The 141,766-nt window shown below is 36.6% G+C and overlaps 16 protein-coding genes, 1 long non-coding RNA gene and 3 pseudogenes across 25 annotated transcripts; 11 read left to right on the forward strand and 9 right to left on the reverse strand.

Annotated features, from left to right (window-relative positions):
* Positions 1–10,828: 10,828 nt before the first annotated feature.
* Positions 10,829–12,309, forward strand: LOC126799591 (glyoxylase I 4-like). The gene is made up of 3 exons (XM_050526830.1): positions 10,829–11,071; positions 11,182–11,287; positions 11,706–12,309. Exons 1-3 carry the CDS (start codon positions 10,917–10,919, stop codon positions 11,955–11,957), a joined length of 513 nt encoding a protein of 170 aa, XP_050382787.1. The 5' UTR covers positions 10,829–10,916; the 3' UTR covers positions 11,958–12,309.
* A 23,515-nt stretch (positions 12,310–35,824) lies between these two features.
* LOC126797594 (uncharacterized) lies at positions 35,825–38,843 on the forward strand. 7 transcript variants are annotated; one of them, XR_007672444.1, is made up of 5 exons: positions 35,826–36,814; positions 36,992–37,072; positions 37,156–37,481; positions 38,317–38,404; positions 38,531–38,817. XR_007672444.1 is itself a non-coding variant. In XM_050524247.1 (4 exons), the coding sequence occupies exons 2-4, from the start codon at positions 36,803–36,805 to the stop codon at positions 38,819–38,821; spliced, it is 384 nt and encodes a 127-aa protein (XP_050380204.1). In that variant the 5' UTR covers positions 35,825–36,360; positions 36,770–36,802; the 3' UTR covers positions 38,822–38,843. The 7 variants fall into 7 exon arrangements, 2 of the variants coding, with proteins under 2 accessions (XP_050380204.1, XP_050380203.1); XR_007672445.1 differs by having other exon boundaries at positions 35,827–36,814; positions 37,341–37,481; XR_007672447.1 differs by lacking the exon at positions 37,156–37,481 and having other exon boundaries at positions 35,825–36,814.
* Positions 38,844–40,292: 1,449 nt separating this feature from the next.
* LOC126797593 (eukaryotic translation initiation factor 1A-like) lies at positions 40,293–40,739 on the reverse strand (annotated as a pseudogene).
* Positions 40,740–41,207: 468 nt separating this feature from the next.
* LOC126797591 (peptide deformylase 1A, chloroplastic) lies at positions 41,208–42,670 on the forward strand. Its single transcript, XM_050524245.1, has 4 exons — positions 41,208–41,627; positions 41,869–41,958; positions 42,053–42,120; positions 42,298–42,670. The coding sequence occupies exons 1-4, from the start codon at positions 41,217–41,219 to the stop codon at positions 42,536–42,538; spliced, it is 810 nt and encodes a 269-aa protein (XP_050380202.1). The 5' UTR covers positions 41,208–41,216; the 3' UTR covers positions 42,539–42,670.
* Positions 42,671–44,873: 2,203 nt separating this feature from the next.
* LOC126797590 (probable polygalacturonase At1g80170) lies at positions 44,874–48,408 on the reverse strand. Its single transcript, XM_050524244.1, has 9 exons — positions 48,135–48,408; positions 47,472–47,603; positions 47,176–47,346; positions 47,064–47,084; positions 46,767–46,974; positions 46,278–46,359; positions 46,094–46,202; positions 45,888–46,004; positions 44,874–45,440 (listed from the first exon to the last, which is right to left on the reverse strand). The coding sequence occupies exons 1-9, from the start codon at positions 48,372–48,374 to the stop codon at positions 45,141–45,143; spliced, it is 1,380 nt and encodes a 459-aa protein (XP_050380201.1). The 5' UTR covers positions 48,375–48,408; the 3' UTR covers positions 44,874–45,140.
* Positions 48,409–48,580: 172 nt separating this feature from the next.
* LOC126799815 (pentatricopeptide repeat-containing protein At2g13600-like) lies at positions 48,581–51,960 on the forward strand (annotated as a pseudogene).
* Positions 51,961–53,511: 1,551 nt separating this feature from the next.
* On the reverse strand, positions 53,512–53,883 carry LOC126800330 (uncharacterized protein At1g15400-like). The gene has a single exon (XM_050527685.1). It carries the CDS (start codon positions 53,881–53,883, stop codon positions 53,512–53,514), a length of 372 nt encoding a protein of 123 aa, XP_050383642.1.
* A 3,129-nt stretch (positions 53,884–57,012) lies between these two features.
* Positions 57,013–61,325, forward strand: LOC126797106 (putative pentatricopeptide repeat-containing protein At3g11460, mitochondrial; annotated as a pseudogene).
* A 3,760-nt stretch (positions 61,326–65,085) lies between these two features.
* Positions 65,086–67,397, reverse strand: LOC126799419 (uncharacterized). Its single transcript, XR_007672619.1, has 4 exons — positions 67,140–67,397; positions 65,953–66,876; positions 65,799–65,861; positions 65,086–65,588 (listed from the first exon to the last, which is right to left on the reverse strand). It is a non-coding gene; the product is annotated as an uncharacterized LOC126799419 (long non-coding RNA).
* A 1,465-nt stretch (positions 67,398–68,862) lies between these two features.
* Positions 68,863–70,260, forward strand: LOC126799759 (F-box protein At5g49610-like). Its single transcript, XM_050527024.1, has one exon. It carries the CDS (start codon positions 69,116–69,118, stop codon positions 70,253–70,255), a length of 1,140 nt encoding a protein of 379 aa, XP_050382981.1. The 5' UTR covers positions 68,863–69,115; the 3' UTR covers positions 70,256–70,260.
* A 1,624-nt stretch (positions 70,261–71,884) lies between these two features.
* Positions 71,885–74,057, forward strand: LOC126797108 (uncharacterized). Its single transcript, XM_050523782.1, has 3 exons — positions 71,885–71,976; positions 72,686–72,914; positions 73,760–74,057. Exons 1-3 carry the CDS (start codon positions 71,885–71,887, stop codon positions 74,024–74,026), a joined length of 588 nt encoding a protein of 195 aa, XP_050379739.1. The 3' UTR covers positions 74,027–74,057.
* Positions 74,058–86,232: 12,175 nt separating this feature from the next.
* Positions 86,233–87,768, reverse strand: LOC126797109 (zinc finger CCCH domain-containing protein 39-like). The gene is made up of 2 exons (XM_050523783.1): positions 87,189–87,768; positions 86,233–86,421 (listed from the first exon to the last, which is right to left on the reverse strand). The coding sequence occupies exons 1-2, from the start codon at positions 87,766–87,768 to the stop codon at positions 86,240–86,242; spliced, it is 762 nt and encodes a 253-aa protein (XP_050379740.1). The 3' UTR covers positions 86,233–86,239.
* Positions 87,769–88,604: 836 nt separating this feature from the next.
* LOC126797110 (uncharacterized) lies at positions 88,605–93,204 on the forward strand. The gene is made up of 6 exons (XM_050523784.1): positions 88,605–88,677; positions 88,940–89,023; positions 89,108–89,170; positions 91,140–91,334; positions 91,735–92,182; positions 92,286–93,204. The coding sequence occupies exons 1-6, from the start codon at positions 88,605–88,607 to the stop codon at positions 93,202–93,204; spliced, it is 1,782 nt and encodes a 593-aa protein (XP_050379741.1).
* A 7,976-nt stretch (positions 93,205–101,180) lies between these two features.
* On the reverse strand, positions 101,181–105,736 carry LOC126798790 (uncharacterized). 2 transcript variants are annotated; one of them, XM_050525847.1, is made up of 9 exons: positions 105,586–105,736; positions 104,901–105,089; positions 103,643–103,719; positions 102,921–102,980; positions 102,515–102,754; positions 102,378–102,440; positions 101,638–101,706; positions 101,472–101,517; positions 101,181–101,378 (listed from the first exon to the last, which is right to left on the reverse strand). In XM_050525847.1, the coding sequence occupies exons 1-9, from the start codon at positions 105,593–105,595 to the stop codon at positions 101,308–101,310; spliced, it is 825 nt and encodes a 274-aa protein (XP_050381804.1). In that variant the 5' UTR covers positions 105,596–105,736; the 3' UTR covers positions 101,181–101,307. The 2 variants fall into 2 exon arrangements, with proteins under 2 accessions (XP_050381804.1, XP_050381803.1); XM_050525846.1 differs by lacking the exon at positions 105,586–105,736 and having other exon boundaries at positions 104,901–105,105.
* Positions 105,737–107,746: 2,010 nt separating this feature from the next.
* On the reverse strand, positions 107,747–109,108 carry LOC126798791 (uncharacterized). The gene is made up of 4 exons (XM_050525848.1): positions 109,042–109,108; positions 108,487–108,925; positions 108,152–108,257; positions 107,747–108,057 (listed from the first exon to the last, which is right to left on the reverse strand). Exons 2-3 carry the CDS (start codon positions 108,915–108,917, stop codon positions 108,182–108,184), a joined length of 507 nt encoding a protein of 168 aa, XP_050381805.1. The 5' UTR covers positions 108,918–108,925; positions 109,042–109,108; the 3' UTR covers positions 107,747–108,057; positions 108,152–108,181.
* Positions 109,109–110,048: 940 nt separating this feature from the next.
* LOC126799092 (COP9 signalosome complex subunit 5) lies at positions 110,049–119,013 on the reverse strand. Of its 2 annotated transcripts, XM_050526212.1 has the most exons (12): positions 118,656–119,013; positions 116,864–116,990; positions 116,344–116,430; positions 115,136–115,221; positions 114,837–115,052; positions 114,096–114,280; positions 113,049–113,207; positions 112,889–112,969; positions 112,748–112,802; positions 111,814–112,362; positions 111,579–111,732; positions 110,049–110,205 (listed from the first exon to the last, which is right to left on the reverse strand). In XM_050526212.1, exons 1-10 carry the CDS (start codon positions 118,764–118,766, stop codon positions 112,153–112,155), a joined length of 1,317 nt encoding a protein of 438 aa, XP_050382169.1. In that variant the 5' UTR covers positions 118,767–119,013; the 3' UTR covers positions 110,049–110,205; positions 111,579–111,732; positions 111,814–112,152. The 2 variants fall into 2 exon arrangements, with proteins under 2 accessions (XP_050382169.1, XP_050382168.1); XM_050526211.1 differs by having other exon boundaries at positions 111,579–112,362.
* Positions 119,014–120,966: 1,953 nt separating this feature from the next.
* LOC126797111 (uncharacterized) lies at positions 120,967–122,172 on the forward strand. Its single transcript, XM_050523786.1, has 2 exons — positions 120,967–121,787; positions 122,112–122,172. The coding sequence occupies exons 1-2, from the start codon at positions 120,967–120,969 to the stop codon at positions 122,170–122,172; spliced, it is 882 nt and encodes a 293-aa protein (XP_050379743.1).
* An 8,380-nt stretch (positions 122,173–130,552) lies between these two features.
* On the forward strand, positions 130,553–132,415 carry LOC126799096 (40S ribosomal protein S2-4-like). Its single transcript, XM_050526215.1, has 2 exons — positions 130,553–131,304; positions 132,046–132,415. Exons 1-2 carry the CDS (start codon positions 130,627–130,629, stop codon positions 132,202–132,204), a joined length of 837 nt encoding a protein of 278 aa, XP_050382172.1. The 5' UTR covers positions 130,553–130,626; the 3' UTR covers positions 132,205–132,415.
* Positions 132,416–134,750: 2,335 nt separating this feature from the next.
* On the forward strand, positions 134,751–135,213 carry LOC126797112 (vesicle-associated protein 1-2-like). The gene is made up of 2 exons (XM_050523787.1): positions 134,751–134,864; positions 134,980–135,213. The coding sequence occupies exons 1-2, from the start codon at positions 134,751–134,753 to the stop codon at positions 135,211–135,213; spliced, it is 348 nt and encodes a 115-aa protein (XP_050379744.1).
* A 4,273-nt stretch (positions 135,214–139,486) lies between these two features.
* LOC126799099 (late embryogenesis abundant protein 1-like) lies at positions 139,487–140,279 on the reverse strand. Its single transcript, XM_050526221.1, has 3 exons — positions 140,214–140,279; positions 139,842–139,997; positions 139,487–139,660 (listed from the first exon to the last, which is right to left on the reverse strand). Exons 1-3 carry the CDS (start codon positions 140,277–140,279, stop codon positions 139,487–139,489), a joined length of 396 nt encoding a protein of 131 aa, XP_050382178.1.
* Positions 140,280–141,766: the final 1,487 nt, after the last annotated feature.

Below are 141,766 nucleotides of genomic sequence, written 5' to 3' on the forward strand. Positions count from 1 at the left end.
TGCCCCTCATGTATCCCGTACTATTGTTTATACCCCTGACCAATGCTCTCCTGGTACAGAAGATCACTCATCTGAGGTTAGTCATTCTATTCAGGCTAATAGTAAACAATATGTTTTGCCAAATAGGTCTACTCGAGGTCAACCAACAAAAAAATACGAACCTACCCTTCAGACTAAAGCCAAGTATCCGGTGGCCAATTTTATATCTACCAAAAGGTTATCTAAGTCATATGAGTCATTTGTGAATCAAATATCTACTGTATCAGTACCTAACAAAGTGCAGGATGCATTGGGATATCCAAAATGGAGGAAAGCAATGGAAGAAGAGATGGAAGCATTACAAAATAACAATACTTGGGAGCTTGTACCTCCACCATATGGCAAGAAGACTGTAGGATGTCGATGGGTGTTTACAGTGAAGCACAATCCAGATAGGTCAGTAAGTCGGTATAAAGCACACCTAGTAGCAAAGGGGTTCACCCAGACATATGGCATAGACTATGATGAGACATTTGCACCTGTTGCAAAGATAAACACTATCCGGGTATTGCTCTCTATCGCTGCTAACTTGAACTGGCCACTTAGGCAGTTTGATGTTAAGAATGCATTCCTTCATGGAAAACTAACAGAGGAAGTATACATGGATCTTCCGCCTGGATATGTGACAGCTTCTCCCGATAACTTTGCATGCAGATTGAGGAAGTCTTTGTATGGTCTTAAACAGTCTCCTCGTGCTTGGTTTGGAAGATTCTCACAATTTATGAGGAAAATTGGCTACATGCAGAGTAATTCAGACCACACATTATTTCTCAAACACCAACAAGGGAAGGTAACATCCCTAATCATATATGTTGACGATATGGTAGTTACTGGTAATGATACTATTGAGGTGGACAGATTACAAAAGCAGCTAGCCACAGAGTTTGAGATGAAGGACCTAGGTACACTCAAGTACTTCTTGGGTATTGAGGTAGCCCGGAAAAGTGATGGTATCTATCTGTGTCAGAAGAAGTACATCTTTGATCTACTAAGAGAGACAGGTATGTTAGATTGCACTCCAATTGATACTCCTATTGAGCAGAACCATCGGTTAGCAGAGTACCCAGATCAAGTGCCCACTGATAAAACTCGTTATCATAGGCTAGTTGGACGTCTGATTTATTTGTCACATACCAGGCCAGATGTTGCGTATGCAGTAAGTGTAGTGAGTCAGTTCATGCATAATCCGAGTGTGGATCACATGGATGCTGTTGTGAGGATTTTGAGGTACTTGAAGTCAGCTCCAGGAAGAGGAGTAATGTTTTCTAATCATAACAATATCCTTGAGATTTGTGGCTTCACAGATGTAGACTGGGCTGGAAATATTACCGATTGGAGGTCCACATCAGGATACTTTACTTTTGTTAGAGGCAATCTTGTTACGTGGAGGAGTAAGAAATAAAATGTGGTAGCTCGATCTAGTGCTGAAGCAGAATACAGAGGTATGGCTCAGGGAGTGTGTGAATTGTTATGGCTTAGAAATTTGCTACAAGATTTGGGTATTAAGCCTAAGAGTGTTATGCAGCTGTACTGTGACAACAAGGCAGCTATTGATATTTCACATAATCATGTGCAACATGATCGTACAAAACATGTGGAGGTTGATCGTCACTTTATAAAGGAGAAGCTAGACGCGAAGATCATTAGTTTTCCTTTTGTTCCTACAGAAGAGCAACTTGCCGATATGCTCACAAAAGGAGTGTCTAAACAGGCTTTTTATGACGCACTTAGCAAGTTGAGCATGGTTGATGTATATGCGCCAACTTGAGGGGGAGTGTTAGTGCGATTCACTTTAGCCACTTTAGCATGATTAACTCCGTAAATCACGGGAGTGATTCACGGAGGAAATCACGGGAGTGATTCACGGAGGAAATCAAGGAAGCAATTGTCACCAAAAGTATTTTAGTTAGCTTATAGATTTTTTTTCACCAACAGTCCCTCAACTCTGGTGTACCTACCAATGTGATACATCAACTCTTAATCGTACTAATGTGATACCCAGACTCTAGTATTGCTATCATTGAAGTACTTCCGTCAGTTTTTTTCAACTTCTCCGCCATCTTGGTGACGTGGCAAGTACGTGAGGCCCACAAATAGGGTTAAAAGACAAAATTAACCCCATCTGAGAGGAGCAATGTTTTTCCCGCCCTTTACCTTGAGAAAGACACCCAACAATTCCAATTTTGGCGCCAATTTTCCCTCCATACTCCTTAATTTGTGTCTCTTATCTGTACTAAAGAACTATCGCCAACCAGTCGACCACAATCTGATAAAACCTAGATCAATCTCATTTTCTATTTTTACCCTAGCACTTGTTAAACTAACAGAATAAATATAGAAATTTATATGGAACATCTCATTTCCACAATCTCATAAGAATATAAAAACGCATAACTTAACGAAATTCAAATACATGTTTAAGTACCATTAGTTCTTACAAGCAAAAATCATGGCAGATCAACATAAAAGGTGGTAACTAATGGTACTTAAACATGTATTTGAATTTCGTTAAGTTATGCGTTTCTATATTCTTATGAGATTGTGGAAATAAGATGTTCTATATAAATTTCTATATTTATTCTGTTAGTTTAACAAGTGCTAGGGTACAAATAGAAAATGAGATTGATCTAGGTTTTATCAGATTGTGGTCGACTGGTTGGCGGTAGTTCTTTAGTTTAGATGAGACACAAATTAAGGAGTAGAGAGGGAAAATTGGCGCTAAAATTGGAATTGTTGTGTGTCTTTCTCAAGGTAAAGGGCGGGAAAAACATTGCTTCTCTCAGATGGGGTTAATTTTGTCTTTTAATCCTCTTTGTGGGCCTCACGTACTTGCCACGTCACCAAGATGACGGAGAAGTTGAAAAAAACTGACGGAAGTACTTCAATGATAGCAATACTAGAGTCTGGGTATCACATTGGTACGATTAAGAGTTGAGGTATCACATTGGTAGGTACACCATACTTGAGGGACTGTTGGTGAAAAAAACTCTAACTTATATAGGCCAGTTTGATGTTGTATACATTAATTAAGTGATCAAATAATATAACCAAGTTATTCAATTCATTTAGGAGCAGAGCTGAACTTTACTTAATTACTACCGTAGGATTTCTCTGACTGAGTCGAACTACGTATTCTTTGTCAAAGGTTAATATGTCTTTTAAATTTGTTGTAAGCTTATATGATGACTCGTATAATAGATATAACCCAACTTCGGTGGTACATAATGCCAAAATATGCATAAGCCTATTTGAAGTTTGGTGAAGAAAATTATACTTATTATTATATTTTTGAGTTCAGACAAAGAACTGGTTGCTGATCCATAAGAGTATGACCTTGCTAGTTGAATGAAAAAAAGAAGCATGACTTGGATTACTAAAACATTATAAATGGTGTCGACCTCTTATATTAATCACTGACATCATATATACATCCATAGTAGTCACATTCACAGTCTACTAATACTTTCTAATGACTTGAATTTGATCAGCCTTTTAATTCGTGAAGCAGATGGAGTAGATAAATTCAACGTGATTCATATAATTATATATAGCCAGCCAAGAATTATGCACAAAACTCCAAAGTGATTATTACATGGATCCAAATCCAAAGTACGTATAAGAAGATGAATCCAAAATATGAAGAAAAACAATGAATAAGAAGCTGATGACCAACTGTGCAGTACATAAAATAATCTTAATCTATCGATGTACGTAGTCATGTAGATCTTCTTCAAGGCTTCAAGGCTTAGTTATTAAATCAGGAGGGCTTAGTTAATTAGACAATTTGGGTTATGCAAACACATGCAATAATGTACGTCGCATTCTGCTGCTCATATTCTATCATTCTATGTACAAATATAGTCCACTAGGCCACATGAATACACAGTGATGCTCTTTATATACTGAGGAACAAAGGCCATAATGATCGAGGGTGGCTTGTCAATGCTGTAAACAAAATTAAAGAATATATATTATCATTAACAAAGATCCTGTACCCAGAGATGATTCTGGAAATGAAATTAAAGAGATTGGGAGAGTCGAAATTAGAGGTTGAACAACGTGCGCGCGCGTCTGTATACATAGGTGGATGTTGTAGTTGTGTTTAATCACACATTACTGTATAATATTTGAGCAAGGTTAAATAATCTTATTTTTATTTTATGAGAATAATATTTGTCATTTCTTTCACTTTTGCTTTGTTTTAAATTTTCCTGGTCATAGGACACACCTACATGGCTATTTCTTTCGTATGTCCAAGCGATTGTCATATTACTTGTATAGATAGGCGTTTATGTACGCCCTTTCTAAACTCTAAACGTAGAATGTAACACATTATCAGGGCCGGCCTGGGGCAAGGCCTAGCAAGCTACCGCCTAGAGCCCCCAACCCAGGTAAGTTCTCAAAAAAAAAAGTCATGTATATTGTTTAGTTAAAAATAATATTATATATATAAGTTAATGTGAACTAGGGAGTTTTAAGTTTTCTAAACTTCTTTTTGCGTGACTATGAAATTTAGTTAATTCTTCTCAGTTTTATACAGTAATATTTTAATCTTGTTATTTTATTAGTTTCTATAATTTATTTTATCTTATTATAATTTTTCATCATTTGCTCCTCTATAAAAAGTTCAATATTTTTTCTTTTTTCATTTCCAACATATTTGGGAATTAAGCAATAGAGAAAGAACAATTTAAATTCAACTATTAAGCTTGATTTATTCCCTAACGATTGTGTTAGGGGCTCTCTTTTGTAATTTTTTTCTTTTTTGTTTAAAAAAACTATTGAATTCAACTTATGGGTAAATCTTGTCTCCAAATTTCAAATCACAAACTATGTTACGTTCGTAAAAAAAATATTTATGACTACATTAAAAAGTAAGGAGCTGTTTCTTTTCGCCCGCCTATAACCCTGAAATTCTAAGGGCCGGCTTTGCACATGATGCATGCGTATGTTTTGTTTAAAACATGATACATGTACTTAGTGAGATGAAAGAAACAATATTTGGAGATTTTACTTTGTCATGGCAAGAGAAAGTGACCCAGTTTGTTACGTAACTGGAACAGTGACACCTCCATGTCCATTCTCCACGCGTTTGTCATCATTTTTTATTGACACCCTTTCAAGTTTCAATTAGTCCTATTGTTTTCCGTGTTACAATTGAAGCAATTAGTGGCTGATATATGAATGCTTCAAAGATTGATGCATGTTAATCAACATGGGGTGTTTATCGATCATTTAAATAGGCTGGTTTAGTATTAAACACATGTCATTTATATTATTTACTGATCCGGCTGACCATCGGTAAACCTATAGGATGACTGAGAATTTTGCTAGAATACTATATATGTACATGTATATATTTCGCTATATGGCTATATATATAGTCATACAATTATATATCTATACTGCTATATAAAGCACTAAAAAGTGTTTTACCTAATATACTCTTTGTAAAAACACAATTACATAAAAGAATTATGTGTTAAAAAAATTAAATGGATAAGTCTTCACAAAACAAAATAAAATAGGTAATTTTGTCAAAGTCTTGCTCTTTTCGTCTTTACACAATAACTTGTGCGATAAATTAACACGTGCATTACATGGACACAAGTCTAATATAATATTATTCCTACGTTATTTTTGAATTATTGCACGTTATGCATGCATGAATCCTTTGTTAATCCATGTCAAGGGGCTTAAGGGATGCGGATGAATTGTTGATTTAAAACATGTAAGCTAGATATTTCCAAACAGAAACATACATGCTCGATCGGGCTACGCAAGTTGGAGGGCTAAGGCTCATGCATGCATGTTCAGAATGAATCTAAATGAGTGGTTCAGTGCACGATTTCAGTCGTATCTAAGAACCAACGTGGCATGTTTTTATACATTGGCAGGAGACCAGGAGTTTTGGTAAGCTAGCTTTCTACTACTTGATCTTTAACCATCAATATGAAGTATCCACGTGTATATGATACCCATATTTACAAAAAATGACAATAGATTTGTTGTCATTGTTGTAAAACGAATCATTATTTAGGTAGTTATAGTTAATTATATGTAATTATTTCACTTACAACATTTTACAAGTTTTTGAATAAATTGTTGTAAACATGGTAATTTTGTTTAATGATATGTAAATATGTAAAATGAATATGATAATTTTGTTGTTAATTCAATTAAATTATTGTTGATGTAGTAGTTTTATTCAATTTGTTGTAAATGACTATATAATATACATCATGTACCGTAAACGACCTATATATATATATATGTGTGTGTGTGTCCAAAATTGAAATTGTCAATCAACATTTGCTTTGACAAAAGACATGCATGCTAACAATCTTGCATAGTTTCATTAGGAACACGTCCAATATAATAGCTTCTCCCTTTCTTATTATAATTTAGTACGTACGTCTATATATGCGATATAGAGAACTATTAGCTATAGGTTACTATAACATTCATCTTTTTGAGTATGAGGTACGGTAGACATAAATATTATCTTTTCGAGTGTGGCAAACACACACACACAATTGAATATGAGGCTAGCTCTCCTTTTTTTTTTTTTGGTTCTCAACTTGATTAATCAGGTAATTAACTATAATGAGTTAAGACCGGCCAATTGCATTCTGTATTTCTGTTAGTTAATTGTGTGGCGGAACATGATTATAATACACGTACATAAACAAATGTATTAGAGGTGATCGAGTGCCAAACTTTACTAATAGTTAAGTGGTTTACTAAAAGTATATACATGTCATTGTCTCCTTGTAGAGATCAGAAACACGTACTAGAGGACGTACGATCCAAGAAATAACAATTTTACCTTCTCGAATTCAAATTTATTTTTCAAATTTCTTAATTTACTATTACGTCAATTAATAAGTTCAATTCAATAATTTAGTTAGTTGATGTATAGACACTGTAAACAATCAAAACCCTACCACCCCAATATGATTAGAGAGGCCAGAAGAAACCTATAGCGCGCCCCAATAGAAGAAAAAGAAGATAAAACTTAATTTTAGGAAAATTAGTGATGCTCTTCACTCGATCGACCACATTATATATGTAACATGCACAGTCGGCACCAACCACGGTGGTCCAGCTCCGTAGCTACGGGACCGAGGTCCAGCCTATCCGTGACCAGCAGGACCTGAGTTCCAACAAGAGATAGATCGCGACTAAACTTCCGGTACCGGACTGTGTCTTAAAATTTAGTGCGAGTATAATGACGTTGACGTTATCTTATCATATATATATGTGTGTGTATATATATCCACCAACCACATGCAGAAAATAACCAGCAAGTGAGAAAGTAACACAGATCGACCAATGATCTACCCAGTAAGGTCTCGATGATATTAACACATCCATTTCCTCTTCCTGGTCGATCTTCTGATTTGTCTGGATCAGCTTTCTTTCATGTTCATTCCCAACTGAGGGATAACGCCCCAGAAACTTTAACGAGTAGGACCTTTTGTTTTTCTTATGTCTTTTTTTTTTTTTGAAAGGTTGTTTTTCTCATGTCTTGTATTGATTAGAAGTACTATATCAAACCCAGTAACTAAAACACCAGGCCCACCACTTTAGGGGTATTATGCTATAACTATATATATGTAAGGTCGTTTATGGTGAGAGTACACTTTTTGGTGGGAGCAGTGTATTTTTTGTCATTTAATTACGTTTATTATCATTTATTTTTTATTATTAATAAGAAAGGAGTACCTAACTAAGCTGAGAGCATGAGAGCTTCATCAACGTTTGATGCCCGATTTCATTTATGCTCTCTCATTGAGAAGTAAATTCGATCATCTAATTATAACGACCGATAATTTTTACCAGTGGCGGATCCAGATCCAATTATCATCTAGCTATTAAGAGCGGCTGGTATGAATTTTTTTTTATCAATGTTGTTTCCACAATTTTGGTTTTGGGTCAAAGATGATCTTCATTGATTATAATCAACAAGTATATAATGTCTAATATGTCAAATTTTCATTCAAATGGGGAATGAAAATAAGAATACGAAAAGAAAATAGGAACTATGAGAGAGAAAGAAAAAAAAAGACTTGCAACTCTGGAGGTCATCTTCCTCCTCAAATTTTGCTCAATTCTGCTATTGAAATAAAACTTATTTGTAGTAAAACTACAAAAGTCAAGGTGATAAACAAAAACTCAGCCTAGGCAGCTGCAAAAATGTATGTGTACATGTTAAAAGATATAATTATATAAAAATGTCACTTTAGAATCAGAAGAATGACATATAAAATAATTATTTATTTCTAATGATAGTTATTTTATGCTTTTTCATAACATTCATGTGCGTTTTATATGATCGGTATTATTAAAATTTTAACTTCCTAAATGGATTTTCTAGCTACACCACCGCATGGAAACAAATTTGTCATCTATCCCTATCATGCTCACCACATGCTTATCACCCTAAATAAATGTCAAGTGTCTTTTATAATACTATAATTATAAATTTGTTGAGAAAAATGACACTTGACATTTACTTAGAGTTGTAGACATGTAATAAACATAATATGGGTGAGCGACAAATTTGCTTCCCACCGCACACGGTGAAATAGAAGAACGGATGATTGACTGTAATCTATAGCTTACTCATTTGGGGACCCGGATAGTTGTATGCTACCGATCCGTATAAAACTACGAATCATCATAACGTGGAATATACGTGTTAAGAGTAATCAGTAGAGCTAGAGCAACAACGTGTTTCAAGTTGTTTATTTAGTCTTATTTCTTTAAACTTTATATATGGTTCAAATGTTAAAGCGAATTGAAAAGTTACTTATATTATGAATAGTAGTCTACATGAACCCTTTCGGACCTAATTTCAAAAACATTGAATTAGGAGGATTTAGAATTGTGGGGTGGGGAAAAAGTCACAAGTGATGATGGAAATTAGAGATTGAGGTGGTAAAATGACTTGTGTGCAAAGCCGATACTGTATGCATGCATGGACGTGGCATTATTCTCGTACCCAAATCAGCGGTATCACTAAACTTTCCAAATATCTTATGTAAAAATTTACTAAGTTCTCCTATTCTTATGCCTTCATTAACTAAGAATGAAAAGTAATTTGTTTGGTACAAACAATAAGAGAACCACATTATCTGAATCAAGTTTTCTCCGGATATGGAGGTGACCATTCTTAATGATCGTAAGCACAATCATTGAGTCTTAAAAGAAGAAGAAGAAGAAGAAGATCTAAATCCAATAAATAAAAGATTTTTCTGAAATAGCTGCTAATAATCCATAAGCTTAGTTAGCTGAAAACAAAAAACGATCGATACGGTGTCACTAGTGCAATAATGAAAATGGATAAGATCATATAACTATCAGAATCCCTTCATTGCTTAAAACTTAGTAACTGGTAGTGACTGGTGATGACTTATGAGTAGTTTCTAGTTTTTGATTTTCTCTTAATTAAACTTGGTGACTGGTAGCGACTAGATGGTGAAGTGGTGATGAGTGATGACTGATGAGAGGTAAATAATGCGAATAGCGTCACTCTTATAATCGTATCCACCGACCACATATATATATATATATATAAGAAAGTGAAAGCCAGTAAAGCAACACACCAGTGTCGAACCAATCGACCCGGCAAGATCAATTTTGGGCATGTACTCATGTACGTTCGATCTTGTTGCATGTCTATCACAATTCATGTCCAAATTTAAGTGTAGGCTCTAGAAACTTGCTACATTATCAGCGGAAAGAACGACGTCTCCTTAATACGTGTAGCATCAGCCTTTTCCATATTGAGAAGCTAATAGACCCAATAAATAGACCCAACCAATATTTCCACTATGATTATGGTCTGATGGATTAATTAACATAAAAAACGACTGATACTCGATCATAGCTAGAGACGAAAATTATTTGAGTGGCTTTGGAATATATATATATATATATATAGTCTCTGTCCATAATGAATCTTCACTCTAAAATTATAGAGTGAAATTCTAATTTTAGCACACTTTTCGGTCAAATGTTTTCATCACAAATGATTCAATATTTAGGTATGCTATTAAAGATCATCTCTACAAAGTTTCATTCAATTCAGTTATCATTAAAATATTGAAATTAATTTAAATCAATGAACGAATTAAAACTATTCAACATGAACCGTTCGTGTAAATATCTATTTTGAAAGCTCAAACCATTGTTAAATTAGATGAAACTTTGTAGAGATGATCTTTAATAGCATAACTAAATATTGAATTATTTGTGATAAAAACATTTGACCGAAAAGTGTGTCAAAATTGGAATTTCACTATGTAATTTCAGAACAAAGGTTCACTCTGAATATAAACTATATATATATCATGATTCAACATGACTTTATTAGTCTACATTATTTGATAAAATAAAAATTTATCATTAACAACCGGATAACTAAATTCACTGATTAGAAGACGTGTAAATATACAAAATAATGTAATAATTAAAATTTATGACTTTAATACGGTGCAGATGGTCTCTATATAAAAATGGCTGAGATTAGACGGTGTACTTCAATACCGTGTATTCAAAAATTTCTTGAACATTTTAAATTTCTAGATCCTCAGTAATCACCAAAGATTTACTAATTAACAGCTAGTGGTATAAGTAATAAGCTACGTGGAATCTACGTGTAAGGGTAATCCATATGTGACACGTTTGCATGCAAATAGACATGTGTCAGCCATGAAGGTCTCAGTCCCTCTATATAGAGAGCCTCCTTGCGACTTGTATCCTTCAACCAGAGTTGGTTTGATCTTTGCTTCTCTACATTTTCTCTCCTCTCTCTCTCTCTCTCTCTCTCTCCCTCACCTTGTTGCTCTCTTACTCTCTTTCTGATCATAATGAAGGAAATTGTGGGAAACCCTCTTCATCTAAAATCTTTGAACCACATCTCACTCATCTGCAGATCAGTTGAAGAGTCCATTGATTTCTACCAAAATGTTCTCGGGTTTGTCCCGATCAGAAGGCCTGGATCCTTTGATTTTGATGGGGCATGGTAATAGAATTTTCTAGAAAAACTGTGAAACCTAAATTCTTTGAATATTCATAGATTGATGGGGGTTTACTTTACTTTGTTACATTGTTTAAATCCTTTTTATCTTATAGGTTATTCGGGTTTGGAATCGGAATCCATCTTTTGCAATCTGAGGAGCCGGAAAAGATACCAAAGAAAACTGAGATCAATCCCAAAGATAATCACATTTCTTTTCAGGTAGGTCATCATATCATTTATTTAGTAGGAAACTAATGCACTGTTCTTGGACTGAAATAATTGGTGTTTGAGATCTATTGTAGCTAATGAATTCATTGCTCCGAGTCATATAAATCTTTTTCTCCTGAATGTGCTGGAGCACTAGTTGAAATTTAGAAGGAAACTAAATGACGTAGATAAGGACAACGTACAAGGCTCTCTACTCTAACACGTAATGTTAGTAAGTTTTAACACGTCGGGCTGGTCCCTTAATTAAGTTTCTTTCATTACCAAAAAAAGAGAGTAAGTTTTAACACGTAATGCTAAAGACCATTGTACCCTGAAACCTACTAAAATGGCATTATGTATCTTAATGGGTTACTTATCTAATTAAGAAGGTTGCTGATGATTATGTCCCTTCATTTTGTGACATGGCCAGTGTGAGAGCATGGGAGCGGTGGAAAAGAAGCTGAAGGAAATGGAGATGAACTATAAACGGGCAATGGTCGAGGAAGGTGGTATCCACGTCAATCAGTTGTTTTTCCATGACCCGGACGGCTTCATGATCGAAATATGTGACTGTGACAACCTCCCGGTGATTCCTCTCGCCGGAGAGATGGCTCGCTCGTGTTCTCTTGTAAACCTGCCGATGTTGCAGCATCAACAGCAGATACGAGTCACCCAACAGTAGTCGGATTTTGATCGAGTGCGGATCGATGCACCAGCAGTTCCTGCTGCTTCTACTCGATCTCCGGGTACGGTGAAGCACTGAAGCCCCATTTGTTATGTGTGATATATATAGTAATTGTGTTTATGAGGTTTTTGTAATAAAATGTAGCACCATTAGTTCGAGTGCACAGTCGTAAGAGGAGGGATCACATTTTTCTGGGGTTAATTACTCGCATGATATGGCAAAATGGCAAATTGTCGCCCATTGATGTTTAATTAACAGAGAGCGAAATGTGGTTTCTTTTCGTTGTTTATATGTGGCCTTATTATAGTGTGTGGAATCTTTTGTGCTGGCTTGCATTTTGGCATTGGAATCATTGTTTATCCCTTTCCTCTATATCTTCTTTGTTTTGCTCTTTTATCCTTTTGTGTATGAGTTGCTAGTTGCTCTACAGATGGAGATGTGGGTTGTTTTGAAGGGCATATTTGGTAATATTTTATGAGCATCACTAGGTCAGGAAAAATGTATTGTTTGATAGTTGATACGATATGTATCATATATGTTAAGACAAATGTTGTTCGATCAGTTAACAGTGAGATATAATTATACATGAAAAGATAAACTTATACCAGCTTATAATGATTGATGAACTTGTTCACGGCTCAAAATCAAACAAGTTGGTTGCTTATATACAAGTTTGATATGTATTCCTCAAATTTCCATATAGATCTGGCAGTTAACGTTTGTATTTATCTACTAATTAGTTATTCCACTGATCTCTATCCTTTTCATTGAATAGATTATATGAATAGGAAAACGCACACTATTCACCGCATTCATCAATTAATATTCTTTAAACATAGCTTTCTTGTCTCTGTTTCTTACTGTAATCACCTGTTATGTTCTTGTAAAGTTGTAAGCTAGAGACACCAGTCACAATGTCGCATCATGAAAACTAGCTTCTCATGAGATCAAGCATCACATTAATAACTTGTGAAACGATTAGTATCATCATAGTGCAGAAAAAGTCCATGTGGATTTGTTTATCACGGCACCCGTGATTTGATCCAACGACATATTTGATTTTTCTTTTGACATTACTGAATAAAGATATTCACATGGGTGAAGTGAAATTATGAAATCATGCATGTTCAAGAAGTTTCGATTAGTTACTTTCTAGACATGTTTGTATACACGGCGTGCGAGACTGCGAGTACATAATTTGACACTTTTATATATTGGGAGTTTGGGACTACCATGTATCCTTTAAAAGAAAAACATGAACTGGAGAGAAAAATACAAAACAAACCACCCCGACCAGCCACGATCAGGCCTAACGGTAAACTGAACAACAAAACCACAGAAAAAAAAGGCAAGAAGCAAGATCCATGCAAGACAAACCCAACAACAAAGCTATAAGCATGATTCAAAATCTCTCTGATATTTTCGATATATCATTTGATATCTCTTTAAAAAAATATATATCTTAGGGGTAAATATCTTATTTTTTTCCCGCATCTGCGATATTTCTCCGATAAAATAAAATATCTCTGATATTTCTCAGATATTTTACGATATATCTGATATATTTTCGATATTTTAAAGAATTATCCGAAAAAAATTATTTACAATTTTTTATCTCAACTTGAGGATGTCTAGGACTCTCAGAAATAAGTTTTTAATTAATTAATCACCTCGAGCCTTGAGAGATATCAAAAAGAAGGCTAGAAGAGTAATCCATAAATCGGCTAATTTTTAATTTTTCGTAAAAGAAATCTAGATAAGGAGTGAAAGTTCAAGTCTTAACTCTTAAGATTCAAGGTATATCAGTGACAAGTGTTCTCCTTAACCTCAATGATGAAAATGTCAACCTCCTCCACATGTCGTAGAAATGACAACTAATTTTGAAATTGATGTAAATAAGGTATTATCTGATGAAGTTTGAGACCCGGAAAATGATTCTGATAATACTAGTGTGTGAGGCGGCGTAGCAACTTCAGATAATTCAGATGATGATGATGGTGGTGATGGTAATGGTGATGGTAGTGGTGGAAGGTGGAAATCGACAAGGTGGTGGAGATAGAAGGTTTGAATATGGACAATCTTATGTAGGTGGAGGATTTGAGCAGTTTACTTGTGAAAATAATTTTGATCATGCTACCCAAGATGAAGATCATGGATCTAAAGCAGGTGGTCATGGTGCGTAACAACAAAATAGGTGCGGGAGGAGGACAAGAGGAGTCATTGATGATCAAAGTATTCCATCTAATATTACTTACATTAAGTTTTGATTCCATATTGATAGAGCATAGAGCATAGTGGGACATCAAATGAATCACATGAAGTCAAACTATCAATCTTATTATCCTATTTACGATTATGATAAGCTTGGAGAAGTATATGATCAATTATCAAGTTGGATTTTATCTTTATTATCTCATTCTTGGAGAAACTATCGACAACCTGAAAAAGATATATGTCTACCATATTAATTATTATAATTCCTACTATATGGCTCATATGTCTTGGGCATGGTATTGTAGTTTTGTTGACCAACGTGCGTCTTTTCAAGTACATAGAGCTTTTTTCTAGTACTAGGTAAAGTTCATAATTGTATATGTTTCTATCTATGTTATTTAATAATAATAAATAAATATTTTCGGAACATGAACGATATATTTTTTTTTCAATATTCCCGATATATCTCTGATATATCAGATATCTCCATTTTTTTAAAACGATATATCTACCGTTACCGATATTTTGAACTTTGGGTATAAGTGACACACCTTCGCCAAGCGAGGAACAAATATTCGATTATGTTCGTTGTAATTTTTAAGGGGCTGTTCGTTGTAATTTTTAACCAACATGGCTTGGAACAATATACCAAATTACTAATACAACATTTGACTCTGAGAGGCTCCAAAGTGACGAGTTGACAAACTGAGAAAATTAATATAAGCAAAATTTTAAGAAGAGCACATGAACTTTTGTCCATTAAAAATTATAGGTATTTAACTTTTAAAACTACCAAATCAGTACATGAGCAATTGAATTTAATACAATTTTGGAACATCCGTTATCTAATTCGTTAGTTTATATATTTTATGTCATATATTCAGCGATAATTCCATCACTTCCGTTAAATGAGGAAAAAAAACTCTCTCTCTCTCTCTCTCAACATCCGTTATCTAATTCGTTAGTTTATATATTTTATGTCATATATTCAGCGATAATTCCATCACTTCCGTTAAATGAGGAAAAAAAACTCTCTCTCTCTCTCTCTCTCTCTCTCTCTCTCTCTCTCCATATTCAAGCGCAAAGCTTAGGCCTCATCATTTAGGCCGCGGATCTGAAAAGCCTGCAGACGCTTGCAAGCCCGATGGGCTTTACCCCAGCCCGGTCCGCGAGAAATCCCGTCAAAGCCTGTTTCCGTGGGTAAATGGCTGGGCTTAGAGACATCCAAATAATAAAATATTATACATATATTTTTTATTAGATTTAGAATAAAACTATCTCATTATGAAGCAACTATATGAAGGAAACTTCTCGAGATCGATCAACATCAGTTGATATGATCGGTATATGAATTTAGTGACCCTGTAAAAATTTCATCCAATTCGGACCTCGTTGACCGTCAGATTTTCCGGTAAACCGAAAACAACACTAATATGCCATAAAGGAAGATCCATTATCAAAATGCAAACACCAAAAGCCGTTTGCATATCTGAAATCACCTAATTTTTGTCACCGATTAAGTGCGTTCACACTAAGAAAATCCATTTGGCAAAACCCCAGTCAATGAGGATTTTGATATGTCAAAACGCCTATTTTTTGGTTAACCGTAGGTACGGACGATCAAACAATGTCCAAAACGGACGAAATTTTTACGGGTTTCTTAAATATATCTATTGATCACATCTGCTGGTGTCGATGGACCATATTTCAAACTGGAGTTATCGATCGCCGAAGTGTCCACTAATGTATCATAAACTTTATATTATGTTTATAATAAAACTATCGCATTATGAAACGACTTAATGAAGAAGGAAAATTTTTGGGATCGATCGACAGTAGCCGATGTGATCGGTATATATATTTAGTGACCCTCGTTGACCGTCGAAATTTCCTGTAAACCGAAAACACTACTAATATGCCCTAAGGGAGGACTCGTTATAAATATGCGAACATCGAAAGTCGTTTACATATCTGAAATCACCTAATTTTTGTTACCTATCGTGCACGGTCGCACTGATGAAACCTATTTAGTAAAGCCCCGGTCAATGAGATTTCAATATGTCAAAACGCCTTTTTTTTGGTTGACCGTAGGTACGAACGGTCAAACCATGTCCAAAATGGACGAAATTTTTATGGGGTCCCTAAATATATATACCGATCACATCTTCTGGTGTCGATCATCCTCTCCACCTCTCTTGCGTCCAATCTGCAACTCCATCCACCGCAACTAAACCCTCAACCGTCGCATCACCATCCAACCTCTTGACCTCCCAAACAACGTCGCCCCACCCGACACCTCCATGTGCCCCACCTCCTTCACCAACAACGAGAAACCACTTCAATGCTTGAATTAGATGGATAGATTATTCAAAAAAACTCAACTAGGTTGGGAGGGATTTTGAGATTGACAAATGGTCTCCACCATGTTCTCTGGTTTGGGAGGGATTTTGATATACTTGCATAGTCCACATAGTGAATTGGCCGGAGAAGGGGAAAAACACAATTACTCTTGCAAATTAGAGAGAAAATCCTACAACAAACGGATGGCTGACAATAGGTACAAATATTGGATATGACTATAGACGTCGTGTACTATTTTAAATTTAACGAAACTAAATTACCTTAATTTAGAGTAGGGCATTTGTCATGTATGGTTCTTAAAATTTTCACATTTGATAATGGTCCAGTCAGTTACTGAGGGGTTAACGACGTATACTTAAGTTGTATTAGATTCAATAATTCATGTACTTATATGTTAATTAGTTTTAAAACTTAAGTGAATATAATTCTCAGTTGACAAAAGTTCATATACTCTTCTTAAAATGTTGCCATAAATATATGTTCGATATCGATATGGGCTACAGAATGCACTAATCCCCTAGAAATTAGTAAGTAGTTATTAACCAATATTGATCAGTACACCTAAGTCCTCAGACCCTTAAGAAATAAGAAGGTTTATGATGCAAGCTTAAAGCCTGCCTAGCTAGGGTTCTGCTCATAACATCCAGATCCGAATATTTGCTGATTTATCCATATATAGGGAGGCCGATTGGCCGAACGACTTATCCTTGTGGATAAACAAGTAGAGTCTGGCTGAACAATAAGCAACAATACTCTCCAAGCTAGGATGCCAAGCTCATGGCATAGCCTTAATCAGAGGCGGAACCACAGCATGCTAGCCTGGGACTCAAGTCCCACCCAAAATTTTGGGGGCAAAAAAAAAAAAACTACATCTGGGGTAATTTGGTTAATATATAAAAGTAATATAACAAGTCCCACCCAAATCAATAACTCTTACAATTAATACATACATATATATGTTATAGCAACAACCCAACACCCAAATCATATTCAAAGTAGTCGTGTTCGATTATTTTTGGGTTTGTTTCACATCTAATTAGTTTTTTCTTCTCATAATCTATTGATATATATCTTACTTTTCAGTTCATTTTTAAGAAAACTAAAACCTAAGTTAAGGTTGTGTATGGATGCGTGATGCGTTCGGCGTGTGTGGCCCTTTGGCACGCGCACAAAGCGTGTTGGAATGCTAGTCAATAATAAAACAGACCAAGCGAACTTGCTAGTTGCAATTAAACAAAATAGGCACCTCTCCTCTTTACCTTTAGGCGAATTCTTCTGTTTTTCCGCACTGATGCAGTGCGCCACTATACTCTCTAAAACTGGTTAGGAGCTAGGTTTGCATCTATATATTTTGAATTATTTTAAGATGATTATGCATATATCTTCTTTTGTGATACATTGGGATGATTATTGAGCTTAGTTTCAATTTTTATATTGTAGTACCATTGAAACTTTTATTAGTGTAAATTTAAGTCACACTCGGACTCAATTCCTAGATCTGCCACCGCTTTAATGCCCCGTCGATCTATGTTCATCGCTACAGACAACTTCAAAAGTCGCCACTTCTAACCAACAATCAAATATGATTACAACCGGAGTAGCCACTAGAGGGACCGGAGCTATAATTGTAGATGATATCTCGCTACTGCGACATATATGCATGGTTGCTTATCCACTCGGCCGTCGAGTGTGATCATTTCATTTGGTTGAAATATGGGCATCGATATAATGCTTATAAGATGTTGCATGTGCGCTTGTTTACTATAACGGATTATATGTATGTGTTCCCACTTCCAAGTTCTTTTTTTTTCTTTTAGATCAGGTATGTGTTCCAAGTTCATCTTCTTCTTTCGTTAAAATATCACGGAGCGTTTTACTTGATCGATGTCCCTGATTTATTCATATTATGATCAAAGAGGTAATACAAGACATCTAGCTATGATAACATGGCTATCATGATCATACAAATTCTAGATAAACAGATATAGCAAATGGAAGAAGATGAAGCTAGAGAGAAGAAAGAGAACATGGAGCAACTTTATTCTTGATTACAATGAAAATACTAGCTTAAGATTCATTGAGAGCAATTCACTATTTATAGCTGAAAGACAAACTATAATAGAGAAACCCAACTCAACAACTACATAGCTGACAACTAGATTCTACTTACTGAAGACTAATATACTGCATTAACAGAATTCTAGCTGATTAACAGCTTAATTAATCTTACTTTATTAACACGCCCCCTTAATCTCTACTGGGGTGAGCAAGTTAAGATTGACACAATGAGCACCAAACATTGGACTGTGCAGCCTTTCGTTAAGATGTCTGCAGTATGGTACTCTGTTGGAACATATTGAAGCAAAATGTCTCATTCTGAACCCTTTCTCTAACAAAGTGGAAGTCATTATCAAGATGTTTTATCCTTGAGTGAAACAGAGGATTAGAGCTCAAAGCTATTGCAGACAAGTTGTCACACTTTAGTAGAGGAGGGGCATAAATTCTGATCTTTAGATCACATAAAACTTGCATGAACCATGAGATTTCTGTAACTGTATTAGCCAATGTTTTATATTCATCTTCAATTGAGCTACTTGACACGGATCCTTGTTTCTTTGATTACTAAGAGATAGGTTAATTTCCAACATATACAACAAAATCAGTTGTAGACCTTCTTTCATCAACATCACCAGACCAATCAACATCACTGTAAGAAGCAACAAAAGCACTATCCTCTCCATACTTATAAAATAAACCTCTAGATAATGTTTTTTGAAGATAACTCAAAATTCTCTTGACAATAGCATAATGAATGATGAGCACATTATATATCATATTATTCTCCCTTATTTATATTTGTTAGTGACTTAATTTTATTAGTTTGATATTGTATCCTTATAAGTATTTGTCTTACATTAATAAAATGTTAAAGATATTGAAGCAATTTATCTATTTTCATGTGGTAAATTGAGTACTTGATTTAACATGAGTGTTTTTTCATTTATATAAGCAAATAAGTTCACCACATTCTTCTTGTTCTCATAACATGTGTAGCCTACAATTGATGGAATACATTCTCATTGCATTAATTGTGTTGTATTGAAAATATTACCTTAGCCATCAATTATTGAATTTACTTTTGCTTGTTTGAATCATAGATACATACATAAAAATGGAAGCTAGCTAGAGCATGAAGGATGCACGAGACAATCTCCCATGAAATAAGGTGGCTAGAAGCAAGCTTTCTTGAAAGAAGGAATTAACTTTTCACTCTTTCAAAGATTGTGTTCTTAGCATTCATCTTTTCCACATGGAAATTGAGAGAGAGAGAGAGAGAGAGAGAGAGAGAGAGAGAGAGAGAGAGGGCAAATGGAATTTGATAAAGATAGGAGTGATGTATGGAAGCATTTATGAGTGAAGACTTATTGCCATCAAACTTGAGAATTTTGAAAGAGGGAAAGTCATATTCACATGGAGATGGAGCTAGAGTGAAGATCTTTTTTTCCCTATAAATAGATGTTGTTTCATGAGAATAAGAAAGAGGAGAGTGAGAAGAATTTGAGAGACACATTGTGGCTCTTTGTTCTTCCATTTCCTTAGCTATTTTCCTATGTTGTGTTTTATAGTTTTGAACATGTTATTAGTTTGTATTATGTATTGCTAAATTTTCTTAACCTTAGTTAAGGAGGAAACCATATTATGAAATAAGTTTTATTCAATTATCTATTGATTCCCATAATCACATATTCCATGCCTATGATTCTTGCTTCAATATGCATTAATAAAATCTTTGTTCATTTCACCTCTAATGTCATGCATTTTTTGTAGTTCCAAAGTCACTTTTATTAATCCATGTTTGGTTTTGTACCATGTTAATATGAAATCATTTGTTCTCTTGTCATTCAAATGAGTTTGTTTCACATCTGATGCTTAGCTAACACTTTGATATTTTGTAGTTTCAATAAGTTTGTGTACACTTGATACTTTGGTGTTCATAATTAAGAAGTGAATAAGAGTCTACATTATAATTTATTCATGTGTGCTTCATTGATAAATCTTGAGAAAGCAATAGATTGATTTCTAGATTGCTACTCCTAATTGAGAATTAGTAGATAATATATCTTGACTTATTGATTAGTATGGTAGAATCGGATACCTTAGTTACTTCATCATCAAGGTAATCCTTATCTCTTTATTTTGTCTTTATTTTAGTTACTTCATAACCAAATTTTATTCAACTAGATTAATGTTAAATTAATTTAGATTTGATTAGATTTTTCCTAATATCATACATTCTCTATGGGTTCGACCTCGCTCTTACATATCTGTGCTACAATAGATTCGTGCGCTTGCGAGTAACATTTTATGACACACCAGTGAACATCAGTAGGAGCAGACATAAATTGACAAAGAATGTTTACAACATAGGCAATATTAGGTCTAGTAAAAGTCAAATATTGTAAAGCTTTAACAATGCTTCTGTAAATGGAGGGGGTAGACAATGAGGTACCTTTTGACTTCAAAAGTTGAGTATGAGGCAAACAAAGTGTGTTGCAGCCAGTACAAGAACTTATCCATGCTTTATGAATCAAATATTTTGCATACTTCTCATGATAGAGAAATAGTCCAGTCTTTAGATATTGTATGTTTACCCCTAGAAAATAAGACAAACACCCCAAATCTTTCATATCAAACACTGAACTCAACTCCTGAATTATTTCATTGATGCCAACTTTATCTGAACCAATCTTAACTATGTCATCAACATAAAGCAGTAAAATTATAACCCCATGATCAAAATACTTAATGAACAAGCTAGGATCATAATGTGTATAATTGAATCCTAATGCAGGCAGAAAAGTAGTAAACTTCGCATGCCAAGCTTTAGGAGCTTGCTTCAAACCATAAAGTAACTTCTTTAGAAGACACACATAATCTGCACGTTCTGAATCAACAAACCCTTGAGGTTGATGCATACAAACTTCTTCCTTCAGATCACCATGAAGAAAAACATTCTTTACATCAAGTTGTCTAGGATCCCACTGATACACTGCAGCAAGTGCAAGAACCAATCTGACTGTGTTATGTCTTACAACAGAACTAAATGTTTCATCATACTCCAAACCTTTTTCTTGGCTATAGCCTTGAGCAACAAGCCTTGCTTTGTATCTAGACACATAACCATTTAGGTTTTTTTTCACTTTGTAAATCCATTTACTTCCCACAATATTTTTACCTTCAGACAAAGACACTAATTCCCAAGTTCCTTGCTTCTGTAAAGCTTCAATTTCTTCTTCCATGGCAGTATCCCACTCAAGAACCCCAACTGCAGCCTTAAAACTCTTTGGCTTAACATGATCAATTACATCTAAGGCTGCAGTGAATCCACTAAAATAGGCAACTCAAATAAAATATTATCATGTGAAATACAAGAGTAGGCACAAAAATCAGAGAACGATTTTTTCTTTACAATCCCATTGTTTGCTCTTGTAAGCATAAAATGATTGTTGTATGCTTGGTTCTCATCCACAACAAACTGTAACTCTTGAGGAAGAGCTTCAACACCAATTTTATGAAGATTTGCACCTGCATCATTTCCCAAATTAATAGCCCAAAAAATTTCTGCATTTTCTAAAATATCTGCATTATTTCCAACTGCATTATTTTCAACATTTTCTGCAACTTCAGCATTTTTTTACAACTTCAACATTTTTTTGCAACATTACTATCTCCTCCAGTTCTAGCTCCATTTGCCTCTCTAGCAATGTTACCAAAATTTCCAACAACATTTCTATTTTCAACAACATTTCCATTTTCAATAACTTCAACATTGTTTTCAATTGTAGCTACATCTCCATTTCCTCCCCATTAGTCATATTGGGAGAAGCCAAGAATGATTGAGGTGTACTATAGTCAAGCCACCCTAGAAAAAAGAAAACTGAGAAGGCTGAAGAGATGCTGGTGGAGAATGAAATGAAGACATTAGATGATAAGGAAAAATAGTCTCATCAAAGATCACATGTCTGCACATCAACAACTTATTACATCAATATTGTAACATAAAGAGGCTTTATAACCAAGGGTATATCCTAAAAACACACATCTTGAAGTTATTGTATCCAATTTGTCTTTAGAATATGGCCTGAGATATGGGTAGCAAGCAAACCCAAAAATCTTGAGATCTTTAATTCTGGTGCTCTACCAAACAGTCTGAACTATGTCCAACTCCATGAAACTAGAAAGGTTTGGGAAGCTTAGCTGCAGTCAATAAAGTGATACATGTTTCCACAACATGTCTATTCTTCTCTCATCAATACCATTTTGCTGAAGAATGTAAGGACATGTAACATAGTGAAGAATACCCTTACTACTCAAGAAATTAGCAAAAGTTTTGCTATTATACCCTCCTCCACCATCTGTTTGAAGTATTTGAATACCAAGATGAAATTTATTATAAACAAACTGATAGAATTTCACAAATGTTGGAAATTATCAGATTTATTTATAAGGGGAAATATCCATACAAACCTAGTACAATCATTTATGAATGTCACTAATACTAGTAACCTTCAATAGACAATGATAGTGCAGGATCCCAAACATTAGAATGAATTTTCGGAAATAGAAGAAGTGATCTAGACCTTGATTTAGAAAATAAATGTCTGCATCTTTTCTAACAAACAAGCTACACACACTTAACTCCTATTATCTACTTGATCTTTGATAATAGCAGCTTAAGCATCTTAGATCAAACCTCTGCTAAAGGATGTCCAAGCATTTGATGCCACACAAAAGACTTTATTACAGCTCTAACAAAAGCTTTCCCACCACTGTCAGTAACTTTAGAACTATTGAACAAGAACAAACCATCTTCATTACTCTTTCCTTTGATTAATGTGGTTCTTGTTGATTTTTCCTGCACACATATGTCAACATCATCCATAACAGTATATCAATGTTTATCTTTGCACAATTTGTTAAAAGATAACAAGTTGATTGCAAGCCTAGGAACATGAACAACATTGTTCAAGTGAAAAGTATGAGAACTAGAAGTAATTTTAGTGGCACCAATATGTTTGACATTCAAACCTTCTCCATTGCCAATAGTAATTGAGTTCCTAGACTCAAATGGTTGAGCAATAACAAGGTTTTTGATGTCAGCAGTCCTGTGGTGAGTAGCCCCAGTATCATTAATACACACTTCATTGCTTGAGTAAGAGGGCATTCCACCATATGCAGTCATTGCAATTAGAGTTGTAGGAGGTTTGCAACCTTGATATGCATATTTTTTTTCTCTGTCCACTGTCAAGAGCTGCATGACTCTTTACTCCACAGATTTGACAAACAATGACAATAGAAAAGAAGCTCCACCATTTCTACTTGGACAGTTGATAACATTGTGACCTCTTTTGCTACAAATTTGACATTGAAGAGACACAACAATAGCAGCAGTTGAATTGTTCCTTGGTCTACTAAAGTTAGGCCTGTAGTCAGGAGAATCAGGATTGTTCCAACACTTTATAGCAATGTGTCTATCACTATCAAAGAAAGTACACTTGGAATTCTTTTAACATTCAGAAATAGAATGACTAATTATGTTACAGATAGGACAAGCTTTACCATCATCACCATGTCTTCCATTCCACACTTGCTTTCCTTCATCATTACCATTGTAATTAGCAAATCCTCCATTATGACTAGTAGACCCTCCACTGTAGCTAGTTGAACCTCTAAAATTACTTTCCCTAGCTGTTGTAATACCCGAGATTTTTAATCTCGTTTAAACTGACACATTAGGACTAATTAATCGATATTTAAAATAAGTGTTGAAAACTTAGTTTTAATACTTTATTAATAAGCTACACATTGCCACGAGCTCGGAAGTGTTCACGAAATATTTTTCTGACGCTCAGTCTTTTATTTACGAATTTCTAAAAGTTTACTTTAAAAAAATATTTTATGAAATTATTTTACAAATTTGGGTTTTTATTTATGGGCTTGACAAAGCTCAGCCCAGACCATTTGTTGACTCGAGCCTAAATCTAGGCCCAGGTCCTTTTCTTTATTTTCCTCCACGTTTTCTTATCCTTCCCCGTTTTCTTCTTCTCTTTCGTCTTTTTCTTCTTCTTTCTTTGCAACCACACCGACCAAACCGTTCTTTTTCCTCCTCACCTTGCATCACTAATCTGGCAACGAATCACACATGCACCACCTCCATCTTGTTTGCCTCTTCCTTCTCTTCATTTCTATATCCAAAGATCGTCCTAGCTACCACATTTTGTTGAAGATTGAAATTTATGCAACGAGGTAGAGTGGGAGACACAGCACCGCCGTCGGGCTCCGGCAAGCTCCCCATCTTCCTTGTCTGGGTAAGTCTAGCTTCATGGCTTCTTACCCGGTTTGTTACTTTAATCAAATTCATAAAACAGAGGCTAATCATGTTCTCTCCTTTTTGCATTTTCACCACCGTGTCTGCCGCCGTCTTTCTTCGCCATCTCAACGACGCAGTGGAGTCCTAGCAGCCTTCGAATCATATTTTGGTAAGCCTAGTTCCCTTTTTCTAGTTTCGACTTGTTTCCTCTCTAAATTTCTCCAATTAGAGCTTGATTCCAATACACCCTTTTTCTATTTTGATTTCATATGAGCTAGTGGGCTCAGGGAGCTTCGAACCCTCTCTGGTGTGACAACAGCTAGTTCAGAGATTTGGGATTAAGGTGTAGAAGCTTTAGTGTGGAGCCGAGAGGTGCAACATCGCTGACTTATAGTTCGTGAACTCACTAATGTAGCAATCCTGCCCCAATTCCTTAAATTCTTGCGTTTCTGAACTTGTTAGGATTGTTGTGAAAATTCTTTTGTGTTTGCTGGTTGATTTGGGATGGTCGGGATTGAGTTTTTGCAGCAGAAACTGATCGGAATGAAGAAAGGGGGTAAACGCTGGTTTTTACCGTAACAGTCTTACATTTTCACTGTTTGACCACAATATGAAATTACCAAAATGCCTTGACAGAAATTACTGTTTTTCAGTTACTGTTTTACTGTTTTTACTTTGACTATTTTACAGTTTTTTCCCAAGTTATCTTTTTACTATTTATTAAATGATTTTAACAGTTTTACTTTACCTAAGGTAACTTGGTGAAAACCTAATTTGTTTATAATGGCGACGATTCATGTAACGTATATTTACGCTTTAAGTTATTTTTGATTCTTGCCCGGTTTAAGAATCCATAATTCACTTTATTTAGAAATGAGTCGGTGATAGTGTGCACTGCTATCTGAATTAGTTCAATTGGAGATGATTGTTGGATGTTAGTTTGGCTTAGTTCAATTGGAGATGATTGTTGAATTAGTTCAAGTTGTTTGTTCTTCTTAGGTTTGATTTCATTGACAATATCTTAGTCTAGGAAATGACTGGTAATTGATTCATAGTGATGCTTGGTGTTTTCAAATAGTTCAAATGTCAAAATGGTTAAATGCTTGAGGACCATTTGTAGTAATGTTGGTGTACTTAAATGGAACTGGAGCTTCAGAAAGTTAGCAAATGCATAATGTCATTGTTTAGTGTTCTTCCATTTGATGTCACAGAGAACATAGTCAAAGATATAAAGACTGGTCTTTGATTTAAATTAGTTTTCTAGGCGTTAGATTTCAAGTGGTAAATGACATAACTATAGCAAATCTGGTTAATTTAACTTCAGCTCCTAGAGATCTAGCAAAAACACAAGTACCATTGTGGTTAGATACTATAAAACCAAATAATCAGGGTATTGACCTATGATTCTTGATCTCAGACAATCCACTGTGTGATTTTCCTTTTTGTGGTTTGTGTATTAGACTACTCTTTGTGATTGATCTTTGGCATTAAGGATTGAGATAACATATAATTATTGCTGATCTCAATGAAAAAGCAAATGGCAAATTGCATGAAAAAGAGACTAAAACAGAAGAATATGGTATGCTCTTCAGTTTCCAAAAATATAACATGTGTAGCAAGCACTTTGTAATTGGGGAAACATGGTGGAAGTGTATCGTGAGTTGTGATCAGAGTTGGAGGTTGGATTAGAGGAATGGGAAGCCATGATGTTATGCACGCTTGAGGATTGCACAGTTGTCAAGTGAGTTCAGTTATTTCTTGATGCGATTGTGTTTTCACTTTGTGACTATTGTTGTTAATGTTGGTATTCATGTTTATATTTTGAATTTAGAGTTTAGTCATTTTAGAACAGAAGTTATAGTACTAAGTGTGAATTGCTTGTTATTCTTAAAGTGCTCATTTCTGGTTCTTAAAGATTAGATTGGATGAGGGATGGGTGTTAATGAGTCTTATTGTATATTCAAACACTCCGTAGCTCTGCATAATTGTTCCACAAAAATTCATCATAATGCAATAGTAGCAACTAGCAATACATAGTGGTGGTCAGCTGTCGAAAAGATGTCATATGAATTGGAGTTGAAAACTTCTATTAATGAAGTAAGATACTTGTAGATCAGGCAGTAATCATTTTGCAAATATATAACTGGGAACATTTAGACCAATCTACTGAAACATGTATATGTATACTAAAGTCTGAACTAGTTTGGCAATCATTGTTCAGTGTTTGGATTCTATGCATATAGCTGATATGCTATGTTTAGAACTCCCTTTTAATAGTAATTTTATGGGGATTTTGATGCTATGTTTAGACTAATCTACCTAAATTTTGATGCGTATCGGTTCTCAATATCTTGGTCTAGAATCTTCCCTAATAACTTATTTCTTCATCACTTGAGGTTTCAATTTATTTATTTTGTACCTGCTCTGAGTTCTTTTGTGCCTTTCTCAACTTATGTAGATGGTACTGGGAAAGTGAACTGGAAAGGAGTTGCATACTACAATCGGTTAATAAACTACTTGCTTAAAAAAGGTAAAGATTAGCTTGCATGCAGAAAGAGAAAATGCTGATATTGCTATCAATGTGCTTCTAGTATTGCTTGATTTGATTGTTATATGTGGTTTCTAAGCTTATGTAAATTTGTATCACTATGATCTTCCCGTCGCACTTGAACAAAAATAGCTTGGATTGGGATTGTTAAGTGACCAAATGGTGTAAGTAATTTAATATTTCAAAAAATGGTGAAGTACTTTTGATTTGTTTAATTTCACAAAACATTATAACGGCTGACATGAAGGGTTATGCGTATTAGGCAGAATTTTGCTTCAACAAGCCTAGAGTGGTGGCTGCTCTTGGTTATAACAATGGACTGAATCCCCAAGTACGGTGCTCCAAAGCTTATCGAAATTGCACAGTTGGGAATTCAGGAACTGAGCCCTACATTGTTCCACATCATTTAATTTTGTCACATGCAGCTGCTGTTAAAATATACCGCCAGAAATTTTACGTGAGGGAAAATGGATTCACGATTCATAAGAAAATGCATTATTGATTAGCTGATGCTGAAGTATGTGCATATTTCAGAAAACACATAAAGGGAAGATTAGTGTTCTCTTGGAATTTAATTGGTATGAGCCACTTACCAGATCAAAGGCTGACATGTATGTAGCTCAAAGAGCAAGAGACTTCTATGTTACAAGTGTGAATGTAATAAAAAAGTTATACTATATTAGTAGCCACTTCGGTAATCAACAACTTAAGTAATAAATATGGTCGATCGACATCGGTCGATGTGATTAACATATTTATTAATGTACCTTGTCAAAATTTCGTTGATTTTAAACATCATTTGACTGTTAATTTCATTAAATAACACAAAAACGCGTGTTTTTACTAAACATAAATCTTTTAACCGGAGCCTTACATAATTCTTTTTTTTTAGATTCGACCACACACTCTCGTTCAATAATATTACGTGGTTGCAAACATATAAGCCTCATTCGGCCATCGGCTTCCGGTGATAGGTTTACTGATATGGCATATTATTAGCGTTTTAGATTGACCGGACAAACTGACGGTTAAACAAGTCTGAAATTCGATAATTTTTTTTACAAATATGCATAATTATATGTAAGGATCACATGGTGTGGTGTCGATTAAACACGAGACCTGTACATCATATAGTCGCTTCATGATGTTACAAGTGTAGTATAAAAGTTATACTATATTAATTAGTGGCCACTTCGGTGATCCACAACTTAATACCTCAATATGAATGAGACCGCCATATGCTTATGGAGACCTGGTAAAACGATTCACAAATTGACATCTTTGATGATCGGAGGGTCAACAGAGCTTACGAACGTAAGCATCGAGAAATCTTCAACGGTGGTGGTGGCACCTCTTCGACGATGAGGGGAGAGGCGGCCATGTTCCCCCGGTCAATGATCTAGATCTGTCAATCTGACTTTTGGCTATTTCAAATCTCGGCTACAAGTTTCTTCTCAGAAAAAAAAATTCGGGGTTGTGAGTCCCTCAGTCGGCTTCGTCGAGCCGCGCCGGAAAAATGACAGTCGTGACTTTTTGCCGAACTGGCGCCCATGTGGAGATACAGAGGTTAGACCTCAGCAGCTTGTGCCAATCGTAGCTTGCCACCTAATGGGACAAAAGAGTTGTGTAGCCGGCGCCGCGGTGCATTATATACAACGCCTGAACTATGATGATATGAAAAAGTATTGTAAATATATTAGATATATATTGATTCATGATTTGTACAAAGCTGGTCGTTTCGTCTTTTCAATAATCATTCAAATAGTAAGAGTTAAGTAACTTGCAAGACCAAAACAAATAGTGTTACTGTCGTTTAAAACACAACATTGAAGCTAATACATGGGTCAATGTTTGGTCCAAAAACAAAAGAAATGAACGCCCGAGTGCGGTCCTTCCACAGGCGCATCGCGCGGGTAGGAAGGCTAGTAGTAGATGCAACATTAAATTGAACTTCAATGTCTATTTCAACTACCAATAATTGTGACCTGAATCATTAATAGAAATATGAGTACATCTTGCACGAATTATTGTTTTAATTGTAGCAAATTCATCAGAGAGACCATTCAAAGCAACAATTATAATATCTTCATCATAGATGGACACTCCAACTGAGCTGAGTTGATCTCTTGCATGTTTAATGCGCAGAAGATACTTATCCGCACTCTCTCCACCTTTCTTAATAGTCTGAAGATCAGTTTTCAACTGCATGATATTTTCTCTTGAAACATTTGAAAACCTTTTGAGTAAAATATTTCAAGCTTCATAAGAAGACTTAGCCATAAGCAGACCAACAAGAGCCCTGTCAAAAAACTTCCTACTTGTATACCCAAGATTAACTTCACTAGTAACAGTTCCATCTTTAGAGATAACAAACCTTCACTGTCCAAGGTAGCAAAACAAGGCTTAGAACCATCAAGGTAGCAAAACAAGTCACTGTCCAAAACCGAGTTAACCTGAAAACTCCACTTCACAAAGTTAGTCTCATTCAGCTTAATAGTGATCATGCTCAAAAGAGCATTAGTATCAGCTTGAGTAGTCATGACTTCAGTTACTGGGGCAACACCATACAATCAATAGCAATAGTTACTTCAACAGTTACTCTTGAAAAATATAGATTTTCCACCTAAAAACTATCAGATAGCCTCTTTTACTTACTGAAACTTTTACAGACAACAACACAATTAACAATCTACTAAACCTTTACAGTCAATTCCACTTCCACAATCTACTGAAACTATTACAGTCTACTCCACTTTCCACAATCCATAATAGCTTTTAAGCTAACTTTTACTGTCACTAATCACCTTCATCATGACTTAACAACTTACGCAACTTTCATGAAAGCCTAACTTCAAGAATACTTAGCACTTAAATCGTCAAATCTGAGCTACTTAGTAAAAGTGAGTACACAACTTCATATAGGAGAACAATCACAAAGCCATGAGTAGCTAGACCACATCGATTTCAACATGAATCATATAGAATCAATTCAAATCTGAACTCTAATACTCAAGAAAGCATTAGCATGAAACTCTAGGCTTCTATTAAACACAATATCAAGAAATCACCAAATCTAGGGTTTCGTACATCAAATCATTGATCACTGAAGCACAAAGAGAGATACACTAGTAACCAACACTGTACCAGTATTAGGATCAAGAGCCGAAGCTTTGATACGTACCATGATAACATGGCTATCATGATCATACAAACTCTAGATATACAGATCTAGCAAAATGAAGAAGATGAAGCTAGAGAGAAGAAAGAGAACCTGGAGCAACTTTCTCTTGATTAAAATGAAAATACTAGCTTAAGATTCATACCGAGCAATTCACTATTTATGGCTACATGAAAACTATTACATAGAAGCCCAACTCAACAACTACATAGCTGACATCTGGATTATACTGACTGAGGACTAATATACTGCATTAACAGAATTCTAGCTGATTAACAGCTAAATTAATCTTACTTCATTAACCGCTAATACAAGAAAATGGTTCATTGATCGTAGTGAAGTTTCACTACCAGAACTATGACTTATTATTTAATATCCTTATATGCGAATCCATCTGTTTAACCTGCAATATAACATATTATCATTATAGATTACGACAACTACAGAAGCAAGCTAGAGATGAAGAGAGTCAAGAGACGCAGCCAAAAACAAATAAATGGACTTATATAATCAATTATATAATTACGTACAGAAACTTTATGACAGTACTTCAATTAGAGCCTGAATATTACGCATGCATCATCCACTGATTTTAGGTTGATATATGTATATATATATATATATATTTGATCTGTTAGAGCCCCCTTGCTAACATCTGCTCGTAGTTCTCGATCGACTCTAGCCTTTGGACCATCAACTGCTTCCTGAACTTCTTGATGAACGCATCGGCGCTTTCATTAATGTCTTCGGTCGTCTTCCTCTCTAGTTTATTCGGTGCTGCAGCTGCTGCCTCATTGTTTTGATCCAAAGCCTGAGACCTTGCAGCAGGACGTCCTTTCTCGAGTACCCTTAAACTTTTGGCGTCTTGTTTCTCAGGCTCTTCGAGAATTGGAGAGTACCAAGGATGAGGAGGCATGTAGCTTTTCTTCATTGTTGTAGCTTCTTTCTTTCTGAAATGAACAATAGATCGGTGGTGCCTTTGAGCTCCTCTGCTTCCATATTTATATGGGAAAAAATCGTATAGCCTATGTAGCACAGACACAGACACGAGTGTCCGTATTGGACATGATTCAATACGTAGACACGGCATATAGAAATATTTTTTGGACACGGACACGTGGTGGACACGTTAATTAAAATTATTTTAATATATATATATTTATTAAACAAATAATTTAAAAATTTGAAAGTATTTAGATGTATATATATATATTAAAATGTGCATAAATATAATAAAAACTGAATCTGTTGGAATGGTTGAGGATTTGTTGGATCCTTTGGATGACCAATGTTTGAATCCCACCACAAGCATTCTTATTTTTATCATGAGTTTCTCTCCTTATATATATATATATATATTAAAGTGTGCATAAATATAACAAAAACTGAATTTGTTGGAATGGTTGAGGAGTTGTTGGGTGTCTTGGATGACCAATGTTCAATTCTCACCATAAGCACTTTCACTTTTATTATGAGTTGGTGCGTATCCGCGTGTCCGTGCTTCATAGCGTATAGCTCATTGTATTCGTTTTCTTATTTTCTTTTTACGCAAGCAGCTGATTATAAAAGATAAGGACCCTAAAATAAAAGGATAGAAGAAGGAAAAGCAAGATATATTGATTTTGACTGGATAAAAAACGAAGATGGTACCGAGGTAGATGATGAGGGGGCTTGTCAAATGCTTTTTGTCCAAGATCGATTTTCAAACTATTTTTGAGTATGAGTTGCATGCATATGCCGAATTAATGGAATCCTTGCTCAATATGATCAAAATCGACGCCTTCTGGAAAACATTCCTATCATTTATATGAACTTCGACTTTTGTTAGAATACGTTTAGTTAACTTCCAGTTTTACTTGAGGACTGCATTCCTTTTTATTAGGCAGATTATTCCTTAATTGTCATACCTTGTTAATCAATCACATGAGTTTGGTCAATGAAATACAACTAGTTTATCTGTCATGGAATAATTATAATGTACAAGAGAGTTTGGCTGAACATAGATTCCAAATTAATCAATTTCCAATTATGCCCGATGCCAAATTGACCATCCTCTAATCCACCAGTTTTTTAGAAACAAGCATGCATGTGAATTGAGTAGAGCTTTCTAATAATTCGTGCGGCTTAAGTGCAGGAGCTTAAGGCCGAAAGGTGCCTCGTTAGGCGCCATAGTTGTTGAACGAAGGCAACATGTCGATCTTATACCTTGAATTGCAAATTACGTGTTTACATCTCACTGTGTATTATTGGATCAATCAAGAAGAAGAAACTTCCAGTAGTTGACTGACTCGGTCGGAAATAAAAGAATAGTATGGTTATTGGGGCATCTTGACCTAACTCTCTAACTGCCTAAGCTAAGGTGCTCTGCATGCGCGCGTTCTATACCATATTATGTATTGAAATTTAAGGAGTACAAGGAAAATGCTTGTAATAAGTAACAAGGTATGGCAGGGGCCGGGGTGTCGCCCATATGGGTGCCCTAAACTTTAGGGTGGCAAAGAGTTCGATTGGATCAGGTTGAAGAGACAAGAATTTGACATTCGTGCCGTTGCCCCTTTAACTTTGCCTTCTTTTATGATTTGGTGAAGGATATTAGGATATGGAATAGAAATAGGTAGCCTATAAATGATCGAGAACATAACTGAAAGTAAGCAAATTAAAGTAGATATATGATATGGATTAGACCTCAAAGGGTTAAGGAAGATTGGAGAATCGAGCTCAAAATCTGATAACGGACCTAAACATATCTTCATATACTAGACACAAAAAAGGGAGGTTTAAAAGAAAAATGGAGGTTTAAAATCCTGATACACAAAAAGTGGTTTGATTCAAATGCCGGCATATATGCTTAACTCAAGAAGGAAATAAAGGATGAACTGTTAAGGACTTATTCATCAGATCGATAGTTATCAAATGAACAAACAAAACAAACAAACAAACACCGGGGACTAAAGGAATCAACTTATCTCCCAAAATGAACAAAAACACCGTGGCCTCTAAGATCCTCTACCAAATTGTCAAATGCCCTGATCTTCAATGATTTTACGTAAGAAACTTTCTTTCCGCAGAAAGACATCGACAAGGTGAAGCCAAGTCGACTCACCCTGGTATGCAAGGCTCTGGAACTTCACCCTGGCATCCTCGTTTTCCAGAGATGTATAACATGAGGACTCGAAGTGTAGTAGTGATACTTTGGCAGTTTAGCTCCAACATATGAATACAGTCCTCTCAAAACGACTCCGACTACAGTCCGTATATATTTAAACTAGAAATGGAACTTATAAGTGAATCAATTTTAACATTGCACTACTAACTAAGATTATGAAATTTTATCGTGTTAATGGTGGAAAAAAATGAAAAGAAAATTTTTTGGTTTTATTATACAACAAAGATTAAAATTCTACTGTATGTATATCCTCCATCAAACACCCTCAAAATGCAGAATTATAGAGACAACAAAATTATATAGCGCATTTGTATAGCTTTAACAAGACAATACACAATATTATGTTTGTTGTGTGAGAGAAGCTTATTTTAGTTATCAGACCTCTTATTTTGGCTGTTCATGTTTCAACATGTATAAGGGGATGTCAATTGCATTTGGTAGATGACTTATACAACAAACAATAAAAAGATGAGTTGTTTGAACAAGATCTAAAAGTAATTGACACAATTGTTACTTGCTACTCTGTTGTGTGAGTATGTTTCCATATTTTTTTTCTATGTTTAGGAGATATCAATTGCATTAGGTTGATGACTTATACAACAAAACATAAAAAGTGGTGTTGTTTGAACAAGATCTTAAAGTAATTCAACAACTGCTACTTGTTACTTTGTTGTGTGTGTATGTTTTCATATTTCGTTCCACGTTTCAACATGTGCTAGAGGATGCCAATTACATTTGGTAGATGATTTATACAACAAAATATTAAAAGTGGTGTTGTTTGAATAACATCTCAAAGAAAATTACACAACTATTACTTTTCTCTTTGTTGTGTGAGTATGTTTTCATATTTCTTCTTATATCTACTAGGTACCACCTTGTGCAGTTGGTAAAACACTAGTACAACAGAATATACACTTTGTTAATGTTTTTATGTTGTGTGATCATTTTTAGTGTTTAATGTTTAGGGTTTAGGATTTAGGGTTTGACATTTAAAATAAAAATCCAATTTCAGTATTGGTTAGATTATTAAAAAAATATAAATTTTTGAATAGTTAAATAAATAAAGGCCAGGATTTAGCCACGTAAGCCATGTTTGATTTTTAATTATTTATTAAATTACATAAAATTTTCATAAAATTTTAAAAATAGCTTTGTTGGCCTAAACAATCTCTGGAATTTTTTACAATCTCGCACGAATACACTACGCAACTGTGTAAAAGTTTACACGTACTTAGACACGGGTAACATGGATGCCCTTGGGAGGATATGAGGATACATATAGTGAGTAGTTCATATTTAGGAATTGACCGCATCAATTGTGATCCAATTGTACTCGAAAATAAGTAATTTATGTACCTCAACTATATTTCCCTATGACGATCACATCCTACAGTTGATTTTTGAAAATGTAGTACACTCAATATAGTTGATTTAGAACGACTCATGTTGATATATAACGTAGTAAGAATGTTATACCACATTAGTACACGTTGTGCTTCAAATGATCAATAGTCACAAACCGATGAAATTTGATCAATCGTAAGATATTATAGTGTACATCATCAACAAAACACTTATATGGTACCAAATGGACATGTTTTCGACAATGTTTAGATCTTAATTCGCAAGATTAACCCTAAACACGGCCGATACGTACTTATTATACAAAATTATGTTTTTAACTACTCATCTTCGATTTTCTTGATCTTCAAAGAAATTAGAGCGTACATAAAATATGATCACTATAGTAAATATACTTTTACATATTACATGATTCGCTCACCTATTGGTGACAAGATGCGTGATTCACCCTAAAAGTATAGTATGAAAAATAAAAATAATAATATTTTCACAACAACAAAATATACTTGTTTTATTGTGTGATGAGATGTTAGAAACACTTTTACTCAATCCTATTTAAGCACAAATATCAACTCCTTCATTTTGACATTTCAAAGTTTCTCCCCCCCCCCCTCTAAAAAAAACACTTGGCCAAAACAGCCCCCTCACACTTGGTTATCTTTCTCACAAAATCGATACACACACTGCCTCAGCTCCCTTTTTCTCCTTGTGAATGTCGCAGCCCCTCTCTCTCTCTCTCTCTCTCTCCAAACCACCTCACCCCAACACCGTCGCCCATACAGAATCTAATCAGTCTAAATTAGACAATCCAGAAGCCGATTTCGCCTTCGCCGACTTCATCCTCCTCGGTGGCGTCTTCGGCGACCCTAACGTGTTCAAAGCAATCACTGATGGAGGCTCATCGACTATTGCAGATGGGAAACCAGAGGCCGCGGCTGAGATCCTCAATCGCCTGACCCAGGTGACCAATCCGAGACCCAGTTCCGAGCAGAGGCTGCTTGAGTTCGTGACTTCGGCGTTGAAGTCACGGGTCAATCAGAGACCCAAACCCTCATCCTCCCCGAAGCTTGTAGACCCCTCCCCCTCCCCCGCCGCCCCCAACCCTCTCCGCGAGGCCGAGGACCTCATCCGCAATGCCATTGAGGAGCTCCAGCGCTGCCAGCACTCCGTCGCAATGGAGGCGAGCATCAACGATACCTAGTAAGGTTTTGTTTGCTGTTTGGTTTCGTATGGGTTACTATTTTCTTGGTTTCAAAGTTGTTGCTATGTAGTTGTTATTCAAGTTGTAGCCATATGGTAGATGAAGAATGACTTTAGTACTTGGAGTTTGATGATGGTTGTGAGTTGGGACTTGGTTCAAGTGTGGCAGTTTGTATTTGGATTTGTAGGCAATTGTCGTAGAATCAGACTGCCTAGTGTCCCCACTTCCTATTCGCAGTATGCTCTTTATGATCTCAGCTTATGATTCCTTGTTTTTATATGGTGATGTTGATGTAGATGCTTAGTATAGGCAAAATGGGGCTTGATCATGGTTGTATTTATTTCACTTTGTAATGTGTATATGCATGTCTTACATACAATCTAGGATTAATATATGTTCATAATGCAGGTTGGGAAAGCTGGTGGTAAGAAATGAAAGTCAATGACTGCTACTGTAAGATCTCCTAGTTCTTATAGCAAATATGAGAGCCACACACTTGCAATTTTTGTTTGAGAATCTCAATTTATGACGTAGTGTTAACATGGAATCTGGATTACATTGTATGAGATTAACCTTGGTGTATGTTTCTATTTGGTTTTATTTATGTTTATGTGGTTGTCGTTTGGTTAGGAAAAAGCTCCCCATGTCGAAAAAGCATTAAAGAGGAAGGCCGAGCATGGAATAGCTGTGAAGGAATATGAGAAGAAGCAGGTAAATATTCTGTCTGTTTTTGGTTTCATGTTCATTCATTGCAGTTACTTGAATGCCAAAGCTTACTTAGCCTCTCTTGCTAGACTTAGAAGCAAAGAATGAATTGGCTTTCATGAGTAAGTTCTTTTAAGCAGACACTGGCCATAATCTTATTTTGATGTAAACAAGAGGTGTGTGGACATACAACTGGAAATATCACAATTCTTTTGCAACTGCAGACCAACTTGTTCATCCTTTGATCAATGGTTAATGTCTTCTGCTTCTTTAGTTTTGTTTCTTATGTGGGGAATTTAATTGCATTTGCATGTCAAATTTGGGGGGATTTGGAGGAAGATCACTTGTTAGACTTGCATTGGAGAAGATGGTGAAGTTTCAGCATTATGAGTTCTCATTTTAGGATCAGTTTAAGGTAAACTCTTCCCCCATATGCTACTGTATTGCTACTGTGTTGCTCTTGGTTAAGATTTGGCGTCTAATTGAGAGTCTGTTAGTTTTGTGGTTTGTGTTTAATTGAGAAACTTAGATTTCAAAACTTCATACTAGTCCACCAGATTTGCATAAAATCTATTTCCAAATTATCTTAGTTTACTTTGTCTTTGTTTTTTGGTTGCTTACACAAATAGAAATGAGATTTGAAATGAAGAATGAGCTATTAGATTCATCATGTGTGTTGTTATGAGAAGCTATGTGATTCTTAATTAGTTAGAAGTTTATGGTAATATTGTAGCTCTGATCTAGCTGTTTGATATGAGAAGCTATGTGATTTTGGGATGAAGTAGCTGAAACTGAAAGTCCTAAAGGCTACCTAGAACTCTCTTTAAAGAAAATGAAGTGCGATTTATGTTTTTAGAGTGGGGTTATTTATTTTTATGCACTAAAACACAAATTAGTATCTCTCTTTATAGTTTATGTATGAGAGTCAAGCAAACCCTTTGGTATTTTTTTGAGCTATGTGAACAAAGTGAGAAATGAGCATCTCTGCTTATAATAATAGTCTTCTTCAATTGTTCTTTTTTATTCTTTTAAATCCCAATGAAACTTGATTTAGCAAGAGAGTAGTGGTACTTGTCTATGGCTTCTAGTTCTGATGAGTACACAAACTAGGCACATATGCCAGTACAAATTTGAAGACTTTAGACTATACTGGAATGGAGTTTGCTAGTTGTTCATATCATTATGTAGGAAGCAGTTGTCTGCACTCTGCAGGCAAGTACTAACATTAAGTAAGTACTCTCTATATGTAGGAATTGATCCTATCAAGCAGCGTTGAGTCCTAGCCAGGATAGCTAGCTGGAGCACAAACTTTAAGGATTCGTGTGATATTGTGATAATGTACGTGATATTAAAACTAGAAGGCTGGTTATTTTCTCTTTATTGATCGTGATATTTTCTCAAGTACTAATCTTTTAAACTCAGCTTTCCTATTACATGTATAGATTCTTACACTCTGATTTGCAGGTTCATTATATCGGTTACAAGGACTCGGATGGAAACTCTTTTAATGAGATTGATGCATGGGCTAATCATATCCATAAATTATGGAGAAGGTATTTCCTTAGATCCAAGCTGATATTGATGAGATCAAGGAGTACGTGGGCTAAGTTTGTCGTAGCCAAGTATATGTCGGAGCTTGTACGTTTTCATTCAATAGGTACTAGGAGTAAAGAGCTTTGGATATTTGAATACTTGAATGATATGGTTTATGGATCTTTTGGTATGATCACTACTTTTAGTATTGGCTTTTATTGAATTTACAATATGATTACATCATTTCACCAAACAGAAAATTCAAAAGAATATGCTCTCATTGAATTCGCACAACTAAACAAAATGAGTACAATTGAAAAAGTTGCTGTATGATAAACTAGCACACAACAAAATGCATTCAAAACTTTGTTGTGGAATAAAGGATAAACACAACAGAACACTAAAATAGATTGTGTGTGATTGCCAACCACACAACACAATGAAACTCAAGTTTACATTAGTTGTATGATAGGTTTCACACAACTATGCTCACATAGTATTAGTTGTCTGAAGAGTCAATTGCCGAGCGCTTCTATCAACCATTATGTCGAGGTTCATCTTCACACAACAAATTATATTAAAATCTTTGTTGTACAAGTTCCAAATACCAAATACATAATGAAACTCAGGTTTATAGTTCGTTGCTTGATTCATAAAGTTACAACAAACTCATATGTCGCAAAACACATTTGTTATATGATAGTCCAACAATATCGAGCTGCCGAGGAGCTGCCGAGCACCTGCCGAAAATCTATAACGGTGATCCACAGTTGTGTGACCGATAAGCCATTTTCAATCACACAAGAGCTGAACATACAACGGTTGTACTGGCCATCAGACAACTATAATTCACTATTGTGTATCGCTATTTTTATAGTAGTATTGCCGCAGAGTTATGCCACTACGGCAATACCAAACGCTATGGCATGAAGCTAAAAACCAGTGTTTTGCAGAAAATATTCAGTTGGCTGTAGAGAACAAATGAATTTTTGTATTCAAGCCTACGTGACTACGTACGATTCCATATATTTGTGCATGTGTAGTAATACACATCTGTACAACGATGTTTAACATCGAGCTAGGGATCGGAGTAGTTGGGAAGCACTCTGCCATGCGATCCATCTGACAAATATGTCTCCCAAGTTTCAGTCTGTTAAAACTGAAAACCAAAGGTACAATATCGGCAGGACCTATGTTAAAAGTTATAAGACAAGTCCTACACTCCTACCCATTTCAGTTATGCATCATTAGATGTTAATAGTTATTACTCTACATATACAAGTACGATCGAGTACAAACTACAAAGGGTACTTGTAGTGACTGTAATAGTGACTTTATGAGTCCAATTTTTTCAGTTTTTATAATTGTGTTTTTCTCGCTAATTTTCTATAAGAGGTTTTGATTTGGTCCCCATATCTTACTTTCTCTTATTTATTTATTTAATATATTAGAGTGTTTGGGAGTTTTTGCTCCTTTTCCACTTATCTTTCAGCAAAATAAAAAACGTATACAAGACATTAGCAACCTTATTATAAGGTAAAAAACAAACAAAGATCGATATACTGTATATTGAAACCACAACCCTATGTAGTACATTCAATTTTTTGTATCAACCACACAAGGAAGCAATGCGTACCTTCTTCCAAAAGTGCACTACTGTGCATGCAATCCAACATGAGTCGATCTCCAAACGTTAAATCATATCAAGTACGTCTTCATCCTCAAACTTGATGTAGAAATCACTACCTTCATCCTCTTCGTAAATTCCAGAACAACACATACAACCTTCCTCGTTAATTAGGCGGCTTTCTGGAAACTCCCCATAAGCCTTGAGCAGCCTGACCTCGTCAGGCATGTACTTGAAAATGACATCGGCCCTATGATCTTGAAAGTCACGAAGGCCAACAAGAATGGTATCCCCAGTAGCAATCCAAACCTTCTTGCGCATCTTGCCACAGATATGGCAAAGCCGGCTGGTTGCATCAATGCACAAGGCTGCACAGCGACAATTACCCAGCATCCGAAGCACTTGGGCATACTCCTGTCATTTTCCTTGAAACAAAAGCTCACGCTTTTTTTCGTCAGCCTCGTTCTTACTTCTCTTCCGGTTCTTTCCTCCCTTTCCGTTGTCCTTTGGCATGATTACTATGAAATGGTGGCATATTTGATGAATCAAAATTCAACATATTTAGCCACATTAGTACATTAATGTTGAAAAAATCAAACTAAACTACAAACCTATGACGAACTCACGAAAACACTGCTGGCTACTTTGACGATTAAGCAACAACCGCCGTCGAATAGCTACAGTGAACAACCCAATCGAAGCCACCAACCACCACCGATTGTTGAATACGTTTTCTTCCCTTCGTTGTTTCCCAAAACCTAGATCTAGGGTTTCTCGAAAGCTAGCTAAATATTTTTCTTTTCTTTTCTGTAACTGAATATTGATTAGAAATTTAGAATAGATAATGACATATTGACATGGCAACTTATGTATACATGGAACTTCCTAAACGACACCGCAATTCCTGTCGTTGAATTTGAGAACTCAAAAACACCATCCGTCAAAACATCCTTAAAACCCTGTTCTCCAGTTCTGAACGCCCCAAAACAAATGGAAACTCTCCACCGATCCACACTTCGCCTCGTCCCCTTATCTCTGCCTGCATTATCCCAAACACGACCGGCCACCCGGAAATTCCATAGATTCCGACCACCCATTTCTATTCTGAATCCGGAACCGGCCTTCCTCACCTGCTTAACGAGCCGCACAAGTTACAGCTCATCTCCTTCTCCGGTTGCCAGAGCTGGTTGGTTTCTGGGCCTCGCAGAGAAGAAGAAGGGCATGAGCCTGCCTGATATAGTCAAAGCTGGAGACCCGGTTCTGCATGAACCGGCCCGAGAGGTTGAGGTTGGGGATATCGGGTCGGAGAGGATTCAGAAGATTGTTGATGATATGGTTAAGGTGATGAGGAAGGCTCCTGGGGTTGGTCTTGCTGCTCCTCAGATTGGAGTTCCCTTAAGGGTCTGTTCTGTTTATCTTTTCATCATTTCATTGTTGATAGTTGTTATTGATTGTTGTTATTGGGTTGATTGAAGTAACAAAAATCTAGTAACCAGTTCAGGTTAAGCTACATTGCTTTTTGTATAATGTGTTACTGTAGTCTTAAGTTGTTGCTGAGGATTAATCTCTGATTTAGTCCCTTGCATTAAGGAAAACCAACTTCACAAATATGGTAACAGGTTTGTCGTTCACGTATCTGCAGATCATAGTCTTGGAAGATACAAAGGAATATATTAGTTATGCACCCAAGGATGAGATTAAAGTTCAAGATAGGCGGCCTTTCGATCTTTTGGTATGTTGAATGTGTATGAGGTGGATATCCAAATAATGCACTCTCTTGGCATTTGAACGGTCTCGCTTAAAATTTATTTGTTGTTTTGAGACAGGTTATTATCAACCCAAAGCTTCGAAAGAAGAGCAACAGGACTGCAGTATTCTATGAAGGCTGCTTAAGGTCAGAACTGCAAAACTCTACAATTAGAGAAAATTGCAATGTTTTAGCCCCTTCTGTTACTTTTTAGCATGGTTCCTGACATCCAGTGTTGCATTTTAGTTAGACCGATATCATGATGGTGGACAGTTCATGTCATCCAGGTCAGTAATTTTTTTCTGTTACTTTGTTGTCTGGCAGTGTTGATGGATTCAGAGCAGTGGTAGAAAGATATCTTGATGTCGAAGTTTCAGGTCTCGACCGCAATGGCCAACCCATCAAAATAGATGCTTCAGGTTGGCAGGCTCGTATTTTGCAGCACGAGTGTGATCATTTGGAAGGAACTATTTATGTTGATAAGATGCTCCCTAGAACATTTAGAACTGTTGAAAACTTGGACTTGCCTCTTGCTGAGGGGTGTCCAAAGCTTGGATGTCGGTAGCTTATATTGAACATGGACTTGGATAAAACAGAATTTTGTGATAAAGGTGCTATCTGATTTAAGCAATTGATTATGGGACTCTTGGTGAAATTGATTGTTTGGGATCAATCTAATAGTTCACCATCTGGTTTAGCAGCATGTGTAAATTTTGCTCTCTATTTTAGAACCTCAGTGCGTCTCTCAATAAACATTGTCCCAGCGTTTTTTTTTTTTTGGTTTGGCAGTGCTAATGTTGTTTCAAGATATTCGTGTGTTTCTTTATATTAAGAGGATACTGTTACCTGTTCTGATATAGTTTTATCATTGTGCCACTTGAGGAAAAATAAAAACTAGTTGCAGAAGTATACAACTCCTGCCAGATCGAATACACATGTTCGGAAGATCATTAGACATGAAAATTCCATTGTATTTTGGGACCTTTTGGGACACATGATGTTCATGTACTCAAACTGAGAGGGTGAAAAAGTGTGAATAAGTGTACTGTGTATTATGTATGAAATATGAAGCTCTGTCGTTATGACTAAATTTGTGAGAACATACATTCACTGATTAAAAGTTAATTAAAGAAGATGAAGCGGAGAGCCAAGTTCTGATTATTAGCTAGTTTGGAGGTCGATGAAGAGGGGCTAGTTATTTTGTCTACTGTTCCGGAAAAATTACTATTCTACTATTTGTGTGTCTTAATCTGATTATAATGCAGCGGAACTAATCCGTTAGAAACCATTAACGACAATCTTGAATCTACAAGACTAGGGTTTCTCAAATTCACTAGAAGTCATTGAATCCACCAGGAAAATTGAGAGAACTCAAAAATTTTATTATATGAAAGATATCTCATACGGCCATAAGAGGTGACTTAAATACTAAAACGAAACCCTAGGGCACTAACAAAAGCCTAGTCAAGCCCATGGGTTAAAATAAAATAAAATCTAAAACAAACAAAAAAATCCAAAATTTCGGAAAACATTAAAAGTTGTTTTTGAGGGCGTAAATGACGTAGGATGTTCGAAAAAGTACACACGTTGTAGCAAAACTACAGGTTTTGTTTCTAGTGCCATTCCCTTTCCGAAAAGGTATTAGTCGCCCTATTCTAAGCTCATAGGAGTCGTAGCCCAGACATGAACAACGTCAACCTTCCATTTCTTGCGTTTGTCCATTTGCTCTTCAATTCTTCTTGCCATATGCTCTACATCAGATTAAGTTTTCTATCAAAGATAGATTTCTATCTCTATTTTAGATTATGATTCTAGATCCTACGAGATTTTGTCTATGTAATGCCTATATACAGGTCTCATATAATTCAATAAAATTATAGTTATTCTTTGAATATACTCAATCATCTACTTTTCATTTGGACACATCTGAATGTATGATTCAGTCTACGCTATAGGAAATAGAAAGTTTTGTATCATCACATTAGCATTTTCATGTCAATTTTAATTCATATTTTCATTTGAAAAAAAAAATAGAAGGACTGATATTGTATAATCAATAGCAAATCAAAACAGCGGCTGTTGACTATTTACAGTGAGTGTTGCCTTTCTATTTTGTAACTTATGTGGACTGAACATAATCTAATTATAAATATTCGGAAATAAAAACACCGTTATTACCCCTACGATGTCAATCTAAACAAATCCAAGTTGCCTTTCATTGAGTTTTTAGGGGTCCGATGGTTTGTCCTTCTTATATGTCCTGAATCTAACAAAAAATATCTTGCATAATCAAAAACTGCTACCCGAAATTGTTCAATTTTCCCAGTCAAGTATGTGGTTAAACACACAGACAGAACTGCAAGAGTTCTAGAAATACTTATATCAAATTATCACCGGAGTGCTGTGCAGGAAACTTCAGCAGGGTTTTAGCGACACTATTCTTTCTATTACAAAAACCGAAGAATTTAGCAAATTCAGTATTTGTAGATGATTGAAACAGATTCATAAGGTTTCAAGGACTTAAATAGTATTACACATAATATGAAGCACTCTCAAGTCTCTGAATTACCCAGACCAGCAAACTATCAATCACACAAAAAAATGGAAAAAAAAAAGAGAGAAGGAATTTAAAAACACAGCAAGCTATCTAACTACAGCCAAGTCTCTATACAGTGTGATAAACAGTGAAAACAGTTTGGTGAAGTCACCCCAGAGTAGGAATTTGATTACTTTGTAGTACACCCACAGTGACCCACTCATACATGAACAAACAAAAGTCAAAAGTTGTAGAAGAACGTTCAGTTTTTAGATGTAGATATAAATTATCACCATCTAACAATACACATAGGAAAGCTTCCAACCATAAAACAAGCAAAACAGTGAACAAATCAATGAATTGTAATGTTATTTTATTTTCACAATCATATGTTATACAAACTTGGAATGATCAGTTATACCTTTACATGAATATTTACCAATAAAAAAGAAGATAAAATGACTCTAAGTATGGACCATTTTTAGCAAACCTATTCTTCTATAATCTAGATAAAACTCATCAAATCCATATTCTAGATAGAAAACCCTTGATCTATACGTGCATATACCTCCAACAATTAAATCCAAAAATTTGCCATTTTATGAGCTATGGTAGACGACACAACTTTTTTCTATAGGGTAGCCGTTCCAACATATTCTGAACTTACAGGGTGTGAGAGGACTTTTTGTTTAATGAAGTCTTCACCACCGGAAAAGCATGCAGGTGGATCAACTGAACCCAAACTTGAGCCTTGAGCTTTCCAACAAAATGATCTGGTTATTTGACTAGTGGATGGTAGAAGTTGAACATTCTCTAAATATAATCCTTCACATGGAGAATCATCGCTGCATGCAAATCTAATTGCTTCCTCTGTAGCAGAAGTCCCTTTAACGTGCATAAAGGATATATTTTCAACTTTGACTGCCAATGTCTGCATTATCCCAAACTATAGATGTTAGTGTGATTTAGATTGAATACGCCATTTTCATTTTGATGGAAAACAAAGTGCTATGAGCTAAAGATAATGAGTCTATGGATGTTTGAACTATGAGTATAGAATGCCGATTTAAAGTTAAAAAAATACACATTACCAGTAACTAAATGCAAATATAGACGAAGTCTTATAACATATCAATGATGTAAGAGTATGAGGCTACAGATATATGGGATGAATGAGATACTTTATGTCATTGCCAAAGAAGAAAAAAAGAGATACTTTATGTTCTAGAACATCATTCTGAAATTTTAGTAACTTTAGTCAGTAACTAAAGACCTAAAATAAGGCATGCTAGAATTAGGTGCTTCTAATAACTACTAATTTTTTAAAAGGGTTTGGTATGCATCAAAGTTGCACTTGAGAGTTTCTAGAAATTCATACCTGATTTAAACACGGCAACTGGGAGTCACAATAATATTGATCAATAATAATTGGATTTGACACGTTATCCATGACCACATTCCGAAATGCAATGTTAGAGGCAAAACCACTACCTCCCTGATGAGGCAAGAAAAAGCCAATTTCCGTTAAATACATATTGCTGATGTTGTGTCCGTGTGAAGAGAAACCTCAGAGAAGAAAATTACCTGCCATGTTTTGATTCTCACCCCATTATCAGTGTTAGAGAGGAATGCTGTATCTACAATTACATCACGTACTTGTGACCAAGAGTTTGATTTACCCAAGCTTCCGATGCTAAAGGATTCATTTCCAAATTCGATAAGGTCATCGATATTATGAAGCCCAAGTAAAAATGAAGATCTATTTTACCTTATGCCATGACCAGGGCCGCAAACGATATTCACGATTCGGATGCGTGAAGAATTGCTAACTATAGAAATACAGTCATCTCCTGGATTAAGTATAAGAACTCAATGGAAGTCAGAGATGTTTTCCAAAATCAGTTCAAACTTCCAACCGCTTAAAGATATTTCTGATTCATATATTATGATAAAGAGAGAAGCTGTAATAAATATTCCTCCTCAATTATACCAAATTGTAGTTCTCTGTTTCTATCCTCTGTCCTAAATAAACCAAGGTTTTTTATTATAACTATCAATAACATTTCTTTTGAAACTATAAAAGCTGGATATTAGTAGTCATGTCTACAATAAAGCAATTAGGAATTTTTTTTGAACCTTCTCTAAAATCTAAAGCTAAGTTAACAGCAAACAACATCTTATTAGAAATTCAAAGTTGAAAAAGATTATGCATGGATCAAGAAGACTATGTATTACAATAGTTTTAGAGGAAAATCACCTGTTCTTATTATGCTATCCTTGACCTCAACACCCTTTGACACACTAATGTGGATTCCATCAGTATTGGGACTAGTGGCAGGTGCAATCACTTGGAGATGGGATGCCACTACTCGCATACAATTAGTGAATGCCAAGTGCATTTTTTGACTATTGACAATCATTAGATTTCTGACCTTCAAATTCTTGCACCTGTGGAATGTGATGGCCTAGAAAGTATTTGATAGTAAGGCAATGAAATCATCTGAGGCAATAATTCTTCTAAAGTACAGTACAAAGAAAACGAAAAGGCACTAACCGTTGGAGCATGACGACATGGCTGCCAAATCAAAACGCAGCCTCTGTTAGACAAATACAAGTAGACAGTATTTACAACAAACCATAAGCTTACATATTGAAGCGATTAATACATTTGTTGAGTTGGTCTTGCAGGAACGAGCCCACCATTCCTGTCCCATCCCATTAACTGTTCCTTCTCCTTCCATGGTGAGGTGGTTCACCCCATGGAAATAAAGCCACTTTCGTGGATTCAAACCAATCCAGGCATCAGGATTTATGGGAGCAATGATGGTACCAGATAACTATTGAGAAAGGCAATTTAAGTATTAAATGGAAGTTTCAAGTACGAAATGCATACTTTATACACATAGCAGCTATATAATGGTCAGTGAAAAGGAATAGAGTGGGTAATCGGATCGATTCATACCATTATAGTCACCTTTGATCGACAAGGTCCAGCAATATCAACAGGATGGATAAGGTAAGTCCTTCCCGAGGGAATTAGAATTCTTGTGCGTGTGGGAATAGAACAAGCAACCTCCCAAGCGTTTTTGAAAGCCTAAATGGATGTGAATACTGTCATTCCAGGAATGGCTTAGTTATCATATAACCATGTTTTAAACCATAAAATCTCCCATCAATATGTCATACAATGTATATAGAAATCAAAAACAATTTTCCCCCTTTCCTTAATGGCTCAATCTAGCACTGATTCAAAATTTTCAAAAGGAATTACATTTTTCTCATCTAAAGATATGTTTGCTACTTAGCTCCATTCACTTATTATATCCAAATGCTGCAAAAACCCCAGGCAATAGAAACCAGCTCAATGAATGCAAAACACTGATGGGCATTACATTTCTTAAACCAAACATTGTTTATGAAATATGGGAAAAATTTAGTTCTCGTACTCAATGAAGTTTGATGCTCAGTTCATAAATTCACCCACTAAAACAATTAAAGAACGATGTGATTCTGTCCATACCCAGAAGAGTTCAAAGACCCAAAATGGTGAAAAGTTGAACATAATTTAGAGAACCCGAGCGGATGATCGAAAGCGTTACACATGAAAAGTTGTAAAACTTGATACCTTCGAGTCATCTGTGATGCCATCTCCTCTGGCACCAAAATCACCAACAAAGAGAACCCTCTTGGATCTGAGTCGGGTTCTGGTTGACCCGGATCGGGGGAGCTGTAAGAGAGAGTCAAATTTTTCTCTACCAGAAGTAGTAGTAGTATTTGAGCTCAGAAAGAGAGAGAATATATGAAGGAGAACAATGAGACAAGTCGAAGAAGAAGAAGACGATGAAGATAATCTAAGGCTTCTCATAGTGTCAGAGAGAATGAGAGATCAGAAGAATTGATCTTTGAACTAACCACGGAAGTGTCGGTTTGAAAATATGATTCTTTACAAGCTTGACTTTCAGTTTAGGTCAAAAGCATGAAACTGTAACTGGTACATAAAATATTATTATGAACCATATAGTAAATATCCCACTATATACCAGACTAACCAGAGTACATATAATGACCGAGATAAAGAGCACCGAATTGTCATTGGAGGTGGACGGCAGCAATGGTGGCGAGAGGCGACGGAACTGATTGACGACAAGATTTTCAGTTCTGTCAAAGTTTAAAACCCTGTTCTTGCTGCCCAGCAACTCCGGAATTTAAGGTAATCAATGTTTCTTTGATGTTTTTGAACAGAATGTTTCTTTGATGTTGTCTGCTGAAACTGATAGTTTAATTTGAGACCTTGTTCATACTTCATATATAGTTGGACTTGTGATCTGAGTAAAGCACTCATTTGGGATCCAATTTTGGGTTGTATTATTAATCATCAGTTCATACATTGGTTCCTATCAAGTTTGGAAATTGTATTTGTGTATTCATGCTATGGGAATATCTATGATGTCAAATAGTAAATGTCCAAAGCTTTAGGGATTTCAGTTGTTGAGCTGGTTTCTTTTGTCATTTTATATCCGTGATTTGATCAGATTCATATTATATGCTTTCAGGGTTCAACCGATATGTTGTAACTTTGATAGACTTATGCCACATTTTGGAATTGTTTGAAGATTTAGCTTTCTATAAGTTGTGAATATCTGGTTGATTGTTAACTACTTAACTTCGTCTGTACATCATCGAATATACTTCACGGTTTCAAGCTTCTCGAGAGTGGATGTCCCTTGGGTTACAAATGTGTGCAACTACAGAAACAGCATCGCACAAGAGGTTCATGTGGTCTATTCTTTCACTCCAAAGAAAACTCAAACCTATCACCACTGTCCCATTTCACTTCCGTCCAGGCCGTCCTAACAACTGCCAGTTCTTTCCACTGAACCACATTTTACAGTCTTTCTCTTCTCTTTCAGTCCTTAAATGCACCCATGCTAAGATCATCAGAACTAGGTACTATCAAAACCTTTCCCTTGTAACAAAGCTTATAAATTTGGCTTCTTCAGTGGCCCCTACCATGGACTATGCAAGGAACATGTTTGATGCCATGCCTGAAAGAGATGTATTCCTTTGGAACACCTTAATTAGGGGTTACGCTGATCGGATACCTTGTCATGAAGCCATAGTTTTGTACAAAAAAATGCATCAGAGTGGTTTTCCACCTGATAACTATACTAACTATACTTTTCCCTTTGTAGTTCGTTCTTGTGCAGCGCAGTCAGCTTTGAGAGAAGGGACAGAAGTGCATTGTAACGTAATTAAAAATGGGTTTATTTCTGATGTATTTGTTCAGAGCTCCTTGGTGAGTATGGATACACAAAATGGTGAAATTTTGAATTCTGAGCTTTTTTTTGACAAAATGGTTGTGAGGAACCTAGTATCCCGGTTGAGTGTTGTGCGAGACATGGTGGCTTCCCAACCAAATGTGGTTACACTGGTCAGCACTCTCCCTGCCTGTGCTAGTTTAGAATTGTTGTACTTAGAAAAACCGATTCATAGTCATGGAGTTAAAGTTGGAGTTGACTCAGATATGTCACTCACGGATGCTTTGATTGCATTTTATGGAAAGTGTCAAAATCTTGAGGCAGCAAGGTCTTTATTTGAAGGGATGGTAGTAAGAAACCTAGTATCTTGGAATGCAATGATTGCCGCTTATGAACAGAATAAGGCAGGAACATACGCAATAAAGCTCTTTTGTAGGATGCAAAATGATAATATGGAGTATGACTATATCACAATAGCCAGTGCTATTGCAGCCTGTGCTAGCTTGGGTGCATTGAAGTATTGAACACTGGGATATGGTCGCATGAACTTGTCGAAAGAAAAGGATTTGGAACCAATGATTCAATCACAAATGCACTCATTGACATGTATGCAAAGTGTGGGAATATTGATCTGGCCAAGCATGCTTTTCAGAAATTGCCTCATAAATGTGTCGTGTCCTGGACATCTATAATAGGTGCTTGTGCATCTCATGGTCATGGGGATGATGCTCTCATGCTTTTCTCAATGATGAAAGAAAAGGGTATAAAACCAAATCATTTCACTTTTACACCTGTTTTGACTGCGTGTAGGCACTCAGGTCTAGTAGATGAAGGGAGAAAGCATTTTGAGAGCATGATTAAAGACTACTCCCTTGTTCCTGATGCAGATCACTATGCTTGTATGGTTGATCTACTTGGTCGAGCTGATTGTTTGTTAGAAGCTTATAAATTTATTGAGAGGATGCCGGTTCAGCCGGACATTGGTGTTTGGGGAGCTTTACTTAGTTCGTGCAGGATATATGGTAATGTTGAGCTAGCTGGACTTGTGGCTGCCCATTTGTCTGAGTTATGTCCTCCATATGCTCTTATGTTAAATATATACGGGGAAGCTGGTAGGTGGGAAGATGAACTAGGTTGAGAAGCTTGATGAGACAGAAGGAGTTGAAAAGATTACCAGGGCGAATTTTTGTTGAGGTCAAACAAAGGTATATATTTTTATCAGGTTCAAGATCCCAACGAGTACTCCAACCAATGCTGGCCTCATGCTAAATACACCTGTGGCCTTTATCTTCGGAATTACTCTTGAATCAGTGGTATGGTCTACCCCTGCCATTCTTACTCAAACTGTCATCTGTATGGATCTGTTGGATATGATACTAATATATGTTAGACCCAGCTGAGGAGGCGAGGACATCATGACATAGCACACAGCTGTATAAGAGGTGAGGTTTTCATTTGCTGATTTTGATGAGTTTGCTGGTGTGATTATACCACTTATCGATTGTCTTGGCTTTATTTTTGTTTTTTCTTTTCCTTTTTGAGAGGTGAATATAGATCTATATATCTGTTCTCGGATGCATAGTACTAAGAACCGTCTCTCTCACTGGCTGAACGGTCATTTTCTCTGATTTTGTCTCACTGACCAGCCTTACTCTTTCAGGCATAACACAGAATGGCAGCAGTCATGGCTTTCACTGTTGGATTTTCTTTGGAATTAAACCAGGTGAACAAGTATTTCCATTTTTTTTCTATTTTGAAATCCAAAGCCTATTTATGTGAACAAACTATTCATGTACTCGAACTGTCTCACTCTCCAGGCACTTTTCTTGAGCTTTAACACAGTGGCTGTGGTGTGGCATTCTTGCTGTGGGTTTCCCTGGGATTACACCAGGTCCACAACAATACCCTCTTGTTATTTATGTACGTATTTTTTCATCGGTGCCAAACTGCCAATTAGTTTCTTACTTTCTTGGTTTATATACAGTTATGTGTTCTATTGAGTTCTCCAAAGAAATATTCGAGAACAAAAGGAAGTGGCAGCAAGAGAAAATAAGTCAAATTAATTAATGACATAAAACCTACTGACCACTTCAGAATGTGAGACCTATACTTGGTTTACATAATTTGTAAATGGGGAAACAGCTGGATTTATGGATGGTATGTATATCAAGTTCAAAGCTTGTCTATAAGTTGCAGCTATTGGAGATGGTGGTAGGAATCAGTTGGATGGCTTTCACCAGAAAAGTTGGTCATGTTTTGCCCCTCGTGTGATTTTACGCTGTGTGTGTGTGTGTGTGTGTGTGTGTGTGTGTGTGTGTGTGACTGCCATGGTGTATTTCATTCCATTGCCAACTCTCTGCCTATGTGAGTTTATCTATAAACCAATTGACTAATAGCAAAAGGATTGTCTTTGCAGACTGTTCGTCTTACCAGTGCAAACTACATACTGGCCCGGACACTACCAGATCGACGAGGCAGCTTTGTTTTAAAATGTACACATATGCGATCTATATAATGAAATAGCTGTCATCAGATTGAAGTTGATATTTGGTCCTCCCTTTTGAGATAAGAGGGTTTTGTACCGTCTTACATTTAGGTTTCTGCTACTTAACTTGTTGAGAGACGAGTCAAAGGATATTATAGAAGTTTAATGCAGGTTTAGTTGTATATCTTTTCTCTTGTTATACATCAACTTGTGGTTTCGGATTAGAGTTGCGATGCTGGACTTATGTAGATGGACTTAATTTTACCTTTGACACAGACCAAGCCGGATGGATCAAGTTTTTGCTGTGTGTCGTTTAAATTGATAGTTCAATCCAGCACATACCATCAGGGCGGCAGTCAACTCCTATAAGAACTGAAAATGCCCAATGTCATGAAATACATCATTGGTCTCATCGTGTATATCTTTATCATAAAAACCGAGAACAATCTCTCTTAATTCATCGTGAAACTTCGACACCTGAAGCTGAAAGTCACAAAATTGTGACAAGTTGTCCTGACGTGAAACTGGTCACAAGTTTTCACTTTTCAAGCACAAATTAGAAACGATTTGTGATGTCTGAATGTTTGATCATTTCATGTGTGTTTGCTAATGGATCAAGACCACGTGCTACGCGTAGAGATGATGGGAGAAAAATTACGCCTGCACATCTATGTTTTTGTAAGATTTTGAACTCTTAAATTTATGTGATGAACAAGTTGGCTGTCACACTAATTGTTTTAACTTTTGAAAAGCATTCATGTGATTGCTTTGTACTGATTAATTTATGTATACACAACATAAATCATTAATTCATTATTGCATTATTACCTTAAAATACAACAAAACGAGTGTTACCAGATAGTCTATGGTTGATCGATGATCTATTGATCATATATATTAATATTCTTGTAGAACGTATTGTTAATGTTCTGCATTTCTGCTAGTCACTATACTGTGTGTAGAACAAGATTAACCCATAAATAGTAACATCTACTCATCATTACCATAGTAATTAGTAAAGCTTCTCTTAATTAACATAAAGCTTGCGAACCAAAACATTAACATTTACATTGTGACACGAGCATAATCATCCGTTCTATCAATCAAACCCCCAAAGTAGTAATTACATATATATCTGACGTGCACTAAACCCCTACGTATAAGAATTAATTATCTCTATACATTCCACGGGAGTATGCCATGCGGTGACCGGAAAGTACCATTCGAAGCACGCGGCCGGTTTTTGAAGATCGACATCATCAGTACCGTGGTCTGCTACGCTTGCCAAGGTTTGCTCCCCAAACAGCATTGTTCCTAGACGATTTACCGAAACCGCCACAAAACCCGCATGCAGAAACCTTTGGCGACGGTGGTTCAATAGCCGGCGAGATCTTTCCAGAGCTGCGGCAGCCCCGTCCTCCGCCGTTAGATCGGCTTCTTTGTATAGTCTTGATTGGCCTCTGTGGCTTAACATCCTTAATGATCATGATGATATCACTCTCATCAGGGTTTTCTTGGTCCTGTGCTACTTGTTGTTGCTTCAGCTCTGCAGACAAGTACCTGTCATCCCACACAAACCCTGAAGAGCCTTGCCTTCTGAAAGACATCGAAGATCTTTGCAGACCAGTCATAACCCTAGCCTCTGTGTGTGTGTGTGTGTCTCTCTCTCTCTCTCTCTCTCTCTCTCTCTCTCTCTCTCTCTCTCTCGCTCTCGATATATATATGTTGATTCTATGAGAAAACTTTGCTGGTGCGTACGTATATATAGGGAGCTGGAGAAGGTGGACAACCCAAAGATTTTGGTAACAGAAAGAATCAGAAAATCAAACTGCAACTCCGGTCAATAAAAATTGTTTACTGTTAACTTGTATGATAAGGTTGTAGCTAGGCTGGATAATCAATATCATGATACTATGTTTATCATTTTCAATAACTTGAGTACATAATACCATAGGTATGAACGATGGAATTTCTTCTTCTGTTCACGGCGGCAGACCTGGTGATCGAAGATCATCGTCGACGTAAGGTTAGCCGCAATTGGTTTATGATGCCTCTATCTCCATCAATTACTTATTTTAGGGGTTTCCTGCGTACTTCCATTATTCGATCCGAGGCTTTGGATTCGTACGTTGTTTCCATCATGCATGGCGTATCACTTCTTCATCAATTCATATGTGATTTATTCCTTAGCTACAAAGAAATCAATTAACTCGTAGATGATGATATTTTGGTCTCAAGTTGGAACAAAAGAAATATGTAACCTACAATGAAGTTGTGAGGCCCTATACTGTGTGTAAAAAGATGACCGTTTGACTTGCTAAGCTGTAAGTTACAGATTTGATTAAAAAATATTATTATATTTATATGTACCCGGTATATAGTCTATGTGGCCTAATTGTTCTATTTTTACTGTGTTTGTTTCTAATTGTTACTCATATTTAAATAATTTTTTTTCACCGCGTGTATATTTACCACATCAGCCATGAAATAATATAATTAGCTGAGTACACCACATGACAGTGTCACGTGGTGTTTCAGATACACAGAATAGTTGCTCTTTGATTAAAATGTACGTAGTGCATATCAAATGTAATTAATCAGAAATTTAGCCGTGTTTTAGTCTTGACTCATGAAATATATGGTAAACGTGTATGACCAACGTATGTGTACGTGTTTTTCAAATATGGCAACTCCATCTTTTGAAGGATGAATTCATTCATTGAAAGAGCATGTGCATAACACCTCCTTCTTACTTACCGGATTCGTCTATGGTGCAGCGCTGCATACCATACATACCGAATCGGACAGTAGATAGAGGTTGTCTTAAAATGCACGTAGGGTCCGTGGGGTATATGAATGGTGGATTAGAGGTATGTATGCTATGCAGCGCTGCACCATATAATTTCTCTTATTTACAAACCAAGTCAGATAATATAGATATCTTTTTTCTAAAAAAAAAAAAACATTTGGCGTCTATACCTAAGAAAATCATAATTCGACATATGCAAATTAATTAGTGTAAACTTGCGTTAAAGATTCAATGGCTGCGCACCTTATCGATCGACGATCATAATCCTTGTTTCAAAACTCAAATAGCTTCATATATATGGCTCCTTTTGATACAGTAGCAGACTGGCAGTACATGATATTCTGTTGCATGCATGGTGGCGCATGGCGATCGATTAATTAGCTAATGACATGCATTGTGGTGAACTGGTGGTTGTAGTTTATGATATATGGTCCGTTTGATCCATTTCTAATAGAGCTTTAATTTCACTACTAGTACTGTTTAATTAGGGCCAACTCAATAATTTTCATTACGCTTTAAAATCTAGAATGCTAGCTCCGAATCGATATGAGTACTAGCTAGTTTTGATGCATGCAACTTTAGGATTTGAAACAAAAACTATATATACAACTACCTCCGCCGGCATGTTAAAGGGATCAACTATTAGAACCCTCAGAATTTTTCATATTATCTAATATAAACGACCAAGAAATGCCACAATTCTAAAATCAAACTGTCTACGACTTATTGAAGACTTGGAAGTTAATAATAGGATAAAATTTACTTATATTTTCTTGGTCAGTTGGCAGAGCACACTAAACCCAAACAATTGTCATCACGTCCATCCTTGTTGGCGTTCCTATTCAAATAATATTCCGAGGCAAATACCCGCCAAAATCTTGAAATGAGAGTCTCAATTCGGTCTAAAACCCATCAAATCATCTCCCGGTATGTTCAATTATTGGTATTGTGTGAGTTCTATTAAGTTTTAGTGGGTTAAATCTTGGCTTTTGTAAGGTTTCAGTGTAGGCACAAACTGTTTGACGAATTGTCTCAATGAATGCAGGTTTGCTAGGTAACAAAAATTGCTCCAATATTTGGGTTTTCTTGTGAGTTTTGAATATGGGTATGGGAGACAAGACTGCTAGTTGGTCAAAGATATAACGAGTGATGAAAAGGTGTTGAGCTACTTCAGATCCATTATGTTGGAGTCTAAGAAGACTATTATCCATTCTGTTGAGCTTTGCAAGAACTGACATACATGTTTGGATCACTTGGTCGTCACAGCATGTCTACCACAACAAAATATATGCAATGCTTTGGGATGCATTTCGAAGCAAAAAATATATATAGATCTTTTCGATATGCTAATCTACTATTATGCATGAAACTGATGATAGATCACACTGACTTTCCAAGTATTTTCATAGTTTGAAATTTATACATTTGCTTATTCATTCGTTCCTTATTAAAGGGGTGTGTTGTATTTGAATTAAGGTGAAGAAGCAATATTAATTCAGTACAAGGAAGGAGTTAACGGAGTCTGGAACCTGTTAAGTAGCGGGGCACGTGTCGCAATTTTTTGACGGCAACAAGAGTTGAACCCAAACGGATGTTACGTCGATACCGTTATGTTTCGAATTCAAACAGCTCCCCTGTCTGCCTCTAACTCAATTCAATTTTGAGTTCTTAGCCTGCCTCTCTCTCTCTCTCTCTCTCTCTCTCAAATTCAAATTTGAATTTCAAATTTGGGCTTTCTACAGCTGCTCCGGTGCGGCCAACCTCCGCCGTCGTTCGCCACTACAAGGTAAGACCGTCAAACGTTCCCCTTTCTTTCTATGTTATCTGATTCTTCTCGATTTCGTTAATCGTTTCTACAATTCAATTGAATCTCACAGTAGATATATCTGACTCTTATAGATTTCATATTTAGGGTTTTGATTATGATTTTCCTTGATTCAATCTCAGATACATGCACGACGGCGGTGGGTCTTGGATGCTGGGTTTCAGATGGCTAATGGTTCGCCAATTGATCATCATTATGAGATTTAATCTCGATTAGACAGTCCCGGTAATTATACAAGGTACGATGAAAACCCCAGTAATCTGAGATAGAGAAAGAGAGACTTGCATGAAATTTCATTACAAATGATTGGTGCTCCCTCTTTAATTGGGGTTTGAGGAACCATGTTTGATTGGGTTTCATGCTGTCCAGGCCCCAATTCGGAATTAACAGTCCCATATATTATTGATACAAATTGACAATTTTATCACAGTTGCCTTTTGTCCCATCGGAATTGTTTCGGAAAGATAAGTCGGAATCGGTCCCTAAGGTTGCCTATGATATATATAGCATTCTGCAAACATGTTGCTATACTCGGAATTTCACCACTCAAGTGATTTTTTTGCCCAACTTGAGATGAGTTTCCAACTACCAACTTGTTGATGTAGTAGTTGGCGGAGGATAAGGAAATTGTTGTCTGTCGGTTTATATTGATTAAATTGTTGCCTGTCGGTTTATATTGATAAATTTGTTGCCACTCAAGTGATTTTTGCCCAACTTGAGGTGGCAGCAAACAACCCATTGAGGTAATAGTGCAAGAGGTACCACTGAGGTTTGTTGCCTTGTAAATTTATGTTGATATGATTGTTGCTCTTAGATGATTTTTGCCCAGCTTGAGAGACCACCAAAGCCTCATCGTTGCCTCTTAAGGAAAGGTTAGACAAATGCTTATCTGATAGTGAATGTAGGGTGCATTGTCTTCAAGAACAACTGTTTCATCTCTCAAGGAGATCCAGAGACCATTGTCCTCTTCTGATAATCTCTTAACTCAAGTACTTGATTTACAAAGTAAAATCTGCTTCTCGATTTTATGCTATGTGGATGCCTTATATATGATACTTACAAAATTACAGTGAATATGTTTATGTGAAACCTGAGTAAAGAGATTGATCCGATGGTGCATGATACACTGGTCTCTATGCTTGTATGGAAAGTTTGGCTGTAATATTGTTTGTCAGTTGCTTGATAAAATGCCCCTAAGGAATAAAACTCTTGAATATCCCTTTAAGGGTGTCGAATAGAGCATTTGAGTTGTTCGGATAATTGCTTATGTATGTAGGGTACTGAAGTATGCCTCCCCCCTAATAACAAAGCTTGTCAATTTGGCTTCTTTTAAGACCCTTACCATCTATTGTGCACAGAAATTGTTCAATGCTATGCCTGAAAGAGATGTATTTCTTTCAAACATCATAATCAGGGATTATGCTGATAAGGGACCTTGTCTTGAAGCCATAATGTGTACAGAAAATGCATCAGTGTGGTTTTTCCCCCGATAATCATACTTTTCCCTTTATAGTTTGATCTTGTGAAATGCAATCGGCTTTAAGAGAAGGGACACAATTAAAAATGGGTTTAGTTATGATGTATTTTTTCAGAGGTCCTTGGTGAGTATTCATGCACAGAATGATGAAATGTTAAACTCACAGTTCGTTTTAAATGAAATGTTGAGTATTCATGCACAACATTCTCTCAGTAACTATATGTGACTCTTTTAATTAAGATTTCATATATAGGGTTTTGATCATGTTTTTCCTTGATTTAATTTCACATACATGCACAGTTGCGGTGGGTTTCGGATGTTGGGTTTCAAATGATCAATGGTTTGGCAATTGATCAATACTGGGATTTTAATCTTAGTTATACCCTTCGATTTGTCTTGGCAAATATACACGGTATGGTGAAAAGTTCAGTAGTCTGAGATAGAGAGAGACTTGTGTGAAATTTCAATTCACAACATTGGTGCTCCCTCTATAATTGGGGCTGAAGAACCATGTTTGATTGGGTTTCATGCTGTCCAGGCCTAAATTCGCTCTTCTTTCATCAGTCCCATATATTACTGTTACAAATTGACAATTTTGTCACGGTTGCCTTTTGTCCCATCGGAATTAGTACCCGTGTAATGTATGTTGATATGATTGTTAACCTCAGGTGATATTTACCCAGCCTGAGGGGTCAACTGAAGCCTCATTGTTACCTCATAAGGAAAAGTTAGACATATGCTTATTTGATAGTGATCGGAGGTTGCATTGTCCTCGAGAACAGCTGTTTCATCTCACAAGGATACCCAGTGATCATTGTCATCTTCTGATATCAACTCAGGTACCTGACTTACGAAGTTAAATCTGCTTCTCGATTTTATGCTATGCGGATGCCTTCTATATGATACTTACAAATATACACTGAATATGTTTATGAAACCTGAGTAAAGAGATTGATCTGATGGTGCATGATTTACTGGTCTTTGTGGTTGTATGGAAAGTTTGGCTGTGAATGTTTAATGTCAGTTGCTTCATAAAATGCCTCAAAGGAATAAAAACTGTTGAATATCCCTTTAAGGGTGTCGAATAGAGCATTTTGTTGTTTGGATAATTGTTGATGTAGGGTACTGAAATATGCCTCCCCCTTATCACAAAGCTTGTAAATTTGGTTTCTTTTATATTCCCTGCCATGGATCACATAACTTGTTGATGCTGTGCTTGAAAGAGATATATCATTTTGGAACACCATAATCAGGAGTTATGCTTGTCGGGACCTTGTCTTGAAGCCATAGTTTTGCACAAAAAAATGATGTAGTGTGGTTTCCAACCCGATATTCATACTTTTCCCTTTGTCTTTTGATCTTGTGCAGTGCAATCGGCTTTAAGAGAAGGGACATAAGTGCATTGAAAGATAATTAAAAATGGTTTAAGTTCTGATGTATTTTTTTCCAGAGAAGCTTGGTGGGTATTCATGCATAGAATGGTGAAATGTTAAACCCTGAGCATGTTTTTTACAAAATGGTTGTAAGGTCATAGTTTCCTGGACCGCAATGATAGCAGGTTACGTGAAAAAAAGGTTCTATAAAAAAGGGTATAGTGTTCTGTCCCTTCTGTGAGACATGGCAGCTTCAGGTTGTCAACCAAATGTGGTTATACCAGTTAGCATCCTCCTGCTTGTGCTAGTTTCAAATTGTTGGATTTAAAACTGATTCACAGTCCTGGTGTTAAAGTTGGATGAGACTCAGATATATCACTCACGAATGCTTTGATTGCAGTTTATGGAAAGTGTAAAATCTTGAGCAAGATCTTTATTTGATGCAATGGTAGTAAGAAACCTAGTCTCGTGGAATGCAATGTTTGCCCCCTTACGAAAATAATTATGCAGGAACGTACGCAATAAAGCTCTTTTGTAGGATGCAAATCGATAATGTGGGAGTATGACTATATCATAATAGTCAGTTTTATTACAGCCTGTGCTAGCTTGGGTGCATTAAAAACACTGGGATATGTTTGCAAGAGCTTATCAAAAGGAAAGGCTTTAGAACCAGTGTTTCGATAACATATGCACTCATTGACATGCATGTTAAGTGTGGGAATATTAAGTTGGCCAATGATTCTTTTTAGAAGTTGCCTCATAAATGTGTTGGGTCCTGGACATCTATAATAGGGGCTTGTACATCTCATGGTCATGGTGCTCCCATGCTTTTCTGAATGATGAAAGAAAAGGGTGTGAAACTAAATTGTTTCACTTTTACAGCTGTTTTGACTTCTTGTAGGAATTCAAGTCTAGAAGATGAAGGAATAATGCATTTTGAGAGCATGATTACTATTCCCTTGTTCCTGGTGCAAAGCATTATTCTTGTATGATTGATCTATTTGGTCGAGTTGGTTGTTTGTTAGAAGCTCATAAATTTGTTGAGAGGATGCTGGTTCAGCTAGACGTTGGTCTTTGGGGAGCTTTACTTAGTGCGTGTTTGATATATGGTAATGTTGAGCTTGCTGAATTTTTGGCAGCCAATTTGTGAGTTATATCCTCCATATGCTCTTACGTTAAATATATATGGGGAAGCTAGTAGGCGGGATCAAAGATAAATTACCAGGGAGACACAGGGAGTTGAAAATATTACCAGGGCGAAGTTTTGTCGAGGTCATATAAATTTTTATCGGGTTCTAGATTCCAACTAGAACTCCAACCATTGTCGGCCTCATGCTAAATACACATGTGCTCTCTATCTTCCGGATTGATTCTTTGCCGTTCTTACTCAAAATGTTCATCACTATGGAGCTGTTGGATATAATACTAATATTTGTGAGGCCCGACCGAGCAGGCAAAAATATCATGACATAGCACATGGCTCTATATGAGGTGAATTCTTCGTTTGTTGGTTTTGATGACTTTGCTATGTATTATAACAGTTATCAGTTTCAAAATGTAGTATACCTATAACAACTGTTGTTTTTCAATCTTTCATCAATGACATCAATATTGAACCCATGCTATCATGCCACTGCTTATTATCGAGAGAGGTCACAGCCAGCTGATTAATTTGAATGCTCTGAAGCACCTTATCATCTGTCTCTTGCATATTTTGCAAATTTTGCAAGAACAACTGAAATTGTTTGGATCACAGGGTCGATTGTCAAATTTTCCTAAGATGCAGGACAAATTGCTGACTGCAGCAGTATATTCAAGGGATGGAAAATAATTGCAATAGTCACTCTTGCTAAATGTGATGGTTATGGCCTATGCAGATACATCAATAAGGCTCTGTGATTCAATGGAAATCAGGGCTGCAGTCCTAGGACCCAATAAGGTACTAAAGGTTGCTCTACTTTCTTCAAGTTATGATATGGACTTGCTGGCCATTAGAGCCGGATAGTTGCCTTTAAGGTGATAATTACATGTGTTTCTTCAAAAGGACCATGGAATGACACTATTCTCTTTTGAGCGATATCTTTTACTCTCTTTCCCAAATATAAGAAGCCAAGCGTAGATGAATGCTGCTTCTTCGGCTGTGGTTTCAATTAGTAGGATATGGACTAAATTATTGTCTAGCTTTTAAGGTACAGAGCAGCCATGACATGTACCAAGTACCAGGGATCGGTATCAATTTTCATCAGCAGTGAGCCTTCTACAAGCTTACAGACTATGAGTGGGAATATGGTATCCTACCCCAAAAAGCCAAAACTGACCAAACTTCTGGTACAAGTTCTCCCATGAAAAAGCCGGCAAAGCTAAAAAAAAAAAAAAAAAACTCTAGTCTCCAGACATTGAATTTTGATTGAACTCAAACGATCCAAAAATAGCTAAGGCATTCTCAGCTTCTTTTTCGTTGACATATGATACAGGACCAGGTGCAATTGTGGGTAAGTCGGTCAGTCGGTGATGATCTTTTCCCCATTTTATCAGCTTTTCCCCATAATGGCATATGTAAAAGGATGGTGACTGCAGCACTGAGGTAAGTTCTCTGCTACATGTTGTAGTATAATATGCGTTATATATATCTTTTCATATGGGTTGATAATCTTTTCAAGATGGGGCATAGAAACGATATATTAGCAGTTATGCATATAAGCCATATAGATCAACGAACAAGTCTACCACTGCATATATACATGCAATGCTTTGGTATGCATTTTAAAGCAAATGTATACATTAATAAGCCATTATTAGTGTCAACAGGTTCCTGAAGTTGGTTGTATGCATACATGATTAGGAGGAATTGACGCTTTTAGATACATTATTAAGTAGATCACATCATCATCATCTGAGTATAGATCTTAGTGCACGTTTGGTACTTGAGATTCTTCTGAGTCACTTTAATATAAATACTTGTCCTACAAAAGTGTGAGTAGGCTTACACAATATTAATTTAGAAACACGTTTGGTGGGCAGTGCTGCATAAGGAGACACTCCCTGCCAACAAATTTTTGGGTTTATACCAAAGATGAACCCAAATATGATTCTGCACCCAAATTATCAGAACCCAAAGATGATTCAATTTCTAATTTTCTTCATATGGGTATCAGAACCCAGATTATCCATATTGTAAAACTAATTCGCAAAAATCTTTAATTTCCAATTACCCACAAACAATTAAATTCCGAAATTCCCAGTTACCCACAACAAAATTTGAAGCCCTACATAAATCCCACAACCTCCATTCTCTGAAATCAAATCCGAAAATCGAGTATAAACCTTTTGGTTGCCAACTTGAGAGAGAGAGAGAGAGATGATTTTAATTAACTTAGGAGATCGACACAGCTTCAGTTTGAATTGAAGAAAATCTTCTTGACTGTAAAGAGAGAGTGAGAATGAAGAGAGAAATCAAAGAAGTACCGACAATAACACCACTTTGTGAGGCTGAGAGGAGGAACCGGTGCTAGTTTGTGTCATTTATCCTAATACCCCTTCACACCAAACATAGGCTTAGCTTCTTAGTACTTCTTATGTAAGGTAGTACCACCTTGTACTGGCTGCCAAACGTGCACTTATAGTCTAAGCTATAGTTTCTCAAGTTCCTCCATATGTAGCATGATAGGTGTTGTACCATAGCCACTAGTCTCAGATGTTTTGAATTGAAAAAACCATATGAACACAATTATATCCACTCGCATGCAAACTTTGCCCTATATTGTTATCCTTTTATATGGGTAGAAAATCTGTATGGATAGCCTACAGAAACGAGATGATAGCAGTACTCCATAATGATAGCAGTACTCCATAAAAGCTATGTAAATCAGTACTTTAAGTCTTTAACCCGTGTGAAAATACATACGAGAAAACATATACATCCTTGCATGACTTTCAAAGCAAACATATCCGTGCTATGCTTATCTGTAGGCGAAAATATCATGCACATTTTTCATTTATGCATCAAAGGTTTCAGGATGCATAAGCTGAGAAATTGTGTCAATGAAATATGTACAATATTGTACAATTAAGATTTTAGATTCATTTGGTTCATTCTAGCATCTCTTCTTTGCTGAGGGAAGAACATACATGCTTGTCTCCTTTACATCATCTTTGCATAATTTCACCTTCTCTGCTTCTGTAATCATACAGCTCCGTTTCTTGCTGTAACAAGGTAGTTGCAAATCATTACATTTAGAATTATGAGATGCTTCTGTAATCAAACCGCTCGATAATGTCCTGGTTTCAAACATCTTCTAGAATTATGAGATGCTCTTCCCGTACATGGCTTCTTGAAGCAAGCAACATATATAGTTTAGATCCCTACAATGTTCATTCCTAGTCTTCTTCCGAATCCAATTTGCACCAGAAATTAGCAAAGTTTTCTTGCCAAAGCGTCTCTGGTATACAACCTATACTTCTGTTGCAAGCAGCTCTACTGCACCATTGGCCAAAGCCAAGTTCAATTGCACCATCAATAAGTTTTGAGACTAGAGGCTGCGAGCCAAAAATGACTTGAGAATGACATGTTGAGGACCATCCTTTTCCAGTAAATTCCTAAGTAGCTTTCGTAGCCCTGTTCATCCCTAATTTTCAGTCAAATACGGATGTCTTGTGTAGTTGACTCAAGTGTCTTCATGGTCGAATATTTGTGATTCAAGCCACCAATTCAAGTCATCCCATATTGTGTTCACAAGCTTACCAATTGGGTCTCCAGCCATGGAAGTCCAAACTACCTTGGCCAAGTTCTTAATCGTACTCTTTGACACCATTCTCCTGGCCTTGGTGATGTTTGGGTGAAGATCTAGACGTTCTACCAGGGAATTCTAGCTTTGAATTTGGTGGTCTAATTGAGGATTATGAAGCTTGTTAACATGCTTGTGCTTAAGTCGTCGAATAAAGTTCTCAAGATCACAAAAAAAAAAATCCTCTAGGCACACTACTACATAAAATCTTTTAATGACGTTTGGAAAACATCATGAAAGCCCATAAAATCTTTTAATGACGTTTGGAAAACATCATGAAAAGGCTTTCATGACGTTTTTCAAACGTCATCCCAAACGACATCTATACGGGTGCCATCGTAGGGGTATCATTCGATGACTGCAGAAAAACGTCATAAAAACCTTTTAATGACACTTACAAAACGCCATGAAATGAGTTTACCATGACGTTTTCCCATAGTCATAGAAAACAATTCCATGACATTTTTAAACTGCCAAAGAAATTGCTTTAATGACGTTTTTCTACTGTCATTAAATCTTTTACATATTATAATAAAGAATTTTGATTTTCTAATTAAATTCAGAAATCAAATATATATATGTTTATACAAGGGAGACATAATATTAATACTTCCATTCAGATTTCATCATATAATTCTACTACATCAAGAATCATCATATAAATCCACTACATCATACAACTACCCTAAAGAAAACAAAAGTTGAAAGCATCTTAAGGGTATCATATTCAGGAAGCAATCTTTAGTAAACTTCACTCAATTAGTTGTAAGTTCATGTAGTGCAGCTGCATACTTGTCCAAGTTAGAGACACAAAAGCATAAGATCGACTAGCAATCCAAATCAACCATGAAAGACAAACAACCATATAGACAAACCCTGATACTACGTTTTGGGACAAACGAAAGGTCAAATTGATAAATAGTTATAATTTCAAAGAGCACTGAATTAAACCCTATGACTACAACTAAGATTCACAAAAAATGGATTTACTAACCTTGGCATTAACGAGCATTGATGATGTGTGCCTTTGACTTCAACCACATAAAGTTCCGCATTAGATCAAATTCCCTAAAAATTAACAAAGCCACCAATTAGATTAAGTTCCACAAAACCAACATAAAATCAATACAATGGACCACCACTATGACTTCGGCTACAGACGAAACAAAACAATTACATAGCAAACTAAAGAACATGCGAAAGCTCAACAGAATTAAAAAACCAATACATAATTATGGCTCATTGGTGGGACTACACAATTTTCAAAGATAATGGTACCTTTTGTGTGACATAGTACTGAACCATGTTATCATGTTCAAACTGACTCAGAAGAGCAATCACCTGGAAGAAAAACAAAAATAAACAATAAGAAGAAGAGTATCTCAACTAGGTACAACAATTAGGGCAAAATAACAGGGAGATAGACACATACATTTTCAGGACATAAAAAGGAAAGGAAGGCCACTGTTGCATGTTCAAGTTGAGAAACTCCCTTCACACCAATGAATCATCCACACTGAAAAGATAGCAAATCCATAATCAACAAAGATCTTGATGCAGAGATAAAAAGCAAAGATGAATATATGGCACCACTCTTTTAATAAAAATCAAAGGAGAATAACTTGTAAGTACTTTATAATTTGTAAATACTTTAGTGCAACAAAGACAAAGAATAGTTCATTTAAAGAGTGTCAAAAGTTTGTTGCAAGGAAGCAAGGATTTTATCCACGTAAATTAGATTAGCAACAAGAGTTTGGCCTTTCCAACACGGCTAGCTTCTTCTTCTTTTTTTGGAGCAAAAACACGCCTAGCTCAACACCTATTTTACCTGAAGTCACAAGTCTTACCATGCATTGATGTTAAATTGAATTCATGTTCCTAATTGTAGAGACAACTTTAAACTAGAAAAAACAGATTAATAAAAACCGCAAGCAGCGCCAAAATAACCAACTAAGGCATACACATAAGCATTGAAAAACGAGTTTTGAGCAGCACTTACTCATAGATTCCTTCATAAATAGAGCCACAGACCAACATACAAAACAATACAATCGCATCAAAGCACCAGGCTCAATTAATAAACACAATTACGATCACAAACAAAAATCAAATAATCACAATTGAAAAATCACTAGTTCCTGCTCTCAATGGAAAGGAAGAGAGACACAATTAAGTTCATTACATAACCAAACCCTAATTGAATAAAAAAACAAATGAAAGCCCACATCAATCCATAAACATAAGAGATTTTATACCAGGAAATAATTTGCCTCTCAAAATCCATCCTCATCGAGAAAGCACTTCCATAAGTGTTGGCCGAGTTTCTCCTCTCAATCTCATCTTCCATCTTCTTCGTCTGAAACCCAGAAAATTAAACCCTAGAAGAAGAAAAATACATCAGTTTTTAAACATAAAAGCGAAAACAAGAAAGAGATATCAGTTTGATTGGTGAGCAGATTCGACTGGTTGAGCCCCAACGAGGTTGGTCTTGACGTTGTTAAGGCCAAAACGGAAAACATGGTGTCCATGGAGAGATTTGCAAAAAATTGGGGAAAACCCCAAATTAGAAAATTGGAAGCATATAGTGATTGGAAATGAGGATAGAATGCTAGAACTCACCGTTGTAAATTAATCGACGGCTGGAGATCGATTAATCGATCGGAGTTGCAGAGAAGGAATTGAATTCTTCTCCTTCGATCTGCTTCAAGGATGATTGCATGTGAGTTCTATGAACTGTATTTGACGAAGGTAAGAGATAGGAAGAGTTTGGTGACAACACGCCGGTCGGAGTCGCAGCGACGATGGCAGTGTGGGTTGGAGGTGGCTGGGCTGCACAACTCAGTCTCTCTGCTTCTTTGTCGAATGAAAGAAGAGAAAATGAGAGAAATGAGAAGAAAATAAAAAGAGAGAGAGAGAGAGAAGAAAATGGGAAGAGGTGTGTTTTAATTTGGGCCAAATTTATGACGAAAGGTAATGTCATAGCCCACTGCAATATTTGTGACAAATTGAAAATGTCATGGAAGGTTTTTAATGACGGCTAACAAAACGTTATAATATATTTTTATCATGACGTTTAAAAATAGTCATGAAAATATTTATAATGACGATCAGAAACCGTCATAACATTACATGACATTAGGAAACGTCATAGAATGAGTGAGAGCAACAATGACGTTTCCCAAACTGTCATAAAACTAAACCCAGATTAACATTAATGACGTTTCATAAAAAAAAAGTCATTGAAATATACGTTTTATGACATTTTACAACAAATGTCGTAAAATTAGTGTCATTAAAAGACATATTTGTAGTAGTGGCATCCAATTCTCTTTGGAGCTTCATCTAAGTTTTGATGTAGGAATGGCAGCTACAATGCTTGACACTATCTGTCTTGAAGAAGAAATGACTGGCAAAACATCCATTACTAAAAGCGTTAGCTATAATGCCACAATTATTTGTGGCCAATTCCATACACATTCAACTTGACCAACAGTCCCAACGGACATCTGAAGTGGGATATATGCATGATTAGAGAAACACCATTTTGGATTGAAGAGATGGGACTGTCGTCATTCAGAATTACAGCGAGCTATGCTGTAATGCTGACCTTTACCTAATGAATGAAGAGTCATTCTAGACAGCCGGTAGTATTCATAATACACCACTTAATTTTGAAGAGCGCTACTGTATTGCTTCACATTAACTGTCAATCTACAACCATTTTATGTCAAATTCAGGATTTTCAATATAATTCCACAATTGTTTTCTTAAATTAACTCAAAATGACAAATGACTAGCTGCTCACTCGTCTTATTTATTAAAATAGGAATGTGTGAGAAGTCTCTTCCCTGTCCTACTCCAAGGTTTGCTCACGAATTCATGAATCATGATAAACACAACTCACCATCATAAATTCAACCTTCACAACGGTTAGTTGGTCTAATTTATTCTTATGAGTATTAAGCTCACTTTAGCGTGCTACACTTCATCTTATCTACAGATTAGGACATTAATTTCTTGACAAGGAATCATACAAGATCTTAACATTTTCGTACCAAATTTCTTAGACGAATAAGACCTTTTTATGTACGCCAATGGTGTAAATCGAAACACCAACTTGGTTACTTGGACATCAAGAACTTCATTCAGCCTTCATTCTAAACACCCAGAAAGAAAATCCTCATGATATATAAAACCAGTGGTTGGCAATATGCATGAGTGATGCAAAAAGTGAAAAGAGAGACTATTGCATAGCTCCAAAATCCCATTCATGTCTAATGTCCTTTGAGCTCTACCAAGAACCACTTTTTTCAAGAACCTTCATTTCTCTATCACAAAATTACAAACTAAAGAAACAGATCAGAGGCTCTCACATGTGGGTCTCTGATATGTTATAGTAGTATTACTTAAGCTCATGTGGGTTGCGCATCCCAAGCCTATTCTGCATCATATCCCCTCTCAAATAATTCACCACCAATTATTGCTACGTGACCGCATTCAGTATCATCATCGTCTTCATCGACTCCTAGCGTTTCCTTGCTATATATACAAAGCTTACCTAAGCCATCGTTGATCTTATCGATTTTCTTTCCACTATGTGGAACAACCTACCCGTTGATCTTCTCTCCAACATCTTCTTCTTCCTCTCTCCCGACTCTTTTGCTTTCGCCAATGCAACATGTCGAAACTGGCATCAAGCTTGTGCCTACTCAGCCAGCCTCAAGAACCAGTTTTTGTTGCTGAAGCAACTTCACCCTCCATGGTTCGTAGCATTGCCTCTTCGAAACAACACCCTTTCTTGCTATGTTCGCAATCCAACCAGCACCAACAACAACTGGTATGAACTCTCTTTAGATTTCTTACCCCACCCTATTCGTCTCCTGGCTCATTTAGACGAAGGGCTCCTCTTAGTCCGGCCCTCCATCTCCACCGTTCTCCAGTTGGGTCTATGCAACCCGTTTACACGGCAATACAAGCAGCTTCCGGTGTTGAACATCAGAAGAACCAACCCTGCCGTCGGTGTTATATCACTCCCAAACACTAATAAGTTCGAAACAGATTCATTTCCTCGATTCGAAGTCTACGTTGCCGGTGGCATGTCGGAGGCGCCCCGCGGCGGTGCGACGTACGAGCCGACGCTGGAAATGTACGACCCTCAGCTAAACGCATGGAGAATCGTCGGTTCGATGCCGATGGAGTTTGCGGTGAGGCTAACAGTGTGGACTCCGAAGGAGAGTGTGTACTGTGATGGGGTGCTGTACTGGACGACCTCTGCTAGGGCATACAGCCTAATGGGGTATAACATTTCGAAGAACACTTGGAGAGAGCTGAGTGTGCCAATGGCGGACAAGCTGGAGTTTGCAGTGCTGGTTCTGCGCAATGGGAGGGTGACACTCGTGGGAGGGACGTGTGAGTTGGGGGCTTGCATATGGGAGCTTGGTGAGGGGGAAAGTTGGGTGATGGTTGAGAAGGTTCCGAAGGAGTTGGGGATGAGGTTTACAGGGAAGAAGGGAAGTTGGGATAGAACTAAGTGTGTGGGGAGTGATGGGGCTATTTTCTTGTATAGTGACCTTTGGGCAGGAATGGTGGTTTGGAGGGAAGTCGTAGAAGGGAATAGTAATTGGGAGTGGTTTTGGATTGAAGGGTGTTCGAAGATTAGAGGTAAACAAGTGAGGAACTTTCAATTAAAGGGAGTTCTTGTACATCCTAATCTTGTACCGTCGGCCATTTTCTAATGAATTTTTACACTTTGACAACACATAATAACTCATGTCACTTGATTTCTTGTTCTAGTTAAGGTTTTCGATCAGGATACTGTTTGTTTCTAATCTTAGCTATTTGGTCACTAATGTAGGGTGCAAGTAATAAGCCGTTCTGACAACAAATCTCATCATCTCGTTAACAAAAAAAAAATTGCTGTGGGAGTTGGCTCTGCCTAGCTCTTCTGTTTTCTATATGTTTGTCCTTGTAACTCATCGACTTGCCCGAGCTGCTTTGCGTTAGAATTGCCAATACTCAATAGCATGGTACGGAGAAGTACCACCTGCTCAAAATACCTATGTTGCGCAATAGTTTCCAGTTAATAAAGTGATTGTCGTTTATGCTCTTTCGGAATTGTGAGAGATCGAATTCGTCTTGCAACAAAAATGTATTGGGTTTCTCAATTCTGGGAATCTTAAGCAGGTAAAGATTTGAGGACAATCAATCCGGCTATCTCATATTCTCATTTTCAGAAAATCTCCTAATTTTCGTTGTATTCGTTGGAACGTTTGCAAGATGTGGTCCTATGATGATGAAATTGAAAATCACTAGCTCAGAGAAAATGAAGTTACAACAAAAATTTGAGATTTGGCCAAAATCATTATCTTTCATTTTCTTTGTTCATATGTTTAGAGGAGTCAGTTTTTTCAATGATGTTGTGCTCTCGATTGATCATTCCCCGCCTAATTTTAAGATTTAGTTGGGGTATATCTTTCATTAAGTAGTGAATGTTTCTAATTTTTTTCTCTTCAAGATTGTCATATGAGAGAAATTCACAAGCACCGTGTTTTTTTTAATCTAAATTTGAATTTCTATAATAGATACCAGTATAAGTAATCAGACGCGTACGGTGATAGTAAGTTAGATCTCCAATTTCCACATAACCACCATCATTTTACTATTTTTATTTTAGTTTTTCTATTATTTGATTACTATTTTAGTCTTAATGATTATACATAGTATTTTAATATTACAGGGTTAGTTCCGTCAAATCAATTACGTCATACTCTCTTCATAATGATGGATGTTGGACTTTATGCCACATTAAATGTTTGTGAAATGGGGTAAATTTGTATCAAATGGTTAGTTTTTCATAATTCAAACAAAGAAAATAAGCGTTTTCAACGAGACAGTGGAACTTTGATATTTGTAGAAAGTGCTTATGATCTCGAACTTTGTTAATGAACCACAAAGATAATCTACAATACTTATATCCCTTGGATGGTTACTTTGAGGGTTACCCTCAGGTAATAAAATAATCTACAGTACTTATATCCTTTGGATGGTTACTTTGAGGGTTACCTTCAGGTAATAAAATTTTTCAGTTCTGAAAAAAAATGAAATTGGCATATGGGGCAAAATCCCTCGATAATTGATAGGTAAAATTAAGGTGAAAAGAAAATAAAAATGACCTCCCCCTCGTATGATTGGGGCAGTAGTGCACATCGCTGGTTTTACTGCTTTACAAGAAGAAAGAAAAGGCTTCAGTTGTGCACCCCGCGATAACTTTTCCGGGACCGCTTTGCCGCTTTCCGTCATCTTTTTTCTTCCACCAGTAGGCCCCACCCTCTCTTTCTCTCTGAAAAGTGAAAACCCATTTTGCCATGGCTTCTTCAAGAAAATGGGCAACCACCATATCCTTCATTGCTTCCTCTATCTATTTCACTGTCATCATCATTCAGATTCCTCTTTTCAGGTGATTCCTACCTTTTTGTCTTTCTTTTCTCTTCATTCTCATCATTATGCGCCAGTTCTATATACATTTTGATTCAATAAACCAACCACCAAATCCCATTTTTTAGGTCTTCAAAATGGGTCCACATTTTACGTTTTGATGAAACTGAACTGATATATCTGAAATGTATGCTCAGTTTGCTTTGTAGAACCAGATGTGGGTTTGTTTTTTTTTTTTTTATGATGTTTTGGCCAAATTGTTTGTTTACATTTGTGAATTCTGCTCGATATTAAAAATTGGCACCATGGTCAAATTGGCAGCTACTGAGAAATTGATTATTGAAGAAAAACTAAACTAGCACCAGTTGTTTAGTACCCAAGTGGGAACAGTACCATGTGGCTATTTCAAAGAAGTAATATACTACCACGCTTTCATGTGCTTTTTTAGTGTTCAGCTTGCTAAAATTAAATGGGGTTAAAACTTAAAAGTGTGAGCACTGAGCACACATAAGTTGGTACCCAATTTCAGTGGTCTATTTTGGTGGTTGTGGTATGTTACTTATTGCCAGAATTTTTTTTCCACCTTGTTCTTGATCCTGTAACTCTTTTTTAAGAAAGAACCAAGCTTGATGTAATAGATAAAGAATTGCCAATTTCATTTCCTGATACTATGTTAGGCATTTACTATATTTCTGTATCTGTATAAGCATATTTATTCTCTTTGTGTTCAGTGTCCCCTGTAGATCTGGAACATGTACATCACCAGTAGCAGTCACAGCCCCTCAGCTAATGGCATGTGATCTGATTCCTACTGTTGCAATAAAGGCTCTAGTCTACCCTGGTGCTGTTGCAAAGGCATTGGTGAAAAATGAAGCAATCCCAAGCTTTAGTAACTTGAAGTTACATGACCCCTCTGCTGTAACGGCTGCTGATGCAATTGCTGATCTGCAGCGCCTGGAGGTTAGTATGTTTATAGCATTTCTCTCAACCGGATGTGATGTTTCCTGAAAATTTTATCGTATCTCCTTATTAGTACATAACGTTCTCATTGAGCATTCTAAACCTTGGACACCATCATATAAAATCTTGAGTGTTGCTAATCGTTGTTATGTGGCCTTGAGTTTGATATGCTAAACTTAACATGGTATCAGAATTGAGATTCATCTGCTTATCATCGCCAGCTTTTGTGTTCTGTGTTTTTTTAGGGGAAAGAAAGACAAATTCATTGTTTAAATGTTATAATCAGAGATTAAGATATCCTCCATACTTGGAGCAATGACAGAAAAGAAATAAAATATAAAGCTACCTAGTTTAGCCTCTTGAGCTAACATATGGGCTATCCCATTAGCCCTTCGACCCTCACAAGTCACACGAGTCTGCCGAGCCTCAGTAAGAAGGTTCCTCAAGTCGTGTAGGGTTTGAGTTTGTGTATTGAATTCTTTGTTTATGCCATAATAGATTTGAGTTTGATGTTCCTACTATCAAAAGACTTGCTGAAAACTGTAATCAACTGGGACAAATAATTTTTAGCTCCTCTGGTAATAATTTCTGAATTCTGAAGTATCAAAAATTGTGTCTCCATTCTACATATCCTTCATCCTCTGTTCCTCACCTCTTTGATATCGTTGATCTCCCTCCTAATACAAAAGAAAAAAAAAGGAGATATATTATGGATTGAGCATAATCAAAGTGAGTGTATGGAGCAAGCTAAATGAAAAGGAAAAAACAAGTGAGGGAGAGAGAGATAAAGTGCATGAACATTTCTTTAAGCCTGTAGAACTTGTTTTCATTTTGGCTTGCACCAGGTTCTCGTTGGAAGCTACCTATCAGTAGCTGGAGCATTCTGGGGACTTTTAAAACCATGGAGAGTGAGCTTCTATGGAGTGCTTCTTATCCTATGGGGCCTTGTTAAGGAAATTATGTTGAGGAAATCAGCTGGTCCAAATCTTGTATACATCCACCCGGCAATGTCTATTGCCATCTGTTCTGCCTTGTTTTCCATAGCTAAGGATGTAAGGAGAATAATTCGAAGTTTCAGAGGTCTTCAGATTGTAAAAGAGAAACGTTCATGAGTACATGGCGTCTTCAGAAATCATCAGTGTTTTTTTTCAAACTCTTCTGACTAGTGTTTAAGGAAAGAAAACCAATTTTGATGTAAAAGGTTTCATCTTTCTTTACTCTAGCTAAAGAGAGAGAGATAGATTTACTCTTCTGATTCTAGCAGCCAGTATTGTCATTCAACCTAACAGCATTTAGAATTCAGAGCTTTCTAAAGCTACTGGCTTAATATACTGAGTATTACTAAAAATTTTGCGTAACTTGGTCATTGTGCTTTCTCTTTTCCTATTCATGTCGCATTACACGTGTATAATTGCAGCTTCTGAGTTTCTGTTCTTTGCCTTTTGAACTCTGATCAATTCTTTATTCGAAGGGGAACAGAAATGATATATTGTCTGGATTTCCTAATCTCAGTCTTCTAAAATGGTTTGCCCCGGGGTGAAGGAGCCCAAGAGCTCTATGTAGGAAATCAGGACTCACTGGCTTTCAGGTGTTTCTTTGTTTCGTATGTATCACTAAGTACACATTACAGTTCACGTAACATGATTCCAAATCATATGGGAAAAATCTTTCTTGTTGGTATTGGTTGTTTTCCAAAACAAAACCGTTATCTGATGCAAACCACCAATTGATTCATATTCGGACATTTACAATCCACAACAACTCCAAAATTTACTGGAATTTGTTTTTCTCAATGCTGTTGGAATTTCAGCAAGTCAGTGGAAAATGGTGAGTACATGGGAGCCTCGATCATTTTGCAGTTGCACCATGGCTGTAATGACACTAGGCAAAATGATGCTGTGTTGCGTCACTGTGTGTACATGGTTTTGTGGATGAAGTCGCATGAAGGGAGGGTTCAAAATACACAATCACATGAACATGGCATCAACTGTTACTCAATCTGGAAAAGTTTGTAGTGGTATATCAGTATATGTATGTCATTTACTCGCCAGTTAACTTTATTTTGATGCTATCATCAGTTGGTATGGTTCTTCAAGATAGAAACAGTCTCTATGCCTCCTACAAGTATATAACAGGATAGGGACAGTTTAGGGTTTGGGTTAAGTAACACGCTGGAGAAATTAGTAAGGTAAATAGTGCTAGGTCTCAGAAAGGAACCAAGGTGCAAATAATGCACAAGGTTTGGATTCCTTTTCAAGTGTTTTTTTTTTTTTGGTCTGAGATTCCTTTTCAAGTGCTAGGTCTTGTCTAGTTGGTCTGCTGGAACATGACAACATGTAGTGTCAAATTAGCACTATTTAGAACATTACATGTAGTAATAATGCTTCCCACTTCCTTGGCTAATGGTCCATTGATGAATTATATGTCTTCCTTGTAGGCTTGTAGCCTTGTAGGGCCATAAACAAAGACTATTAAGTGATTTTATAATTCTCAAATCGACTTCTAAGCAATCACTCACTTGCGTCTACGTCTCCAGCTCTCTGATATTGATTTTCATATGTGCTACATCTTTTTTCCATTGCAGCTATCTTAGAAAGAATGATCTACAGGTTTCAGGTTTGGGGATTTGTGTAAGACTATTCAGGGAGAGTGCTTGGATCTGGGACTAATCTTCAGTTAAAGGATTGTACTTTTGTTCTCCTTGTATATTGATGAAGCTGGGTTTCTGCACAGGACCCTCTGCAGAATCTTCATTCAACATGTTTGGTTGTTTAAAGAATCTGTATTTCTTGCATGCTGGTTGCAAAGTACAATAATTTTTGCAGAGCTGTAAGCATGTAGGTGTGGTTTGGTGTTGGTTTGATGAGAGTATGACAACTTCTTTTCACACTTTGAACTATCCTTTCCACAGATTAGGCTTTATAAGTACACATAGCACCGTCTACAAGACAAGGTCGAATCAGTGTTTAGCTGCTCTATCCTCATTTCTCTTACGCACTGATAGTGTGAAGTTTATGTAGGGGTGTAAATGGCCGAGCCGAGCGATTACTGAGTTGTTTATGTTTGACTCGTTTTCATTCGATCGAGTTCGAGTCGGGTTAAAAATTCAAGCTCAGCTTGGTTTGAAAAAGCTGGAGCTAGAGCTGGGCCCGGACCTGTTTGAATTATTTGAAATTAATATTTTAAAATCAAGAAATTCAAAATAAAATTTAAAATTTGATGTCATAGCATCATATAAAATCTCTTTTAATTAAGTAAGAATGAAATAGTAGAGTATCTGCTTGTGGCTCTATGACGAATTGGCGATGGGGGTTATTTGTTTCTTTAAGATTTGGCAATTTGGGACGGTGAAAAATTGATGGAACTGATCGAATTATGGCTCATAGTAAACACTATTTATATAGTGTATAATAAGATTAAGATTTCATTTAATTATTATTTCTCATATAAAAATTATACGATATATATATTATAAAAGTTATTAAATTAAACTTAATAAACGAGCCGAGCTTTTAACGAACTCGACCTAGCTCGCGAGCTAAACGAGTCGAATGAGCCGAATACTTGTTGTTCAAGCTCGGCTCATTTTCAAGGTTAGATTTAATATTGAGTTCAAGCTTGGTTCATTTTAACTTTACGAGTTCGAGCCGAACGGATTAAAATAGAACCAAACACGAGTTGAACACGAGCGGCTCGAGCTTACTTACAGCCGTAAGTTTCTGAAGTATAAAACAAATTATGGTTTGATTACTGCTTGAAGAAACTCTTTTCTGGGCGTACCAAATACAGTTGGTATACTTGGAGGGGTGTTTGTGATTCTGCTATATACTTCTTGAAAAAACTATTTCACTGGAGTAAGAATGAAGAAAGTTGCCCTCCTTTTGTTCTGTGATGTAATCCTGTGTTAAATATGTTGTAAAAATCAATGATATATTGCATATATAATTTAATAAGCTGAATTATAAATCAGAAATGAATAACACGAAAAGAATTTCAACAAAAATACCGAACGATTTGTGATGGAAGAACTAGTCGAGACGTGTGTGATACCACACTATCCTTAAGACGTTTACGCCTCCTCTACCGGTGCAAGGATGCTTGGCGCTTGTCTCCCAGGATATAACGACTAAACAATTCTAGAAAGTTGCACTACTAACTAGAACCCTCAACGAACTCGTAAGGTACCTCTATCTATCACCAGAGAAGAACTAAGAACTTTGAGAGTGTGAGAGAAATGTGTTTCGAATGGGATGATTTTACAATGAAAGGATGGTGGCTATTTATACTGTGAGGATTTGCAATCAGCAATAAATAAGATGGCGGTTATAGAAATCAAAAGATCATAACATATATGAGTTACATATGTTACAAACATTGATTTCAATTCTGTTATAATTCTCCATAACACACAATAATTCAGTTGTTATAAGAAGAATTTGAACAGTCAAGAGAATTTGAAAAGTCAAAACCGAATTTTCGGAGATGCAAAAAGAATCTGCGTTCCGACCCTCAATTCGGTGTTGCATTCGTGTCCGCAGGTCGCACGGGCATACACGAGTTTCCCTTGCGACCTAGGATTTGCACCCCCCCCTGCGCGTGCACGAGAGGGTATAAGGGGGCTTACACACTTTACAATCCATACACAATGGATTCTATATAAAGTCTTTTCAACACTTCTCTTTTCCAATGTGGGACAAATACCATTCCCTCATTCTAAGTAGCCATCTTGGAGTGACAATTTCTTATTCACCCACAAACCAAATTACACAAACAAACATATGATCTTGTAGCCCTCATTATGGAGAACTCAAATCTATGTTCATCTTTGATTAATTATAAGTTTAACTTAATTTAATTAATCAATTAAAATTTGGTTTTGAATGGCTTTTCCAACCATTTTCCAACAATTCCCCACATGAATGAAATTGGCCACCAAAAGACTCGATAGAAATTGGTGATAGATTTCTACGGTTGAAACCTGCATAGGATAGGTAGGTTTGACCCTTTGAACCTTCCCTTATAAAAGTATGCTTACTTTACAAACTAAATAGTAGACGCGATGTCTTTGAACTATTCGTCATTTGTGTAAATGATAACATACTTTACACATGAGTCTCCCTGGTACACTTCGGTTCTCATTTTTTGTGCCCATTTTGGCCATGGAACACACGCCTGGTTCTGCAAGTAGTTTGATAAGAGTTATGCCCTCATTAACTCCCCTAGAAGCGGCCCCACTTCTCTCTTGCATAGGTGATCTCTTAATTAAGAGTAACCCGCATTACTCTGCTCGATTTCTCGACGCATAAGAATCATTAAAAGTTTTAACTTAACCTCATCCTTCACGGGTATCACTGGTTTTTATCATAGGAATGGACTTGGGGAACTCCCCACAGTGATCCGAACTAATCTCTACAGTTTGGTTTTCCCTTTTGAACCTAGATCTTGGGATCTCCAGTCAGCTAGGTTGAGTATCCACTGTAGTGATTTTTAATTTCTAATGGGCTTTAGTCCCATTCCCTTCGATGATTTTTCAACTAACTCTCTGTTTAACCCTTTAGTTAAAGGATCAGCAATATTATCCTTAGACTTTACATAGTCTATAGAGATAACTCCAGTTGAGAGTAGTTGTCTAATGGTATTATGTCTTCGATGAATGTGTCTAGACTTACCATTATACATCTTACTCTGTGCCCTGCTAATTGCAGATTGACTATCACAATGTATACCGATCGCAGGCACAGGTTTTGTCCATCTAGGAATGTCCTCTATGAACTGGCGTAGCCATTCTGCTTCCTCCCCACATTTAGTGCTACAAACTCAGACTCCATTGTGGATCTAGTTATAACTGTTTGTTTTGAGGACTTCCAAGACACGGCTGCACCCCCTAACGTAAATACATATCCGCTAGTAGACTTTGAGTCTTTCATGTCAGATATCCAGTTCGCATCAGTGAACCCTTCTATAACAGCTGGGTATGATGTGTAGTGCAACCCGTAGGTACGAGTATACCTTAGGTATTTGAGTACTCTTCCAATCGCTTGCCAATGCATAGCTCCAGGATTACTCGTGTACCTACTTAGCTTATGAATCGCATAAGCTAGATCTGGTCTTGTACAACTTGTTAAGTACATTAGACTCTCAATTATTCTTGAATACTCTAATTGAGAAACACTTTCACCTTTATTCTTGGACAAATGTAGATTCAAATCTACAGGAGTTCTGACAATTCCAGAACCTTCCTTGTCAAATTTCCCAAGAATATTGTCCACATAGTGTGTTTGACTCAACACTAGCCCTTCTGATGTTCTCGTAATTTTAATTCCTAAAATGACATCAGCAAGTCCCAAGTCTTTCGTGTCAAACTTAGAATTCAACATGTCTTTAGTAGACTTGATCATCTTATCGTTGCTCCCAACGATAAGCATATCATCCACATACAGACATAAAATGATATATCCATTTTCAGTGTCTTTGATATATACACACTTATCACCTTCATTTATTCTAAATCCACTGGTGATCATGGCATTATCAAATTTCTCATGTCATTGTTTTGGTGCTTGTTTTAAGCCATATAATGACTTAACAAATCTGCACACCTTCTTACTCTGAGAAGGAGCAGAAAAACCTTCTGGCTGTTCCATGTAGATTTCTTCTTCTACATCTCCATTTAGGAAAGCCGTCTTTACATCCATTTGGTGTACTTCAAGTTTGCGCAACGTTGCAATTGCAAGTACCAACCGTATGGAGGTTATTCTCGTCACAGGAGAATAAGTATCAAAATAATCCAAACCCTCCTTTTGCCTATAGCCTTTAATAACAAGTCTGGTCTTGTACTTGTCTATTGACCCATCAGCTTTTAGTTTCTTTTTGAAAATCCACTTGGAAGTCAAAGGCTTACACCCAGGTGGCAAATCCACTAATTCCCAAGTGTGATTTTGCATGATGGAGTCAACCTCACTTTTGATTGCTTCTTTCCACAGAGGACCATCAGTAGAGCTAACTGCCTCTTTGAAGGTACGGGGATCACCTTCAACCATATATGACAGGAAGTCAGGTCCATAGGACTTTGCAGTCCTTGCCCTTTTACTTCGTCTAGGTTCAACCTCAGACTCAAATTCGGACTCCAACTCAGATTCTTGATCTTGAGCATCATCCGTTTCGGCTCGGTTGTCTTCACGTGCCCGTTTAGAAGAATTAAATTCCTCTCTAGACTTCCGTGGAAATACATTTTCAAAGAAAGATGCATTTCTCGATTCCATTATCGTATCCTTATGGATTTCAGAAATATTCGAATCGTGGACTAGGAATCGATAAGCCGAACTGTTATGTGCATATCCAATAAAGATGCAATCAACCGTTTTAGGCCCATTCTTCACCTTTTTAGGCTTAGGAATTTCCACTTTGGCCAAACATCCCCAAACTTTTAAATATTTGTAGGATGGTTTTCTCCCTTTCCATAACTCATATGGAGTTTTCTCTTCTTTCTTTTTGGGCACCTTATTTAAAAGGTAATTTGCCGTGAGAATCGCGTCTCCCCACATGTTGGGTGGCATCCCAGAACTGAGTAGCATAGCATTCATCATATCCTTTAGAGTACGATTTTTGCGTTCTGCTACACCATTGGATTGTGGTGAGTATGGAGCAGTCCTTTGATGTATAATCTCATTCTGAGCACAAATCTCAGCAAATGGCGATTCATACTCACCCCCTCGGTCACTTCTTAGTGCCTTAATTTTCTTGTTGAGTTGATTCTCAACCTCATTTTTATAGAGAATGAATTTCTCTATGGCCTCACTTTTGCATTTTAGCAAATACACATAGCAATATTTCGTGCTATCATCTATGAAGGTAATAAAGTATTTATTATTCCCTCTAGATACCGTTCATTTTAAAATCACATACATCTGTATGAATCAAATCAAGGGGTTCACTGTTTCTTTCAACACTTTGGAAAGATGATCTAGTCAGTTTAGCCTCTACACAAGTTTCACACTTATGTTTTGAATCAATTTGGAATTTTGGTAAGTGTTCCATGTTAATTAACTTTCGCAAAGTATCATAATTAACATGTCCTAGTCTACCATGCCATAAATTGGAAGACTCAATCATGTAGGTGGAAGTAGAAGCTTCATTCATTTTCTTGATCAAAGTCATTACATTCATTTTGATCATCCCACCCGATACATAGCCCTTACCCACAAACATTCCATTCTTGGATAGAACAAGCTTATTAGATTCTATCACTATGCGGAACCCATGAGAGTTCAACATTGCACCAGAAATCAGATTCTTGCGGATCTCCGGAACATACAGGACATTGTTCAGAGTCAACTCCTTTCCAGAGGTCATCTTCAGAATCACCTTTCCTTTCCCCTTGATGGCGGAGGTTGCAGAGTTCCCCATGTACAGAATCTCCCCATCCTTAGATGGTTCGAAGGTGGAGAACATCTTTTTGTCAGCACAGACATGTTTGGTGGCTCCAGTGTCCATCCACCATTCCTTGGGGTTTAAATCCACCATGTTCATCTCAGATATCATGCAACAGAGGTTCATGTCTGCAACATCCTGAGTGACTGCCTCAATCAGGTTTGCCTCCTTCCTTTTATTCCTCTTTGGTTTGTGGCAGTCGACAGACTTGTGACCAGTCTTGTCACAGTTGTAGCACTTGCCTTCAAACCTTGGCCTTTTGGAGATGCCTCCTTTTGGCCCCAGCTTGGACCCTTGATACTTGCCTTTCTTGTTCTTGGAACCTTGACCATGTTCCATCATGTTTGCCTTGGCAGAGACGCCATTGATCCATGCTTTCTTTTCGGATCCTCGGTTGTCTTCCTCAATGCGAAGTCTAACCTCTAGATCCTCCATGGTCATTTCCTTTCGCTTGTGCTTCAAATAATTCTTGAAGTCTTTCCAAGCAGGTGATAACTTTTCAATAGCACATGCCACTTGAAAGCTTTCACCTAGTTGCATTCCTTCAGCGTGAATCTCATGCAGGATTAGCTGAATCTCAGAGAATTGACTCATTACAGTTTTGGAATCCACCATTTTATAATCAAGGAAGCGGCCCACGATAAACTTCTTGGCGCCGGCATCCTCGGTTTTATATTTTTTCTCCAAGGATTCCCATAGCTCCTTTGCCGTTCCCATGCTAATGTACACATTGTACAATGAGTCGGCTAGACCATTCATGATATAATTCCTACATAAGTAGTCAGAATTATTCCATGCATTCACAGCAGCAATCTTTGCTTGATCGCCATGGTCATCTTCCTTTAACTCAGGAGCATTCTCTGTCAAAAATCTTGCAAGATTCAGAGTGGTCAGATAAAACATCATCTTTTGTTGCCACATCTTGAAATGCAAACCGTTGAACTTCTCAGGTTTTTCCCCATGGGATACTGAGACAGGTACAACGGGAGCAGTAGGCACAGTTGGCACCAAAGGTCCCTTGCCATTTCCAGAATTTCCTCCGTTAGTCATTTTTAGAAACTGAAACACACACACAAGGTGTAAGTTTACTTGAAAAAATTCAGATAAATATCGAATACAAATTATATAAGCAATATCAAAATAAACGTCTTAAGATTGTTGTAAAAATCAATTATATATTGCATATATAATTTAATAAGCTGAATTATAAATAATTATAAATCAGAAATGAATAACACGAAAAGAATTTCAACAAAAATACCGAACGATTTGTGATGGAAGAACTAGTCGAGACGTGTGTGATACCACACTGTCCTTAAGACGTTTACACCTCCTCTACCGGTGCAAGGATGCTTGGCGCTTGTCTCCTAGGATATAACGACTAAACAATTCTAGAAAGTTGCACTACTAACTAGAACCCTCAACGAACTCGTAAGGTACCTCTATCTATCACCAGAGAAGAACTAAGAACTTTGAGAGTGGGAGAGAAATGTGTTTCGAATGGGATGATTTTACAATGAAAGGATGGTGAGTTACATAATTCGGTGTTGCATTCGTGTCCGCAGGTCGCACGGGCATACACGAGTTTCCCTTGCGACCTAGGATTTGCACCCCCCTGCGCGTGTGCGAGAGGATATAAGGGGGCTTACACACTTTACAATCCATACACAATGGATTCTATATAAAGTCTTTTCAACACTTCTCTTTTCCAATGTGGGACAAATATCATTCCCTCGTTCTAAGTAGCCATCTTTGAGTGACAATTTCTTATTCACCCACAAACCAAATTACACAAACAAACATATGATCTTGTAGCCCTCATTATGGAGAACTCAAATCTATGTTCATCTTTGATTAATTATAAGTTTAACTTAATTTAATTAATCAATTAAAATTTAGTTTTAAATGGTTTTTCCAACCATTTTCCAACAAAATAAAGAGCTGTCATTGATAGAGAGAAGCTCCTTTCCTTTGGTTGACTATAAAATTGAACGAACTAAACTGGATCCTACTTCAGTTGTGGAGAATCTGAGGAATAAGAGGATTTATCTTGAAAATTCTGGAGCTGGTTGCATAGTAATAATGCCTTGTCATATTTCACATTCTTGGCATAATGAAATCTCTGATGGTTGTTCGGTTCCTTTCCTCCATATGGGCGAGTGTGTTGTGAAAGAAGGAAGCGAAGTTGAAGCCACTTGAAGCTGGGAGTCCTTTGCGGATTGGAGTGCTTGCTACTAGTGCAATTTTGACAGCAGGATCTATTAGGAGAAACTGAAAAGCGAGGTAATCTTGTTTTGAAGTTTTTGTTTCAGGTTATATGGTGTTGATTACTGATGCCAAAGAAACTCTCAAGGTCATGAAATATGTTTATACTTAAGAGCACTGGATACCCATTTCTCTGTGTAATAACACAAAATGACTGAGTTCCTTGAATCCTCAATAGCATTTGATTGTGTTCACTATTGCATTCTTCTGGTTGACGATAGAATGGTTCAGGTTTCGGACATTTCTATAATTCTATGATACTTTTGATTCAAATAGATACACTGATATTCAGTTTTTACATGCATAGATAGGGCTGTCTATTTCGACACGACCCGATAACATGACTCGAAACCCGCACGATTATAAAACGGGTCAGCGGTGGGCCAACCTGTCATGACCCATTTAATAAACGGGTCAACGACGGGTTAACCTGCTAACATGAAATGAACCCGCATGACACGTTTAATAAAAGAGTCGAACTATATACTATATAAAATACGCGTACACAAGCTATTTAAAATGATAATATTATATGTATATAAGAATTTAGTAAGTTTTTTCTCATTTTGAACTAGAATTTCAGGTAATACAATGAATTTTTTTATTTAATTATTGTTTTAGTTAGTTATCTTATCTAAAACGACAAATATATTTATTAAATGGGTTAACGGGTCGAAAACGGGTAACCCGTTTAATAAATAGGTTAAGTTTGAGTTTAAATTTTTGACACGATTATTAAATACGTTGAATTTGGGTTTACATTTTATAACAAGCGAGGCACCTTGACCCGACACGAACCCAACCCGACACGACCCATTGACAACCCTATGCATAGACATTTTTTGTTGCATTGACTAGTATTTTGACTATTTTCTATAGTGCATACTTACATAAATTACCGAGTCCTACCGTTTGGGATAGATTTCTTCCTTCGGAGGATATTTCACTAGACTATAAAGTAGCATGCGCTGCTTTATTGATATCCTTTACTTGGTGGTACTTCATCAATTGCATATCATTCCTGCCTGCTAATTTTGTATTTCTTAGTGCATTAGAATAGCAATCATGCTCATAAGTTATAACTGGATAGTATTAGCCTAAAATTTTATTCGAATTCCTAAGTGCATTGATATAGCAATCATTCACTTGTTCTGTGACCAGAAACTTTGACTCATTTGGATCGCAATTGCAGGGCTTTGAGGTTATGTTGCCAGATAAAGCGACCATGGAGCACACTGTCATCCCTGTTATTGAAGCTTTGAACAGAAAAGATATACAGGGGTCACAGAATCTTTTGAGGATTGCGCTCCAGGTTCTTCTGGTGAGGGCCGTGAACTCTGTAATTCTGGCCTCTGATGAAATGCGGGATCTACTTCCCCAGGATGATCCTCTTCTTATGAAATGCATCGACCCTATGGATGCATTGGCCTCGTCAACCATAAAATTGGCTACATCTCCTGCAAAAGGTACCTGAAAGTACACTATCTGTAGAATCTGAATAGAAGGCATGTACGTATCTACGGGCACCCAAAATTTTTCTCACATAAGTAATTTTGACTATCCAACTTCCCCTTGTGGTCGGCCAAATATTGAAGCTCATTCAAGAATTTGGGAGAGTTATAACTAACACAAGAAGAAGCATCAGTACGTTAACAAGTTGGTATCAATAACTTCAAAGTTAGCAGCTGATTTTGCTAGCTTTAACAGCATAGAGATCTGCAGTGTATTAACAATCCTAGCCATCCGAAACTCTCTAAGTATCTTCATCTACAGTACGTACTATTAGAGAATACTCTACAGTGTTTAAAATACATGAGATAATTGTATTCTTCCCCGTGCCAAGGTCAAGGTATGTTTTGGAACTGAGAATTGTGTTTCATTATGCAGACCTGATTCTACAGGCAATTTCTACAACCATAATGTCCACGAGCAACAAATACCCTGTACTTGCAAATTTTAGTGTTACAACTTTGTCAAAGAGAAGAACTGTTACATGTGGTGACCACTCCATTGCTACTAGGAAAACTTAGGAGTGGAGTACTACATTCAAGTCGAGATAGGCCAAGAATTGGCTGTAAAACAACATCAGGAACTTCTCTGGTTACAGCTATCCTTGAGCAAAAAATTCATACGTAAAATAATAAGTATTACGCATATTTTGTTCACTTTAACTTAGTTGGAAGAGGAGAATAACATTGTAAATGCTAGCACATATCAGGTGAATTTCAGAGGCCACACACAACAATGCATATGTACTCACACGGACAGGAGCTAATAATGAGGGCCATACTTAGAGGTACCAAATTGGCAAAATACACCATAGTGAATGCTGGCACACATAAGTTGATATACGGCACAAACATAAAATCTGCAACATTTGCCAATTGAACATCCAGAAGAACATAAAGATACTTCAAATCCCTTTTTGTACAAAATTCAGAAAATATCCTTTTCTAGTGAAATACTGATTAATCATTTTCCTGCCTTCCTATAGTGTGTTCAGAACTTCAGATAAGTACTATGCAATGCCTCGAGAAGAATATTATCCCTTATACATTCAACAAAAGTAAGGTGTTTAAGAAACCTAACACACTTGTTATACATAGATTTTTTCCCTCAAGCACTCAAACTCAGCACTCCACCTTCCTGTGTACAAGAGGAAATTCTTCAATCCAATCGGCATATATGCGACTCATTCTCTCAAGTTCATTCCAGTTGAAATTACCGTCCATAACTTGAACTTCTCCAGAAGTAGTACAAGTCTTCGAATGTTTAGTACCCACAATAGTGTAGCAACAAAGCTTCCTTAGCACTGTAAAACCATGAGAAATCTCCTAATATTAGTTTTCTGAAATTTGTTTGACATCCCATAAGATTGATTCAGTCTTCAAGCCAATAAAGGGCCATTGAAGAATGGTATCATGAACTAATAAGATTCATCACTTGAAATGACTAAATGATAAGCCATGCAACATGTATGTTTATGTACTAATGTTCAGGTAATACAAAATGGATACCAATTCACAAATACTGAATATATATCATACGGATTCAAATTTTGTACAATTAATGCACATAAATACCATCCAAATACAAAGTTCTGTAAGCAGTCAACTTTGCAAATGTGGTTCAGAAACTTCTTTGGGGTGTCGTTCACACTTCTATGATTTCGTGAACATTGTTCCATTCTTATTTTCAATCTTCTGGTATTTCATGAACCTAGGCAAAGGAATCTAGAGCTCTTATGGACAGTAAGAGATTAGTGTACCACATTTATTGATGAAATCCTTCTTCTCTTCTCTATTTCCTATTTTAGTCGAATAAAACCAGAAGTTCTATGCAACATCATTCCCAGTCTTCTATATGACAATATGAACTTACAATGACTCATACGAAGGATGAAATGGCATCTAAATTTACATAACAAAAGAAAACGCCATCAAAACTATGTGATGCACATCCTAATTTATATGCCTTGATTAAATTGATGCAATCATATAGAATAAGAACAGTGAACAATTTATAAATACTAAGCAGTAAGCAGTAAGCAGTAAGCAGTACACGGGACAATTTTATTACCAGCATGTCCATGAGCAAAGCTTCCACTAGCCATGCAGGTATCCTTCAGCATCCCTCTCCCATCTGCAACAGACCTTTCTGGCCTAAAATGCCTACCTCCATTAGTATCAACATCCAAACCCACAGACCTCTTGCACCCAAACTGACCGAAACCACCATTGACAGACCCACTAGCTGAAATGCTCATCACTGACTTGTCTCTGATACTTTTCTCAGTTACATGGCGAAAGCGGCATTTCTCTCCATATGCACACATCCCCTGATTCAAGAACATCTTACACAGTCCAAGTGTATCACAAACTCCATGATGAGCATACTCAGGCCTATCCAACATGCCCTTCTCATTGGCCCAACTACCCAAAGTGTTGCGCAGTTCTTGAACGCCATGAGCATAGAGACATGCCTCACCATAGTGGCAACGGCCCCTGTTGAAGTTGTTGCACAATCGGGTCTTGTAATGCAACCGTTTATGTCTCCTCTCGTCGATCATTGAGTCTGACCCAACATTAGAAATTCTGGGTTTCTTGAAAACTTGGTGGTATTCAATGTCAGAAACAGCTCCTGATCGAAGATTACTCATGACTTGAAGCTGAAGCCAACTTAGCAAACCGAACTTTTTGGTGGAGTATTAAACAACCCGTAAGAGAAATTATGAATAGAGGTGAAATCTAAGAAGACCCAGATGACGAAATGTGACCCACTTTTAGAATCCAGGTGATGATAATGAGGTGGGAATGGATGTAATTCATGGACTTTTATATATCAAGAAAACCCAGATGTAAAAAAGACCCAGAAAATTGAGGATTTCGTGAAATGGGGAAGGTCCTTAGCAAAATGTATAACAAAGCAATTGATATGGATTATGAAGAGACATTGAGAGTCTCAGCTGAGAGTAAAACAAGAAAACCCCTAAACCCCTGAGCAAGAGTGTCTCAGTGAGCCACTGAGCCATCCTTCCAGCTTAATTGAAACCAGCCTCTTAGCACGTGCCACGCGTGTGACAATTTTCTTATGCATTCTTATAAAAAAAAAAGGTCAGTTTTGACACTTGAAATTAGAAAAAAAATCAAGTAAGATTTAAAAATTAGAAAAAAAAATCAGTTTCTTAAATTACTTATAGTGTTACCCCTATTTTTCGCCAAAATTACAAAGAATGTCACTGTCATTTTTGTTCACAGAAGTCGTAACACCACCTTCGTCTCCGACCCGCAGCCTTTGACTAAATCGAGATTGGGGTTGACCTCGTCGGCGTCATTGATGGCAAGGTCGATTCTAGGGTGCTCATCGAGGATAGAGAGAGAGATCATGAGGTTGCAGGCTTTGTCCTAGGTTTGCTTTGAGGCCAGGACGCCGACGATGTCGGTGAGGTCGCCGGATGCGAGAAGCTCCTTGAGTTTTGAGGCGACAAAGGCAGCGATGCCGATGACGAGGACCATGCCTGACTTGACGTACTGGACTTGGGTGAAGATTTGGAAGCGGCGACAAGAAGGTTGGTGTTGCTACAGATGCAGCTAGCCAGAAAAAGAAACCCAGATATGGATTTAAGGGAGAATATGATTAAGGGGTGCCCATAGCAGTTCCTGGGTGCCCACAGTAGTTTCTTCTTCTTCTTCTCCTCCTCTTCCTCACAACAGTTATATAAAACAATGTGACAATGGGTGTGACAGTGGGTGTAACAGCGGGTGTGATAGGTCGTGTGACAGGTAGTGTGACAGTAGGTGTGACAGTAGGTGTGACAACAGTTGTGATAGGTAGTGTGACAATGGATGTGACAAGATCTGTGACAGCATCTGTGATAGGTAGTGTGACAGAGGGTGTGACAACATCTGTGATAGGTAGTGTGACAGCGGGTGTGACAACATCTGTGACAGTATCTGTGATAGGATCTGTGACAACATATGTGACATGATCTGTGACAGGTAGTGTGACGGCATATGTGACAGGTAGTGTAATAGCGGCTGTGATAGATAGTGTGATAGCGGGTATGATAAGTAGTGTGACAGTGAGTGTGATAGGTAGTGTGACAGCAGCTGTGACAGGGGTTGTGACATGGGAATGTGTGTGACAGTGGTTGTGATAGGAGGTGTGACAGTAGGTGTGGCAATTAGTGTAAATAGATAGTGTCACAACTTCTGTGACAGTGGGTGTGATAGCGGTTGTGACAGTAGGTGTGACAGTTAAGAGATAATGTGACTGTGTCTGTGATAGGAGGTGTGACATGCCTAGAGAAAATGTGAAAATATGCGAAATTTTGTTAAAATTCAAATGAAATTGTTATAAGTATGCTCAGAATGAAGAGAATAGTTAGAATTAGGGAACCTTAAACTTCGGTTTCGCCGGAATTGCTTGGAGCACCTCCATCGATGGCGGCAACTATTTGCGATGGTTGTTGTGCCTTGTACGGTTAGTTGATTCGAAGTGGGTAGTATATCAAATGAAAGATGAGAGTGAGATCTTTCTAACGGTACCAATTTCGTCAAAATTTATCACCGGACGGGAAAGTTATGGCCGAAATTAGAAAAGAAAAGGAAAAAAAGTGAGAAAGGGCAAAACAGTCCAGAAAATATTTTTAAAGTGATTTTTTTCTAATTTTATTTACATTTTTTAAATTTCTACTTAAATATGATGACTTTTTTATAATTAATTTTCTAAGTAGTGATTTTTTTCTAATATAAGTTAAGAGATTGTACCTTTTTATAATTTGCCCTAAAAAATAAAATGGTCCAAAACTGAAAGTTTAAATGTCTAAATACTTGGATGAAATATTGAGCCATATATCCAAATTTCGTGGTTGTTTCTTATGTTGCAGAAAGTTTACTTAGAGAAATGCCATTGAAGGGAACTCTTTCATACAGCATATATAGACTAGTAGAGAATTTGGTTTCTTTTGTTATTCCTAGTTTCCTACCAAACACGATAACATGCGATGATGCAGCTGATGAATTTGCAGGCAATAACTAGAATCATGAGGTCCATTAACCTCAATCAGTAGTTGGAAGAGGAGCATAACATTGTAAATGCTGGCACACATATCGTGAATTTCAGAGGCCACACAACAATGCATACGTACGTACGCACACAGACGGAAAGAACCATTCTTAGAAGTACCAAATAGGCAACATACAACATTGTGAATGCTTGGACTAGTATAGCAGGTTTTGTTTTGTTTTTCACGAAATCTTACTCAAGAACGTAGCTACACACGAGCTACGGTAGGCTACAGCCCACTCTAAATTCTCAAAAAACTTGACTTAACTACATAATTTTTAGTGTAAATAATTCAGTTTAAAAAATTAGCCCACCCCAAATTTAAAAACTTAATCCATATATTTTTTAACTCAGTTCATTTATAATTTTTATTAAATAATTCAGTTAATAATTCAGTTTATAGAGATTTAGGTCAAAGAAGAGGAAATGTTTTTCTGTACCCCTAGTCTTTATTCTTTAAGCAATGTTCTTCTTCCCTTCAGTTTTCTTTAAGCGGTTGTTCTTCTTCTCTTCAGTTACCAGGTACGAATGCATATACTCTTCAACTCTTGGGTATTAAGCCATTGATTTGAAATATTGAATTTAATAGGATATCATGATTCATTGAATCTATGGCACTATATTTGAATTGGAATTATATATCAATATATAGCCATATCACCCATATGGGTTTCAGGGTCTGGACGTTTGTGAATTGTTATTATATATGATTACTTGTATGTTATAATACATGGTTGAATGAAAATTAATAGGCACTCAAAAACATGTCTGATCATGATCGGCAAGCCAAGAAAGCAAAAATTTTTAGTACATGGTACAAGAAAAAAGATTCAGCTCAGTCAATTGAACGAAATAGGCCAAATAGCAGTGCACCTCTTGCATCTAATAAGCATCAACATGTTACTTCTCCTATACTCCAGCCTAGAGAGTTTGTTCCTAGTGGAGTAACTTGACTTGCATCAGATACTGACAGAGAATCTGTTCCTATAGTTGAATCAGCAATACCAGAGACTAGAGAGAATGTCCCTATTTTTTATTCAACATCTACAGAATGTACTCCTACTCCGCCACCGCCAGTATGCAATGTTAACAGTACAATGGTCAATGAGCAACCTGATGTTGTATCTGAGACTCTTGAAGATACATATTTTGATGTTGGTGATTTAGAACGAGATCTGGGGAAAGAAAGCAAATATATGAATATCCTATTAATCAGCGTGACCGAATTCGACGTGCTTATATAAACGTGGGGTCATATCATCATAAATTTTTTGAGTATCCAAGAGTTCGGTCAGGAAACTAGTATCGTCGGTTCAATTATTCTTGGTTCCAAGATTGGTCGTGGTTAGAGTATTCACATTCTAAGAATAAAGTATTTTGCTTCCCCTGCTTTCTTTTTGCAAAGGGTCCAAAAGTTAATCATGCACTGACTACTGATGGATTTAGTGACTGGAAAAGAGTTCGAGATGGAAAGAATTGTGTATTTTTAAATCACATTGGAGGTCCATGCTCATTGCATAATAGTTGTGTGAAATGCGACAACCATTGAATCTGTTAGTTATCTTGCATATCAAAGGTGTGCTTTTTGGGCTCAGGACGAGTCTAGGTTCCAAAAACCGTGGTAATTGTGTTGAACTTATAAAGCATACATCAAAGTTTAGTCCGGAAGTTGCTAAAGTTGTTTTACAAAATGCCCCAAAAAATGCATACACCTCACCCACAATTCAAAAGGAGATTTTGAATATTCTAGCAAACAAGGTGAGAATGCACATTCGAGGAGAAGTTGGAGATTCTAGCTTTTGTATTCTTGTTGATGAAGCACAAGACTCAACTCATAAAGAGCAAATGGCTATTATTTTGAGATTTTTCGACAAAGAGGGTTTTTTAAGAGAACGTTTTTTTGATATTGTGATGGTTGTAGACACTATTGCCAAGACACTTCATCAAGAGATATCTAAAGTTCTTCTCCATCATAATTTGCAAGTTGAAAGATTAAGAGGTCAGGGGTATGATGGTGCTAGTAATATGAGAGGTGAATGAAATGGGTTGCAGGCATTATTTATGAGGGATTGCTCATATGCATATTATGTACATTGTTTCGCTCATCAGTTACAATTGGTCTTGGTTGCAGCTTCAAGAAAAAGTTGATCCTATTTGGAAATTCTTTTCTTCCTTGAGTTCTATTGTCAATGTTATTTGTGCTTCTCCAAAACGTCATACTGAATTTCATGTTGCTCAAGTTATGCATATTACAGAATTGGTTATAGCAGGTGAGCGTGGAACATGTAGAGGACTCAATCAGATTGGTACCTTGCATAGACCTGGAGCTACCCGTTGGGGTTCTCATTTTACTTCAGTGTGTGACTTGATAGATAAATATGATGCAACTTGTACCATTCTGGAATTTATTATGGATGATAAAACAACAGAGTCTTTACGTGCGGAGGCTGATGGTGCTTACAATGCAATTAGATCATTTCACTTCATATTCATCTTGCATTTGTTGAAAAAAGTGATGGGACTTATTGATATCTTATGTCAAAAGTTGCAGCAAAAATCTCAAGATATTTTGAATGCTATGAACCTGGTGGAAATTACAGTGAATTCTCTTCATAAGTTAAGAGAAGACGGCTGGGAAGATTTTCTTGAAAAAGTGGTGTCTTTTTGCAGAAAGCATGATATAGATATTCCTGACATGGACGGTCAATTCAATATGAGTTCACGTCGCCGTAATTGTCAACAAAGATTATGTCAAGGATTATTTGAAACAAAAAAATCAATGACATATCAAATGATTGATCGGTTAATTCGTCTTGTTTTGACTTTGCCGGTTTCCACAGGAACTACAGAGAGATCATTTTCAACTATAAAACGTATCAAAACAATGTTGCGCAACAAGATGGAGAATGACTTCTTGGCTGATAACATGATTGTCCACATCGAAAAGGAATTGGCTGAGAACTATGATGCGGACTCAATAATTACAGAATTTGCTTCTATTCAAGAGCGAAGAGTGCAATTTGACTAAGTATGTTATTATGTCTTGGACAAATGTTCGTTATCAAAATTTTATTAATGATGATTTTGTTTATTATTCAATTAGCTACATAATTTTATAACACATACAGTTATCTTAATATATAGTTATATATATATATATATATATAATGAACGTTCATCAAAAAACAATTTCTAGCCCACCCCAAATCATAATCCTAGCTCCGCCCAAGATTCTTACTCTTATCAAACATAATTAATGTGATGATGCAGCTGATGCAATTGAGCCTATTACTTCGTCTAGGAACTACACAAGGAAGACAGACTAGTTTATTCTCTGGAGAATAGACAGCATTAGATCGCGAACCTTTAGAAGCCCATTCTACCGCATTAATCAATTAAGCTTCGTAAAGTTTGAAATAAGCAGTACATACACAGATAACAATTCTCATTGGCACACAACATAACTTGTATATATTGTTCCTAGTAATATCTTTCAGAGTTTTATATGATATATGTACTCACAGTACTTTATAAAAATTTATAAACTGATAGGAATTTAAAAAATATATATCCAGTGCAGCTTACTGCTCCAAATGCACATCTAACACATTTTCTAACAGCAAGTAGCAGAAAGAATGATCTGGTAACCAGTTGTCGCAGGTTCGATTCCAAAGTAGTTTTAAACATCAGCCATGCATATCTGTCACATAAGAAACAACCACCGAAAATATGTTTGTCAATTCTATCACGAAAAAATTGCAGAATTTCAAAGGAAACAATTACGTACGTAGCTAATCTGATATTAAGGTTCATTACTCAAAATGTCACGACCCCGAAATTTCGAGCATAAAACTCAAAAAATCGAAGCCATGAAATTCAAAAACAATCTCAATAAATCGAAATCGTCTCATCGTCACAGCGTATCATTACTGAGTTCATAGTACCACTAATTCAAATGGATTATTACAAAACTAATTTAACATTCAAACATTATTTCAAATGGAAATGTAAAATCCTCACAATCCTCACCACAAAATAAATGAAGAAACTTCGAAGTCTTCAGAGTGGTCCGTCAATTCTGTTAATCCACACATGCAGAACTATCTCCTACACCATCGAATAGGTGCACCGGGATTGTAAACACAAACCCGGTAAGCTTTGCAGCTCATATGAGTAAAACAACAATATAGCTCGTGTATAAATGCAAAAGAAAAATCATGAAAAAATTTAATTATAAATGTACTCATGAGTCATTGGACGGCCCATCTGGTTGTCCAATAATATCTGAAAATATAAGTGCTCATGAGAAATCGGGCAACCCATCTGTTTACCCAAATACATTTATCATACGGGTACTCATGAGCGCTGGTACTCATATGTTACCCCTCATGCTAGTACGCCGCCAGACATTGAGCAACCACTTGCTACCCAATATCCTAAAATAAGGGTACTCATAAGCCGGTAACCCATCTGTTACCTCTCATGCCAGTACACCGGCAGACAGACTAGAGCTCTAACTGTATCGTAACTGTCGCCCGGCCAAGGCTAGGTTCCGACATGCCAACACGTCCGAAGACAAGTTCGAAGACAACAAAAACGTTTTAACATAACTCAAGTTAAAACCACGTACAAAACAAGCATCACATGTTATTGTACAATTCAAAGTGACATGCTCAAATAAATAAATATCAATGCTATAAATGAACTTATTTGCAAACGGCACTATGACAGTATATAATATAGCAACCCATATATATGTATCGATTTTACCAATTATACACAAACCACTATATCATATACATATCATAGTTTAATCTTTTTAATTAAGTATAATTATGAATCTCCGCTAAGGGTAGATTCGTCACTGTGAGATTTTACTCATTTTATATTCTTGAGCGTAATTTCCACAATTCTGCAAGCGAATCATTTACTTGTTGTGTCGATCACGTAGAATAGATAAGAAGTGATTTAGAAGCGTTACGTAAGATCTCAAATGTCGAAACAGTAATAATGTTTTACTGTTCAGCAATTTCTGGTTTGTACGAAATTATTGTTCACATAATTACTATTCATGTATCACTATTCAAATATGTACTATCTACGTATTACTTTTCGTATACGTACGATTTACGTATTACTTTTCAAATATGTACGGTTTACGTATTAATGTACAACAATGTATTATATATAGTAAATACTGTCAGTAAATACAAATCACTGATTTACCTTTCAGAAATTACTTATACAATTACTGTACGTAAATTACATTTACATTTACTGTACATAAAATTCTTTTACATTTACCGTACATAAATCACGTTTTAAAAAAATTATTGTTTCGAAAAATCACTGTTCACGCGCCACCTCCGACGGCCGCACGTGGCGCTCACGCGCCTCCCCACAGTGGCAGCGCGTGGAGCCCATGCGCCACTCAAACCGGCGCACGTGGCTTGCCCACCGCCGCCCAAAACCTTGCCTTCCTTCCTCCTCCACCCTTCTACGGCCTCAGGCCGCCTCCCTACCCCTTCACGCCTCCTCACACGCCGCCCTAGGTGGCAGTACCTCCCTCATCTCCTCCTCCTCCAATTCTCCCCAAAGACTCCACAAATGCACAACAATTCATCTCAAAAATCAAATCAAACTAATCCTTACCTAATTCAAGCCTTGGAAATACCGGAACGTCGCCGGAGGGGCTTGAGATGCCGGCGGAGTTGAATTTGACCAGAGGAGAGGCGGCGATGCGATTCAAGCTCCAATCGCCTCACTGGTGGCGCCAGGGGTGTGAATCTGAGTGCCAAGTTGTCCCTCGTGCTCTGGTCTTGCCGGCGACGTGCTTGGACAGTGGAGGGAAATCGCAGGAGGGCTCGAGATGTCGTGCGGCTTCACGGCGGCGGGGCGAGACGTGTCGAGCTCGGGGGTTGCTGCGGTGGACCGCGCGAAGCTTCTGGGGCAGGCGGTGAGGGCCACAGAGGCCGGAGATGGTGGATTGCCGGAGGCGATTGAGAAAGGGAGAGTCGGGGAGAGAGAGAGAAAAAAAAAAAAAAAGAGAGTGGCGGATGAGGGGTTTTCGAAAATGGAAACCCTAATTCCTAAAATTCCCTTTTTATACCCTCTTCCAAAATCGGAAACTAACTTCCGTCGTTAATAACTTTCACGTACGACGTTCGATTAGAACGCGTGACGTGTCCCCGAAGTCGTATCGACGAGCTCTACAACTTTCGTGAAGGAAGTTTTCATAAACGAGCGACGGAGTAAAAGTCGACTCATGTGTCACGGAAACATCGTTTTTCCGATTTAGATTTCCGAAGACGGTTTCGTTTTCGATTTTACGACGTCGTGAAACGAAACAAACACGGTATAATAAATTTACACACTTTATTAAAGTCTAAGAATTCAAATAATTTGATTTCGAAAAATCGGTCATTACACAAAATCTCCCACAAACATGCAACCCTTTTTTGCGGTCAATAATATGAAACAAAGAAAACGAAATGGAATTGTTTCTAGTTTCTCCAAGCACTTAAATGTCGTCTAAATGGATTTTAAAGATTTTGGTCGCAAAAAAAATCTCTACTAAAAAAATTATGGGTAAAGGGTTATCCAATACTCTGTAGACTTCTCGCCAGAATATGGAAAGAAGTCTCTATTCCTCTTCATGCAAGCATGCGCTTTGATAGAGAATCTATCTTCATTAGGTGATATGTTTGTTATTCTTAATCTACTTGAAATGGTTTTTTTCTCACCCATCACACAATTTGTTTAATCATTATTTTTTTCTTTTAAAATTTCAGTTACTTAGAGAGTTGGAACATAGAACTGAAATGACAAACTCTATTAGACTAAGGAAGCACACATCGTCGCGTCAATCACTCCTAACAGATAAACCTCTGGAAACAATAAAAACAGATGAGATTCTCAGTGACAGTAGAAACTGGCATGAATCTTTTAAATCTTACCAATGCATGGCTGTTCGGAAGGTCCACATCAAAATTATCTAGCCAAGCAGTTGTATCTTGACTAACTTCCAGCACCTGAAGATAAAAGAACCAAACGCTTAGAAACGAAATAGTTTAAGACTGCTCCCACAACCATCACAAAACGCAAGAAGAAAACCTGGAAGCAACAATATCATGGCCTCATGGGAGACCTGAGAATGAAGAAGGGAAGGAAAGCTTCTCGAGCAAGTTCATCATCCCACTTTAAGTGATCCCACCGCTTGTTCATTCCAACAATGCGGACATTACGACATCCTTGGGCATCTTTTTCAGTACTGGACATTCGTATGCAATATGAACTCCATGTTGGAGAATGTTAATTATCAGACATCCCCTTAATGAAAAGTGTAGCTATCAATAGTTCAATACATCAATCAATGCAATGTGGACTTCTTATTTTCATCTGTAATGCAGACACACAGGGGTGGGACTCACCGGATGACTTGAGAAATATGCTACAGAAGCCGCCATTGAAAATATAAGGGTGCATTATTTTTCATCCTATAAAAAAATTGACCAAGTTGATTTATGAAAATGGGGAGGAAAATACCATAGAAAAAAAAGTATAGGCATAGCTAGGGATGTAACAGGAACTCAGCTCAGAGAGTCAGAGACACATCCTCTAATTAGCAGCTGAAAGTGAAATTTTGGAGGGAAGAAATGGCTCCTTAAATTCCTGCAATCTAAGATCCGTATGAAAAGATAGAAAGGGCAAGACAGAACCAGTTGTTAATGGTTATTTATAGTTTCTCAACTCCAAGAAACCGGAGGGAGAGAAATAATTGAGGCCATAACATCGGACACTAAAAAATCAAGTGAAATCAGTAATTTTGTGTAGAGTCAGAGTATCCACTCCCCCTTAATGGCTAATCACATATAGAAGCTCATTCCAGACATGTTTTGGCAAAGTTATCCAAACAGAAGCATCAGTACAGTATACAGTCTACAATTTGGTATCAGTAGATGCAAAGTTAACAGCTGAGTTTTGTTAGGTATAATCAATGGTGGATACAGGATTTGGACATGGGGTGGGCTTCAAGTTTGGCTGAAAGGCAAAAAACATTTTACCGCTACAACCATATAAACTGTAAATATTAATGAGTCTTTAAAAATAAAAATGAGCGTGAATGATTGAAAAATATTATAAAAATCAAAGACATTAAAAAGTGCAACAATTTTTCTTTTCAAATTGATTAGATTGAACCTCAATGACTCATACTTGTAATTTTAAAGTAAATAAATAGAGGGAAGATAATTAGAAGAGTTTTTACTTGAGGAATTTTGATTATTTAAGAGGAAGAAAACTATCTTACAACACACACACACACATCAATCAGAAACTAGAAGACATAATGGAACCAGAACAAAGAACTGAAAGAAGAAAGTGTGGAAGAAAGAACTAAATAACAAAGGTCAGAGGCGTATGATAGGTAGAATCGGGAGGAATTTGACTGAGAACAAATACAAATACCACAAAAATAATGATATATACCTTTTTTTTAACCCCAAAAAGCTCAGTGCATAAGATACCAGCCATTTGAAAGAATAGAGAATACTCTACATTGAATCAATTCTTAACCATGAAATAACTGTATACTTATCACCACTAAAATCAAGGTCTGTTTTGGAACTGAGAATAAGGCTCTTTTTAACTATGCATACCTCAATCTACAAGCAATATCTACAATCAAGAGGTCCACTAACCTCAATAAATAGTTGGAAGAGGAGCATAACATTATGAAAGCTAACATATAAGGTGAACTTCAGAGGCCACAAACATTAATGCATATGTACACACACAGACAGAAAGTTATACTAAGAAACATTCGCAGAGGTACCAAACAGGGGACGTACATTGTGAATACCGGCACACATAAGATGGTATACGGCACATTATGAATATACAAACCAAAACTGTGGAATACACATTTTTGCAACATTTTCCAATTGAACAAAATTCCGAAAGAAAAAGATATTCCAAATCCCATTTATGTACAAAATACAGAAAAAATATATTCTAGTCAGATATTGATTATTAATTTTTCTTTTTCAGCAGAGCTGCCTTCCTATCAATCGTGCACTGAATTCGTATTCTTACGCCATGCGTTCAAGAATAAAACCAATCCCTTACCATTCAACAAAACTAAGGTGTTAGAGAAAAACACAAAATTCTTGTTATCCATAAATCATTTTCGTGAGGCAGTCAAACTCAGAAGTCTACCTGCCTATGTATACTAGAGGAATTTCTTAAATCAAATCACCATAGATGCGACTCGTTTTCTCAAGTTCATTCCAATTGAAGTTGCCGGCCGTAACTTGATCTTCTCGAAGCAGTACAAGTCTTCAAATGTTTAGTCTCCACGATAGTGTAGCAACGGAGCTTCCTTAGCACTGTAAAACCATAAGACATCTCCCAATCTTAGTTATTAAAAATCATGTACATCCCATAAGATTGAGTCTGTCTTTAAGCTAGCTAGTAAGAGGCCATTAAAAAATGGGAACAATCAGCCAAGTTTATTTAATAATGCAAATATCAACCTGAATAAACCAGGTGTTTCTTCTCTTTGTTTCCTATTTTAGTTTAATGAAACCAGAAGTTCTATGTAACACTACTTTTTTCCCAGCTCCCTTCTGTATCAAGTTAATAATATACATGTTCACATTAAGGATATGGCATCTACAGGTTCATATCAAAAGGAAACACCATCAAATTACACGAACTACTCGATGCACATCAAAATATGCCTCAAATAATTGATGCAAATGATACTGAATGAGAGAATACGACCAAGGAACAATTCAGGCATACTAAACACAGAACAATATATTACCAGCATGTCCACTGGTCACGCAGGTATTACTCAGCACCCCTCTCCCAGCTGCAACAGAGCCTTGTTGGAGTGTTGCCTAAAATCCTTGCCTCCACTCTTTCCGCTAGTATCAACATCCAAACCTGAAGACCTCTTGCACTCAAATTTGTCGGAACCACCATTGACAGACCCACCAGCTAAAATGCTCATCACCGACTCATTTCTTATACTTTTCGCAGTTACACTGTTCATGTTTATGGTTGGCCCAAATACCCAAAGTGTTGCGTACTTCTTCAATGCCATGAGCATAAAGAGTTAGACATGCCTCACCACAGTGGCAACGACCCCTATTGATGTTATTGCACAACCGGGTCTTGTAATGCAACTCCTTATATCTCCTCTCGTCGATCATCGACTCTGACACAAGTCACACAACACTAGAGACTCTTGGCTTCTTGAAAGCTTGGTGGTGTTCAGTGACAGAAACAGCTTCGAATTCTTTACCCTGTTTCAGAAATGCAGTGAGAGATTGGCAGGTTGATCGAAGATTATTCATGACATGAAGCATAACCCAACTTCGGAAATCAAACTCTTTGGTGGAGTATCAAACAACTCAGTTTATGTTGGTTGAAAAAGCTTTTTAACACGTGTCGCACATTTACTACATGACGAAAGCACTCAAAGCAGCATGGCTGAACAGGCTGGTTGATTATGGATGGTTCATGGCTGTGAGTTGTGACCATTTTCTGGCGGTCAAGGAAGCCAGGTCGAATGGCTCCGAACACAGCTTTTGGAGTTCTACTGCGGCGACGATTAGAGGACGCTACACCAAGCAACGGCTGGGAGGTAGGGTGTATGACCCTAATTCGGGAAGCAAGCAATTCGGGTTGTTATGGCTCAAGCTAAGGATACTGGAGTGTCACTTGCTCTGACTTCTCTGAACAAGGCCACAGGGTGTTCATCAGGAATCCACCACAGTAGCATTGCAGATTTCACTCCTGGTATTTTGGGAGAATAGGCTCATGCAAGAGGAAGCAAGTTCAGTAAGATTATAACAACTAAGTGGGGATTCGGGAATTCGCATACATAGGCATCAATGGCCACGGTACTTGTAAAAGTCTCCAAATACCAGTTTCATGTATAGAGCTCACTCAGAAACATCCCAGGGGAAAAAAGAACCATACAGTAAAAAAATGCCATGTACAAGTTAGCCAGCTCACATGATACTACTGTCAAAGAGATCAATTCAAGCGGAGTAAAAAAAAATATTAGAACAAATATTTTCTTTATTCTAGATTTCCAGTACACAATTATCAAACCAATTGTCTATTGAAGCTTCTTAATTCCGGGAAACGAGGGAAGAACTGCGATCAGAGCATCACCGTATCCAACAGGTTCTAATAAGAAAACAGATCAGGTTAGAACTAACAATATACAACTAAAATCCCTACATCAAAATAACTATAGCAAATCCGGACTGCCAAACTTACCACCATCTTCTCGTAGTATCTTGATGACCTCCCCAGCCACATCAGACTACAAAAGAGACAACGAGAGAGCCCAATCATTTTATTAAGAATTAATTGGTAAGGAAAAAGTTAAACTAAAGCTGGGTAGCGTGAGAAAATCAAAGCCTGCCTCTCATCTGCCACATACCTCAATTGGAAGTTCTCCTCCTAGCTGTTCTATGTAGCAAATCACTTGGCCCTCTTTCACTACTTGCTTCTGTAGCATAAAAAAATAAAAATATCAGTTAAAAGAAAAAAAATTGATATTAAATCATCAATTATATTAAGAAGTGTTTTGTTTTAGTAACAATGGTTTTGGATATAGGCATAGACGCATGGCATGTTGAACTGAAATGCCTCGACGGAATGTGAAAAAAGCAAGTTATATCAATGTTTTACTCTTGACTATAAAGTGGATATAATTAGTTATAAAGCTCAATATATCAGTTTCACTATTCAGTTTTACTTGCTATCAATTGGTATTAAACTTGTATGTCAAACTCTGCTACTGTTTCACTTGCCTCCAACTAGTCAGCAATCAAGCTATACTGTTAAATAGCATAGACCTCAATCTATACCATAGCCAGAATTCGCAAATCTACTTCCATGATTGGGACACTTATGAAATTTTTAAAGTGTACAGCTGTAGACTACTAGAAGAAAAGAGAAGAAAGAAAATATGAAACAGAAGTTTAGAGGTATTTTTAGGGATTTAAACAATTCACTCCATTTCAGATAAATGGCGGAAGTACAAGCCCTAAAATAAATTCCGTAATATTAGAACATCAAACAAATTTTTGTTTCCTGGTCTTTTATTTATAAAGTATAATGGAAACTTCACCAAATGTTTCCCTTTATATTAAGAAGGTTGCGCAGAAAAAACTGTACCTCTTTACATGATGGGGGAGCACGCTTCCCCTTGATTGTTCGAGATCTTCTAAATGACCCCACCTGCACCATTGGTCATGTTAGTAGTTAGTACCCAGATTCATAGATAACTAAAAGAACTCAAATTAGGGTCTTACTCGTGGAGACTGAATCAACACCAAGCCTTCATCAGCAGCTCTATCTAGCAATGTTTGAATATCTCTTGAAGAAGGTTCTAGTCTAGTGATAGCTAAAGATTGTGTAGGAACTGATCCATTGGATTCCGGTGCTTCAACAGGTGTACTTGCACTCACAGTAACAGGAGCGGGAATTGAAGGAGGTGGAGTGTTAACAGTTTCAGTCAACTCTCTCACCACATGTAATCGGAATGCACCGAGCTGATTATAGAATGGGAATGCATGAAATTAATATATATAAAAACAACAAAAGGAAAAAACGGAGAGTGACTGGGAATGAAACAGTTATGATTAAGCTGTAAAAATTGCAATTTACAATTTAAAGTTATAAACTATATTCATCAAAGAATAAAATAATGCAGCTTACTTTTAGCTGAACCTCTGCAATTGAAGTTGTATCGCATATTGTTGTAAGCAAAGATTGTATCTGCATACAATATGTTATCAAAATATAAGTGACAACAACTACACTGAAAGGGAGCATGCCATGGATGTAATCAGTAAAATAATCTTTAGAAAATATGAACTTCGAGAAACTCAACAGATGCATATGGCTACATCAACCCATCCAGGTCTCTGATAATCCAAACCTAACAATATATACTTACAAGTCTACATGGATTAAAATTATCTCAACAATTTCATGTTCTAGAGATTAAAATAGCATCGTCTTTTGAAGTTAAATGATCAATAAGACGATGTCTTGCAGCCATTGATCCAATATAACCACCCTATCATTATGAGCCAGAATTAATTTACTAAAATTTGTGCATCAAGATACAACCATATATTTATCAAAATATATGCAAGTCTTGTGCATCTAGATACAACTGTAAAGTGACTCAAGTCCTACATCTAGGATTTAAGAGTTTAAACAATTTAGAGTAATTTGCAAAATTATGGGCTTCTGTAACATATCAAAAAAATGTTATGGGTTTAATTTGATATATGAAAAATCAACTACAAGTAAAAATTCAAGAAACAACAGTACTGACATTCAGAGTTTCATACCTGAATGGTTAATGGTGCTGAATATAAGATATAGTCCAGTTTATAACCTATTAATTTACAAATTTTAACACAAGTTACCTCATCAAAGTTTGGAATGCGTGGGCCTGCTGAACCAGAATCACTCTCTTTAGAACCATCTTCTAAACTTGTCGGAGCTATTACATCAATAACAGCACAAGGTTATGACAATATTCGGAGGAACAGAAATGATTAGCATGCCAATATAAGATGCAATATGAAGTTTCTTTAATTTTCTATAACCTCACAGTATAAACACTAACAAAATTATCAAGCGAGAAAATATGATGTTTATCTTATACCCCAATACTTCTTTTTTGATTATTTACTTCAATAATCGATAAAGAAAAAGAGGAGAGAAAGATTGACTGTGCAACAGGATGTTCAGACATTTAACGCATCTACTTGTTTGCACATAAAGAATATGGTAAACTCACTTGCTAAGTAAATGAGCAAATTGTGAAGTTGGACTATTAACATACAGTAATTAAAAAGGAAATGATAAGCATGAGGGGTAAAAGGAATCAAAAGGAGTAAGTTGTAATGTTTACTTTCAATCAACATACATGATGAGAAACAAAATAAAAATTGAATTTCTGAAATTTCCAAATCAATCACGCTCACTGGGCAAGGAATTGCTGAATATTTGGCCTAGCCAATTCCAGGAACAAATGTTTAGGTCCTCAGGTTACTGGACAGCAGAAAGAATGACAAAATACGGCCATAAAGTTCTCTGATACCTATATTATTTGTTTGGATTAATAAAAATATACCTTCAGCTAGCAGGCTATACTTTTGGACTTTTGAAAAAGCATACAAACATAAATCATCATCACAAAACCAAATTTAATAATACACTCTGGAAGAATTACACGATCAGGTCAGTAAAATCACAAGGGAAGGTACATCAACCTACTACAGAACTGTGCGCTATGTACTAGGAGAATGATTGTCAGAGCTAATTTCTGACAAAAGTCAGAACATGTAACCACTTTCACCTAATCGTACCCCTTACCACATGACGGAACATCCGCAATATATATGTTAAATAGAACCTTGGCAACAAACTGTGCTGATACCTAAATCTTTTAAAGATGTTTTGTATCACCTTCATAAACCTTTCATTAACTTTTCCTAACACTAAACATGTCACATTAACTTGAGCATCAAGAGATCAGTGAGAACAAAAGACATGCATCCATGAGAACACAATTATCAAAGACCCAAACAAGACTTCAGACTTCAATTTTCAAATACAGATAACCAAATTGCAAATTCCGAATCCAATGATAACTGATGGAGGGCCCAAGTAACTTACATATGACTTCTAAAGATGGAGCGCTGCGTACATGTAACACTCTCTCTGACCGGCTTGATATCGACAAACCTGAGTAAAGTTGTGGTCTTTGCAGTATACAACTTCTTACAGCATGCGACTGTGAAATCCCAACTCTTGTTCTACCCAAGTTCAAGCTTGTAATTTTAGTATATGATATCCCTAGGCTACCTGCACAAAATAACATCACAAATAAATGACTTTACATAACCTACAAATAAATTCCTTTGCTTTATGTCTCTTTCATCTGGAATTGATCCTTGACTTTGCATAATAACTGAAAGAGATTATTGATAAAACTGGATTGATATAAGAAACAAATACTGATTGAGCCGGCCCTCAATCAAAACAGGGATTTATTGCATTCTATAAAGCATGAAGACATGCACAAATCACTAACCAATATATTAATTTGATTAACAGTTTCAAAGATGTGCTAGAAGCCTAGAACCCAGAAGCTCAATGAATAAAGACAACAAAACCCAGGAATCTCAAAACCCCAAATTCTAGCCACCAACAATTCACCAAATTACCAAATACCCTTCTCCCAATAACCAAAGGCAATGAATCAGAGAGCACACAATTTAGCAAAAACAACTGACAAATTCAATTCAAATTCATTGATTGTGTGTGTGTGTGTGTGTGAGAGAGAGAGAGAGAAACTCACAGGAAGCCATTGATATAGCTTTTTGGGGACCAAGAAACTGGAGAAAGTGGGTTCAGAGGTTGCAGAGATAAGCACAGAAACCCAAAGTGGTGAAATGTCAGTGCAAACTGAGGGAGTTTCAGAGTTCAGAGAGAGTCTGAGGCAGAGAGGACACACGGCCGTTAAGTTCCAAGGACGCAATTGAATATGGGAAACAAGTAACCACTACCAAGGTTACAGCTGGATATTGGATTGAGATGGGCCCATCTGAGCCCAAGCCCAACCATGGTTTTTCTCCACACGACCGCCCTTTTATTTTTTCCTCTCTCTCTCATTTTCATTTTTGTGCAGCTAGAATTATTTGCTTGTTCTGAACTGAGGGTAAAAATGTTAGAATGTATGAAACCTGCAAAAGGAGAAAAAACCTGAATGTATGAATAAAATCATTAAAATGTAAATGAGGAAGTTAGGTGTGGTAATTAACCGGAAAAAAATACTAACGATCGTCTAAAAATGTGAGTTTGGCTAAATTCCAAGTGTTACTATTAGTAGACAGAGTAGTTTCGTCAACAAAATATAGATTCAAATCTAACTTGTAGCTATGGAGTTATCGAGTTGAGTGTTTTTTATTCCCAAGTTTTGCTTATCGATGTTCATCTGTACTTCTTAGCTAGCTTCTATATATGTCTCTTCTGCCTTTGGTTAACTAAAGTTACAAAACCAGCCAAGTAGTTTGAGTTTGAAGGCGACACCTATGGGTAGAATTAGACACCAACTCTACATTTGGTTGTGAAAAAAATCCAATTAGGATCTATATTACAACCAACCAAGATACGCAAAACCATGCATGAATATATCCATGATGATTGACCGATACAAAAAAAAAAACCATTTATATATGATTATATCATTTATGAATTATGATATATACTAGGTGCCATTCAACAGTTAATGAGATGTAGGTTAACAAAAACACCTGCTGAAGACTATATTGGAGGACTACAGAGGTAACACTAGTAAACCGCCCTAAAAAAGAAGATCGAAAACGCCAACGACTCAACTTTGAGCTGCCAGTTCTCTTAATAATATTTAAGCTAGTATCTGCAATTGATAAGTACGAAAGCGCCAGGCATACCTTAATTGTTCGATCACCATTTTCATCAGCAATTACTTAGCCAGCTAGGGTTAGCTAAAACACATGCAGAAGCTTTGAAGCATACCACATCGAACACTTCGAATCCTCGATTTATATATTTTTCAAAGTTTCAAATCTGGTTTGAAGAAATTATGGAGCAAAAGTAAAGCACAACTTAATCACCTATGTTAGCAAGCAAAAGATCGATGCACTTAATTGGGGCCCGATCGACATGCAATGAGAGTAGCTATATATACTTTCACGGCCTATCTGATAACGAACTTTATCGACTAACATAGTAACATATATAGTAGACAATTAATTGAAGTGAAATTATTGTGCTGCTTAAAGCAGTTTTGGTTAAGGGAGTCCTATTGAGAGATAGCAAGACAATAAAGATTTGAATACATGCATATATAGACACTTTTGAATCCACAATATACACAGTTGCATTTATACTTTTAAAAGATAGACTAGCTACATCGAGATCAGGTCAAATGGTCAATGAAGAGAATCCAATGTGATCTTCTTCTAGTTCGTAAAGCATATGTATATTATGCTACTACGTACTTTATCATGTTAATGGTTTCTTCATTAGCATAATTAAGATCGCAAGAAGTAGTGGAATTCGGAAACAATACACAAGTGTGTGTATAGCATACCCTGCTGCACAGTAGACAAACCCGTGGAATTCATCACTCTTGCCTCAAACCATATCTGACCAACTGATTCTTTTGCATTTTTTTTATAAAGCTCATGGTGGTCCTTAGCTCTCAAGTTTCCATTTGCGAAATACATCTGCTACTTTCCTGAACTAGAACATTTTATTTTTATTTGGTGAAACAAATTATAAAAGCCTTCTTGTCAATACACTTTCCCTTTACGGACCACTTCATGAAAGCAGCCTTTAAGTACGAGTTTTTTGGTTATACAATTTGATACACTGATGTGATCAGATGAGAGCATCTTAATGAAGTTTGTGCACATCGTTTCTAGGATCGAAAAGAACAATATTAAGGAATCAACTTCAATTCATTCGCAGAAACGAGGAGAAGGCAGAATATATTACGCTTATATTAATTCAAGAAACTCATATATGGATATCAAACTAACTTAAAGCACCAAAATTACACTGACTTAGTTCAGATGAGAAACCTAACAAAATGCTAGGCAGCATATAAATGGCTTACGTGAACATGATGTTTTTGTGCCATGATGAAATTAAAAGAAAAAATTTGATATTAAATAAATCTAATTAACTAGGCAGCAGCTCAAATTAAAGCAATATCAGGATCTAGGAATTTAAAACTGGTGGTGATTCTTCTCTCTTTCTCGCTCAGCAGCAATGCCTGGATTGCCTGCAACAAACAAAGACAACCCAACGTTGTTCATTTGAGGAGTTTTTACGAAGAAATATTATACAAGAGGGTTCATTACTTTTGATATACGTACCAAAAATTGGATTATTAAGATTTCTTCTCTTTAGTATGTGTCTCTTGGGGCATTGCATCTAAAACATTCCATTCTGCTTGCAAAGTTATGCTCGTTGCATCCGAACCTGTCCCAAAGCGAAGAGTGAGATGGTGAGTTGGAGAGAGAGGGAAGTTCTTAAAGTAATTATATCCAACTTTATAAAGCAGTCAAAGATTGAGGAATTAATTCAACATGCAAGTAATGAGTAACTAACAAACTAATAGTCTAAAACTAGCTGAAAATATTATTGCACAAAGCAGTAAAAGTACCAGAGCACTTATTCTAGCTAGTAGCTAGCATGCATGCACAAGTACCTGGTACAAATCCAATCTCCAGATTTCCAACCAGGCCGGCCACCACCACCAGCGCCGGCGCCGCCATTTCCCAACCCAAAACCTCCCCTGGAGCGAGGCATTTCAGAGTCAAAGCTGCCGCCGCCACCACCAACAAACTCATCCTTGAAAGCACCACACTTGAAGCAGCTAGAGCGGCTGGCAAAGTTGTGTGCTCCACAGTTTCCGGCAGCACAGTACCAGTCACCAGGCCTCACATCCGAGCCAGTAGTCACACTACTGAACCCGAATGAAGAACCTCCTCCTCCAAGCCTCCCGCCATTGAAAGCCCCAAAGTCAAGTGCTCCTCCTCCTCCTACAGTCTTGACATCTCCACATCGCTGGCACGAGTCGCGTCTCTGGAAGTTGAGGTGCTGGCATGACCTACAGTTCCAATCTCCTGGCCTGCTCATCTTTCGTTCTGCACATGTAATCGAAATTACGTCAGATATAGTAGCTCTAGGGTTAGAGTTAGAGAGCAACATTATGCATATAAATTGTGAAAGATTACAGAAGAGAAACTGGTAGTGAAGTAACCTTGACAGAATGAAATGAGCTTATGAGAATGTGATGGTGAAGAGAAAAACCAGAAGGAGAATATTGGTGAAGTAACGAGTCGGGGAGGGGTTTATATACAAATCTGAGGGCACAGCAAAAGGGAATAAATGGAGGGCCGTGTAATACTTTTTCGTATTCTTCAACTAGCAACCTTGATAAATGGAATAAGATAAATCTTATTAAAGGGAGAAAAAGAGAGAGAAGGAAGATGAACTCGATATTCCGCGATTCCAAGGAGAAACTATGTTGGGAGGATTTTTTTTGATTTTGAATGTTTATTATTTGCGTCGGCTACAACACACTGGTTCTTTTTAGGGTTTCTTAAACGTGATGAATAATGCATGCATGTCCACACTATTGTCATGATAGTAACTACGACACTTCACAGTTATTTCTACTTTTCATGGGAAACTAACTTACAAGCTAAGGCTCAATATTGATCATCTATTTACCTCTGTTCTTGTGATGAATTGAGTGATTAATTGTTTGAGTTATTTCAGTTATGTTATTATTAGTTGTAATTACTCCAGATACGACATTTGTGATGTAGATTTATGAACAAAAGTTGTCAATTTAATAAAAATTGGTTTAATTATGTGCAAATATATAAAATGAATGTTGTTAATTTGTTGTTACTGTTGTAAATTAAGGTATCGTAGACGTACGACTCCATTGCCCGGCCTGTACATATTGTGAAAGAAACCAGTGTGAAGCAGGGAAGCTCTAGGCTAGGGTTTCGCTAACCAGTGTGATTGTGAAGTTGATGCACACTATATATGCTTTACGTGCTTTACATAGCACGTCATTCTCAATTAAGGCATGTAACATAAGTGATAAGTCCCAAGTTTTCACACAAAACATGTATAGCTAGCGAAGTAGCGAGCCCGCCATATCTTTAACAATGTGTTGAACTAGATAGGTTTGACTAAAGTCGACAAATTTGATTCAGCCTTCCAGGTCTAGCATGCTACTCCCAGCAATTCAGACCCACAATAAAAGAAAATACAGATTCTGTATCCCTATTACCACAACAAATCTACTAATCAGACCAAATCATACATATGAACCTGGAAAGCTCCTTTGACCATGTCATTTTGGGACCCTTGAGTTCACTATCTAATATGGCATATCATACTGAACTCCCTGCAAATTATATATAACACATTAACACCCCATTCAGAAAAGAAAAATGGCTGCTTGAGAGTGGACAATGTAGAATCATAATCAGCATCTAATTGTATGAAATAGATATTCTTCTATAATGGAAGATAAAGCTCTAAGCTTAGGGCCACTTCTTTATCTTAATTGGATTCACCAAGGCCCCCATGGTCTGGTCTCTTTCAATTTTACTTTGAGTATCAGCGAAATTGACAGTCAATTTATTGGGAAAATTGATCTTGCTTTACAAATTTGAATATTCCTTTGTTCCTGTTTGAGTTATTTCATAATTGCAGATCACGTCAAGTGGATTTGACAGAATATCCACCTTATCCTAAAGCGTCGCCCGGCTTGCAGTAAAAGAGTTAGAAACCTCAAACCTTAGCATAGAATCAGAACTTGCAAATCGCAGATTTTTGTTCGCATTTGATTTCGTACATCTAAGTTCGAAATGCTCGATAATCGATCAAGTTTCTGTTTGCATTTGATTTTGTTGGGTTTTGGTTCTCTTTAATGAGTTAATCATAAAAATTGCAACAAAAACAAAGAAGAAGAATACTGTCAAAAGGGCCAAGAATCCATATACATTATAAAGAGCATTAGATTACTATATGAGTGAGAGTGGAATTGGTAGGATTAGTAACTCAGAAGAGAGAACTGGAAAAAGGAAAAATGGTGAAACCAAAAACAGAAAAAGAAGCAAAATGGTGGGTTTCAATAAAGCAAAGAAAGTTTCATGAAGCTGATGAAGGAATAAAACATTAAAACTAGTCTTCGAGGTTGTGTTGTTCATTTTGACCATCTTCTTTATTTCTTTTGCTCTTTTCTTTGTTGCTGCGGCTACTGTTCCAATTCCTCTCTCTCTCTCTCTCTCTCTCTCTCTCTCTCTCTCTAGCTCACTGGGATTTATAAAGAAGATGTATGATAATATGGGAGAGATGAGATCTGGCCTCCATTCTCTTGGAGAAGGGTAAAGGGGAAGAGAGGCAAACTGTAAAGAAGAGCAAATTAAAGAGAGAAGAGAAGTGGGCAGCTGATGATGATTCGATTCTCTCTCGGGAATCGTTTCCATGCATGAATGACTACGACTAACTTATTCCCCTTCCCTTTTGTGCTATATTCACCGGCCTCTCTCTTTTTCGTGTATTGATAGAGGCAGGAGGCTTTGTTGAATAACTTGTTCTTGGTTTACTCTTTTTTTTTTTTTTCAAGAATCACTTGGTTTTTTATGAAGTAGCAATCGAAATTTCTCTAGTTTTCTACCTAATTAAGCTAAGCTAGCAGCAGCATTATACAGAATATATAACTTGTCTTGTTCTTCATAAAAGTACCAAAGAGGTCGATATCGAGCACTTTACCTTGTTTATGTACGTTCTTTTGTATTACAAATATGCTTTTGTCCTCCAGCTATAATGTAATCTCTCGCCAATGGAGACCTGTGATATGGAACATGCATGTCTGGAGCCAACCGTTTGGGTTCAGATTCAGCACCAAAGCTAGAGCATTCCACGCCTACGTTGAAACAAAATTGAATATGTTACATGTAAATTGAAAATGTGTTGATCACAATGGGATGAATGAGCTCAGAGTTACCGTTTAGAGGGGCAATTACGTAAGAGTTGTTAAGAGGGCCCTTGCTTAGTGAACTGCATTAGAAGATTATGTGTAATACCAAGACAGTCAAAATGCATGATTCGATTTTGATGAAACAAATATGCATTTTTTTTATATGCGCATGTAAGATACAGATGTGATTTGAACCATAGATTGTTTCTTTTCACTAAATAGGGCATCTTTCTTTTGAAGAATCAACATGAAGCCTATACCAGAGATACAACTTTCATACCAAGCAGAGGCATAACTGGTTTTAGCAAAACATACGCGCAATCCAAATAATATAGCATGCATTGGCTGAATTTCCTCTGGATTGCACTATGATGATCCTTTTCTGCTTCGACTACCAGGACCAGTTACACTCCTTGGACTGATAGATCCAGCTGGACTAAACATTTCCTTATGGCCTAAAGGGGCATTTCCTCGGAGTGCAGGTGATAAAACTTGACGAGAAGTTCCAGAACTTGATTCGCTTCCTCTACGTGCTTCATTCTCCAAACCCTTCACTTCATCGGTGAGCAATGCCAACTGTTTCACCAATCCATATACATATTTTGCATGAGAAAGTTATCTGGAAAAATGTCACAAACTATGAACCAGATGCAAAGATATTCTAGGATATATCAGAATCATTTGTGCATGGCCAAAGACCAAACAGATGAAACCCCCAGGATGCCAGGCCATCAAAGTATGTCTGGCATTGAAGCCCACTGAGAATATGAAATGAAAAAGAGTTTGTAATGTACATTCGGACTGCCAGGTTGGAATTACCAAGTAGGATAACCACAAGATGAAACCTCATATAGTTTGCATTTCATTCAACATTAAAAGCTGAATTTCATTCAATTCTAATAGCATTTAAAAGAAAGAAAACAAAAAATCATCAATATCTACAAATTGAAAGGTTTTATACCCGAATTTCATTTTCTCTTAACCGACACTGAAGTGCATCAATGGCAGGACTTAAGCTGGAAATGATTGCAAAGAAGTAGCATTAGAAAACAGAAAAGGCTAAGCACAACAAATAATTTGAGAGGTGGTATTGAATTCTGACCAATATTCGATTAATTTGCACATGGAAGATTGATACATTGATGTGTGATGTATGAAAGTAAGTGGATGCATTTTCCCATCCCTGAAAAAAAAAAGAAATTAGAGAACTAACAGTAATCTGATAGTATAAACTACGAAGTGACTGAATAACAAAGGTTCACCTCATATTTTGCACGATTGCTTGGTTATATGCCGCTCGCTCCTCCTCATACAGTACCCGTTGCAGTTCCGTAAATGACATTAGAGGTGAATTGAGCTTAATAAGAGATGAGGTCGGTAAAACATATAGAGGAACTTCTTTTCTGACATACTCAGCACCACTGCAAGCACAAAGAACAAACGATGAAATTTCAGGATTCAAACTAAAATTTGTCTGTTATGAACTCATGACAGGTTTTCATTTGAGGGATAATATTCTAAATGATCTTTTTCTTTTTTTCCTTCAGAGCCAAATCAACTACGTTAGAGAAACTACGCAATTCAGACCCCCATGTTCCATGTAAAAAGAGGAAGATTACGCGGTGTAGAATCAGACTTTATACTTTCTCATAGGAACACAAATACACTAAATGGTACCCAACTATAAATCTAACATTGAATTTGGTCCTATGCTGATTTTCATTAATGATTCCATGAGGGCCATGTAACTGATGTACGTAATATTGATAGAAGACAACACGCAAAATAAACACCAATGAAGATCAGGTATTAGTTGGAATTACATTATTGTGACAGGAAACATATAAATCAGTTAACCACTACACAACTCACTTGGCTTTAGTTAACTATAGTGGATTTCTGACAAGAATCCACCAAATTCATCAACCACTCAGATTTGGGGGTTTGGTCTTTGAAACTTCTGGGAACTGACTATGATGAACTCAGGCACAAGTCTTCTAGTGATATATTTAAAGTCTGCTACAAGCTGGTAACTGTTTGGGAATTTCTTGTAGTATTAGGGAAAGTTTGGTACATTTATGAGGAGGAAAACTTCCTCTCACTGCAATTTAATTAGTTTAACAGAAAAAAAAATCAAATTTTGTAACATTGACAATCAGGGGAGAGGGATGCATGAGTATCACAATCTGCAGCTGAACCTAAATCACAGGTTGAACCAAAAGCACCAACTTCCTACTTATCACCAATTACACAGATTTAAGTGCATAATGAGACAGAGAACAATCAAGTTGGTAAAAATTCATGCATACCTCATATCCAAATTCGAACGGTGCATTGCTTCTTGCATACTGTCAGACATATCCATGGGATCTATATCAACAACATTATTGGCTGAAGTTTCCAGGGGGTAGTTCCCTCCAACTCTTTCTCTTTCTTGACCATTTGCCTCAGCACCAGCAAAAAAAAGTCCAAGGTCTGAAGATCTTCCGCCAACCTAAGCAAATCACCCGTAATTTGTTCATAGCATAAAACCAGAGTAAAAAGGTATCCACTAGATAGCTATCTCCCATAGTTGAGAAGCTCGTGCCATTTTATATACATGCATCATCCACATAATAAAATTAATCACCAAGACCTCTCTAAGTCCATTGAATTGACCACTAAGATTTACATATCAGTACAAATGAATGAAACTTCGCCACGGAAACTAGTGTTTTGGAAATATGATAACACGGCTGATGGATTTACGTAAGTAATTATATTACTCAGATACATCGCCTTTGGGTGATGGCAAACAAAAAAAACCCAACTTCCAAATTTTATATGGAACTAAAGAAAACTAATGTGTTTTATTCACCGCACTGATACGCATAGAGATGATTAAAAAAATTCAAAAACTTACTTGGTGAAACAAGAAATTGACAACTACTGATGTGTTATCATTTATCAGGACCAGTATTGGAACTCTGCTGCCTAGATCAACTAACATGGGGCCTTTTTTAACAATTTTTTTGGGGGTCCTTTTGCAACTTAACTAGAATGGAAAATACCTTTAGAGTTCCAGAAGTTCTTGAATCAGCTGTGTCTTGTTCAACAGCTTCTGCTCTAGTAAAGCCAGATCTTACTGAAGCACCTTCTGAGGTACTCAAAGACGATTCGACTTCTATAATTGAACTTCTATTTACTGGAGATAAAGATATAGGTCTTGACATGTGATGCTGCTTCCCATCTGAGGACTGAAAGGCAATGACTTGTATTCGTCCAACCTGAAGGAGTAAGAAGCTGACAAGCATTATATGTTTGGATCTGGACACACTTGTTTCTTATGTGATGCATTTTTTATACATACCTTGTTTACATCTTCACTGAAACAGGAAAAAATCAGCCCAATGAACCCAGAATCTAGAAGTTGATACATTGCCTGAGTTCGTACATCTGCACAAAGTAGAGGGTATATGAATGTCCAGCAACTGAGTATTATAACCTGCCTTTCAAAAACCAATTTTAACAGATTTTAGTGTTTGAAAGAGTATATACTTCAAATTATATCAAACAAAGTCCAACAATAAAAACAGAGAATGATGCATATACAGATTGTGGATCCCACGCAAGGGCCATGGCCAGGACCATATTTTGACACCAACTTTCAATTCTAGATGCTTGATCATCTCATAGTTGAAATATCCTTTATAAACTTCATTAAAAAATATAGGCCTCATACACAATGTGAGGGAAGTGTCTTCAAAGCTATCCTTAACCTTAAATGCTACTCCTTTTACCAATTTGTTTCTTCCTTCCTCTGACCATTTTCTCCAACATTCACTCACTTTCTTCTTGAAACTTGACAAAAATGGCTACCAAACTGGGAGCAAAGATTATAACTATTTTATTAGCCAACATCACGTCAGGTAATATATCTGAAACATCTATTACACTACTGTTTTCTTAAAGTTGATTTTTTTTCCCAATGTTGGTCTGGGTTTTCAATCATTTGAATGCATGTTAATTATTTGGTAACATCAGGGAACTCTAACATGAGATGAAATTGAAGAATGAGCTTTTTAATATTTGATAGTGAACCAATTCCAAACAATGAATTCGTTGCGATTTTATAACATAATTTTATAGCATTAAGAAATGATTATTTTTAGCTGTTAATTTCGCAGTACTCTATCCGTGCCTGATCAGAGTGGAACAAAGCATAATTTCATGACGGGCCACCATATGTTTTCTAGCCCCATGGAAGAATTAAACGGTTCCTACATCTTCCTCTACTACAGTATGCACAGACTTTTCATAGAAATTTACTCAAGAAAAATTATATAAGAGGCTACTAATTATACTTGATTACATTAAAATTTTAAGTTTCAATTGTTTCTTTTTTGGATGGAAGTTTTAATTATTTCTAACACATGCAGAAGAGAAATATTAGATTCAGAAGTAGAATGGTTCCGAGCAATCAAGCAAGTTTTAAATTAGACTTAGAGTTATCACCCAAAATAATGATATCAAAGAGACAACATGATCAAAAAGCAAGGATTTTAAAATAATGCTCACCAACATGGGAAGGAAGAACTGTTATATGAGGATGTGAATGGTACCACCCGATCACTCTAGTTGTCCTTCCAGATGATAATGTCATTCTGTGCTATATAGTTAATGACACAATATATTCAACAGCGGAAGTTTAGAACATGAAATACGTAGGACACAACCCTATAGATGATCATACCAATGAACAAGTAATAATATAAATTAAGCAAGTCTTTTGTAGTTAGCATTTTCTCTTTAGGCTACTAATGCATTTACCAAATTGGCAGAGCAGAAGCACAGTAAGGAGAGGCACTTTACAAAAGAGGAAACTGAGATTATTTGTGAAATGTTATAGCATATTCTCTTTATACTATGATTTTTGAAATCAGACATATTTTTCTCTTGAATAGTTATAATTCATTTTACAAAATAATTAGACATATGCAAAGAACCCTTTTTGGTTTGCTTATGGTGGAGTATGAGAACGTTAAAAGACAATATTTTCAACGAGATATAACAAGCACTTCAAAAATAATTAAGGATATTTCGGCTTGAGCTGATGCAGCAGCCAACTGCTCAGGATTAGTCTCAACACGATCTTTCCTCCTATCTGATCGGGTTTGAGGCGATGCTCCCCAAATTACTGCAGTCACACCACCATTCGCAGAGTTCTGAAATTTCAGAATAACGGAGAAGAAAAGGTTATGGCTATAGGACAGTGGACCATAATGAGGACAATAAATGAAAAGCCAGACAGAATGGCAGATCCAAATTACAAGAAATTCATTATTTAGGTCATGACCATATTCAGGTGTCAATATATACCATGCTTTACAGCAAAACTTCACTCCCAAAGACATTTAGATGTTTAAAGATTATATTTAGACCTCTACATGCGTAAGGTGTAGACACAACAACGGAATCGTAGCCTTCAAGCTGACATCTGGATATTTCATTCATAATCTGAGGGCGCTCATGATACAAAAATTAAATACTGGGAAGGTTCTACTTAGAACTGCAGTTCTACAGACAACATGACAGGTGACGTTGGGGACAGCTAAAACTTAAAATCCGTGTATGAAACATCAGAGAAAAGCCTTGTCGTTTGGTCAGATTGTCTTATAGACATCTACATGGAAACAGATGTTAGAGTACATAAGAAACAAAAAATTTGGGCTGCAGATTGACAAAACTCATTGGGAATGAGATATTGGAAATTCGCAACCATGGCAACCGCAAATAGCGGCGTATGTAAACTCATTGGGAAAGAGATATTGGAAATTCGCAACCGTGGCAACCGCAAATAGCAGCGGATGTAATATCTGTACCTGACCAGAACTTCACCTAACCTAATGCAAAGCAGGCACATCATAATCAAGTACAACTAATGTTTCCAAATTCATCAAGAATCAGCAAAGAATAGGGCTGAATGGGAACAAGCGAATAACCAGACAAATAACAGTAATTATAGAAACAGACAACTTTAAGAAAGCAGACAGCCAAATGGAACTGATCGTATTATGTCCCCTCTGAAAGTCATTCAGCACTCTTCTCATCTATTTCATGCTACACTCATTTTATACATTCTGTTGACAACATTAGCCTAATCGTTTCGTGGAGAAGATCCCAAGTTTTCAATATAGAACTCTGGACTTGGGACACGGAACCTGGACACCAAGTCTAGAGTCTAGACAACACACTATAAACCCCAGACCCTGAACTTTGGAACCAGAATCAGGGCACTCAGGCTCTAGATGCTTAAATTGCAATTCTAGTTACAGCTACCAATCGAATCAACAAAATATATATTTTTTTTTAAAAAGTAAAAAGAAGAGAGCAGTGCATGATGACTTTTCGGGACTGCAAGTAACACCTCTTAAGTTCAAACTTAAGCAAGAACTCGAATAATTTACACGAAATTCAGTACTTATTACTTAATAATTAAGGGAAAATAGAGCATTCAAACATAATGTAAACCAAGCTGAGATAAACAGAACTTTCAACACTACACTAAAGTGAAACTAAGACAAAGAAACAACATAAGCAGAACCACCCTGCTGATTTACACATTCAAAATGAACAACTGGAAACCAATACAAGCACAGCCACTAACCCAAGAAAGTTACGGTTCCAATCACCTCTGAACCTCCATTTGATAAATTCCCAGCACCCGAATTTCCTCAAAATTCTACCAAAACCATAAAAGACTAAAACTTTACAAAAACCCAATTCGGAAACAACGCAAAACCATCAAGTATCATCAATCCCATCAAGCAAATTCAAACACCCAATAAGAGCCAGAAGCTACACAATCTGAAATGAGAGAGAGAGGAAACCTCAATATCACCAAGGAGGAGGCCCATGATCTCCTCGGTCTCGGTGGACAATGCATGAGTCATACAAGTTAACCAGACGTCCTCCGACATCTTCACGCACGTTAAAGACATTTCCAGGCTCTAAAGATTGAACCTTTTTCCAGACCTGACTGGCTTTTGAAGAAGAAGTGAAATAGAGAGCGAGTGAGAGGAGGATTGGTAGGAGCCTAAATATGTTGGAGGTCCCGAAAGCAAAGAATGGCTAATTGTGATGTTGGATCCTCCTTGCTGGATCCCTGGCTGGCTCTTTTGTCAGGTGCTCATGTGGTACCCTCTGTTCTACCCTTCTTATGGTACGCTCTTCTCTGTCTCTGCCCCAATCCAAACACTTTGAATCTTTGATCCTTTCGTTGGAGTCCTACCATTTTTCTTCCTCATTCACATAGGCAATAGGGATCGTCTTCTCAATAAAAAAGTAAAAAAAAAATATAGAGAGAGAACAATAGCATCGTTTTATTTGGAGTTTTAGCCTAAGAAGCACGGAAGCTTGACTGCAGTCGCGTTTCGCGCTTCAGAAGCGGAAGCACGCCGGAAGCATGATTCCGAGAAAAATGTGGTTTGGAAGCGATATGGAAGCGCGAGCTTCCAAATTAGAAGCGTCAAATAAGACGGAAGGAAGCGTGGGCAATTTTATAATATTGATTAAAACCTAATTTCTCTCTTACCTCCCTCCAGCCTCCTCGTCTCTTACCTGACCATCGAAGTTGTTCACTCGTTCGTTATCTCCAATGCGTCAATCAACTCTTGCCTGATCTCAACGGATCGAAAGAGCTCATCTCTCAAGTCTTAATCAGCCTCTCACGATTCGACCTCTCCACCAGGTTTGTGTTTTTCTTCTTTAGTTCTTCGATTTCTGAAAACAAAACGTAATTTCAATCAAACAAAAAATTCATATATTGTAGATTCGTAGTGGGTAGTCAAAACTCAGAAGTTTTTCTGTATAATCCGACGCTGAGTTTGTCACCAAAGGCTCCTCACCTAGATTCGCAGTTGCATACCAGAAAGTTAAGAAAAAGGCAAAGTGAAGGTACGTGCCTTTGCCCATAATCCGATCTCAAATTTTTCTTTTTAGTATGATGATCGACTTTGTGTGCTTGATTAAATTGAGTAGGAGAGTTTCTATTGCTTGCTTAGTTAACTTTAATGTTGAATGCAAGAATATGCTATAGAATGGGGTTTGCTGCATTGAGTATTGTTTTGCTGCAAATATAGTGTTGTTTGCGGGGTTTGAAGTAATGTAAACCCATTGGCCAATATGTAAATTAGCAGCAAAACAGCTTGAGAAATGAGAAATCACAAACCCACCACAGAAATTGCATAAAACTAAACTTAGTGCAAAAACCCAGCTCCCAAATTCTCATAAACCATGAAAAGACGCAATCTTTACAGGCAGAATAGCATGGGAGATAAGAACTTGAGACTCACCAAGAACATGGTAATCTAGGAGCTCCCTGGAAACTTGAGAGTTGAGACTCATCAGTTGACTCAATCATTGTTCCGATCTTCATGTAACGTCATGTTATGCAAGTGATCTAGCAAATGTATTTGACTGCAAGATATAACCATTTCCAATGCTTACTTCAGTCGAAACATAGGTATCATGTAAGAACTAGCTCTACAACAAAGTGCTAGTTATATAGATTATTCTTCCTTCTCACGAAGCATGACTAATATCTAGAATAAAGTGCTAGTTAGCTCTACAAGGACCATAACAATTATTATGTAGTGATAATACCAAAGTATATGTACCCCCTTCACCAAAATTCAGAGCATGCCTTTCACTCTTTTCCCAATTCCCACTTAACATAATAATACATTGCTAGTTTATTCAAAAGTAGTATACTGCCAAACTGTGGCGCTAATAATATTCTTAGGTCTTAGATCTTCACTTTAATTGCATGCGTTTAAAAGACAAAAAGAGAACCCACTGCTCAATCAATTAATTAACTCAATCAAACGCAATCAAGTATTGGATAATCTCTGTAAACAATTAGATCTTTCATTGAGACGATAGCAGTATGTCTCTCATCAAAAGAAGATCCCACCGCACTGCGCTAGCTAGCTAGTTAAATTTCAAAAAATATCAACCTGTTGCGTTATAAAATGCTCGATTTCTCTGCGCATGCGGTTGGAATAACCGAATAAGGCTTGCCTGTATAAATGTATTTTTCTTATCCGGCACTACGTACGAATGGAAGACCTTTTACTATTGATTTCACTTGTTTAATTGCATGCGTTTAACACTTCTTTTAATGTATGTATACTTTTAACGATGATGTTGAGGGCAGTAAATACTCAAGGTGAAATAAAAACTGGGGATATGATTGCTGATTTGATTATAGAATGCATAAAGGAGGTTGGTCATGAAAATATTGTTCAAATAGTCACCGATAATGCTGGGAATTGTGTGAAAGCTGGTGCAATTATTTCATCCAAGTATCCTTCTATCTTCTGGACACCATGTGTAGTGCATACCTTGAACCTTGCTGTGAAGAATATATGTGCACCTTCGCTGCAAACAAGAAACAATGACGATGTGTATGATGCTTGTAAATGGATAGGGCCTCTTGCAGATGATATTTCTTTCATCAAGAACTTCATAATGAACCATGGGATGAGGTTGGTGATGTTTACTGAGCATTGTGATCTTAAGCTCCTTACAATTGCTTCAACCAGGTTTGCCTCCACACTTGTGATGTTTAAGAGATTTAAGAAAATAAAGGCTGGTTTGCAACATATGGTAATCAGTAATAAATGGGATGATTACAAGGAAGATGATGTGAGGAAGGCTGCTGCAGTGAAACAGAAGATTCTAGATGAGATGTTTTGGGATGAGCTTGATTATGTTATATCTTTTACTGAGCCCATATATAGTATGATTAGACGTTCAGACACCGATAAGCCGTCTCTTCATTTAGTGTATGAATGGTGGGAAGATATGATTCAGAATGTGAAGAAAGCCATATATAGGAAAGAAAGGAAACAACTACATGAGGATTCAAGCTTTTGGAATGTTGTGCATAAGGTGTTGATGTCTCGTTGGAGCAAGAGTAGCACACCTCTTCATTGTATGGCGCATTCATTAAATCCCAAGTAAGTTTTCCCATATGATTTGATTAGAGTTTTCTCATATAAATGTTATAATCTTTCTTAAGTCTTAATTTCTCATGCAAATGTGTTGATATGTGAATGTGAATGTGAATCGAGTTATTGGACATGTGATAACTAGTTACTGCATTATGGAATGTCTCTTGAGATGTGAATGTCTATAAATTCCAAATTACACTTTTAGTTGCTGGATTTGTGAATTCATTACATATATATGGTGTTGATAACTTGATATTTGAATTTACTATATTTTTGTTATTTTTCAATATGATATGGATTATGATTGACTTTGTTATGGTAATTAATTAGGTATTATAGTCCGGAATGGCTATTAGAAAATTGCCCGAAAAGCTCCTCATCAAGATATTGATATTACTAGAGAAAGAAAAAACTGCATCTTGAAGTATTTTGATGATGCAGATCAGCGGAGAGAAGTTAATGTGGAGTACTCCAATTTTTCCTTGTGTATGGATGATTTTTGTAATGTTGATGCAATGCATGATCGGTCCATCTTACACCATTTGAAATGGTGGGCTGTTCATGAAGCGTCTTCACCAAGGCTTCAAGCCTTAGCATTCAAGTTGCTTGGGCAACCATCTTCATCCTCTTGTTGCGAAAGGAACTGGAGTACTTACAAGTTCATACATTCGGCACCAAGAAACAAGATTACTCCACAAAGAGCAGAAGATTTGGTGTATGTACATACCAATCTTCGCCTTGTATCTAGATGTAGTGACTCTTACAAGGAAGGTCCGTTTCACATGTGAGATGTTGGAGGTGATCAATTTGATTCATTAGATGAAACTAATCTTGGAAGGCTTGAGTTTGAGGATCTTTCTCTTGATGAACCGACTTTGGAGGCTATTTTGTTTGATAATGTTCAGATGAATGTTCATGAGGATGATGTCGTTGATGTATAAGTAGTATTGTCTTTATTTTTATTGAGTTTATTTGGTTGTGTAACAATAACATTGAATTTGCTATGAATCGGATAATGACTTTGAATTTGCTATTTTTGTGTTTTTATAATATTATATATACAGGTTGATATCTTTAATTATATATTATTTTTTTCCGCGCTTCCGAAACGTCCCCGCTTCCAAGACATTTTGAAAAAAAACGCTTCCGCGCTTCCAAACGCTTCGCTTCCACGTCCCCGCTTCCGATTCCATGCAGCCTAGGTTTTAGCCCTTCTCCCATTTTTTTTGTTACAAACGAGGCTCAAAAGAAATAAAATAAAAAGAAATTAATAAATGTTAGAAGAACAGACTCTTATAATCTTAGTCACATCCACAAGATCATCAAAATAGAACTGAGAAACATGGATTGGGGGAAAATCAAATTGCACCAGGCGTTTATCATGCAGAATACTATTATTGATAAGAGAATCAGTTGTCATGTTGGCTTCTCTAAAGATATTACACAGAGAGGAATAATTCATGTTGCTCATAAAATTGTGGCAACTTTGTATCAAAAAACCAAAAGGATGAAAAATGAAAATAGGATTCTACATGAGCTGAACAAAAACTGCAGAGTCAGACTCAATTTCAAGCTTAGAACTCTAAAGAGAAGAAGTCATTTTAAGGCCATAGAAGATGCTCCAAGCTTCAGCATCAAGAATTTCTCCTTTACCAAGATTAATCTGAAAACCATATAGCCAACATCCATTATCATCTGTGATAACACCACCAGCTCTGATCATACAAGAAGATGAACTTCTAGTGTCATCAATGTTCAACTTATGAAAACCAGAAGAATGCTTTTTCCAAGAAAAGAACTTATAACTATAAATAGAATCAATATTTTGCTTCAAATTGGCATTAGTCAATTCCTCAATTGCATTTCATATAATGTCTTTAGAGGACAAAGAAAACTGAAATCCAGGGTCAAACACCTGCTTATTTGTCAACTTTCAAATATACCAACAAATGAACACAAAGCAATAAGACCAATTGATATTATTCTTAACTAATAACTGACCGTTCAGTTGAGCTCTCAACCAACTATCTCACTCTAAGGAAAGGATTTTAAAAGAGATGTAGGAGTGAGAAAACAAATCCCATATGTGCTTCACCTTGGGACAATCTCTAAGCATGTGCAGAATGGTCTCATCAGCCAAATTGCAAAGAGGACAAGTCTTGATATTAGTAAAATTTCTCCTGGCTCTTTGAACATTACATATAAGACTTTTGTGAATCATGGTCAAAACAAAAGTTTTTAACTTGGGATGGATGTTCAGTTTCCACATTCTTTTCCACAAAGGATTCAAATCATTAGAGACATCAAAATTCAGTAAATAGGCAGAGCTAACAGAAAAATTACCATTATAAGTACCTCTCCAAATAATAAAGTCTTCTCCACAACCAAAAAAGCCAGTCGAAGTATTAATAATTTGGTTAACCACCAGGTCAGGCACAAGGAAAGAAAGAAGATCAATATTCCACCCCCTACGTATTCCAAAACTCACAAACATGGGCATGCATATTAACATTAGCAGAAGGCAAAGCATGATTAATTAGAGGGCTAGAACCCACCCAAATATCAGTCCAGAAAAGAACCTTTTTACCATCACCAATGTGCCATTTAATACCTTTTCTGATCACAGCCAAGCCATAAGCAATACTCCTCAAAGTACTAGAGCAATCTGAAGGATGTTTGAATTGATGAACCAAAAGACAAAAGTTTTTGAGATACTTTTTAGAATAAATGGAATGTCATAACCCATTGTCATTTTGTAAGATTCTACAACTGGCTTTAGCAAGCATAACAAGGTTCATGTCAGCAGTTTTTTTAATCCCTAGACCACCAAGAGGTTTAGGTTTACACACAGTATCTCAATTAACAAGATGGATTTTCTTCTTCTCAATAGAATCACTCCAAAGAAAATCTATATTCACCTTATCAAGTCTAGAGCAGAGGCTTTCAGAAAGTCTAGCAGTTTGCATAACATATATAGGAATAAAAGAGGTAACATATTGCAAAAGAGTAAGCCTCTCAGCCATACTTAGGGTCTTACTTTTCCAGCTAGCAAATTTAGATTGTACCTTGTCAAAATTTTCAGCGTAAGTATGTTTATTAACTCTCTCATGAAGTAATGACATACCAAGATAACTACCAAGATCATTAGTCAAAGGAGAGCCACAAAAAGAACTGATTCTATTAGCAAGATTCTTATAAGTGTTAGGTGATCAATAGATGAATGACTTTTTGTAGCTCACTGCTTGGCAAGAGAGAGAGCAAAACTGATCAAGACAAGTTTTGAGGATATTAGCCTAAGTAAATGAGGCTCTTTAGCAAAGAGCATAAGGTCATCAGAAAAGAATAAATGAGACACTTTCGGACCAGATTATGAAGGTCTAACAGCCTTCCAAAGGCCTAGATCAACATTAGACTGAATTAAATGACTTTAATTTCTCCATACAGAGGATAAACAAGTAAGGAGAAAAGGGATCTCCTTGCCTAATCCCTCTCTTGGCATGAAAAGATGAACTCAACTCACCATTAAAAGAGATCTGAAAACTTGTGGAGGTCACACAGTGCATGATTAACTTGACAAGAGCTCTAGGGAACTTAGCTTCATAAAGAACCATTTCAATAAACTTCCAACTTAACCTGTCATAGGCTTTAGACAGATCCACCTTCCAAGCAAAAAACCCATCTTTGCCTGCAGATTTCTTGAATTTGAAAAGTAACTCTTGAGCAATCATAATATTATCAGAAATTTGCCTGCATGGAATAAAACCCACTTGATTGGGACTAATCAATTGTTGCATAAAAGGCCTAATTCTAGCAACAATAATTTTAGAGATAATTTTATATATAGTAGTGCATAGACTGATAGGCCTAAAGTTAACCGTGTGCTAAGGACCTTGAATCTTTGGATTAAGGGTAGTTATGGTGTGATTTAAATCTGCAGGCAAAACAAATTTTGTAAAAGCATTCTGCACAATCTTAAAATATCATTAGAATATAAATACCAATGATTCTGATAGAAAATGGCAGAAAAACCATCATGCTCAAAAGTCTTGAGACCACCAATGGAAAATAGAGAATTTATAACTTCATCAAGAGTCACAACCCTGGAAGTTCTCTCCACACAATGTTTATCAACAACATGAAACAACCAAGGGATGATAAATCTTGTATCTTCATAATCACCGGCAAAAAAGAGATTAGAAAAGAATTTGACAGCAATATCTTTCATCTCAGTAGCATCAGAGGTCCATCTGCCATTAGCATCAAACAACCCCTCAATTTTGTTCCTTCTTCTTCTTCTTCTAATAAGAGTGGTGATATGAACAAAATTTGTATTCTAGTCCTCACCCTTGAGCCAACTGTTTCTTGATTTATGCTTCTAGAAGAAACATTCCTGGTTCCTAATGGTTTCATACTCCTTAATAAGATCAGTCTCAAGGTTAGTTAAGAAAAGAGTTCTCATGCTTATCCCTTGCTTTCTGAATACCTCCAATCCTTGCAAGAATTCTTTCTTCCTATGAAAAAGATGACCAAAAATCTGCTTATTCCATGTAGAGATAGCAAAAGATAAATCCTTAATTTTTGAAGAAAAGTCACCATTAAGAGAATTCCAAGTGGTTGAAATAAAATCAGAGTAATCACCATGAGAAAACCACATAGCTTGGAATTTGAAGGGAGTAACTTTACCATTCACAAAATTATTATAAGTTAATTGCATAAGAATAAGACAATGATCATACCTTATTTTCGGCAAGTGGTGGATGAAGGCATCAGGGTAAGAAAATCGCCAATCAATATCACATAAAGCCATATCTAATCTTTCCTTAACTCTATTGTTGCTCCATGTATAACAAGAACCAGAAAAGCCTATATCAATCAGAGCAGCTCTGTTAATCCAATCCCTCGGACCACCAAATCTCATAGTCAAAGGTCCAGAATTCTTGTCAGCAGCTTAAACAAGCTCATTGAAGTCATTAATAAACATAGCATGAAGCTTAAACTGATCAGTCAACCTCTCAAAGTACCTCCACAAACCAGCTCTAGAAGTGTGAGTAGGTCTAGCATAAACCACAAATAACATCTAATCAGTTTTAGAAGGAATAGAAATCTTAACAGAAATAGATTGAAAATTATTAGCAAGAAAAGTAACATTGGTTATGAGATTGTTCCAACAAAGCAAATGCCACTAGAAAAACTAAAAGCTTCCTCAATCCTAAAGTCATTGAAACTAATGTTCCTAAGAGTGTTAGAAGCCTTCTGGAATTGAACCCTATGTTCACATATAGCTAAAACATCAACATTATGCAGTTTCACTAGATCTGTAATAGCAGAACGAAAACTCTCACTACCAGCACCTCTGGCATTCCAAACATTTATCTTAAACATTAAAAAGGCATGAGAAATGAGGGTTAACACCCTAATTATCATCATCTATACCTTCGCCATTATGGGAAGGCAAGGTTTCATCATGTGGCAACATGCTATTAGAAGCAAAAGTCTCATCAACAAAAGATTCAGAACAATCATTAACACTGACCATATCATTCTGCACAATCATATTCTCCTCAGGAGGGTTTTGTCAAAAAAGAGTTGGGGTGCTAGTTTCAAACACATTAGTTCCCACATTTTCAAAAGAAAGTTTCTTAAAACCATGAGACAAAGGTTTAAAACTAGACGAGTTAAGACTCTTGGGTTTCATCAAAGAATGGGAGATCCCCTTGCCACTTGAACTAGCAACATTAGACACATATGTCCAAGCAGTTCTAGAATTAGAATTATTCATGGGAATATATTTCACCTTAAAAGATGTAGGAGAGGTAGTATTAGCAGAGTTCACATGGTTCTTAGAGCTAGGAGCATTCTTGGGCTGGGGAGACTTCTGACCTTTCTTCTTCTTCTCTTGGAAACTAGTTCATAGCTTAACAATCTTAGGAGCATCGAGCATCAACAGAAGACTTGTCTACAACCACATCCATTACTAGTTTCATCTCCACCCCGAGGATGTTAAATCTAGACCCAGATTCCACGAATTTCTTCACATTAGCATTAGAACCATTTTTCTTCTTATTCATATAGTTCATGAGCATCCAGGGACCCATATCATCCTTAATCACTTCAGTTTGAGCAATAATCTCCATAGCATCAACATTTTTAGAAACAAAAGTAGAATTATCATCAATTACAACAGATTCAGGAACATTAGCTTGTTGGACATTGGAAGAACTAGGCCTCACAATACTTGTGCATTTATCCTACGAGTGCCCAAAACAACCACACTCAAAATAAATCATAGAAATACCCTCATAAACCACATGAAACACAATTCCTTCCACTTCCACAAAAGGTTTTAGAGGCTTATTCAAATCAATTTCAATGCAAATTTGAGCAAATTTGCCCATAGCTTGACCAATAGTAACATGATCAACTCTTACAACATCACCAAAAATTTTACCAATCTTATCCACAATAAAGTCTCTGAAAACTTAATAGGAAGATAAAAAATCCTTACCCATAAAGCCATCTTACCAATAAAGTTAGTTACAAGGTTGAAATTAGGTTGCCACTTCCTTACAACAAGAGTTTGCCCAGCAAGTATCCATGGACCATTGCATAGAGCATAGTTTATGTCCTCCTCAAGATTGAATTTCACAATGAAGAAATTATTGGGCAAATCAATGAGCTACCACCCTCCCTTGACTTGCCATTTTCTACGAAGACCCTTCAACATGAAGTCAAACAAATTAGTAGAGTTAGGTTTTCCCATAAGTTTAACCACAACAACGCATCTCCATTCAAAATCAAGCTTATTATGGATCTTTTCCGAGAAGGAAACATTGAGACCATGTTTACTCTGTGAGTAAACACAATCAGAATCTAAGAAATCAAAATCCTCTGTCATCATTTGTTTAAAACGGTCAGTGGAGCTCGTCAGAGTGTTAACATACGATATCAAATTCTCACCTAGAGGAGAAGGGTGAACAATGTTGTCTGAATCTACCATTGGAAAGGTTTCAAGGTCATCACAGAGATCAGACCCAGTTTTGCATCTTTTATGATTATTTAGAGTCATCGCCGATGCTCTGCCGCTTCCCTTAGGAAGGGCGGAGAAGCTAAAGACTGGATTCGCCACCAGATCGGTGCAAGGAATAAGAGAAATCAAGGAAACCGGGAAGAAATCAAGCCGAGTCAGATAAGCTAATAGATCTAATCTTAGTGCTTAAATATTTGAAGACCTCAATATAAAATATCACATCATGCCTCAAGAGATTGTTTTCACCAGAGTTGGGTCAGCAACTACAAAGCTTCCACCCTCATGGTACTGAAATTTTTTGTCAGAATTTGATGAAGAATGTCCGGCCTCCTACCGGGTCGAGAAAGGGTCACATTTGAATGACGGCGAGCTCGACGGTGGCGCAGAGACTACAACCACCTTGGCAATATCTTCTCCGATCTACTTGAGGGTGGGACCGAAAGAACTAGTTGCGCCGAGCTACCGACCTCGGAGGCATGGCTAGAAAAAGGTTGGTTTTGGGGAGAAGAGGCAAAAAGTGGTACTGGTTTCTGTAGAAGGCTAGATCCGAAACTTATGGAGGGAAGAAGACGGAGGCTGTGGAGGAATTCGAACCAGACCCCTAACGAAGCAGAAGGAATTGATATTGAAGGACTCTAAAGTCTATAGAACTCATATATACTTCCAGAAGAAAGAAAGTTCTTTCATCCAGAGTCTCTAGCATCCAATTAGTATTTATGACCTTCTCCCATATTTTGTTATACGCACATTTTTTTAATATAAAAATATAGATATAAAAACATTATCGAACACCCTAAAACTTTTGAAAATCAGGCTTAAAGAGCGTTTAAGACTTTGGCACTCATCTATGTCTCCCAAACTTCACGTAGTTTTCTTTTCTTGGGTGATTGGAGTAACACTAAGCACAATGGAACGTGTTGGTGACTTTGGGTTGCGTGACAACCAAGCTCGAGTTTTACACCCAAAATTTTCTTGGGTTCAGTCAGTTTTTCCTCCCCATGTCTTTGACTTTGTGAGAGGGTGATTGAGTTTTGCGTGCCCTTAAGCATGTTGGTGGTATATGTGTGGGTGCGCCTTCAAATCTAGCTGCTATGTTGGCTATGCAACCAACGGCTAGTGGTGTTGCCTTGCAGTTGCACCATAGTTTAAGGGTGTTGATGACCCTGCTCAAGTAGTCGGACTTGCTAGGGCACAAACCTAGCAACTCTGAACCCTGGCGGCTTTTATGTCATCTCCCCAATAATCATGCAAACACTAGACCTAATGGTTGATTGTTGGGGTGAAGAGAAAAACTGACATTACCATCATCACAAAATGGCAAGATAGGTAATGTCCAAACCACTATTGTTGTGGCTGCTATTGAATTTGAGGTTGAACTAGCTCTAAGAAATTTTAATGGAGTTTCAATTGTGTTTCCTACAAACAAGATTAAGACCTAGGGTCGTAATCTTCTGCGGATATTTGACATCGCAAAACTTGACAATCGATATGTGTTTACCTACATTATCAATTATCAAGGGTTTCGTAGTGAGTAGTGATCGAATTAATCTTAACTTACGATACATATCGAAGAGCCTTTACCAAGTGTAGTAAGTACACAAACTTACCGAATCCCCCTGACCCGATCCAACCACAGGTCCAATACTACCCTTATTTGGGCTGAACCCAATCCACAGTGGCACAAAAACCCTAGTTTCTCTCCCACCCTCCTACTATATAATCCTATCAAAACCGCACGTAGCCCTCACTCTTACTTTCGCTGCTCTATCGCCTCTCTATCTCCCTCTCGCTTCTTCACCCCCAAAACCCTAACACACCATGGCTGAAAGAGGAGGAGCCGCCGCCCCAGCCGGCGAGCGTGGAGGCTTCGGCAGAGGCTTTGGAGGCCGTGGCGGCCGCGGAGGCGACCGCGGTCGTGGCGGCAGGCGTCGCGGCGCTGGCCGCCGTGACGAGGAGGAGAAATGGGTCCCGGTCACCAAGCTCGGCCGTCTCGTGAAAGACGGCAAGATCTCATCCCTGGAGCAGATCTACCTCCACTCTCTCCCAATCAAGGAGCACCAGATCATCGACACACTCTGCCCCGGCCTCAAGGACGAGGTCATGAAGATCATGCCCGTCCAGAAACAGACCCGCGCCGGTCAGAGGACCCGGTTCAAGGCCTTCGTCGTCGTCGGGGACTCCAACGGCCACGTCGGACTTGGAGTCAAGTGCAGCAAGGAGGTTGCTACCGCTATTCGCGGTGCGATTATCCTCGCCAAGCTGTCGGTGATCCCTGTGAGGAGGGGGTACTGGGGGAACAAGATCGGGAAGCCGCATACGGTGCCGTGTAAGGTGACTGGCAAGTGTGGCTCTGTCACTGTGAGGATGGTGCCCGCTCCTCGTGGTTCTGGAATCGTGGCGGCTAGGGTTCCTAAGAAGGTGCTGCAGTTTGCTGGGATTGATGATGTCTTCACCTCTTCCAGGGGGTCCACCAAGACTCTTGGCAACTTTGTCAAGGTTTACTTCTTTAACCCTGGTTTTATTTGGTTGCGCTTAATTTTTGGGAGTTGAGTTTGATTTGTTGTGTTGATTCATGATTGGTTTATAAATTGACTGATTGATATTTTGGTTAATAATATTACACTATCCAATTATGGTGTGAAATATTTGTGTATATGAATGATTGAATTGATTGTTTTAGCTGGGAGAACGGTGTGCGTTTTGCGATAGATTTGTATTATAGCTTAGCTTTTTTACTTGTCATGATGATTTCAGTGTGGAAATCAGAAATTGTTTATCATAAAGAATGTTTAACAAGAATTGTGCTGTATCTTTGACACAGTAACAATGAACTCTGACATAAGACATTAATATTCTGTCACTTCTGTTTTTGTAATTGTTTTAGTTGCAGTTTGACCTTGGTTAATTTGAAGATTGTGGTGTCTTTTATCTCATGTGTCTCTTGTATTTCTATTGCACAAATTCAGTTTGGACCAAATAAGATGTGATTTCACAAAAGATTAAAATTATGTTTTTATTATGTGTTTTACTGTCACAAACCCTGTTATCTCTATATGTTTCATGCAATTGTTTTTCAACCTATACAAATTGATGAATGTGATGCATCTCTAAATGTTATGCCTTTTTTTAATCATTACCCAAATTTCATTTTGTGCTTCAGGTGGCTACTGCTGTTTTGTTTGCTTGCTGTAAGTTGTATGTTAATTAATGTGTGGTAAATTGGTGTCTTATTTGCAGGCTACTTTTGATTGTCTCCTGAAAACCTATGGTTTCTTGACACCTGAATTCTGGAGAGAGACTCGCTTCACTAAGTCCCCGTTCCAAGAGCATACTGATCTTCTTGCCAAGCCAACTGGTAAGCTAATCCTGGACACTGTTGAGAGGGTTGAGGCCTGAGCTGCTTCGGATGGGACGATCTTCCAAATCATCTTTTTGTTAGGAACTTATTTTCTTTATTCTGAAGGACATGATAGTATGCTATTTGTTTTTGGTATTTGACTGTACTAAGATTCTACATATGTTGGTTTCCAATGGATGATGGTACATTACTGAATCCTTTTATATCTTCTGAATTGTTAGGACCTTTGTCCTAACTTTCATTTTATCATTTTACATGTCAAGTGCATACATTTTCTGTTGTGCAAAAGTATTTCATGCTATATTTTCGTCTTCCAAATTTTGCTTTCTCAATCAAAATTCAGCACTGACTTCACATTCTCTCCAATAGGTTTCTTGACAATTTTGTATCCTCTTGGCATTCAGATGTATGCATTTTTGTCACTTAAATGGAACCAGGAATGCATTTATTCATATGAAACCATTTTTGAAAAGTGGTCTCAGGGACCTAGAAAAGCAAATTGTTGTTTGAGGATGAACTGCAAATCGATACTTGCAGATCGAGTTGGAGGCCTTAGTAATTCACATCTACTTGAACACGGAGAATGTGAAGGAGCCAAATTTCATATCGGTTCCCTATATCATAAGTTTTTGAGAATTGAATATGCATGGTTCTTCTGCATATGCCATGGTAGACGAATCACAGATTAAAACATACCGAGCTGTTGGCTTTCTGCCTCAGAAGCAGCTATTATTTTTGGAACTGCTTCTTAACCACAGTTTAAGATTAAAAAGAGAACAACAAAGAACGAGTAGGCATTGAAAGAGCTATCGACAGAGCCGAGCTCTACCAAAAGGAAACGAAACTTAGAGAAGGCGCCCCAAATTCAGATGGAAGACGTAAGAAGTTGGCTTCATTAACTTTGATGGTATGCATCCGTGTTTACTTTAGGCCTAGTTTTACTTTCATTTGATTATGAATTCAGTTGGAATTGCCAATAGATATTAACAGCAAACAATATCCATAATTACTTTTGTGTATTCCTGCTATTATAGTATTAGCCTCATGGCACACACGATTTTGTGTTTTTTTTCTAACATAAATGTGTAAAAACAAAATAAAACTGAAAGTCGGTAGTTATTTTTCAACACATTGGTAGTTACTATCCATTTGAACTGAATTATATAATCGTGGTTTTCTCATTTTTCTCCTTCTATTTTTTTTCACCTCTATATATTAGAAATTTCAATCATATCCTTCCGATCATAAGCCATGTAGATTTTAGAGTTTAATAAATATTGGGCAATTTAGGTAATTCAAAATTTTATCATCTCATTTTCCTTCTTACTTTATTAATAGAAGATGTATACGTCCATCAATTTAAATAAACTTTGAAAATTCAACTGAATATACCATAGTTATTCCCCAAATATTCGTTAACCACCCAACCTACCCTCTACTCACAAACCGACCCGATGTTGTTTTGATCAATCAATGTGATTGCAGTAGTGTCTCTAGGGCTGCAATTCAATCAACTACTAATTAGAAATTTCTTATGATAATTTACGCGACCATGATTTTTAGAGTTTTAAGGGAGTAAAGAGTTATGATAGGTAAAACAATACAAAAGTACAATTATTTCATTGTTTATGGACATGATAGATGTAGAACAACGTACCAAGTGCTTGTGAAGTTATGAATCATTTTATATCGTAGGATATGATTATATGAAGGCTCACACAAGAATTGCAATGATCTATTGAATATATACAAAATTGGACGTTGAAAACAACTAATGAAGTGAAACAAAGTGAAAGGACTAGATAAAAAGCCGATGCAATTGAGAAAGCGAACACTTGCCCTCTACTTGCAATATTCTATGGGATCGGTTCGACAATAAATGAACACTTTTAAAGTAACAAGTATCTAATTTGATTTCACGCACTAAAAAATCAATTTGTAAATCAGCTATGCAAAGGGCAATAGGATGATGATATTCTACCTTATGGATCACAGATAAAAATATGAACATTGTTGTCATAAGAAGCTCAATCAAATTGAAATAAACATCATTTTTCAATAAAATTAGCTATGTGAAGGGCATAGGATGATGATATTCAACCTTATGGATCACAAATTATTATGTGTACCCGGAACACCACATAACATTGTCATGTGATGTACACAACTAATCATATTACTTCATGGTGTGTTAAACATGCACAAGGTGAAATGAGAAAAGATTATTTAAATATGAGTTACCAATATGAAACAAACACAAGTAAAAATTGACTAATAACATTAAAAGGTATGCCATGTTTTAGTTTTACTGAGTACATAAAATAACTTTTCTGGATCACATTGAAATAAAACATCATTTTCAAAATAATCAGCAGTAAATGTTTTAATGCCAATATTACCTTATTTCTTTATGGTAACGTACAAAAAAGTCTTATCATAAGGAAGATGGAGATAGATAATCTTGAAAATTCTATATACAAATCTTTTAAAAAATGTGAATGAAGTAACATTTCCAACAATCAAGGGTTTGTTAAACAAGGAGGATCACAATCAGGGGAGCGGCTGCTACAAACACTTGACAACCATGGTGGCTAAAGTTATGCAATCTGGAGCTATTGTGGTTGGCTCTACAGTCTCTCCTCCTACATATACTGAAGTGCTTCAGAGGTCAAATGCACCAGTGGAAACACCTCAGTTGGTAAGGATTTCCAAGAAGCAAAAGAAACCAAATAGACAGGTTGATCCAATTAAGAATATCACTCCATAAATGTTCAATAAAATCGAGGCATAATGTGAAAGAGTGTAAGTTGAAGGTTAACCATGTTGACCCACCTAGGCCGCCATCTCCTATCTGGGAAAGTTTAAAGGAAGGTTCATTGCCTATGGTTTCAGTGGGCAATGTGAATTCAAATGATAATGAGTTCAAACTTGCTTCAAGAGCTTTTAGGGAGAGACAAGAGCCTCGAGATAACCATGAGGCTAAAAGTCTTATTGCGAGCCTGACTGAGCAGAAAAATTATACTATTCAGCAAAACAATAAGCTTTAACAAGAATTGGATCTTTTGAGGTGAGAGGCCAACACACACCGTGGTGGAATTTCATTTATTTATGTTGTTATAGTGGGTTTGATTGACATTATTTTGGAGTATCTTCTGAAGAAGACATGACATGCAAAGATTATCCCGTGACACTCCATTTTCTAGGCACAAAAATGTAAAAAGAAAAAAGTTCAAAAATTTGAATGTGTGATTGACTAGTTGTGATTTTGGTTATTGTGTTTTTATCAATCTTTATTGACGCTAGAAACATGTGAATTGTGAGACATTTAGAGGAAACTTTTCGTCAGTGTATTAGTAGGTGTTGTCTAAATGGGTTTGTACTTTGTAATTGTCATGAAAATTAATTATTTTCTATTTGTGTGGTGACTGGCTTAAAAAAAAAGGTTTGTTAAAAAAAAAAAATCAAGTTTGGGCCAATTGGGCATAATATTTTAAATACTCTGGAGTCTAGTAGAGTAGCAGATGTTTTTAAAAATTATAGGAACACAATTACAAATACCCCTTCTAGCCCTAGGCTCTACAATAGCCCTAGGCTCTACAATGGGTAAGGTGAATTATATGTTCTGGTTTTCCTTGAACGATTAGCAACAATATTACTCACATATACACGCGCAACAATAAGTCATCCTCTAGTAGTATCACTCACGTACATCTTTACATTTAGAAGTAAGTCGTCCTTTAATAAAAAAAAGTCGGGCACAAATGTACCCATTGGTCTTCTTCACTAGATAGTAAAACTAATGCATGTAGTTAGTAGTAGTATGTACTAAACAAATGACAAATCCTATATTATACTTCTTTAATACAGAAAAATGTGGATGAACTCGTTTATTGGTATAATATCATCAACTCATATTGAGGTATATTACCTCTAGTCTCCCAAGGGTATTGTTGGTAAAGTTTACATGGACTTTCATGTTCCAGCCCATCGCTTCAAGTTCTAAAAGAACTATGTCTGGTCCAGAAAATTACGCTTAGATCCGTTGTTTTGATGGTTCTCAATAGTCCCAATGCTTTAGGAGTGATCTCATTTAGTGAGTTATTTAAGAGGTCCAAAATCTATAAATCACGAAGAGATAACAACACATTATATGGTATATGGCCCTCATTCCACTTAATCTCAATTGGGTAACATGTCATTATTCATTTCCTAGTCAAACCAGCATTGAACAATGATTGTTAATTACTTCATTTGGCTCAATTATCATGATTTGAAAAACTTTAACTACACTAAACAAAACTTCACATCATTCTTTTGAGTATAGTATAATTTCAACAAAATCCATCCGCACGATATCAATTATCCTCAATACTAGAGTAGTGAATGACTTTCCAACAATTTTCTATGATACCTACATCCTTGAAAGAGAGCTTTGATTGAGGTTTACATTAAAAACTCTCACATATGGGCATGTGGCAATGATGGATGAGTTTATGCCCGCAAAGTATAACGGAGTTTGTAGTTTTGGTTTGGTTTGACATAGTGAATACAACCTCACACAAATAAAAAAAATTCAACCTTGAAAAAGAAAGATCAAAGTTATAGTAGATGATATAAAAAAAATAAGACTGAAGGCAGTTATAGTAGATGATAAAACACATTGACGAAGGATGATAGTCCTTCCCAACACATATCCCCCCATCGAACTTTCTTCTAAATTTTTCAAAATTTGTTTTGTGTAGCCTCACTAACAAAAGTACAATTAAAAAGAGTAATTAACTAATGCATATTGGAATAAGCACTATGACCACATCACGACCATCGTGTTGATTAAAATTTGCATCATTATGAAGATGGAGATAGATAATCTTGATCATAAAAATCATAATCCTAATGATTAAAAAAACTAAAATGCACCGTCTAATAATTCGAACTTTCTTAAATAAATACTAATCCATCATGATATACTGTCGTAGACAATTGTTTGTATATCTTGGGAAATAAAAATAATAATAAAAGAACTTGGTTATTGGAAGAATGGAAACCCTCGGTCATCCACAATAAAATTATGCGAGGAGTAATTCATGTATGATTACGTTAAGTCCCTGATGAAGAGTAATTGTGTAGTCACATGCCTTAACATGACAAAAGCACATAATCATCATCACTATTTTATTCACTCTTGTTAATTAAATAATCGAAATCATCAGCTCGAATTATCTTTGATATTTGATGCGTTCAATGTTCTTAATAGATATGAACAATAAAATTATCTTTAGCATCTTATTATGTAATTATGCTATTAAACTTAACTAATTCAATTGAAATATGCTCAAGTGTTTTAGATATTGTCAAAGTCCATCTTATTTTTAACATTGTCTTCAAAATTTAGTGGCAATATCGAGTCTAATACGGTGTTTGGTTGACTGTTTACAAAAGCATCCATCAATTGAAGAAAAAAAAACCCAAGGTATAATCTTAACATCATCCACATAAACTTGCATATTATAGTTGCTTTGGTTTCCTTACTGTGTTCCAATGCTCTTCTTTATGCTCAAATAGTTGTAAATGTATGTATAGATTAGATAAGAATTATAAGCTAATCATATTTTGAACATCGTGAGTACAATTAGATATTTATATCAAACAAATTAAAACAAGGTTGATTGATTACAGTAATACTTTCTTGGGTAACACCACTTATTATTTTCATCTCTTTGAGAAGAAGATAGATTTAGTTGCTAAAGCTCTTAGCATACTCATCCCTCAGTAAACACTGATTAATATTTAGCATATAGTAAAACATGTATAAATTAATAAGCTCGGGACTGAAGAATTTTATTATTTTAATATATCGATAAATTATTATGTTCTAAATTATTTTATTATTAATTTATTGATTTATTATGTTATAAATTGTTTTAATTTTTTCTTTCACTTTTTTGAAGAAAAAAATGTTTTACTTTTTGTTCATGCACCCAATGGTCTAAATAGCGGTTATCGGCATCGTATCAGTTTTGTAAAATAAGGATATAACGTGGATATATCGAGATATATCGGATTATATCAGATTTATCGTTTTTACTAATGTTTAATTAAATTTAATATATTTACACATATACTTCAAAATATACCAAATAAACTTAAGAAATTAAAATTTATATTTCAAAATGTACCAAATAAACTTCATAAAAAATATTTGATTATTTTGACAATTAAAATACATAAATAGTATTAATTAATAAAAATAGAGGTGATCATTCATCATAAACTCTTTCTTCATCGAATGTTATCGACGAATCTTTCATTTTCTTTAAATTTTTTTTTTCAAAATGACGTGGTTAATTTTTTTTAAAGTGCCGATATATCGGGTTAAACTCGGTTTGACCTGATATATCGTCATTTGACTTGATTTTGCGGGTTGACCGATATAATAGACCAACAAGCAACTTATCGTATCGTTTTCTTAATTTTGGGGATATATTGAGGATATATCAAGATATTTAGAAGATTGCATGCACCGCATTGTTAGATTTATCCAGATATCGTTGTTGAAAATATTATGTTGTTCGATTTATTTGAATTATTTTATTTGATGATAATTGAATCAACATAATTCTTCAATGACATCCTCATTATTAATTTATATATTTGATGAGGTATATATGAATTCTCAAATTTCTATTATTTTACCAATTTAGCAAAATATTAATTTAGTATATTAGTCCCGAGTCATGACCGAAAAAAAAAATTATTTTAGCGAGATTATTAATTAATCAGGTATTAATTTAACGAGATTCTATTGTATTTAATAATATTTTAATATCATTTGAAACCTAAATGTTACACCACGCAATACTATTTGTGGATGCCTTCAGTTATTTGTGTTTCTGCCTTCGAATGCTCCATATCTGTCAATATGATGTCATATATATATGAAAAAAGTAAACTAGCTAGAGATACATGTGATGCAGTACATTTAAATGGAAAAGTGTAAAGGTTGAAGAGTCAAATATATGTAAATAGCCGAGAGAGATAACAATTCTCTCTTCTGTTTAGTCTTATATGTTCATTAACTTCAATGATTTATAAATACATCACAACACCTTTCACTAGAAGCTAGGAATAGTGGATGCATGTTTTATTTACCGAAAAGGAGAAAAAAAAAATTAAAGGTAAGATAGGAAACTTTATACAGTATTGCTGCATATGAAAGAAAACATAACCACTCTTAGATAGAATGGTAATCCCAGAATATTCTCTCCATAGAAGCTGTTGATGAATCTGCTGGTAAAGCTAGCATACAACAATGTATGCACCTCAAATCCTTGGGTTGTTGCTTGGGTTGCTAGGGTTGTTTGGGTTGCTTGGGTTGTTGCTTGGATTGCTTGCGTTGTGGCCGGGGTTGTTTGGGTTGCTAGGGTTATTCATTCCCAAAGTGTTCTTCACTGCATCAGCTGCACCTTGAGCCATGCTTTTCACTTGCTCTCCTGTCTGCAATCAATTATGCAGATTCTTATTATATGCTGATCGATCTGTATCAAACAAAGTTTCTACACCCAACGCGATTTAATAATGCGTTCATGTAACATTACTTGTTACTAAAGTTAATTAGATGGAATAAATAGATATTGGTATAGAAAAGTAGAAGCAGTGGTAGGTAATTGTTGCTTGCCTGTTGGAGGAGGTGAGAAGCTTGGTCTTTGATATCTTGGGCAGTGCTAGAAGCATCTCCTGCCTTGTTTTGGGCAGCCTGAGATGCTTCTGATGCCTTATTCTGGGCAGCATGAGAAACCTCTGATGCCTTGTTCTGAAACTCATCCCTCTTCACCTGTGTTGTAAAGATATTATCAATTATTATAAATCTCGGAAAAATCAATTAAAATGGATCTATAATATATGTGCCTAGTGTTATTTGGTTCAGTAACATTTGACTCTCATAGCTGAGATTTATACCACATTTCTACTAGATCTAAATGTCGTTTGATTCATAACGTGCCTCATCTAGCATTGTTCAGACATGTATCAATATCAAATTATAGACAACCTGAGCTTGGCCGCTCAACTCGCCGGCCTGGTGTGCCAAATTCTGACCTGGTTGACGGCTTGCCATTTTTTCTTCAATAAATAAAATTCGAAAATAATCTTTGGAACAAAGAGTGCACAATGCTAAATGCTCCTCCTTATGAAAAGTATATATAACTTGTGAGTGGCTCCTATTCTTGCCCATCCTAGTTCCTAGTCCTTCTTTTGCGTCCATTCACCAGCATAAATGGCATGTTTCGACTGGTTCTTTGTCCAAGCATTTGAGGAGGAATAATTCAAAGAATTAATAAGTTACTCACCGGTCAACAAAAGAGACTCTCTTGGCATAGGCTCCGGGAAAAGCTAAGCTTCTTCAATCTTCATCATCAACGTACATTGATCTATATATGTTGTCACATTCAATTTGTTTTGATCGATTATGGATCAACAAGGCCACCTTGATATGATCATTATGATGTCTAAATCATTTTGGTCTATTAGAAATGCTGATTTCTTGTCATATCATTATATATTTCTATAGCCAGGAGGCCCAGGACAACTTCGCATACATTTCTATAATATATTCAATCGTTAATCCTCTCTATCAAGTTGCAGTCATATTTTGGGGGAAATAATTTTCATAATTGAATAATATGCAAGTAGCAATGAATGCATCAAATTAACGAACCGATCATATATATTTGTAGCGCCCTTTTTGTGTTTGCATGCATGCAAGAAAAGTATCTATCAGCTAGTGACTAATTACAATGCAAAATGCAGCATGCACGGTATGAAACAATCATCATAACCCCAAATATCGAAAACACAAGGAACCCCATGCCAGAAATTAAGATAGGAAGTGTGATCGAACTATCATTTAGGTATGCTGTACGTGGTAACGCACAAAATGGTCACGGGGATTAGCTCCATATATTAGCTACGTTTTTTGTTTCAATATACAATCTATCAGCTAGGTTTTCTTTCGTGTGTGGTCAATGGTACGTACTCGATAAAACTGGGAGTGTACTTGTTCTATTTTAATGTTCAGACAGATTTATCCATCTACAATTTGAACACATACTTTTTTTGTTTTTTGATTCTGTTGATCACATATACTCAAATACGTTGTCTTACATCGAAAAAAAAAATTTATGTTGTATAATCGTCTTTTCTATTACGGTGGTGAGATTTATCAACAGAATTTCTGATGTCGTAGCTGGCTCCAATATAGCCACAGAACTGATAGAAGTCTATTTATATCTCTCTTTTTTGTCTCTTCCCCTCTTGTACGTATTTTTCTGGCACATACATAGATTTGGAGCAGAGTGACTCTTCTTCACTAAACACCCAGCAAACTGTAATACGTCAAAGTTGTCACACCGTTTACTTGTCTGAAACACCGATCGAGCCACATGCAGGCCAAGTGGCCAACACATATGGTTGTGAACTTGTGATCCTCGCTACGAAGCTAAAACAAGCCGCACCGGTTTAACCTCACCTGACCGGAAGACGGCACGTACCTCATGATGTGTCAACCGAGGAAGCCACGTGTGGCCAGCTTGAGCCTCGTCGAGC

The sequence above is a fragment of the Argentina anserina genome, chromosome 6, assembly GCF_933775445.1.
Source record: "Argentina anserina chromosome 6, drPotAnse1.1, whole genome shotgun sequence".
Classification (NCBI taxonomy): Eukaryota; Viridiplantae; Streptophyta; class Magnoliopsida; order Rosales; family Rosaceae; genus Argentina; species Argentina anserina.

Excerpts from the sequence above, each read along its gene's own strand:
- LOC126799591 (XM_050526830.1), top strand. The coding sequence starts at position 10,917 with ATGAAGGAAATTGTGGGAAACCCTCTTCATCTAAAATCTTTGAACCAC. Across the intron at positions 11,072-11,181 it reads TTTGATTTTGATGGGGCATG|GTTATTCGGGTTTGGAATCG; the intron begins GTAATAGAATTT and ends TTTATCTTATAG. Across the intron at positions 11,288-11,705 it reads ATAATCACATTTCTTTTCAG|TGTGAGAGCATGGGAGCGGT; the intron begins GTAGGTCATCAT and ends TGACATGGCCAG.
- LOC126797594 (XM_050524246.1), top strand. Across the intron at positions 37,073-38,530 it reads AGGAATATGAGAAGAAGCAG|GTTCATTATATCGGTTACAA; the intron begins GTAAATATTCTG and ends TCTGATTTGCAG.
- LOC126797591 (XM_050524245.1), top strand. The coding sequence starts at position 41,217 with ATGGAAACTCTCCACCGATCCACACTTCGCCTCGTCCCCTTATCTCTG. Across the intron at positions 41,959-42,052 it reads GGCGGCCTTTCGATCTTTTG|GTTATTATCAACCCAAAGCT; the intron begins GTATGTTGAATG and ends GTTTTGAGACAG. Across the intron at positions 42,121-42,297 it reads TTCTATGAAGGCTGCTTAAG|TGTTGATGGATTCAGAGCAG; the intron begins GTCAGAACTGCA and ends GTTGTCTGGCAG.
- LOC126797590 (XM_050524244.1), bottom strand. The coding sequence starts at position 48,374 with ATGAGAAGCCTTAGATTATCTTCATCGTCTTCTTCTTCTTCGACTTGT. Across the intron at positions 47,604-48,134 it reads GCATCACAGATGACTCGAAG|GCTTTCAAAAACGCTTGGGA; the intron begins GTATCAAGTTTT and ends ACATCCATTTAG. Across the intron at positions 47,085-47,175 it reads GCAAGACCAACTCAACAAAT|CCATGTCGTCATGCTCCAAC; the intron begins GTATTAATCGCT and ends TTGATTTGGCAG.
- LOC126800330 (XM_050527685.1), bottom strand. The coding sequence starts at position 53,883 with ATGACTGGTCTGCAAAGATCTTCGATGTCTTTCAGAAGGCAAGGCTCT.
- LOC126799759 (XM_050527024.1), top strand. The coding sequence starts at position 69,116 with ATGTGGAACAACCTACCCGTTGATCTTCTCTCCAACATCTTCTTCTTC.
- LOC126797108 (XM_050523782.1), top strand. The coding sequence starts at position 71,885 with ATGGCTTCTTCAAGAAAATGGGCAACCACCATATCCTTCATTGCTTCC. Across the intron at positions 71,977-72,685 it reads ATTCAGATTCCTCTTTTCAG|TGTCCCCTGTAGATCTGGAA; the intron begins GTGATTCCTACC and ends CTTTGTGTTCAG. Across the intron at positions 72,915-73,759 it reads CTGATCTGCAGCGCCTGGAG|GTTCTCGTTGGAAGCTACCT; the intron begins GTTAGTATGTTT and ends GGCTTGCACCAG.
- LOC126797109 (XM_050523783.1), bottom strand. The coding sequence starts at position 87,768 with ATGAGTAATCTTCGATCAGGAGCTGTTTCTGACATTGAATACCACCAA. Across the intron at positions 86,422-87,188 it reads CTTTGCTCATGGACATGCTG|TGCTAAGGAAGCTTTGTTGC; the intron begins GTAATAAAATTG and ends ATGGTTTTACAG.
- LOC126797110 (XM_050523784.1), top strand. The coding sequence starts at position 88,605 with ATGCCGATGACGAGGACCATGCCTGACTTGACGTACTGGACTTGGGTG. Across the intron at positions 88,678-88,939 it reads TTGGAAGCGGCGACAAGAAG|GTAGTGTGACAATGGATGTG; the intron begins GTTGGTGTTGCT and ends CAGTTGTGATAG. Across the intron at positions 91,335-91,734 it reads AGATACATATTTTGATGTTG|TTATCTTGCATATCAAAGGT; the intron begins GTGATTTAGAAC and ends TGAATCTGTTAG.
- LOC126798790 (XM_050525846.1), bottom strand. The coding sequence starts at position 105,105 with ATGTTATTTTGTGCAGGTAGCCTAGGGATATCATATACTAAAATTACA. Across the intron at positions 103,720-104,900 it reads TCCATCTTTAGAAGTCATAT|CTCCGACAAGTTTAGAAGAT; the intron begins GTAAGTTACTTG and ends TTGATGTAATAG. Across the intron at positions 102,441-102,514 it reads TGTTGATTCAGTCTCCACGA|GTGGGGTCATTTAGAAGATC; the intron begins GTAAGACCCTAA and ends CCAATGGTGCAG.
- LOC126798791 (XM_050525848.1), bottom strand. The coding sequence starts at position 108,917 with ATGAGCAGGCCAGGAGATTGGAACTGTAGGTCATGCCAGCACCTCAAC. Across the intron at positions 108,258-108,486 it reads GGAGATTGGATTTGTACCAG|GTTCGGATGCAACGAGCATA; the intron begins GTACTTGTGCAT and ends GCTTTGGGACAG.
- LOC126799092 (XM_050526212.1), bottom strand. The coding sequence starts at position 118,766 with ATGTCTTTAACGTGCGTGAAGATGTCGGAGGACGTCTGGTTAACTTGT. Across the intron at positions 115,053-115,135 it reads TCAGTGAAGATGTAAACAAG|GTTGGACGAATACAAGTCAT; the intron begins GTATGTATAAAA and ends TTACTCCTTCAG. Across the intron at positions 114,281-114,836 it reads GAACTTCTGGAACTCTAAAG|GTTGGCGGAAGATCTTCAGA; the intron begins GTATTTTCCATT and ends TGATTTGCTTAG.
- LOC126797111 (XM_050523786.1), top strand. The coding sequence starts at position 120,967 with ATGATGTTGAGGGCAGTAAATACTCAAGGTGAAATAAAAACTGGGGAT. Across the intron at positions 121,788-122,111 it reads GCGCATTCATTAAATCCCAA|GTATTATAGTCCGGAATGGC; the intron begins GTAAGTTTTCCC and ends GTAATTAATTAG.
- LOC126799096 (XM_050526215.1), top strand. The coding sequence starts at position 130,627 with ATGGCTGAAAGAGGAGGAGCCGCCGCCCCAGCCGGCGAGCGTGGAGGC. Across the intron at positions 131,305-132,045 it reads CTCTTGGCAACTTTGTCAAG|GCTACTTTTGATTGTCTCCT; the intron begins GTTTACTTCTTT and ends TCTTATTTGCAG.
- LOC126797112 (XM_050523787.1), top strand. The coding sequence starts at position 134,751 with ATGGTGGCTAAAGTTATGCAATCTGGAGCTATTGTGGTTGGCTCTACA. Across the intron at positions 134,865-134,979 it reads CAGTGGAAACACCTCAGTTG|GTTAACCATGTTGACCCACC; the intron begins GTAAGGATTTCC and ends TGTAAGTTGAAG.
- LOC126799099 (XM_050526221.1), bottom strand. The coding sequence starts at position 140,279 with ATGGCAAGCCGTCAACCAGGTCAGAATTTGGCACACCAGGCCGGCGAG. Across the intron at positions 139,998-140,213 it reads AGTTGAGCGGCCAAGCTCAG|GTGAAGAGGGATGAGTTTCA; the intron begins GTTGTCTATAAT and ends TTTACAACACAG. Across the intron at positions 139,661-139,841 it reads CTTCTCACCTCCTCCAACAG|ACAGGAGAGCAAGTGAAAAG; the intron begins GCAAGCAACAAT and ends AATTGATTGCAG.